General features: G+C 32.1%; 3 protein-coding genes across 7 annotated transcripts; all 3 read right to left on the reverse strand.

Annotated features, from left to right (window-relative positions):
- Nucleotides 1-12,184: 12,184 nt before the first annotated feature.
- On the reverse strand, nucleotides 12,185-110,566 carry LOC134707289 (zinc finger protein GLI4-like). 4 transcript variants are annotated; one of them, XM_063566933.1, is made up of 22 exons: nucleotides 110,419-110,566; nucleotides 93,305-93,360; nucleotides 86,108-86,151; nucleotides 75,022-75,133; nucleotides 45,427-45,699; nucleotides 44,434-44,554; nucleotides 43,031-43,206; nucleotides 42,463-42,498; nucleotides 41,864-41,899; nucleotides 41,000-41,134; nucleotides 39,901-40,104; nucleotides 26,602-26,855; nucleotides 25,831-25,942; nucleotides 24,935-25,077; nucleotides 24,197-24,346; nucleotides 23,204-23,368; nucleotides 22,624-22,785; nucleotides 22,170-22,259; nucleotides 21,721-21,903; nucleotides 20,868-20,991; nucleotides 19,976-20,053; nucleotides 12,185-18,753 (listed from the first exon to the last, which is right to left on the reverse strand). In XM_063566933.1, the coding sequence occupies exons 4-22, from the start codon at nucleotides 75,104-75,106 to the stop codon at nucleotides 16,199-16,201; spliced, it is 5,082 nt and encodes a 1,693-aa protein (XP_063423003.1). In that variant the 5' UTR covers nucleotides 75,107-75,133; nucleotides 86,108-86,151; nucleotides 93,305-93,360; nucleotides 110,419-110,566; the 3' UTR covers nucleotides 12,185-16,198. The 4 variants fall into 4 exon arrangements, with proteins under 4 accessions (XP_063423003.1, XP_063423004.1, XP_063423005.1 ...); XM_063566934.1 differs by lacking the exon at nucleotides 86,108-86,151; XM_063566935.1 differs by lacking the exons at nucleotides 86,108-86,151; nucleotides 93,305-93,360; nucleotides 110,419-110,566 and adding an exon at nucleotides 80,934-81,529.
- Nucleotides 110,567-128,771: 18,205 nt separating this feature from the next.
- LOC134705777 (oxidoreductase NAD-binding domain-containing protein 1-like) lies at nucleotides 128,772-131,767 on the reverse strand. The gene is made up of 3 exons (XM_063564495.1): nucleotides 131,519-131,767; nucleotides 130,811-130,898; nucleotides 128,772-128,797 (listed from the first exon to the last, which is right to left on the reverse strand). Exons 1-3 carry the CDS (start codon nucleotides 131,720-131,722, stop codon nucleotides 128,772-128,774), a joined length of 318 nt encoding a protein of 105 aa, XP_063420565.1. The 5' UTR covers nucleotides 131,723-131,767.
- An 8,073-nt stretch (nucleotides 131,768-139,840) lies between these two features.
- Nucleotides 139,841-142,241, reverse strand: LOC134707290 (uncharacterized). Of its 2 annotated transcripts, XM_063566937.1 has the most exons (4): nucleotides 142,097-142,241; nucleotides 141,534-141,950; nucleotides 140,995-141,173; nucleotides 139,841-140,500 (listed from the first exon to the last, which is right to left on the reverse strand). In XM_063566937.1, exons 2-4 carry the CDS (start codon nucleotides 141,736-141,738, stop codon nucleotides 140,003-140,005), a joined length of 882 nt encoding a protein of 293 aa, XP_063423007.1. In that variant the 5' UTR covers nucleotides 141,739-141,950; nucleotides 142,097-142,241; the 3' UTR covers nucleotides 139,841-140,002. The 2 variants fall into 2 exon arrangements, with proteins under 2 accessions (XP_063423007.1, XP_063423008.1); XM_063566938.1 differs by lacking the exon at nucleotides 142,097-142,241 and having other exon boundaries at nucleotides 140,995-141,311; nucleotides 141,534-141,804.
- Nucleotides 142,242-144,179: the final 1,938 nt, after the last annotated feature.

Consider the following 144,179-nt stretch of genomic DNA (forward strand, 5'->3'; position numbering starts at 1 on the left):
TTTCGCTATATATTTTGAATATCCAACTGGCACTTTGGGCGCTCCGTAAACATAGAAGACAGGAAGTGTACCCAAATTCCTTTTAGTCACGTGTGTATCTACCTATTGACTAAATGTCTGTCAAATATTAGAAAGATTGAGAGATCAGGGGGCTCTCACCATTACCCTGTGCCCTTTGTCCTAAAATTTTGACATTTTTCGACTGAAAAGTGACAATCTTAGCCCTCCGTAGATATGGAAGATGACGTTATTCTGATAAATCCATCTAATACAACCTTTATATATACAGAGTCAATGATTTGGTTAAATTTTATGGACATTGAAAGACCCGGGGGGTCTCAACCTCATTTAAGCGGTCTCGGGTAGGTTTTCGCTATATATTTTGAATATCCAACTGGCACTTTGGGCGCTCCGTAAACATAGAAGACAGGAAGTGTACCCAAATTCCTTTTAGTCACGTGTGTATCTACCTATTGACTAAATGTCTGTCAAATATTAGAAAGATTGAGAGATCAGGGGGCTCTCACCATTACCCTGTGCCCTTTGTCCTAAAATTTTGACATTTTTCGACTGAAAAGTGACAATCTTAGCCCTCCGTAGATATGGAAGATGACGTTATTCTGATAAATCCATCTAATACAACCTTTATATATACAGAGTCAATGATTTGGTTAAATTTTATGGACATTGAAAGACCCGGGGGGTCTCAACCTCATTTAAGCGGTCTCGGGTAGGTTTTCGCTATATATTTTGAATATCCAACTGGCACTTTGGGCGCTCCGTAAACATAGAAGACAGGAAGTGTACCCAAATTCCTTTTAGTCACGTGTGTATCTACCTATTGACTAAATGTCTGTCAAATATTAGAAAGATTGAGAGATCAGGGGGCTCTCACCATTACCCTGTGCCCTTTGTCCTAAAATTTTGACATTTTTCGACTGAAAAGTGACAATCTTAGCCCTCCGTAGATATGGAAGATGACGTTATTCTGATAAATCCATCTAATACAACCTTTATATATACAGAGTCAATGATTTGGTTAAATTTTATGGACATTGAAAGACCCGGGGGGTCTCAACCTCATTTAAGCGGTCTCGGGTAGGTTTTCGCTATATATTTTGAATATCCAACTGGCACTTTGGGCGCTCCGTAAACATAGAAGACAGGAAGTGTACCCAAATTCCTTTTAGTCACGTGTGTATCTACCTATTGACTAAATGTCTGTCAAATATTAGAAAGATTGAGAGATCAGGGGGCTCTCACCATTACCCTGTGCCCTTTGTCCTAAAATTTTGACATTTTTCGACTGAAAAGTGACAATCTTAGCCCTCCGTAGATATGGAAGATGACGTTATTCTGATAAATCCATCTAATACAACCTTTATATATACAGAGTCAATGATTTGGTTAAATTTTATGGACATTGAAAGACCCGGGGGGTCTCAACCTCATTTAAGCGGTCTCGGGTAGGTTTTCGCTATATATTTTGAATATCCAACTGGCACTTTGGGCGCTCCGTAAACATAGAAGACAGGAAGTGTACCCAAATTCCTTTTAGTCACGTGTGTATCTACCTATTGACTAAATGTCTGTCAAATATTAGAAAGATTGAGAGATCAGGGGGCTCTCACCATTACCCTGTGCCCTTTGTCCTAAAATTTTGACATTTTTCGACTGAAAAGTGACAATCTTAGCCCTCCGTAGATATGGAAGATGACGTTATTCTGATAAATCCATCTAATACAACCTTTATATATACAGAGTCAATGATTTGGTTAAATTTTATGGACATTGAAAGACCCGGGGGGTCTCAACCTCATTTAAGCGGTCTCGGGTAGGTTTTCGCTATATATTTTGAATATCCAACTGGCACTTTGGGCGCTCCGTAAACATAGAAGACAGGAAGTGTACCCAAATTCCTTTTAGTCACGTGTGTATCTACCTATTGACTAAATGTCTGTCAAATATTAGAAAGATTGAGAGATCAGGGGGCTCTCACCATTACCCTGTGCCCTTTGTCCTAAAATTTTGACATTTTTCGACTGAAAAGTGACAATCTTAGCCCTCCGTAGATATGGAAGATGACGTTATTCTGATAAATCCATCTAATACAACCTTTATATATACAGAGTCAATGATTTGGTTAAATTTTATGGACATTGAAAGACCCGGGGGGTCTCAACCTCATTTAAGCGGTCTCGGGTAGGTTTTCGCTATATATTTTGAATATCCAACTGGCACTTTGGGCGCTCCGTAAACATAGAAGACAGGAAGTGTACCCAAATTCCTTTTAGTCACGTGTGTATCTACCTATTGACTAAATGTCTGTCAAATATTAGAAAGATTGAGAGATCAGGGGGCTCTCACCATTACCCTGTGCCCTTTGTCCTAAAATTTTGACATTTTTCGACTGAAAAGTGACAATCTTAGCCCTCCGTAGATATGGAAGATGACGTTATTCTGATAAATCCATCTAATACAACCTTTATATATACAGAGTCAATGATTTGGTTAAATTTTATGGACATTGAAAGACCCGGGGGGTCTCAACCTCATTTAAGCGGTCTCGGGTAGGTTTTCGCTATATATTTTGAATATCCAACTGGCACTTTGGGCGCTCCGTAAACATAGAAGACAGGAAGTGTACCCAAATTCCTTTTAGTCACGTGTGTATCTACCTATTGACTAAATGTCTGTCAAATATTAGAAAGATTGAGAGATCAGGGGGCTCTCACCATTACCCTGTGCCCTTTGTCCTAAAATTTTGACATTTTTCGACTGAAAAGTGACAATCTTAGCCCTCCGTAGATATGGAAGATGACGTTATTCTGATAAATCCATCTAATACAACCTTTATATATACAGAGTCAATGATTTGGTTAAATTTTATGGACATTGAAAGACCCGGGGGGTCTCAACCTCATTTAAGCGGTCTCGGGTAGGTTTTCGCTATATATTTTGAATATCCAACTGGCACTTTGGGCGCTCCGTAAACATAGAAGACAGGAAGTGTACCCAAATTCCTTTTAGTCACGTGTGTATCTACCTATTGACTAAATGTCTGTCAAATATTAGAAAGATTGAGAGATCAGGGGGCTCTCACCATTACCCTGTGCCCTTTGTCCTAAAATTTTGACATTTTTCGACTGAAAAGTGACAATCTTAGCCCTCCGTAGATATGGAAGATGACGTTATTCTGATAAATCCATCTAATACAACCTTTATATATACAGAGTCAATGATTTGGTTAAATTTTATGGACATTGAAAGACCCGGGGGGTCTCAACCTCATTTAAGCGGTCTCGGGTAGGTTTTCGCTATATATTTTGAATATCCAACTGGCACTTTGGGCGCTCCGTAAACATAGAAGACAGGAAGTGTACCCAAATTCCTTTTAGTCACGTGTGTATCTACCTATTGACTAAATGTCTGTCAAATATTAGAAAGATTGAGAGATCAGGGGGCTCTCACCATTACCCTGTGCCCTTTGTCCTAAAATTTTGACATTTTTCGACTGAAAAGTGACAATCTTAGCCCTCCGTAGATATGGAAGATGACGTTATTCTGATAAATCCATCTAATACAACCTTTATATATACAGAGTCAATGATTTGGTTAAATTTTATGGACATTGAAAGACCCGGGGGGTCTCAACCTCATTTAAGCGGTCTCGGGTAGGTTTTCGCTATATATTTTGAATATCCAACTGGCACTTTGGGCGCTCCGTAAACATAGAAGACAGGAAGTGTACCCAAATTCCTTTTAGTCACGTGTGTATCTACCTATTGACTAAATGTCTGTCAAATATTAGAAAGATTGAGAGATCAGGGGGCTCTCACCATTACCCTGTGCCCTTTGTCCTAAAATTTTGACATTTTTCGACTGAAAAGTGACAATCTTAGCCCTCCGTAGATATGGAAGATGACGTTATTCTGATAAATCCATCTAATACAACCTTTATATATACAGAGTCAATGATTTGGTTAAATTTTATGGACATTGAAAGACCCGGGGGGTCTCAACCTCATTTAAGCGGTCTCGGGTAGGTTTTCGCTATATATTTTGAATATCCAACTGGCACTTTGGGCGCTCCGTAAACATAGAAGACAGGAAGTGTACCCAAATTCCTTTTAGTCACGTGTGTATCTACCTATTGACTAAATGTCTGTCAAATATTAGAAAGATTGAGAGATCAGGGGGCTCTCACCATTACCCTGTGCCCTTTGTCCTAAAATTTTGACATTTTTCGACTGAAAAGTGACAATCTTAGCCCTCCGTAGATATGGAAGATGACGTTATTCTGATAAATCCATCTAATACAACCTTTATATATACAGAGTCAATGATTTGGTTAAATTTTATGGACATTGAAAGACCCGGGGGGTCTCAACCTCATTTAAGCGGTCTCGGGTAGGTTTTCGCTATATATTTTGAATATCCAACTGGCACTTTGGGCGCTCCGTAAACATAGAAGACAGGAAGTGTACCCAAATTCCTTTTAGTCACGTGTGTATCTACCTATTGACTAAATGTCTGTCAAATATTAGAAAGATTGAGAGATCAGGGGGCTCTCACCATTACCCTGTGCCCTTTGTCCTAAAATTTTGACATTTTTCGACTGAAAAGTGACAATCTTAGCCCTCCGTAGATATGGAAGATGACGTTATTCTGATAAATCCATCTAATACAACCTTTATATATACAGAGTCAATGATTTGGTTAAATTTTATGGACATTGAAAGACCCGGGGGGTCTCAACCTCATTTAAGCGGTCTCGGGTAGGTTTTCGCTATATATTTTGAATATCCAACTGGCACTTTGGGCGCTCCGTAAACATAGAAGACAGGAAGTGTACCCAAATTCCTTTTAGTCACGTGTGTATCTACCTATTGACTAAATGTCTGTCAAATATTAGAAAGATTGAGAGATCAGGGGGCTCTCACCATTACCCTGTGCCCTTTGTCCTAAAATTTTGACATTTTTCGACTGAAAAGTGACAATCTTAGCCCTCCGTAGATATGGAAGATGACGTTATTCTGATAAATCCATCTAATACAACCTTTATATATACAGAGTCAATGATTTGGTTAAATTTTATGGACATTGAAAGACCCGGGGGGTCTCAACCTCATTTAAGCGGTCTCGGGTAGGTTTTCGCTATATATTTTGAATATCCAACTGGCACTTTGGGCGCTCCGTAAACATAGAAGACAGGAAGTGTACCCAAATTCCTTTTAGTCACGTGTGTATCTACCTATTGACTAAATGTCTGTCAAATATTAGAAAGATTGAGAGATCAGGGGGCTCTCACCATTACCCTGTGCCCTTTGTCCTAAAATTTTGACATTTTTCGACTGAAAAGTGACAATCTTAGCCCTCCGTAGATATGGAAGATGACGTTATTCTGATAAATCCATCTAATACAACCTTTATATATACAGAGTCAATGATTTGGTTAAATTTTATGGACATTGAAAGACCCGGGGGGTCTCAACCTCATTTAAGCGGTCTCGGGTAGGTTTTCGCTATATATTTTGAATATCCAACTGGCACTTTGGGCGCTCCGTAAACATAGAAGACAGGAAGTGTACCCAAATTCCTTTTAGTCACGTGTGTATCTACCTATTGACTAAATGTCTGTCAAATATTAGAAAGATTGAGAGATCAGGGGGCTCTCACCATTACCCTGTGCCCTTTGTCCTAAAATTTTGACATTTTTCGACTGAAAAGTGACAATCTTAGCCCTCCGTAGATATGGAAGATGACGTTATTCTGATAAATCCATCTAATACAACCTTTATATATACAGAGTCAATGATTTGGTTAAATTTTATGGACATTGAAAGACCCGGGGGGTCTCAACCTCATTTAAGCGGTCTCGGGTAGGTTTTCGCTATATATTTTGAATATCCAACTGGCACTTTGGGCGCTCCGTAAACATAGAAGACAGGAAGTGTACCCAAATTCCTTTTAGTCACGTGTGTATCTACCTATTGACTAAATGTCTGTCAAATATTAGAAAGATTGAGAGATCAGGGGGCTCTCACCATTACCCTGTGCCCTTTGTCCTAAAATTTTGACATTTTTCGACTGAAAAGTGACAATCTTAGCCCTCCGTAGATATGGAAGATGACGTTATTCTGATAAATCCATCTAATACAACCTTTATATATACAGAGTCAATGATTTGGTTAAATTTTATGGACATTGAAAGACCCGGGGGGTCTCAACCTCATTTAAGCGGTCTCGGGTAGGTTTTCGCTATATATTTTGAATATCCAACTGGCACTTTGGGCGCTCCGTAAACATAGAAGACAGGAAGTGTACCCAAATTCCTTTTAGTCACGTGTGTATCTACCTATTGACTAAATGTCTGTCAAATATTAGAAAGATTGAGAGATCAGGGGGCTCTCACCATTACCCTGTGCCCTTTGTCCTAAAATTTTGACATTTTTCGACTGAAAAGTGACAATCTTAGCCCTCCGTAGATATGGAAGATGACGTTATTCTGATAAATCCATCTAATACAACCTTTATATATACAGAGTCAATGATTTGGTTAAATTTTATGGACATTGAAAGACCCGGGGGGTCTCAACCTCATTTAAGCGGTCTCGGGTAGGTTTTCGCTATATATTTTGAATATCCAACTGGCACTTTGGGCGCTCCGTAAACATAGAAGACAGGAAGTGTACCCAAATTCCTTTTAGTCACGTGTGTATCTACCTATTGACTAAATGTCTGTCAAATATTAGAAAGATTGAGAGATCAGGGGGCTCTCACCATTACCCTGTGCCCTTTGTCCTAAAATTTTGACATTTTTCGACTGAAAAGTGACAATCTTAGCCCTCCGTAGATATGGAAGATGACGTTATTCTGATAAATCCATCTAATACAACCTTTATATATACAGAGTCAATGATTTGGTTAAATTTTATGGACATTGAAAGACCCGGGGGGTCTCAACCTCATTTAAGCGGTCTCGGGTAGGTTTTCGCTATATATTTTGAATATCCAACTGGCACTTTGGGCGCTCCGTAAACATAGAAGACAGGAAGTGTACCCAAATTCCTTTTAGTCACGTGTGTATCTACCTATTGACTAAATGTCTGTCAAATATTAGAAAGATTGAGAGATCAGGGGGCTCTCACCATTACCCTGTGCCCTTTGTCCTAAAATTTTGACATTTTTCGACTGAAAAGTGACAATCTTAGCCCTCCGTAGATATGGAAGATGACGTTATTCTGATAAATCCATCTAATACAACCTTTATATATACAGAGTCAATGATTTGGTTAAATTTTATGGACATTGAAAGACCCGGGGGGTCTCAACCTCATTTAAGCGGTCTCGGGTAGGTTTTCGCTATATATTTTGAATATCCAACTGGCACTTTGGGCGCTCCGTAAACATAGAAGACAGGAAGTGTACCCAAATTCCTTTTAGTCACGTGTGTATCTACCTATTGACTAAATGTCTGTCAAATATTAGAAAGATTGAGAGATCAGGGGGCTCTCACCATTACCCTGTGCCCTTTGTCCTAAAATTTTGACATTTTTCGACTGAAAAGTGACAATCTTAGCCCTCCGTAGATATGGAAGATGACGTTATTCTGATAAATCCATCTAATACAACCTTTATATATACAGAGTCAATGATTTGGTTAAATTTTATGGACATTGAAAGACCCGGGGGGTCTCAACCTCATTTAAGCGGTCTCGGGTAGGTTTTCGCTATATATTTTGAATATCCAACTGGCACTTTGGGCGCTCCGTAAACATAGAAGACAGGAAGTGTACCCAAATTCCTTTTAGTCACGTGTGTATCTACCTATTGACTAAATGTCTGTCAAATATTAGAAAGATTGAGAGATCAGGGGGCTCTCACCATTACCCTGTGCCCTTTGTCCTAAAATTTTGACATTTTTCGACTGAAAAGTGACAATCTTAGCCCTCCGTAGATATGGAAGATGACGTTATTCTGATAAATCCATCTAATACAACCTTTATATATACAGAGTCAATGATTTGGTTAAATTTTATGGACATTGAAAGACCCGGGGGGTCTCAACCTCATTTAAGCGGTCTCGGGTAGGTTTTCGCTATATATTTTGAATATCCAACTGGCACTTTGGGCGCTCCGTAAACATAGAAGACAGGAAGTGTACCCAAATTCCTTTTAGTCACGTGTGTATCTACCTATTGACTAAATGTCTGTCAAATATTAGAAAGATTGAGAGATCAGGGGGCTCTCACCATTACCCTGTGCCCTTTGTCCTAAAATTTTGACATTTTTCGACTGATTTGTTTTTGTTTTTTTGGCTTTCCATATATATTTCTATTTATAGTTATAAATATTTCTAGAGTTATGGGTTTTTCTTTTTGTCTTAAGAAATATTATACACAAAAGTACATCTTTGAAGTCGTTTTATTGACAAAACTCTATATTACATATAGACAAATATGTAACATGAAAAAGGGTTTATATTCGAGGACAACGAGAAATTACGACGAGAAATTACTACAGCTTGAAAAGGTCATTTAACGATTTCCTACGTATTTTATCAGTCTTTTTAAATATGAAAATCATGCTTTTTATGTTATCAAGTATTTAATTTTCTTATAATTTTTTTCACTAAATTTTGAATATCAAACCGGCTGCTAGCAGCCGATTGGATATTGAATATCGAATAACGAATAACGAACCGGCTGCTAACTTCACATACATAAGATCATATCATAGAGAAAATGCATACTAAGTTTCACGTTGATTATACTTCAACTTCATCAAAACTTACCTCGACCAAAAACTTTAACCTGAAGCGGGCGAATGAACGGATGAACGTACGCACAGACCAGAAAACATAATGCCCATAAACTGATAAATAGGACATAAAAAGAACTGTAAAATTCCTGACTTGGTCCAGCTATTTTACAACGAAAATCGAGGGCTTTTTAATAGCTAGTTGATAATCTCTCTGTGTGACAGTTGTTTATTGTTTGGTTAAATTGACAATAAGCAACCCATTCAACATAATAGATGTAACGTTTTATCAAACAATTTTAATAACAGACAACAAGGTGTGTGTATGTTATAGAGGCATAAAACTTAGTGATAAATACTCGTCATAAATATATTTCGGGTATATTGTAACAAGCATTCTGTGAGTATTGCATGGCAATGCATACTCCTCTACCGGTAACAAATTGAATGCAATGGAACAAAATTCTAACTTAATCCATAACTTATCATGATGTAAACTACATAAAAAAATATCAAGACAAAATCTTCAAGCATGACAAAAAAACTGTTGAAACTGAGTATTTAATGAATTTGCTATGTCCAAAAACCATAATCACCAGACCCGAACCAAATTCAAACTTGATTTGTAACTTGTCATGGCTATATACTAATTATCAAATCAACATCTTCGAGAATATCAAACCTACCGTCTACTAAATTCTTCAAACAATTTACAAAAGATAAGGAAAAAAATCCAAAATGTCAATTTGTCTTTTAATTAAATTTAAAAATGACTTAAGCATGAAGACAAAAAGTCTGGAAAACTGATTTGCCGGACTGACAGATGGACATAGTGCAAACCTAAGGGTCCTACTAAAATGCGCCCGGGAGCGCCAGGGTGAAGAAAAAGCGCCCGGGGAAAATAAAATGCGCCCGGAGAAGAAAATATAGAGCCCGGGGAACAGAAAAAGCGCCCGGGGAAAATATTTAGATATTTTATTGGCATGAGACAACTTTGTTAAGTTATGGACATTGATTTTTTTTTAAATTTTATTTAGACAAGTAATTTGCAAATTCAGATAATAGACATTTGTAATAAAGCACAAAAACAAGTATGAATATTTCAATTTTAACAATATTATATGAATACTATTTCGAAAGACTGATAATAATATTAATGGATCACAGTTTATGCGGCAGATTTATAACATGTAAGACATCAAAAGGAATGTTTCAACATGCAGTTTCGAAAATAATAGACCACAAGCACCGATTATTTTTAATAACCGGCAATAATGGTTCTTCTTTATACTCTTATTTATATTTATTTACTTACTTATATACAATTTTGAAATGTAAAATGTAAAAGTACAACAACACTTTAGATGTAGCATCGTACATATCCCCATTTTTATTACTTAGGTCAAAACAAGCAATGATTAGTTATTTTTTAAGGAAAAAAAATATTGTTATGAAATATTATTATTTTCTTATCCCGGGCGCTTTTTCTGTTCCCCGGGCGTTATATTTTCTTCTCCGGGCGCTTTTTCTTTTCCCCGGGTGCTTTTTCTTCACCCGGGCGCTCCCGGGCGCATTTTAGTAGGACCGAAACCTAAAGACTCCGACGACGTCGTAAAAGTTATAATAACAAAAACGGGTCAAATGACGAAATTACAGGTTATTAGATCACCTGGACAACTATAGAAAATTCAGAGGTAAGCACTTACATTCTTGGGTGATACGCAAAATCCGGGTCAGTTGACAGATGTTCGATACAGCAGCCAACAACGTTGTGGTGATATGACGAAAATACTACATGAAAGTTCATTCGGGTCCGTGCGCTCCGCAGAGTCGAAAAGTAACAAATAAAGCATTATCATAGCTCATCTCAGCAACATATATTATATATTAACGTTAAGGTCTATTCTGAAATTTTGAACGTCCCTATGACTGTATTGGTTACCTCTATTTCACACAAATAAAGGTAAAACTTTGTGTTTGAAAAGGACCTTCTCTTTAAACAAATTTATATTAGCGTCATTGTATGATTTATTTGTATAATTGGATTTTTGTCAGTTGTAATGCCATACTCGGTCTGTCTCAATCTGTGATGTATCTGTCATACAAGCAGGAGGTTAAGTTAGCTATAAAACAAGGTTTGCTGGAACTACCATTTTTTTCTTCGAAAAATCTCAAAACTTATAATGTGTGTGCAAGATGAATTACTTAAGGATACAATTGTAGTAAAGCATTTTGGTACTGTTTTTTTTTATCTTTGTGAGTCCACCCTAATTTAAATTTGGGGTTTCTTTTCTTTTCTTCTCTTACTATTCTGGTTAGTTGTTTCTATACAGTTTGGCTCGGACTCCCACAATACCTTGTGCTTGGCAATGAATAAGCAAACAATCATATTCTAATACATTTGGTTCTCCAAAGATCCAAATAACAGTAATGTATCCATATAGGACACAGTTGACCCACTCCCACTATCATTTTCTATGTCCAGTGGAGGTAACCGTGGTTAAAACTGTAATTTTGCATTAAAATAAGAAAGAGCATATTATAGGGAACATGTGTACTAAGTTTCAAGTTGATTAGACTTCAACTTCATCAACAACTACCTTGACAAAACACTTTATACTGAAGCAGGACAGATGAACAACGCATAGACAGCTAAACGAATCTGTGTTGCACAGGCCAAAACAAGAATGTGTCCAAAGTACACGAAAGCCCCACTCGCACTATAATTTTCCATGTTCAATGGACCATGAAATTGGATAAAAAATATAATTAGGCATTCAAATTAGAAAGATAATATCATAAGGAACATGAGTACTAAGTTTCAAGTTGATTGGACTTTAACTTCATCATAAACTACCTTGACCAAAAACTTTAACCTGAAACATGCACTTTCATTTTCTATGTTCAGTGGACCGTGAAATTGGGGTCAAAAGTTTAATTTGGTTTAAAAATTAGAAAGATCATATCATAAGGAACATGTGTACTAAGTTTCAAGTTGATTGGACTTCAACTTCATCAAAAACTACCTTGACCAAAAACTTGAACCTGAAACATGCACTTTCATTTTCTATGTTCAGTGGACCGTGAAATTGGGGTCAAAAGTTTAATTTGGGTTAAAAATTAGAAAGATCATATCATAAGGTACATGTGTACTAAGTTTCAAGTTGATTGGACTTCAACTTCATCAAAAACTACCTTGACCAAAAACTTTAACCTGAAGCGGGACAGACGGACGGACGGACGAACGGACGAACAGACAGACGGACGGACGAACGGACGCACAGACCAGAAAACATAATGCCCCTCTACTATCGTAGGTGGGGCATAAAAAATAGTGCCCCTATATGGGACGTAAAAACTTGTTATCTCCTGGCAAAAATACTACATAAAATCACTAAGGCAGAAAGAAACAAGATAAAACTTTATGTAATAATGATTTACTGTAACAACCATATTGTCTATAGCACAATCTTACTAATGCATGTTTGTTATTACATGAAAATGTGATATAAAAATGTTCAAATGACAGAGATCTTAAATGCTGCAAACTAAAATCAAAATTGCATAGCTCCTTTTAAATGAACAAAAACAATCTCCATTAAAATATATTTTTTTGTCAAAAAATATTAGAAAATATTCATGAACTGTTAACAAAGTGGATACACATAAAATTTGTAAACATTGATATGTATAACTTACAACCATACTGTACACATCCTTCGGATATTGTTTTCATTATATTTCTGAGGTCTACAGTTAAAAACACTAACATTTTCCATATATACAGGTCATATCAATAATATTTCTTCAAGAACTTCTTTCATTAAATGATGATTGCTGAGGTTTAACAGTTTGATGCAGGTGAATTACCTGCCAGTTCTCTTTATGAAATGCTTAAATCGACTATCAAGTTTTGTTTATTAGCTCTGGATAGAATGTAAAATTTAACAGTTTTCTGTTTAAAAAGAAGATAGGTGTTATCCTCTGCCAAATGGAACTTTTCTTTTCAGTTGATATACGTGAATATATAAGTTTCCTAGGGCAAAAAAAAAATGTAAGTTTCTTGTAGAGTGATTCCCATTACTTTAAGAGATTTACTTGATAATTCATCAGAATGAGGGGTAAAAAGAGACTGTTTTGTTCTTCCTCTTTTTAACACACTTCGTGGTCTGAAATTTATTGCTAAATTTTTACCCTTCTAAATGTACAAGTAAAATGTAATATGGCACAATAAAAAATGATTCAATTTGATTGAATGTTTAAAAAGAAAATTGAAATTAAGAATGAAATGGGCAGGATTATGCTTATTCATAGCTTACATACATAGTCTAAGGACAAATCCACTCTCGTTTTAAATCAATTCTGGGATATTTCCATAGGAAACACAAATGACATGAGTGAAGAACCATTCTAAACAAAAAGCAGTCTTATTGACATTTTTAGCAATTTACAAAAATCTGTATACATAATATTTTCTGCATTTCTCACTTGGTAACATAATCCAATATCAGAACAACAGTAAATATAAATTGTTAATTAACAATAAAGGTGTGGAACCTAAGTATAGTCATAGAACTACCTAAGAAGCTTGAATCTCATTGTCTATCAATATCTAAAGAGCTACATAGAATTATAATTGAGTTTTGAACTAAGTATGGCACTCTTTGAACACACCTTAAAAAATTAAACTGAGTATCTGTTTACAAAATACATGTATTGTATGCAAGATATAAAAATAAAAGAGTATTTTGTATTTAATATTTAGCCTAAAAAAATACAATAAAAACAATATGAGTATCCTTTTTAAGTATTGAGATTCTTGATACAACAAGTAACATTATGACTTTCTAAAAGATTGCATTAAAAAATTCATTTATAGTTAAAAAAAATAATTAAAAAAAATACGAAAAATAACATTTTTTTTCATAAACCTTATACTGTCTATAATTGATTCATCGCGTGATAACAATTTCTTGTTAAAGATTCTGCAATTTCAAAATTTCTACTCATTTGATGGGGAAAAAAAACAAGTTCAGAGGGTCTCATCAATCAAATCATTAAGCTAATTTTACAAAGTCAATGGTTCTGTATTAAAAAGCATATTTAAAAGTAGCAGTAATTCATGGTACGCAACAGATCAGACTTTGAGCAAACATACTGAATAAGGACAAACTTTTACAAGCAATCCTATAGAATTGCCAGAAAACAACAAGCTGAAATACTGCTTTAACATTTTTTAATGTGATATTTAACTTATACATAATGTAAATTCAGAAATTATTCAATTGTTATTGCTAGGTTTTTTTTTATGCAAATAAAGCAACTTGATGATTATTACAATAATAAGAACTCACATTCTTATTTCTGATGCAGATTTTCTTGAAATTATAATTTTAACTTCACATTGTTGTCCATTATTCAACAATAGCAAAAGGAAGCCACAATAATTTCTGAATCTTCAGTAGCTTAAACGACTGATTATGATCTCCAGCATCTAGCACAAAAATTGATGCTAGTTTTCCAAGGTAAAAATTACTATTCAACAGTCAATATCACTTGAGCTTTTGTTTTTTTCTCCCTTATACAAAAATAGACTGTCACATGACCACCATGTGATCTAAGGACATTTCATTCTAACAAGGCACATTTAAATCTTACACTTATCTGAAAGGATTATTTCTGTCAATTAATAAACTGTTGAAACAGAGATAAAAATTCTATAAAGAATTTAAAATAAATTGTGACTTGGATGAAGAGTTGTCTCATAATTCTCATTGCCACTCATATCACATCTTCTTATATCTATATAAGTCAAGGAACCATGACTTTAAGTGCATGGCTAAATAATTTCACTGGTAAAAAAAAGACAAATACAAATGAAAACCAAATATCATTGAGTTGTTATAGTGGTTCATCTTAAACTGAACTATTGGTAATCACAAACTTCAACGAGGAACTAAGGAAATGTTTCAAAGTCAATAGACCATGACTGAGGAAGCAGAGTTGTATAATCTCACTGTATGTGAGATGTGCTAATACTTATACAACTGCACACCAAATATCATATAACTCATGACAAAAGGACTCCTTTAAACTTGTAAACTATTGTAAAGTTCCAAAGTCAATTAACCATGGTTGAGGGGCCATATATTCTCCATTATAAGATAAAGATGAATTAATTGGATCAAATACAGTGGTCATGTGACATTCCAACAATTAAAATAAATGCTTGTGTTGAACAATATAACCTACAGTGATCATATATACACACAAAATATCTGTACAAATGAATATTATCTATAGATGTAAGTGATATGGTATTAATTATATAATGTATTATATATATTTTCAAATGTTTTAGCCTGTTACATCATTCAGAAAAATAAATCCAGAAAATCATGATAGATGTATTCTATAATGTTTTGAAGCAATGATACACTATTTTTTTTAGAAATTAAGATATGAAATATTTCATATTTTACCATGTTACAGGATAAAACATTTACAATTCAAGGATGAATAATTCAGTAAAATGTGCTATATTATCCCTAGAATTTATATTTCCATATGCATTTATGCCGAAAATAAATAAATTCAGTTCAAACAATGTCATTATTCTTTTCTTTTCATTACTTCTACATAAACTGGAAACCTATATGTTAGAATCACCACAGAAAACTTTGAGCCCCTAACAAAAATGTATCTGAACTTATTTTTCTGAATTGCCACAATATACATCTAAAAAAACACATGATAAAAATTCTGTATGTAAAAAGTTTCTAGTAAAAATCTATTTTAAAAATAATAGCACTTTTCTTATGTTATGTACAAAATATACGATAAAAGCTAATTCTCATTAAAATATATTCAAGGTGTCATAGTTGCATAGTTGTACAGCACCAGTTAACATGATAAAAAAAACGCACCAAAAACTCCATTATACATGCATGTAATTCATAACAATTAGAGAGCAAAATGTCAGCTCTTTTTCATTGGAAGCACTAACAGAACAAATACTTTCACTTATGTCTTAACAAAAACTAAGATGATTATTGTCCACTATATTTTATTAACATAACTAACCAATAACAAACTTTGAAATCCAAATCCTCATTCGAGTACCAACAATAAGGTTCTCTTGTTTACAAAAATATTATCTTCATTCAATCAGTATACCTCAAACTTGAAACTGACACAATATTCCATAAAATACATTTCAGTGTTGTTTTTCTCCTTGCTAGAACACAGTTGGACAGTTTCACGTTCTCCTATATATTTTATGTAAAAAACATCCTCTTTGATATAATAATCTTCCTTCTGAGCAAATGGCAATATATTCTTTGAACAATATAATGTGTTGTGTATTTTCTAACATAAACAATTAGTAACTTCACATATCATGCAAATGAATTCTGAATATAAAAAAACCACATAATCAATGTCTCATATTTAAATACTTATTTTCCTGAGCTAACTGAGTCAACACTGAGCTCATATCATTAACAACCATATTATTTGACATCATAGAGTATCGTGAAGATTGAGACTCGGAACGATTTCCTGAAGGAGGTATAAAGGTATTTGTACAAGTATGCTCTGACACTGAACTCATATTGTCTAACAAATTCTCGGATGATATAGAATTGATATTTTCCATAAAATCTTCGATGGGTTGAGCTGCAGCATCTTCAGGATCTGTCGAGCTGGTCACCTTGTTACATCCAGGTGACATTTCCATTGGATTACTGGAATACTGTTGGTTGTTACCCATTCGTTGATTCATATTTTGTTGGTTCCACATTGCCTGTTGATTAGGATCGTTTTGATTGTACATATTTGTTGGATAAATCATGTTACCATGGTTTCCACCTTGATTGACATTCGGGGTCATTTTTTGTTGGCTGAAATTTCCTTGCATTTGTTGATACATTTCTTGATTGTTATAAGTGTTTTGATTGGGTCGTATCATATTATTACAGTTCTTCTGATTGGGTAACATCTCGTTATGCTGTGGCATCATCATCTGATTACGATTCGCTGCTTTCCCCCTTGCAGGAATCTGTGATGTGCTAATATGAGGTACTTGTACTTGGGGGCTCTGTGATTCTCGTTTATTAACAGGGGGTTGAGGGGGTAACATTAAACCAGATTGCATCTGGTTCACAATAGGTTCATTATTCATATGACCTTGCATTTGCATATTATTCATGACTTGCCCTCCAGGCAATTGCATATTATTCATATTTACACCACCATTCATTTGCATATTATTCATATTTCCGCCTCCGTTCATTTGTGGATTCATATTTTGTCCTCCTTGCATTTGCATATTTGAATTTTGTCCTTGCATTTGCATATTTGCATTTTGTCCTTGCATTTGCATATTCATGTTATTCATATTCTGATAATTACCCATTTGATTTGGCATCATATTTTGATTACCAGCTGACATTGCCATGCGTCTCATGTTCATACGCTGTTGTGATTTAGGCATGCTAGGTGGCTGTGGGGATCTCTCCTGATTAAACTGAGAATTATTGCCACCTCCCTGCATCATCTGCCATTGATTTACTCCCATCTGCTGACCATTGCCAAAATTCCTGTTGCCATCTTGTGGCATTTGCATATTCCCTTGCATGTTCCCACCATTCGTTCTGTATTGCATATTTCCCATATTCATCATTTGCATATTATTCATTGGTCCATTTTGAATTGGTTTATTTGATGGTGGATGAGGAATCATATTTGATGATGGTGGTGGCATCATATTATTCGATGAGTTTTGTGGCACCATATTGATGGATGAGTTTGATGGAATAGAGCCAGGTGATTGAGGTGGCATTGAATTAGACATTGAATTTTGACCTTGAGACATATTTTGCATGTTGTAACCTTGACTTTGATCCCACATTGGATTCATTTGCATACTTCCATTTTGCACTGTATTGTTTTGCATCTGTCCTTGTGAATTATTCATATACATAGGATGATTATTCATATTTTGGTTTCCATAATAACCCGAAGGCATTTGCATATTACTTCCGTCTGCCATTGGCATTTGTTGATTTGAGCATTTCATAGAGTCCTGACCAGGCTCACAATGGATTTCATTTTCTTGCAATGCTTCCATTTCCTGAAAACTACTAGGTATACCGTGATTATAACACTCATTAAGAAATCGTTGCATGTCGTCAGGAATTATCATGTCTTCATTGTCTGCCATTAGTTGTTCTTCAAGTGCTGCCTCATGGTCTGCATCCGTTCGCCCAGGAGAGTCATACTCATCATTTTCATTGAGACTATAATCAGTAGCTATACTACTCCGTGAAGAATGAAAGGTGTTATTTGATCCTGTTTTATTCATCAAACTTTTCATTGACTGTGGTACAGGCAGAGGTTTCATCATGTTCAAACTATGAAATCTTTGTAATTTTTTCAAAGCACTAAAATTTGGATCCACTGTTCTAACAGGGTCACTAGCTCTCCTAATTTCACGGCCAGGTATCTCGTGAGGTAGCGGTGTTCGACAAGGTGTACTAGTTCTTGCTCCATCCATGTCATGTCTCGCAGACAAAAATCGTGCTACTCTTTCTTGAGCATACTTACTTGCAGGAGTTCTCATAGTCATTTGTTGAGACGTAACTACAAGATTAGGATGACTACCAAGCTGTGCTTTTGAAAGTTGAGCAGCGATATCACTCATGTTACTGGTTTCACTGGACCGTCTGCTGTTTATCTGAACAGCTGGTCCATGAATAGGAATATTTCCTGTAATGTCATACTCATAGGGAGAGTTTGTTATACTGAGACGGTTATTAGAAACCTGTGAGACATCACTAGATCGACGACTTGAATAATGACTGCTGAGAGGAAATGGACTAGCATCAGATCTCATGCTACTCAAATAAGAACTGATAGTACTTGTATTACTGTCCCGACGATTACCATTGACAGGTAGTAGTTTATTGATTGGTAATAACTCATTTCGATCTGAAAGTAAAATAGGAAAATAATATGATATATTTTTCTCACACACACAACAATTTAATTTCTTAGTTTGTTAAAAGGACATATCTTGCATTAAGCAATATATAATAACCTACAAGCTAGCTATTTATAATATTGTGTTCTAGTCGTCATTTGAATGCTTTTTTGTATATCTTTTTATTTGTCAATGGACATGTGGTAGATTTTGACTTTTAAACTTTCTGCTTTTTTAGATTTTCTCAATATATGTCCTTTTTTTATCCATGGTGGCCTTGTTGGTTGGCAGGCTAGATCATCAGATATTTTGTCAAACAAGCAATACAATGAAGTTTTATAATCTAAAGCAATCTATTAAATACTTTTTTCACCATTAATAACCCTTTTGAACTATCTATAGGCAATAAAGCTTTTAAGTTCCTGTGCATGGAGAAGTTGGATGTATTTTCTGTAAAATGATTGTGTAGTACTTTTATTCTAGCTTATTGTATTCTTAAAGATGGATCAGAAAGATATGTTTCTTTCCGAAACCTGTGTTTTCGTAATAAATAACAAGTATCACCTTTAAAATATAAAAATCTGAAAATATATGGATCATGCAAAATCTGGGTTAACATTTTCGTAATACATAAAAGTTTCAACCTTTTATTGTCAAATTCTTTCATCATATACATACATAAGATAATCAAGATAATCAAAATAACTTATTTATTTTCAAAGATTCAAAAACAACCTGTTTCAAACAAGTAATTTTTCCATTGTGTCTACTTTTTGTTTTAATACTTTATTTACAAACTTAACCCTAATTTAAAAAAAACTCTGAACCACCAAATAACAATACAATGTGGACATTTCTACTTAAGTTTTGATTATTACAGTTATTGTGTTTTATGGTACCCAAAAGTGTGTTCATTTGAGGTCTGAAGCTGGCATGTCAGTAACTGCGTAGTAGTCCTTTGTTAATTTATGTATCATTGTCATTTTTCTTGGTTTCTTTTGTTTCCTTTTTCAACATCAGTCTCAGACTTCTTTTGAACTGAGTTTTACTGTGTGTATTGCTGAGTGTTTGTTTTGTTTACAATGGTGAGAGATATAGGGGATGGGTTGAGATCTCACAAAACATGTTTAACCTCTGCTACAATTATGCCTGTCCCAATTCAGAAGCCTCTGGTCTATTAATATAGAAACAGTTGATATAACAAAGTAAACAAGTTGTATTTAAACTTACTTTTAAGATCCGTAATACTTTTATGCTGTGGTCTTTTCTGTAGGCTCTTCAGATCAGTCAGGTCAGTCATTTGATTAACTATTAAAAACAAATGACTGTTTAAGCACAAAACTATACATACAATATTATTATATAAACTTATATTGAGTTGAGAAAAAATTCATGCTGTAGAAAAAAACTTAACTAAAGGACAATCTTTTTCTATGTTCAGTGGACTGTGAAAATGGGGTAAAATCTCTTATTTGGCATTAAAATTAGAAAGATCATATCATAAAGAACTTGTGTAATAAGTTTCAAGTTCATCAAAAACTACCTTGACCAAAAACTTTAAACTGAAGCAGGACAGACGGACAAACAAATGGACGGATAAATGAAAGGGACAACAGATGAACAGATGGACGGACGAACGAACGAAGGCAATACCAGAAAAAATAATGCCCATAAATGGGGAATAATAAAAAGTCTTCTTTTATTCTCATGTTCTGATTCCATCTGGAATTAATTATTTCCAATGTCTATTTTTCACTTTTTAGTTGCTTCAAAAGTGTACTCTATCAAATTATCTTTTAATTAGCCTTTTTGTATGTATTACAAAAAAATCTTAAATGCGAACAAGAATGAAGATATTAATAATGGTTCTTTTCTGCTCTGATTCAAGTATACAATTTTTTCTAATTCTTCAAATTGCCTGTAGAAGGATTCAGTGGCCGGGTGGTCTAAGTTGTTACAACTGTAATCACTAGTCAGTCAATACTGAGGTTGTGACTTCAAACTCCACTCCTGTCCAACATTAAAGAAATTCAAATGTTGCAGATGAAAATGTTTATTTTTTTGTTTTGCTTAAGTTTGACTATTATTACATTTTTTTTCTGTGAATACAAAATTGGCTTACTGTTTTCCTGGCTTGTGATGGTAGGCAGTTGACTCTTGCCAGATAATCTGTTTTTAGTCTGCATGGTAAGTTGTGAATTTAGTCTATTAGTTCTGGTTATTAATGATGAACCACTGCCTGGAACCTAGAAAGAAAATTTATTCATTTAGTAATGTTAAACATACAAAATATAATTACACATCAAACATTTTTTTTGGAAGTGTTTTAAACCTGACATTTTTAAATCTTGCTTCAGCTTCTCTCTCTTTTTTTTAATTACAACTGGATTTAATGTGCCTGTTTCAAATCATTAGCCTTATAACTTAGTTGTTGTCCTGTGTTGCTGTTTATCATATTATTTTTGTAAATGTGCTTTTTACATAATTTAGGCCATTAGTTTTCTCTTGAATTGTTTAACATATCATTTCAGGTTTTATGGCTTGCTATGCTGTATAGGTTTTGCTCATTGTTACAGGATGTTTGTTGATCTATAGTTGATTACTTCTACACTATTTGGTCACTAGTGGAAGGTTAACTCATCCACAGTCATTCCACATTTTCTTATTTTCATTTCAATGAGATAATATCAATTTAAACCAAGAAGCTCACATCATCCATTACTTTATAATTGATCAGTAAAGAGGTTTAGCTAGCTTTAAAACAAAGTTTAATCCACCATTTTCTACATACAAAATGCCTGTTCCAAGTCATGAATATGACAGTTATCAATTTGTTTGATGTGTTTTTGATTTTGCCATTTGATAAGGGACTTTCCATTTTGAATTTTCCTTGGAGTTCAATATTTTTGTGATATTACTGTTTTCAGTAGGTATTAATTTTGCTGTTAGTAACACCTGTAGTCATGGTAACTTACTTCTGCTTCGTCTGGCTCTGGTATATCCACATCCTCTTCCTCTTCCATCCCATGGTCTGTTGTAATGCTCTGTGAGTTTATATGGTCCTCTATTAAGTCTGGCTGCATGTTACATGTGACATTGACCTCTGGACTACTCTGAGGTGAAGGCTGTTGATGGGATACAGCACTTCCAACATTGTCCTGTAAATATATAATAGTTTTTTTCAGTGCCTTTTATTTGCTTGATAAATAAAGGAAACATTATAAAAAGTATAACTATCAAAAATGTAAATACCATTCCCCACAACAATATTCCCTCTTCAGCAATGAAAAAGGCTTAAAGAAAGAATGCTTTGCATTCATTATAAATTTAAAGATTTTGCCATTTTTCTCCTTCCTAAGTACAAGTTAAAATATCATTTCGAAGCATTTGAATTAGTTTTAACTAATATTAAAGCAAGCCATACCTGTGATCTACGTCTCTCCCCAGCAGCTTGTAGTGGTGTGACAGTCAGACATTCTTCCATCTTATTGTTACCTTCTTCTTTTTCTTGGTCCTAGAAATAATCAATAACATTGTTGGTAATTGTTAAGTTGTGTAAAGCTTGATGTTTGGTGTGAGCCAAGGCTTTGTGTCGCAGGCTGTACTTTGATCTATAATAGTTTACTTTTAACATGTTCTGACTTTGATGGAGAGTTGTCACATTGACACTCATACCACATCGTCTTATTTCTTTTTAAATTCTCATTGCATTTATAAAGCCATAAAAAGTATATATCTTTAACAATTTCAATAATATTTACTCTACCACAAAATTGTTACTTTAGGTTTATAGTTAAATATCATATACAATTGCAATTTCAATAACATTTACAACACCGTCCATTCCAAGGTAATTATGGTCATTAAAGTGATCTTACCTGATCACCTTCTTCTTTCATTTCTTTCTTACAAGTCCCATCCCCTTTGTGTTTCTTGTTGGCATAGAAATCAGGTCCATGGACGGTTTTAACATGCTTCCTCAGAGAACTTGGGTCTGTGTAACGTTTTGTACAACCTATTGCTTTACAGACATATGGTTTCTGAAAAAAAAAAACCATTATCACATAACTTATCAAGGTTTCAAGGAAATATTTGTCAATGATTCACTCAAATCAAATCAATGTATTATCAAAAAGTCTTTGTAAAAGGTAATTTGTTTTAACACTTAAATAGGATTAAGTCACACCTTTGAAATATTATTAGAATCTCATACAGTCCTTAGTTCTGGAACATTTAAACTATAAATGTCAGTAAAATATCCTCTGTTTACCGTTGTTCACATATTTATAATAAAGATTGTCTTCATTGACACAATTCCGTCACCAGTTTTAACCAATTATAAGTTGATGTCTATGTGTTTAAGCAGTATATTCTATTCATTGACAAATAAAACAATATATATATTTTTTTTATGAGTAATGAGTGTCCATGAATGCTAAGTACACCTTTAATACATACAGCATTAGAATGAGTCCTGTTCTGATGTTTGGCTCTGTCTGATGCATTACTAAATGCCTTTGTACACCCAGGAAATTCACACATGTAAGGTTTTTCACCGGTATGGGACCGAAGATGGGTCTTCAGATTTTCTAGCCTTGAGTATGCTTTAGAACAGCCTTCAAACTACAAAACATAATACAAAAAATCAAATTCAACAACACTTTCAATGTCTAAAGGTAATAGTGCTACTACAGTAAACATTGATTCAAAATAGTATTTATATCTGGTTTGACTGTATGTCCAAAATTTTAACAAAATCTTTTACAGATGAACATGAATCTTGACTTTTCAGTCACTAAAGACAGAGAACTCTGTATCAACACAACAAACTACTTTACATTTCTTTATCCTCATAATTCTGCCCTTAGGATATACATATTGGTCAACATTCTGTATTAGATTAACTTCAAATTTTAAATCTTCATGATTTTATTGCCAAGATTTTTTTAAGCTGAACAAAACCATATCTCTAACTGTTGTATACATATCATATGCTAAAATCTTTGTTCCAATGTACTGTCCAAATATGATGACTTCTACATTTAATCAGAGGATTTTCCCGAACAGACACTTTTTTTATAGATGTCTTCTGATATTTAAAATCCTCCTAAGGAGGTATCAACATTTAAAATAATATGACAGTCTTTGAATACTCATGGTGATATTTTTTTCTTTCTTTTTGCAATTTTGAGAATCCTTATTGATACAACAACTGCTAATTATGTTTGATACCAAATATAGTAAAAGCTATGCCCAACTTCTCTGCCGTTCTTATTCAATGAATATTTAATCTTTCCTTTAGAGTTGTTTCCTCAGTATTAATTATTTTATATCCATTGCTTCTTCTTTATTACTCAAGGGGTTGTAGTTTGGGTATATAATAGAAAAGAGGCAGTCGTTTTTGCTGACATGTTTTCTGTCTGATGAAAACTTAAGATTGACAGTACTTACAGTACATTTGTGTGGTTTTTCTCCAGTATGTCTCCTCATATGAACAACTAACATATACTGAGCTTTAAATGGCTTCTCCTCACGGTTACACTCTTTCCATCGACAGACAAAGGATTTCTTGTTGGCTTGAATGTGGTCTATGTTGATATGCTACAAAAATATGGGCACAATAAAATACAATCCAATTAAGCATTTAGTTGTTAACAATTAAACATTTAATGTCAATTTTGATAGGATGGTTTTTTCTTCATCAAATAACATGATTAGTGTTAAGAGTGTTCAACAGGTGTTTTTCATCATTTCTAATAAAACAATTAGAATCTTGGTTCAATTTTTTTACATCAACTTTTGAATGACAATGACATTATTGTCTTTTTACATATTGATCTGTGGTGTGATGCCTGTAGTTGTGACCTTATTTCAAATCGATCTATTAAAGGACAGTGACCTTATTTCAAATCGATCTATTAAAGGACAAACAGTTTTTGTATACATGAATAAAATCTGCTGGTAGTAATACTGTTACAGTATTTTCTACCATAGACTTATCATTTTCAGCTTTTTAAACTACCCTGAAATTTATTTGTTATTCCATTCTTTCACAATGTTTCACACACACAACTTTTTAATTTTAGTTTGCAACTGGGACTAGGATATGTTTTTACCGGAAAATGTAGAGATATTGAGTACATGGTGCCTTTTATACATTAAAGTGCCAGTAAATATTTCATAATTTACCTTAACAAGTTCATCCTGACAATCAAACTCTGATGAACAATTTTCCCAATGACAATTTGTTTCTATAAAATCTGGTTCCCCTTCCTGAGGTATGTGATCTGGTTTCCTGTCCATTTTCTCATCTTCATCAAAATCATCAAGACCTATATGTACCATGATTAAAAATAATATAAAATGAATATGATTTTAAATTATACGGTGTTATATTTAACATTTCCATCATTATTATATAAAAAGTAGATCCTGCAATATTACTTTTTATCAGATTCTTGTGTTTTAGTTTATACTCATGGTAATTTTTACATTTTCCTGCAAATTAACATTTGTCTTAATCAGTTTAATAGACCACTTTCGAGTTCATCCGTCACCGGAAAAAACTCGTCAATTATACGCGCCTTAATCACCGTCATTTATGCGTTTAGGGGCGTCGTCACTTCCTTCCAATGTTGAGCGAATGGTTGGAAAACTATAATGCTATATTGTACGAATTATTCGGCAAATTGAATTCTCAAAACTTGACAATCAACACTGCTGTCATTAGGGAATTGTCAGTAAGTACCTACAGAGCAACCATTATTTCTAGTTTATCCTGCACAAAGACGATCACCAAGACGCTTGATGAACGTAAATAGGGCAGGGATACAGGCGAGCCCCTCTATCTGGTAAATGACGTCATAAAGGCGTGCATAATTGACGAGTTTTTGCCGGTGACGGATGAACTCGAAAGTGGTCTATTGGTCTGAAGCTTTATCGAGGAATACCATAAACATTTAAAAAATATTTATAACTCAGTGGCATTATGTTCGTTCGGAAACAAAAATAGAAACAGGTAATAACTTTAAGCTGTACATTCTTGTCAAAAAATAACTTCATTTGCAATATATATTAAAACTTACGAGAACACTCATTTTCTTTTTTAACCTTTGACCTTTTGATCTCTATTGTCTGGTCAACAGTACTACTAACTACACTACTTCCTGCATCTTTTGTTGTCGTGGAGATTTGTGGCTGCAAAGTGAAATTAAGAAAAAATAATCAATCAGAGTTATCTTTCTTAGTATAACAGAAATTGATTTTCACAATATTTGGAACTAACAAGAGAATAAGAACCCTAACAACAGCATTGCAGAAAAGTCACATGAATTTTTCAGTTCATCATGTTTGTAAAGTTTTCAAGACACTAAAGAGACCTTTAATTTCCTTTTACATTTGGACATGTTTAAGTCTAATGCATTTTTCTATCTTATTCTACCAATGGAATCTATAATACTTCTTGTTGGTGATATTAACACATACACTAGTTTGTTGAAGATTTGAATGTCTCTACATCCCCTAGCTGTATATCAGCGTGAAATGGCTCTAGCTGATCATTTAACCAAGTCTGTTACACACAAATGATGTCAAAATATTAGCACATAAAAATCATAATACTTCAACAGTCATCCATGAGCTATACAAATCAAGATTCAAGGTCTTATATGAACATTTCCTATTTAAAACCAAAATTGCATGTTTTTACCCAGTATGTGAGTCTTTGCCATGCTCCATTTAGTGTTCAATCTTATGAAAGCATGATGTACCAGCAGTAAAATCTGTGATAAATAATTGCATGTCATAAATCATCTCACAAACACTATATAGCTTTACAGACCAAAATAATTACTTACCGAAAGTTCTGGTTTTGATGGCATTTGATGCATCATAGGTTGTGAGGTAGGTGGCATCATTGGTGCTTGTGGCATTTTACTGTTGTGGCCCATCATGGGTGGATGCATCATGGGATACATGAATGGTGATCCTGGTATACTACCAGGTTGTCGTAGATACTGGTTATGTGGATTGTGTGGATTGTGTGGATTATGTGGATTATGGGGGTTATGTGGATGTTGCTGATGTGCTGGACTGGCAGTTCCAAGGGATGCTGCAAAAAAGTACAAATAATGGAGCTCTGAATATATTTTCTTCTTTTTTAAGTACATATAAAACAAAATAAATCAATGGATATTTAGTGTCAACCATTAGATTTATTCCTTCCAACAAAGGAATTAGCAATAAACCCATTCACAATTTCACACTAAATCAAGTTTCAAAGCAATATTCCGTTCACTAGACTGGATTCATGCAATGTAATTTCATGGTTACAGTAGTTCTGGATAATCAACTGGGTGAAAGTGCATAAGGTCTGCAGGCTTTTCATAGACAACATATGTGTATTCTATGTCAACATTCCCTATTTGTACTAACTTTTTACTTTTTTAATTGAAGAACTCAAATATTCCCTCTAAATCTGCCTTGGTGATTACCTAGATTTGACCCAGTCAATCTAATTTGTTCCTAGATTTGACCCATTTAATTTGTAACTACATGCTTTAGATCATATATATAAATGCAAAATGTAAACCAGATGCTCCGCAGGGCGTAGCTTTATACGACCGCAGAGGTTGAACCCTGAACGGTTGGGGCAAGTATGGACATAACATTCAAGCTGGATTCAGCTCTAAATTTGGATTTTGATTAAATAGTTGACACAGCATAGGTTTCTGACACAGAATGAATGTGTTCTAATGAAATTAAAATTTTTGTTTTCTCTTAGAGCAATTCACTATGCTGTTGAATATTATTCCTCTCAAAAAAATGTTTGAAGAAATTTTCTTTTTATTTATGAAATTTCAAATGAGAAAATTGAACCCATTTTTTTTAATCACATCCCCCTTTCCCTTATTCCAAAACTAATCTCAATTAAAATTTCTAATGGAGTTTGCAACAATTACTACTCATTTAAATACATCATAAAATATTAAGATGTAAAAAAACTGCTTGTTATCACTGAATGGTAAAGATTATTTTAATTTATCAGTTGGTAGTAAAAAGTGAATATACATTGTATATTGTATATATAACAAAGATTTAAGTTGATTCTGGACAAAGAAAGATAACTCCAAATAAAAAAAATTCTTACAATTAGATATTTCTTGCTTACTATTCTGGACAAAGAAAGATAACTCTAATTAAAAACAAAATTGCTATTTCACAATATTTTGTAATAAGATATTTCTTGCCTTTGCGCAATACTGTGCAATTGAAAAGACTTGCTATTGCACAAAACTTAATATAATAATTTTAGATCCTGATTTGGACCAACTTGAAAACTGGGCCCATAATCAAAAATCTAAGTACATGTTTGGATTCAGCATATCAAAGAACCCCAAGATTTCAATTTTTGTTAAAATCAAACTAAGTTTAATTTTGGACCCTTTGGACTTTAATGAAGACCAATTTGAAAACAAGACCAAAAATGAGGAATCTACATACACAGTTAGATTTGGCATATCAAAGAACCCAATTTATTCAATTTTTGATGAAATCAAACAAAGTTTAATTTTGGACCCCGATTTGGACCAACTTGAAAACTGGGCCGATAATCAAGAATCTAAGTACATTTTTAGATTCAGCATATCAAAGAACCCAACCGATTAATTTTTTGTCAAAATCAAACGAAGTTTAATTTTGGACCCTTTGGACCTTAATGTAGACCAATTTGAAAACGGGACCAAAAGTTAAAAATCTACATACACAGTTAGATTCGGCATATCAAAGAACCCCAATTATTCAATTTTGATGAAATCAAACAAAGTTTAATTTTGGACCTTTTGGGCCCCTTATTCCTAAACTGTTTGGACCAAAACTCCCAAAATCATTACCAACCTTCCTTTTATGGTCATAAACCTTGTGTTTAAATTTCATAGATTTCTATTTACTTATACTAAAGTTATGGTGCGAAAACCAACAAAATGTTTATTTGGGTCCCTTTTTGGCCCCTAATTCCTAAACTGTTGGGACCTAAACTACCAAAATCAATACCAACCTTCCTTTTGTGGTCATAAACATTGTGTTTAAATTTCATTATTTCCTATTTACTTAAACTAAAGTTATTGTGCGAAAACCAAGAATAATGCTTATTTGGGCCCTTTTTTGGCCCCTAATTCCTACACTGTTGAAACCAAAACTCCCAAAATCAATCCCAACCTTTCTTTTGTGGTCATAAACCTTGTGTCAAAATTTCATAGATTTCTATTAACTTAAACTAAAGTTATAGTGGGAAAACCAAGAAAATGCTTATTTGGGCCCTTTTTGGCCCCTAATTCCTAAAATGTTGGGACCAAAACTCCCAAAATCAATACCAACCTTCCTTTTGTGGTCATAAACCTTGTGATAAAATTTTATAGATTTATATTCACTTTTACTAAAGTTAGAGTGCGAAAACTAAAAGTATTCGGACGACGACGACGACGACAACGACAACGACAACGACGACGCCAACATGATAGCAATATACGACGAAATTTTTTTCAAAATTTGCGGTCGTATAAAAATATGTACAGTAGTATTCCATGAAAATGGTAAGTGATAAATTCATTTGTAACAATTAAAGATTAAACATCAACAGTCTGAACTCTGAAGTCACCTTAGCCAGAGGCAGCTGCAACTATGTTTTATTGAAAAGTTGAGCAATTCAAAAGCTGGCAGAGAATAATTAAACTAGAGGCTCTAAAGAGCCTGTGTCGCTCACCTTGGTCTATGTGAATATTAAACAATGGACATAGATAGATTCATGACAAAATTGTGTTTTGATGATGGTGATGTGTTTGTTTATCTTACTTTATTCTTGCTGCTAACAATTATTTCTAACTATAACAGTAGTTTCTGTGGAAAATATTAGTGAAAATCTACAAATTTTATGAAAATTGTTAAAAATTGACTATGAAGGGCAATAACTCCTTAGGGGGTCAATTGACCACGACTTATTTTTAGGTCTTACTTTGCTGTACATTATTGCTGTGTACAGTTTATCTCTATCTATAATAATATTCAAGATAATAACCAAAAACAGCAAAATTTCCTTACAATTACCAATTCAGGGGCAGCAACCTAACAACTGGTTATCCGATTCATCTGAAAATTCCAGGGCAGATAGATCTTGACCTGATCAACAATTTTACCTCCTGTAAGATTTGCACTTTATGCTTTGGTTTTTGAGTTATAAGCCAAAAACTGCATTTTACCCCTATGTTCTATTTTTAGTCGTGGCGGCCATCTTGGTTTGTTGGCCAAGTTACCGGACACATTTTTTGAACTAGATACCCTAATGATGATTATGGTCAAGTTTGGTTTAATTTGGCCCAGTAGTTTCAGAGGAGAAGATTTTTCTAAAAGATTACTAAGATTTACGAAAAATGGTTAAAAATTGACTATAAAGGGCAATAACTCCTAAAGGGGTCATCTGACCATTTTGGTCATGTTGACTTATTTGTAGATCTTACTTTGCTGAACTTTATTGATGCTTACAGTTTATCTCTATCTATAATAATATTCAAGATAATGACCAAAAACAGCAAAATTTCCTTAAAATTACCAATTCAGGTGCAGCAACCTAACAACGAAATGTCTGATTCATCTGATTATTTCAGGGCAGATAGATCTTGACCTGATAAACAATTAAACAATTGTACTCATGTCAGATTTGCTCTAAATGCTTTTGTTTTTGAGTTGTAAGCCAAAAACTGCATTTTACCCCTATGTTCTATTTTAAGCCGTGGCGGCCATCTTGGTTGGTTGGCCGGGTCACCGGACACATTTTTTTTAACTAGATACCCCAATCATGATTGTGACTAAGTTTGGTGAAATTTGGCCCAATAGTTTCAGAGGAGAAGATTTTTGTAAAAGTTAACGCAGGACAACGAAGGACGACGCCGGACGCCAAGTGATGGGAAAAGCTCACTTGGCCCTTCGGGCCAGGTGAGCTAAAAAGAACCTGATTTAATAAAATTTCAAATGCACTACATGCAGTTATTTAGAATAGCATGTTGAACAAGTTGAGTAAATATTCTCCAGTTATTTATATGCCCAACAGATGGAAAATGAAATGAAATGATTTTGTGGTCATGTTTTGGTTAATTTGAGGAGTTTTGTTTTTGTTTTTCTATAATGAAACATGATCTCCTTTCTTTATCTGTGAATAAGTTTGATTATATAAAAGTCAAGTTTCTTTACAAAGTAAACTCTGCACTAGAATTTGATGACTCATGAATTCTACCACTGAAGAACCAATGGTTTTACAATTCTATGTTTCTACATCTAAATCAAACAAAGAATGCTAAGAACTGTCAGAAAGATTTTGATAAATGATCAATTTACACTGGGAAATATGTAAATTACATAAACACCAATCTTTGTAAAAACTACCAGACAACTTCTGATGGAAAGCTGATACAAGCCAGCTGATAAGACTATCTGATATAGGTATATACCAAAATGTGGTGTGGTAGGAGCAACACGAAGTAAGTATATGGCACCTCATCTCTACATAACATAAGCTATCTTTGGAATACAATTTGTGTAGCCCTCTGTTAAATATAGATTTCACCAGATATAATAGAATATGCTGAGTTCAATGTTCCATATGGATTTGGTTTTTATCTATGCATGATTTATCAAAAATAACCAAACTTGTCAGAACTGGCCTAATGTATACAGAACTAGAGAAACACAGTGAAGGCCAAAAACAAATCATGTTCTTATTGTTCAAGAATTTCATCCACGTTTTTTCTTAAATGACAGGAATATTGGTAAATCAATTGACAAGGTTTTTTTTTATCCAAATTTTTGTTTCAAGTTCATTTACATGTATATATTTTCTGCCTTCCAAGGTAACAATTGACAATTTGAATTACCAAAATTTAGACCCAAAACCACATTTTACAATTTGCTCGAGAGAATGTTTTTTTTAATTGCCAGCTGATAATGCCATCATCTTGGGATGTAGCATTTTCTTGGCATCCAAATCATCAAAAAGCAATTAGATCTTTGAACTGAATGATAGCTTCTGTTATCTAACTCTTAACACAGCATGAAAATAGAATCACTAAAACAGGCTAATTGACTATGTGTGCAAGTCAAGTCAAGTTTCTGGATATTTTTTTAAAAAGAGTACAACACCAAAGGGGCAAAATGTTAATTACAAGTTCAATATAATTACATTGCTTAAAATTTAAGCAACAAATTTTCGCCTAAGCAACACCTTCATTTACATTAAGGAATCAAAAACATAAACAGATCTTTGAATCTGTACTGAATGATTAGGGTAATAATAAAATTAAAAGAAAAATGCAACAGGTTATCCTAATATGTTTAAAAGAGGCTAAACAACATTCTGCATTTTTTTTCCATTTTCCAACATATTGTCTGACATTCTGTTTTCAACTAGAAATAAATTTAGTAGTGAATCAAAATTTTATGCAAAATTTAAATCACATTTTAATCTAAAATGACAAAATTGCAATAAAAAACGCACACTATAATTTCTGATTTTACAGTATAAATGATTTACATATTATATTAATTCAAGACTGCATAACATTGTTGGTATGACTAATACAATAAATTTGGTACCAAATAGTGGACACTTTGTTTTAAGTGAGAAACCATTTTTTTTCCCAAGTACTATTAAACCTAACATTACAGAGATGATCTTGATTTGACCTTTACTAGGTGACTTTGACATGTAGGAATCTAAAACCCATCTTTCTATTTGAAGGTTTTGGTCTACAGAGATATTAAATGTGTGAGATCAAAAAGAACCATAGAAAAATACATAAGTAAAATCCAGTTGATTGACAGATCTAATTATAAACATTATCATAAATCATAATCCATGTCATAGAATATTAGAGACCATACTTATACCTATACTGGACAATTATGGGAGGTTTTTTACAGTCATGTATATAAACTCAAACATTCTTGTTTTATGTTCAAAGTTACAATTGTAACTAATTTAAACTATCCCATTTCAGTATTTCCTATTAAGGGGTTTTGGAAGTGTTGCTTTTAAGGAGCATATATATTGGATTGGTGTTTATTTTATCTGAAAATAGCCACACTTTCAATATTGAAATTCAACTGATTTCCACATAAATTTGCAATTTATAAAGACATTCATATCTTATGATTGTACACATAAATGATAATAATATTTTTTTAATCCTTTAAACGATTAATGCGACTAATAATGAAAGATTACTCTGCTTTAAGTCACACAGTGAAAGTAACAACACTTATTTTTTGCTTTTATTATATACTTAAAAAGTTATATTTCTAAAATATATGTCAGTTTCTTTTTACATATGAAAAATTCTTACAAATGATGAAAACTCTTATTTAAACAGATTTGAAAATAGTGTAGTCAAAATAAAATACAGAACTAAATGCGTATTATTAAATAAACAAATGATTACTAAGAAAATATTAGACTGGCACATTGAATTTACAAGTGTTATGATTTGAACAACACATTTATAATGTTGAAAGTCAGACAAAAAAATTATAAAAGTACTGTAAATTCAGAAATTATTGCAATGCTCTCATTATTGCAAAAATGATTATCATAGCAATAATTAAAACTCGCATTTTGAAATTTTTTATATGCATCGAACAAGATTTTTCTGAATATCCCAAAACATAAAATCACATTTTAGTCTAAAATGACAAAATTGCAAAAAAAATGCCCACAAAAATTTCCAAATTTACAGTAACTGAAACTTTGAGAATCAATTGCTCGTGAAAATAATGATACTTATCCAACTGACATGTAAACCTTCAAACCAGTACTGAGTTGAAATATCAAACTTCTCGCAAAACAGTAGTTAAATACCAAATCATGAAAAAAAATTACTCTTTGTATAAATTTTTTTTTTTATTAATAGTGATTTATAAAATAAACTGCTATTCTTATATCTTATTATAATTCATTTTTAAACACATTTCTGAAAAAATCATGTTTAACTTCAAAGAAAAGCTAAATGATCTATCCGCACTTAAAAAGTATGTAATGGCATTATTTAGCATGTGTGAAATAAATATTATAAAATTAAAGTTAGGCCAAGTAAAATAAATTTCCTGTTCTATCGACTTTTAATAAATTGATGAGGAAGGGAGGGAGGTTAATTAATTTTTGTTTGTATATCTATTAAAGCATCAACTGGTAATTTTTAACACCATAAACAACTGTTAATATAAAGCATCAACAAGTATTTTCAAAAACTACATATTCTTGAAGATACTTAAAAGAAGTAATCATACAAGAAAAATAAGGATATAAAACGTTAATTGGCCTGAAGAAAAAGATGAAAAGAATTAAGACCAAGAGTAGCACACATAACAATTAGCAAAGATTGTGCAACACATGCCTCATGTTGCATATGATCTGCCTCAGACAGATATTGACCTTATGCAAGTGCATGTTTACACGTACATATATAAGTCTTTGGTTAATTTTGGACCATTGATATACAAAATAGAAGATGAATTTTGCTGGGTAAATATATAGCATCTCAATTTTCAAACAGTTACATACTTTTATATAGATTTAATCAAGCCAAAATTGGTAAACAGATGTATTGTTAACTTTTAGCATAAGGTCAATTTCTTTCTGACACAGCTTAAATGTTTTGTGTTTTTTTTTATATAGCTAATGAATAACATAGTAAATATTCCATCAACCCTAGGAGTCATAGGTTGTTTTAACTTTCGTTTTGTCATTTATTGTAGAAACTTTTGTTTTCACCTAAGTATGTGGTTAATGATTTAAATAAATCAATACCCAGAACAAAATTTCTTATTTGAAATATACCAAAAAATTAAGTGTACATCTATTTATCATTTTAGGGCTTGGAATATCTTGTTATGATGCAAACTGGGCTTTTTGTAGAAATTAATTCACTTAATTAGGATGCATTATCCAAGTTCTCCAAAGTCCTCCAGAGTTATCATCCTTTGATCTGTTTACATGAGATAACCAGATGCTCCGCAGGGCGCAGCTTTATACGACCGCAGAGGTTGAACCCTGAACAGTTGGGGCAAGTATGGACACAACATTCAAGCTGGATTCAGCTCTAAATTTGGATTGTGATTAAATAGTTGACACAGCATAGGTTTCTGACACAGAATTAATGTGTTCTAATGAACTTAAATTTTTTGTTTTCTCTTAGAGCAATTCACTATGCTGTTGAATATTAATCCTCTCAAAAAAATGTTTGAAGAAATTTTCTTTTTATTTATGAAATTTCAAATGAGAAAAATTGAACCCAATTTTTTTAATCACATCCCCCTTTCCCTTATTCCAAAACTAATCTCAATTAAAATTTCTAATGGAGTTTGCAACAATAACTACTCATTTAAATACATCATAATATATTAAGATGTAAAAAAAACTGCTTGTTATCACTGAATGGTAAAGATTATTTAAATTTATCAGTTGGTAGTAAAAAGTGAATATACATTGTATATTGTATATAACAAAGATTTAAGTTGATTCTGGACAAAGAAAGATAACTCCAATTAAAAAATATTCTTGCTATTGCACAATATTGTGAAATTAGATATTTCTTGTTGATTCTGGACAAAGAAAGATAACTCCAATTAAAAAAAATTCTTGCTATTGCACAATATTGTGAAATTAGATATTTCTTGCTTACTATTCTGGACAAAGAAAGATAACTCTAATTAAAAAAAAATTTGCTATTTCACAATATTGTGAAATTAGATATTTCTTGCCATTGCGCAATACTGTGCAATTGAAAAGACTTGCTATTGCACAATACTTAATATAATAATTTTAGATCCTGATTTGGACCAACTTGAAAACTTGGCCCATAATCAAAAATCTAAGAACATGTTTGGATTCAGCATATCAAAGAACCCCAAGATTTCAATTTTGTTAAAATCAAACTAAGTTTAATTTTGGACCCTTTGGACTTTAATGTAGACCAATTTGAAAACAGGACAAACCAGATGCTCCGCAGGGCGTAGCTTTATACAACCGCAGAGGTTGAACCCTGAACGGTTGGGGCAAGTATGGACACAACATTCAAGCTGGATTCCACTCTAAATTTGGATTGTGATTAAATAGTTGACACAGCATAGGTTTCTGACACAGAATGAATGTATTCAAATGAACTTAAAATTTTTGTTTTCTCTTAGAGCAATTCACTATGCTGTTGAATATTAATCCTCTCAAAAAAATGTTTGAAGAAATTTTCTTTTTATTTATGAAATTTCAAATGAGAAAAATTGAACCCAATTTTTTATTCACATCCCCCTTTCCCTTATTCCAAAACTAATTTCAATTAAAATATTCTAATGGAGTTTGCAACAATTACTACTCATTTAAATACATCATAAAATATTAAGATGTAAAAAAACTGCTTATTATCACTGAATGGTAAAGATTATTTAAATTTACCAGTTGGTAGTAAAAAGTGAATATACATTGTATATTGTATATAACAAAGATTTAAGTTGATTCTGGACAAAGAAAGATAACTCCAATTAAAAAAAATTCTTGCAGATATTTCTTGCTTACTATACTGGACAAAGAAAGATAACTCTTAATTAAAAAAAAATTTGCTATTTCACAATATTGTGAAATTAGATATTTCTTGCCATTGCACAATACTGTGCAATTGAAAAGACTTGCTATTGCACAATACTTAATATAATAATTTTAGATCCTGATTTGGACCAACTTGAAAACTGGGCCCATAATCAAAAATCTAAGTACATGTTTAGATTCAGCATATCAAAGAGGCCCAAGAATTTATTTTTTGTTAAAATCAAACTTAGTTTAATTTTGGACCCTTTGCACTTTAATTTAGACCAATTTTAAAACTGGGCCAAAAATTAAGAATCTACATACACAGTTAGATTTGGCCTATCAAAGAACCCCAATTATTCAATTTTTGATGAAATCAAACAATGTTTAATTTTGGACCCCAATTTGGGCCAACTTGAAAACTGGGCCAATAATCAAAAATCTAAGTACATTTTTAGATTCAGCATATCAAAGAACCCCAAGGTTTCAATTTTTGTTAAAATCAAACTAAGTTTAATTTTGGACCCTTTGGACCTTAATGTAGACCAATTTGAAAACGGGACCAAAAATTAAGAATCTACATACACAGTTAGATTCGGCATATTAAAGAACCCCAAATATTCAATTTTGATGAAATCAAACAAAGTTTAATTTTGGACCCTTTGGGCCCCTTTTTCCTTAACTGTTGGGACCAAAACTCCCAAAATCAATACCAACCTTCCTTTTATAGTCATAAACCTTATGTTTAAATTTCATAGATTTCTATTTACTTATACTAACGCTATGGTGCGAAAACCAAGAAAAATGCTTATTTGGGTCCCTTTTTGGCCCCTAATTCCTAAACTGTTGGGACCGAAACTCCCAAAATCAATACCAACCTTCCTTTTGTGGTCATAAACATTGTGTTTAAATTTCATTGATTTCTATTCACTTTAACTAAAGTTATTGTGCGAAAACCAAGAATAATGCTTATTTGGGCCCTTTTTTGGCCCCTAATTCCTAAACTGTTGAAACCAAAACTCCCAAAATCAATCCCAACCTTTCTTTTGTGGTCATAAACCTTGTGTCAAAATTTCATAGATTTCTATTAACTTAAACTAAAGTTATAGTGCGAAAACCAAGAAAATGCTTATTTGGGCCCTTTTTGGCCCCTAATTCCTAAAATGTTGGGACCAAAACTCCCAAAATCAATACCAGCCTTCCTTTTATGGTCATAAACCTTGTGTTAAAATTTCATAGATTTCTATTCACTTTTACTAAAGTTAGAGTGCGAAAACTAAAAGTATTCGGACGACGACGACGACGACGACGACGACGACGCCAACGTGATAGCAATATACGACGAAAATTTTTTCAAAATTTGCGGTCGTATAAAAATGAAGAATCTACATACACAGATTTGGCATATCAAAGAACCCCATATATTCAATTTTTGATGAAATCAAACAAAGTTTAATTTTGGACCCCGATTTGGACCAACTTGAAAACGGGGCCAATAATCAAGAATCTAAGTACATTTTTAGATTCAGCATATCAAAGAACCCAACCGATTCATTTTTTGTCAAAATCAAACTAAGTTAAATTTTGGACCCTTTGGACCTAAATGTAAACCAATTTGAAAACGGGACCAAAAGTTAAGAATTTACATACACAGTTAGATTCAGCATATCAAAGAACCCCAATTATTCAATTTTGATAAAATCAAACAAAGTTTAATTTTGGACCCTTTGGGCCCCTTATTTCTAAACTGTTGGGACCAAATCTCCCAAAATCAATACCAACCTTCCTTTTATGGTCATAAACCTTGTGTTTAAATTTCATAGATTTCTATTTACTTATACTAACGTTATGGTGCAAAAACCAAGATAAATGCTAATTTGGGCCCTTTTTTGGCCCCTAATTCCTAAACTGTTGAAACCAAAACTCCCAAAATCAATACCAACCTTCCTTTTGTGGTCATAAACCTTGTGTTAAAATTTCATAGATTTCTATTCACTTTTACTAAAGTTAGAGTGCGAAAACTAAAAGTATTCGGACGACGACGACGACGCCAGTATGATAGCAATATACGACGAAAAATTTTTCAAATTTTGCGGTCGTATAAAAATCAAACCCATTTTTACACACTCTTTTTTCCATAAAATACAAGATTATTACCATGGTTTTTTTTTGTTAACATGACTTGAAAGGAGAACCAGAATAGTATATTTTCATGGTATTAAATATGTTTACATACAAAACAATATTTGCATAAAATACTTGCTGGATCCATAATGTATATGTAATGAACAAAGAAATAGTGCATACACCTAATAAAGGTTATCTAGAAAATACTATGTACCTAAAAAAGAAAACATCTTTTTAACCACGCGGGGTCAACTTCCAAATTGTTGGGTATACGGGGATGTGCCAAAAATATGGGTCATAATTTTGCGAGATTTTATATAAGAATGACCCTCCTTTTTAATGACATCCGATATCAAAATGCATTTATGTTTGATAACTGTATATTGATTTGGGGTATGATCTACATATCATATATAAATATGCTAAATTGAGAATCTTACATTATAAAATATATGTGCACCAAACGATGTCAATTCATATATAAAAACTTAAGGGTAGCTGGTATATTTCTGAATTATGAGTGATGATGAGTTAGTGCTTATATTTAAGCACGGCCGGCGCACGGCCGGGTCATATCTTAAATATTGTATATAAGTATAGGTCATTCTTTCTTAAATTTTTATATAACTATAGGTATTGAATTTCAGTGAATGTTATATTAAAATGGGTACGTTTTTTTAGGCAAAAATGGAACACCCCTACCAAAAAAATATCGAAGTTACCCCCCGTGTTTTTAACCCTATCAATCCAAAGATTTTTTTTTTTTTTTTTTCAGAATTTGCATTTTGTACAGACTAACATTCCTTGATATCAAAACTAAATGGGGAATGTGTCCATAGGACACAGATGATGCCCCCTTTCATATCATACCAAGTTAAAAAGGGACATAACTGAAAAAAAGGTTGACATGTCAGATACAGATTCATAAATAAACTGTTATCACAGAGATTTTTTGTAATTTTGATTATGCAAATGTTGAAATCAAAATAGCAATGCTTTAACATCTTACACAAGTAATGCAAATATTCAAAGTCAATGAATCATGACTGAGTTAAATGTAAAATAAGCAAAATTTTCAAAGTCAATAGACCATGACTGAGGGGGCAGGGCCAAATAATCTGCATGGTAATGAGATGTGCCAATGCTTATACAACTGCATACTAAATATGATTGACCTACTACTTGCGGTTCACCATGAACTAGACTTAATCACAAACTAATACATTGTTGAAGCCAGAAACAGCATACCTATGTCTTGCTTTTTTACTCTGTCAAGGCCAGACAAAAAATGGCACCACATGCATAATTTACTTCTCCAAGATACCTACCACCTATGTTTACAAAATTCATTGGGATATAGCATTTTTGGAATCAGCCCTAAATTTATAAAATCTGTAAAAGTAAAACTAACCTGCTGAAAGGTGGCCATAAGATCCACTAGCACTGGAGCTGCGTGAATTATTCTGGTGCATATAGGGTGTGAGATGTAGTGATCCTTCAGAGCTCCTGGTCAGGCTCTGGATGTCAAGGTAATCAGAGATAGGAGAATGAGAAAGAGCTCGTTTTCTACTACTTTTACCAATGATACTAGGCCTAGGACTTGTCAGTCGAGAACCTAAATAAAAAACAAATCTCACAACATTACAATAACTTTCTTGAACTTGTTTATTATTTTTTAAAGACTATAATAATGTGGCAGCTAATAAACTATCCAAAGATAAAAGGGAAGGACTGTAAATTGCTACAACATGAGGGCCCAGGACTTATCTATTACAGATTTAGACTGTCATATATCTTAGCAATACAGTTTAATAATCAAACTAACCTGGTTTTTATGTTTAAACCAATGCTGCATTAGTTCAACTGATGCAAATTTTGTGCTGTGATCTGGCCCAAATATTGTCAACCCTTGAGGGGGAAAATGGATGGCACCATAAAAGATGTTTAACCACGCCACATTCTGTATGTCCTTTGTTGCTGTGTACCATATTTGATTCCCTTTATTATTTTGTATTATATTCAACCTTTTAGGCCTTTCAAAGCTTACTAAGTTACTATGTGGTATTGGTTTTTCTAAATGATGAAGGCCATATTTAAATTTCTTTTCATAAAGACTTGGGTTTTCCCCTGTGGTATAGTTATACTATTTATAAGTTCAAGACTGGTTAGTGAGAGTAGTTTTATAATGAGTTCTTGTTTTGATTATAAATATAGATGGGTAAAATATGCACATAATATACTTTGGCGGTTCAAAAGGTGGGGTCCCGTTATATTATATAAAGAAAATTTGTGGGTGTCATTGTTTTACTTATTATACCAAGGATTTAGTAAAGAAATGTTTTAAATTCGGACAAGCATGGCGAGGGAGGATTAAAGTGATCTGATCTGTAGCTGTAAACTTTTATATCATTTGGACTCTGGTAGAGAGTTGTCTCATTGCCAATCTATACCACATCTAATTTCTACGATGTCTATATTATCATTACAATATTCACTTGAAAGGTACTAACTTTCAACGGAACCGGGTAAAGTAATGCTGCCACTTCCTGGAGTAGGAGGGATATCTCCAAATAAACTCCTCCCACTTTGTGATGCATGACTAGGTGGGTAATCTCCATATAATGAGCTGGGAACACTGGGATAGCCTGTAAACAGAAAGTATTAAGTCCGTATAAATCAATATAGTCAAAAGATTGATTTTGTCAGGTTGTATGAACAAATGTTTGGTTTTTTTTAATTTTGTTTATACTTTTTTTAACACAAAGTTAACTTCTTTATATTAGCTGATGACATTCAAGTGTATAATTTGGAATACAATAATCTTCAACTGTCATGTTACTCTGAACTGAAATTCTAATATAGCTATGAACTAGAAAAACTCTATGTTAGCAAAACATTTACAACAAGCATGACTTTAGATTTTAATCTCATGCATTCAACAATAATTTTCTTCATAATAGAGTACAAGCAAAGATAATTAATGAGAATTGTTTTTCTATAAACCAGATATCCCTGATTTGAAATCAGACCAAGATGTCAAATGTTGCAAACTAATACATTTAAAAATTAGGATTTTTTTTCTCATGAGGCAGCTATTGATATTAATGTTTTTGGAATATGTATAAAATAAATGGTTCATAGTAGTCAAATATAATATTTGTGTGTATAGCTAACCATATTGACTCAATTCAGATAAAATAGTGTTTTAAGATTTTCTGGTGACAGAGTTAAACAGTCATGCTTATGTTTACAACTTAAAAATATTAAAATGTTTGGTTTAATGAATTTATCTTAAAAGTTCTGTTTCTTTCTTTGCCTTTTATTGTTGTTTGTATAATTTTATAGTTCAAATAAGATCTATCTTGCATCCTCACCTTGATGTCCTATTGTTTGGGATAGTCTGCTGTATTCTAAGGAATAAAGAAAAATAAAATGTGTCAATTTCTTCAAGTTTTATCTTGTTATTAAATTTACTTTTTATTCAAATTGCTATCAGACATGTTAGAATTTCTACTACAGTAGGGGCATAAAAAGAGGAGAGATAAACAGACAAAAAGATCTACAGAGGAATAAACAATTAGACAAGGTATTGCAGTATACCATTCACTGTGAGTGTCAGTAAAATTAAAGTCAATACAGAAATTTGAATTATTTCCCCAATGGAAAGATAGATATTTCTTTCTTAAAGTACATGTAATACAACATATTACAATTTCAATAATATGGTCATGGTCAATAAACATGTATACCAATACCTACCAGGCTTTCAAGGCTTTAGATGCACTGTCTTTTATGTACAAAATATTACATAATATCAGTATGATAAATTACAAAACACATGCAAGGTGAGTACCGTGACATGTAGAAAGGTTTCTCTTCTTTGGTTGGAGTGTGGTGTTTGGTTGCTATCTCACTGACAATTACACCATATCTCATTTTACTTAAATTGAATATTTCAGCAGAAATAATATACCTTGATCTAATAATGCTTGTCTGTATCTGTTATAATCTGCAAGAACAAAGCATATTTTCATTACAATATAAGCAAATTCTTTTCTATCTTGAAATAAGTTACAGCTATTTGTTCGTATCAAAGTTCAGTAACCTATTAGAACTAATATTGGCCATGCAGAGCCTCTCAAGTCAAGTTGCAACTTTAATATTTGAAGTTTCATAGTGTAAGTTCCAACCTATTTTTATTGCCAAGCCTTGAAATAGGTTTGAGAAAGCCTGGACATAAGTCTTGTATTTTTTTTAATCTAAGTTCATTTATATGTTTTGGAGTTCAGTTTTACTTTCATTTTCACTGGATTAGTACAAATTTTTATTTAGGGCCTGCTGAGGCACACCTTGGGATCTTCTAGTTGCATTTGAAGACCTATTGGTGGCCTCGGCTGTTTTCTGCTCTTTGGTCAGGTTGTTATCTCTTTGAAGTATTCCCTATTTCCCATTTTATCTATAACTTCAATAAGTGAGAATAACAAACATTACATAATCCCTAATATATATGACTTCATTTTCATAATTCTACAAATCAGTACCTGGTAAACTAGCAGGACTATATCTTCTCTGACCCAAATGACCTGGCTGATAGTAACTACGCTGTAACTGTTCTAAATGGATTCGAGCTGCAAGGTTTGTCACAGGCTCTCCAGGGGATAGCTGACTTCTCATACTAAATAAGGACACATCAGAATGAGAGGGGCTGGTTGCTAGACTGAAATCAGAACATAACTTATATTGTACATATTTCAATGGAAATCAATTATTCTTAATGACCTGTTTACAATGCTTTAAATCTTTGAAATACTAATGATTTTCTACCCTAGGAATGGATAACTGTCTTTCCATTTTGAATCTTCCTCAGAGTTCAGTATTTTTGTGATTTTTTTTTTACTTTTCAGACATGACTTAGCAGCATTTGGCAAAACATTATGGAGTTTTGGGTCCTTTATTTGGTCTTGTTATCTTTTGATTCCAGCATCACTAGGGAGTCTTTTGTAAATGAAACAAAGTGTTTGGCATTCATATTTGTATTCCTAAGTATCTATGCTTAGTTGAGTTATAAGTTATATCAGACTTGTGTTGCTGCTGGGTTTTTTAGCTTCAAGTATTATTTATGTGTCTATTTATTGATTCAGCAATGAAAACAGGAATCTCAAATATACTTGTAAACAATATTTCTTAATTGTTTGTTTTCATGTGTTACTTTTCAGACACAGGAGTAGATGAAATCTTTATAGAATAAATTAAAACAACAAACAGTAATCAACTTGATATCTTTGTACATGTCATATCCATCAAGACACCAATTGTCTGTATGTGTCATCAGAGAATAATAACAGTAGGTATAAATCTAATGTAATCTTGTGTTTTACTTCTGGCTAAAACATATGCTGTGTGGTATTGTCTCAAACACCCATACTTCAATATCATTTACTATCTTAAAGTACATGCATCCATTAATTATGGTAAACAAAAGCTCAGAATATTAACAGATATCTATTAAAGTCTTTCTGTTTATTTCATTGAATAGTATTGTATTTAGTCTTGAATATTAAGAAAAGGTAGAAGACAGGAATCCCCACCTTAAGGAGAGTGTAATATGTAAACAATGAGGCTATATTTTCACTATATCTAATTGACTCTGTCTTTTTTTTTATGTTAGGCAGATACAAAAGGGGGCAGTATTCGTGGGTATCAATTTTCGTGAAAACTTGCATATTCATGGATATTTTATTTCGTGGTTTTGCAAATCTCTAAACATCGCTATTGAAAATATGATTTTCGTTGAATATTTGAATTCGTGGTTCACTTGTACCCACAAAACCAATGAAAATTGGTATCCAACAAATAATAATGAATCCACAGTACCCATGTATAGATATGGATGATAGTTATATAGGAGGCCAGTGGAAGAAATGCTAGGCTTTATGACACTTACCCATGTATGGGATGATGATATGGTGATGGTTGAGGCCAGTTGTACCGCCCTTCCAGAGTTCCAGAATTCAATGGTATAGGAGCATTGACAGGGTAAGGTAATTGGTATGGTAGGTTGAAACCTGTAATATTATATATAATTATTCATGAATGCATTTTCTAAATTCAAATAATGATTTGACCAAAATCAAGTAAATAATTTTACCCCAAAAAAGATCCAGTCTACATAGAATTATTGTCAGTGTTCAACTTCATAAATGAGTTCCCTAGGTTCAGGATTTCTGAGAGTTCTAGAAAAGTTGTATCATTGAATCATTTTAATTAGCAATCATATCACATATTTTATTGATTAGAGATTGCAAGGAAAAGTAATACTTGGCCAAGGAAGGTGAAGACCAGCTATCATTTATCCTTTGCTCTTAAATGACTGAATGTTACCCTTACAAATAAAGTAACATCTGAGAAACTCTACGTCAGTCATTGAAAACATTCTGGGAGTAAGTTGTTTTACATTCTTTCATTTCTGGTATTTTTATTACTGACTATTAAAGAATTGGTTTTGTTCATTGTGTATGCTGTACAGTGACCTACAGTTACTTTACTCAATGTACTACACTTCCTTATTTTATATTGAAACAAAAATGGTAATTGTTTAACAAAATGGAAATTAAAAAGACAATATTTATCTTTCTCACCAAACTGAATGTAACTTTTGGATAATTTTTCTTAAACAGTAATAATTAATTTAGCTTAAAATATACGACTTTTAGTTGTTTTTTTCCTTTTTCATGTACATATATAGAAGTTGGTGAAGTTCTGGTTTCTGTTTATGTTCCTTTTCTCTGGTGCTAAGCATGCTTAGCTATACTTGGATACTTGGAAATCTTTCTTACTACAACAAGGAGATTTAGCAGGCGCTTGAATACAACAAGGAAGCAGATGACTACTTGGTGAGTCTTATTTATAGCTAATATTGAATTTACAAGTTTATTACCTGAATAAGGGGATTCAAACAATCCATTTCTTGGATCAATAAGAGGAGGAAAGCCGAAATATGATGGAGGGAACCTAGGATCCCTTAGGTCTCGTGGATCACGTGTATCTACATTTGGCGGATGGGGTGTCGGTCCAACACCTCGATCAACTGTCTCGATCTCAGTTTCACGACTCTTTGTGGTTGTGGTAGGTTCTTCGTCAACCCTAGTCAGGTGACAGCTTGGCGGGCGGCTAGCCAACAATGTTCTCCTAGACTTCTGTAGTGTTTCTGCTGTAAAATAAAGAATCTATAAATATCTTTGTTGACATGAAGTTATTACAGTATGTCAATAATTTTCTCAAAATGTGCAACAATAGTGTTATAGCCATGCAGGAATTGAATTTTTTGGAAAATATATCCTGATGACATTTGTGTAGTACACATTCACTATGGTTTCAGAGGTTCTTTTTATTATGTTATGATGTTTTTTGTTACTGAATTATTAGGTGTTTATTCTCTTATACGAAAGCAGTTTGCAAAAAAATAAATTTCAACAATAATTTAAATCATTGTAAATTCAGAAACTATATATTGCTTCACTTATTACTACGATTGGATTTGGAAGAAATAGTTATGTCTTACTTTTTGACTCTGTCAGAGCAAGACAAAAACCTTGCACTAATTTCTGAATTTCCAGTATCTTTTTTCTAAATCAACCATAAATTCTAAATATTCATTGTAATGAATTTCCAGAAGATATTCTGCAGAATATGGGATTTGTACTGGTATTATGATATTATGAAAATGTACAGAAATATTCTCACAGGCTAAATTACTTGTCATTTTTTTTTTATATAAACATGGATGATAAATCACCAGAGTCTTAAGAGTGTAACCTTTTTCAACTCTAATATACAGCTCATCTCAAATACTGTAATGATGCAATGTTTTTTTTTTACTTCTGCTTAACAATATCTTTTTAGGAACGATGGGCATCCTCCCCTTCAAGGACATATAGTATATAGTAATTATGTATATGAACTGGCTGTGGCATCGATAGCGCAATAGGAAGTCCTGTAATTTACATTTTTGGGGTAAAAATATTCTTCAGATTTCATTTTTTTTTCAAAATTTCTATTTTTACAATGATTTATAGAAAGTATTTTGTAATGCGATTTTAGGAAAAGACTAACTATTTCGAAAATCTTCATACATTTTGTCATACAGTATAAGAGAATAAACACCTAATAATTCTGTGTGTGTATCAGATATCAGAATGAGAGTGTATAATTATTGCGATATTACCAAGTCCGTTGCATTATTTGCATTAATAAATACATTGCAATAATTTTTCATTTTACTATTCACAGGAAAGATTAAATTACTAAAGGCATCTATAATTAGAAACACTGATGAATAAATTTTAATTTACAATGAATTAAATAATGGTTGTCAATCACATTTCAAAATATTTTGAATTAGAATTCTAAAGGCTATCATTAAAAAATATTTTGACCCAGTAATTAAACTGTAAGTAAATATTTCATTTAAAATAAACCATTACAAATTATAGAAAAAACATGGTTGTCAATTTTTAAGGGTGATTTTTTAATTTTTTTAATATATGGTAGATCAACAACTTGTTTGACTAATGCAATCCTTATTTGTCCCAATACTCAGATGCTACTGGCCATTTCTATCTCTCAGTGTTAACCTTTGTTTTTAAAGGCTTTAATAAAAAATATGCAGTGTTTTAAATTGCATTATGTACCCAAAAAAAGTAAGATGATCCCAATGGGAGGACTTATAGCTTTTATTAAAGGCACTACCTTTTAGGTAGCTCTATACATCTCACACATACCTTTTCTATCTGATTTTTTTTTAAAGTTAAAAAGAAAATTCTTTCAGTGTAAAAAAACAGCCAGCCCTATTTAATCTTGTCGTTCAATCTAAATTAAACTTTTATTGCATGAATCATATTTAAATTTTTCGTCAATTCAAATTTTTCTAATTCAGATGTCATTTAAATTGTTTTTGTACCATGAACTTTATCAAGAACGGAATCTAAAATTAACATGAAAATATTAAAATTCTGAGCAAGACAAAATGTAATTAATCTTTGCACAGCAAAGATTATAGTGAATTTGTAATTGACAAAACTACTAAAACAGTCAAGGCCGACCAAGGTAAGATAAATAGGCGAGTTCAATGGCACTTTACCTTACCACATTGTGTTCATTTCTTTTGTGGGCTTAATGGTGAGGAAAGGGCAAAAGTAGGTAAACCAAACTATGATGACCAAAGGCTATTATATTTAACAGGCTATTATTTCAACTTTTTTAATTATGGAATTTGAATAATTTCTTGTGCTTGAAATTTTTAATAAACATAGAATTTATTAACAATTTCAAGCCCAAGAAAATTATGCAATTTCCGAAATTAAAAATTAATTAAAAATAATTCCAAGTTGAAATAAATTTGCCTGTTTATTTATGCATTATTCTGATATCTTCAATGCAGCATTGCATCAAGTCTTTAAAACAATTGTGATAATATATTTAAGCTTAACATATATATCAAATATCAAGTCTCCTCAACTGAAAAGTTGGTACCACAAAAACCATGAATACTTTAATATGCAACTTTACAAGGGGAAATAACTCAGAACAAAATATATGCTATAAAAAATCATTTATGACTGTACATTTAACATTTTTAAAACCAATGCTTTTAGAAAACATTTTCTTTAATTGTAAACTATTTATAAAAATATTGTTGTTGGTTTAAAAGATAAAGACCTGCATGGTTGGGATTTTACCCAACTTCAGTTCAATATACATTTATAGGGTGATTTCGATTTTATAACACCTCGATGAATTTGATGATTGAAAGAAATTTCGGACCTAAATAAACAAACACACAAACATTTGACTTAATATCAATACTGAAGATGTGCATGTTTTAAAGTTATTTATTGTAGTTTCTAAGAAAAAAGGATGGAAGTAAAATCCCGGGATAGATTATAAGATAAACAAACAGATAGATCTAACCACCAGTTTACCCTTTAGAATGGTATATATTACTGTAAATTTAGAAATTATTGCGTGCATTTATAATTGCGATTTTGTCATTTTGATTAAAATGAGATTTTATTTTTTGCGATATTCAGAAAAATCCTGTTTGATTCATATAATAAATTTCAAATTGTGAGTTTTAATTATTACGATTATCACCCTGTCACATTTTTCACAATTATAAAAACATATGGCAATAATTTCTGAAATTACAGTACTAAAAAACTCCTTTGAAAACATTGTACTAGTACAGCTCCCCATCAAGTAAAAGCCAGGTAAAAGTGGAGGTACAACCAGATGCCTAGATCTTGTTTCCCAATTAATTCAAAAATGCATCAAATGCAACAAACTGCACTTTCTACAGTGCAATAAAATGCAGAGATGCATATCAGACAGTAATAGCATGTAACATCAATTAATTTGACATAAAGTACACAGACTTGGATAACACATTTCTCCAGGGTTTGTTCTCTACACTAGAATAGATTTTATGAGTTACTTTTCAGTCTTGATTTTTATTACTCATACAATTGTGTTTGTGACAGATAATTGTTTTTCCGTAACAATTATTGTGTGATTTATCTATACCATTTAAAACATATAAACCAAATCTTACTTTTATACAAATTTCAGGAAAAAGTGCTAAATATTGAATTTCAATTATCTAGTAAAAAACATTGAAAAAAGAAAGATATTGGGTATAAAAGTGATGCAATAATATTTCAGCATACACCAGTACAGGGTCACAGAGAAAAAGTTTAACAGGACCTTTAATATAAGTTGCATGAGTTATCAAATCAGCCTATTTAGAAAACATTTAGATCACCAGGATTGAATGTATTGTCTGCTATTCTTAGATCATCATTTATGCTATCATGATGAAAACAGACAGACAGGTGGACGGAGTGCAAACCTAAAGTCCTTCAACTTTATTGGTCAGGGGACTAGAAAGATAGCCTGTAAGATCATACTGCTATTGTACAATATGATTGACTTTTTAATGCTTTATTTCCAGTGGTAAATATTTTATATATCAATGGCACATCAAGGACTTCCATCTTATTTATAGACATTTTTTTAAATGAAGAGGTCAATCAATCATGAATGGCCCATTAAACCAGTTACTAGTGATTGGTTTCTTAGATTGTACAATCTAAATATGATAACTGTGGTAATTTTGAACATGAGGACCGAATTCCTTTCACTGAGTTACAGCTATTCTGAAAACACTCCCTTATAAACACCTCTCCCCATCTCTAAAAAAAAGTTTTAATACAAACAAACCAGGTTCACCTCTTACTGAAACAGTCATTTCCTGTCTAAAGAAATGTAATAATCACTTTCTTTATGTTTTTGTAAAGAATTATTAAGATATTTCCCTCCCTTTTATTAAAATAACATATGTCTATTTTATGGCATTTTTATAGGCTTCATGTGTTTTTTATTATGTTCCACTAGGAAGTAAGGCTATTACACTAAATACCATAATTTCAACATGGAACTGTGTGAAAACAACATGTCATTCTAAAATTCTTTAGAGGATCAATGCAGCTGTGTTAAATTTTTGCTCTCAATGTGATTTTTTTTAAAGTAAAAATAACAAATCTTCAAAAAGTCCAGAAAAAAAAATATTTTATAGTGTGAGGAATAATAGTTGTGTTTAAAATTTTAGGGTATGAATTGAAACCTGTTGGAGTTTATTACACAAAAAATGTTCTCTATTTGAAATTTTACTAACATAAATTCAGTCTGTAAAAATGGAGAAAACTTTATAAAGATATTCCATAAAAGGTGTAGTCCAAGACTGCTTTGATATCTGACCATGTGTTAGTATTATTTCTCTGACATCGGACGGTCTATGGACATGTTTAAATGTCAGAAATAGTTTGAGATGACTTTGACACAGTGATGGCCTGTTTCAAGGAGTTGGGTCAGTGTTGTCTTGCTTTGGGCGACTTGTTGGTGCCACAGTGAGTGGCAGACTTGAAACAAGTGTTGATTGACTTTTAATTGTGTAGATATCTTGGACTTTTTAAGTGGTGTATGTTGTGTTGATGTCTTAGTGACATATACCTCACATATCCTATTAATTGATAACTTATTTTACAGTGTCATGTACATGGAAGTACTGTTACCAAACTCAGATCTGACAGTATGACAAGGTAACTGAACTATCTTGTTTAGGTCAGCTGGTCCATACTTCAACATATACATGATGCCCAACGGCAAGCTGTCTCCATACGTCACTGACAATATTCACAACAAGTTCTCTATTTTTCCTTGCAATGTATTATTTTTTCAAAGATTCAAAGCTTACAAACAGGACCATTGCAATCCATGTTAATGAACCGTTTTTATTAAGGATTTGTTTGAAGATATGACATATCTGTTCACTAGAAATAATACTTTTCTGAAATACAACATAATTTAATCATCTCTCATTCATTAATTCAATTTAGATTTCTTAATTCATCTAAAAAGTAATAGAAGAATGTATCTGAGGATACCAATGCCCCTACTCAAGTTTTAAAAAGTTTAAAAGGGGCATAACTCTACAACAATAAGTGACTTAAACTGCCCTCATTTGAACTGCGTCTGCTCAGGTTCTTAGGATTTAATTTATTTGTTTCATCAAATTTTTAAATTTCACATTATATTTATTTGGTAAAACTGATTCCTTTCCTTATTCTTTTACATCATCATTTAATGTGTGCAGGCTCAAGTTGGCAAGTATTTCATCTCATTCTAGCTCATATTGGAATAATATCATAATAAACTTTCTTAAAAGCATGTGTTGTTAATTCAACCTGCATATAAGATATTTTATATTCCCATTCATTTACATTGAAATTTACATAGGTTAACCTATATAATGTATTGATCCAAACAATCCAAAGCCTTGGTACACTGTTCACATCTATGCACACTCAAGTAAGGTTCCTAAATTCAACTGAGTAATATGAACTTATCATAGAAACCAATATTAAAATTTTGTAAGTCAATCACTTCACGCATGTTTCTGGATCTACAAAAGACTCACCAGTGACGTTCAAAACAAAGAGTTTTGAAAGGGCCAAATAAAGAATGAAGCTGATTGATTATAAGATTGCTATATTAGTATGGACCAGATCTATTAAATGTAAAACTTTATTTGAAGTATTCAGGGAGTTGAAACATATCACCAGCAGCTAGATAAAATAAAACAGCCTGCTGGGACAACATCTTGCTCTTTCAAAAAATAAATATAGAAAGAATTTAGTCAGAAGCAGGATAACAGTTGCAATATTGGATAAGTAAACATGAACTTATTTAGGACTATTAGTTGTATAATAGATGACATACTTATGTTTAATTCTCATATAAGATATACAACCTACTAAACTTTTGAATATGTTTTTATGTATATATGTGACATATTTGCTTATTCATATTGCTGACTTATTTAATTCTACTATAGTGAGAAGTACTAATTTTATGGCATGTAGACATCTTACAATCTGTCAACATGACATAGTACCTTTAACACCATGGTGGAATTTTATTATACATCACACTCAATAATCATAGTACAAGGCTACATTCATGTCTTATAAAGTCTTGTAATTCTTGTACTTTGACAGTCACAATACTGGAACATTTTGTGGATTTTTCTAAAAAAAAATCAATCTTAAATATCCTTTTCATGAGCGTTTATTTTCTACATGACCAAAAACGAGAAGAGTCATAGTTTTCTATGTATTTTTTCAATTAAATTTTGTCAAACACAAAGACTGAGTACTTTTATATCACAACTCAAAACATTGATAATTTGTTTTAAAATATTTAGTATTTACAAATTAGGTAAGACTTTTTAATTCATTGACTATTAATTAATTACCAGATTCTACTGAGAAAATGTTTTCAGATTCCCCCAGTTTCAATCCTAAATGTTCTTTTAGGCTTTAATCTATTCTTGACCAAAAGATCTTTAGCTGTTTAGATTAATTACATACGTTTGATGGTCCTTTAAATTCAATGAACCGTTTTGACTTTTCAACTCTCTACACAACACTATACCACAATCTTATCAAACAGGAGTAATCATATTCAACAAAATGGTTGCTTGAAAAATATGAATGATGAGGTGCTCTAAATTTCTCCATGACAAATTTTCTTTTCATTTTGGATATATATAAGTTCATGTTTTCCTCTCGAATGTTTATGTTGTCTTTCAATAAATCCATTGGATGTAAGCTATTAATATCTTTGACTAGGAAGCTTTGAACTATCTTTCAGCAACTCACTAACTGCCTACTCTTAGTAAATGTTGATACTTTGTGTCTGAATGTCTTTTTATTAGTTGTGTTTTCTTGTGGTTTGTGTTCATCTGAGCCTTTTTCAATACATTTTTAAAGTTTGTTATAATATTCTGCTTTTAGACCAATGTTCTAAGAATGTGGATGGTTGAGACCCAGCAATAATGTTTTACCTCAAACAATATCATTTGTGCCCGTCCCAATTCAGAAGCCTCTAATTCAGTGGTAATTGTTGGTTATCATATGTTTGTTGTATTTTTTTTAAATGAATCAGGTAATTAGTTGTGTCCAGCCAGATTTTTGTACTCAAACTCGAAAATCAACCAATCAAATTGCTGGATTTCATGTTTCGAGCATGATTTTTGTGCTCCGAGCACTGAGTAAAGTTTTATGCCTTCAAGACCTGGCCTTTAATAGATTGGTATGCAGTTTTGATTTTTCTCATTTGAATGTTTCCTTTTTTTAAATTTTCTTCTCCTTGATCATGATAATTTTACATCCCAATGCAAAATACATAGATAAATTATTTTTCTATTATTTAACCTTAAGTTTATTTTGAAATTGTAAAGAAGTAGTTCATCACAATATGTCATACTGACATTGTACCATTTACATGGTGGTGTAAAACATAACAACTTTCTCTTCACATCACTTATGTGACTTAACTTTATATATCCAAGCTGTATCGATATTCTTAGCTAAATTTGATTTTAACTTGCCAATTGAAAATTTAAATAATAAATAAAATGTATTTTTCAACTGCTAGTTATGATGTCTCTTTTTGGATTTATATTAGGAAGTATAAAAAAGAAGATATGGTATGATTGCCAATGAGACAACTATCCACAAAAGACCAAAATGACACAGACATTAACAACTATAGGTCACTGTATGGAGGCATTAATACTGAAATAACACAAGCATATCAATAAGCAAATGATTTTTTGTATTCACCGATTGTGAGATTTTTGTTTGCAGCTACAGTATCTGTATAAACAAAGATATCGGTTAGAAATAAAAAGATTCAGTACATTATCTCTCTATCTTCATAAGTTTTTGCCCAATGTGCCAAAAACACAAACAGGGGGGAATTTTTTTTCAAGAAACCAGGCAAAAACACCTATAAAATGTCTAATTTCAGAAAAAATTTGTAAGGGTTCCGGGGAACCCAGTGTCTCGCCTTCTTTTGCTGTAAATCGCAGGCTCAACAAAAAATGAGGAAAAAAATCAATAAAAAATTCCTCTTGATACTATCTTTTGATTGTAAGAAGCTTCTGTCCAAGTTTGGTAAAAATCTAGGATAGTTAATGAATCTAATTAATGTTTGAAAACTTAAACTGCAGACTGTATGTAATGTTAACTGGAAGAAAATCTAAGTCCATTTAAAAGTAAAATACAGAAAAAATGGAGTTATCTTTTTACAATATTTACTTCTGGATACTATCTTATGATCATAAACAAGCTTCTGTCAAAATTTGGTTCAGACCAAGGATAGTTTAAGAAAGTTATTTAAATTCTAAAAACTTTAACCACAGAGTGAATGTAATGTTTCCCCGCAGAAAAACTAAGTCCATTTAAAAGTTAAATAAGGAAAAAATGGATTTATTTTTTTACAAAATTTACTTCTGGATACTATCTTATGATCATAAACAAGCTTCTGTCAAAATTTGGTTCAGACCAAGGATAGTTTAAGAAAGTTATTAAAATTCTAAAAACTTTAACCACAGAGTGAATGTAATGTTTCCCCGCAGAAAAAACTAAGTCCATTTATAAGTAAAATACGGAAAAAATGGAATTTTATTTTTACAAAATTTACTTCTGGATACTATCTTATGATCATAAACAAGCTTCTGTCCAAGTTTGGTAGAAATCCAGTATAGTTTAAGAAAGTTATTAAAATTTCAAAAACTTTAACCACAAAGTGAATATTTGTGGACGCCGCCGACGACGACGCCAACGCCGACGGAAAGTAGGATCGCTTAGTCTCGCTTTTTCGACTAAAGTCGAAGGCTCGACAAAAATGACTTAATGGCAGATCTAATCTTACTAGTCCTACTATATATTTTTTTTTTGCTTTTTAAAAGTTTTTATAGTTCTTTTATAAGGCAAAAGCGCAAATAAATGGTTATTTTCAGCATTTCAAACTCAGTCTTCATGGTCTTACTGATAATTTTTACTATTCAAAGTATCTCTCTATCAAAATAAAGGACAAGTTAGCAAAAAAACATTTCCCCTGGTAGTTTACAGATATAACATTTTTATATGGGTCACTCAAAATTAATCCTATCATTAACGTTAGAATCAGTTCCTCAAAGTTTAACTTAATTTAAGAAGGAGTCCATTCAGGGGGTTAAACACTTTTTAAAAGTCCACAAATTCAATTTTTCCACCGAATTTCTTTCTTGTTAAAGTGCTGTGTGTGGTCTTTGGTCTTTTGTTAAAATAACTAGCAGTTAACGTACTGTGAATAGTATTATCATACATGCTGTGTTTACTACACAAATCACCAGTTTTGTGAGGGAATGGCTCAGTAGAGGACTATGAAAACCGATGATTATGGCAAGGAGAACTTATAATCAAATAAATTATAACCAGAAATTTTACAAATAAAAACATTTTTTTTATTGTATAATCAGCATTTCATTTCAATCTTTCAATGTTTAAACTACTTAAAATTTTCCTCTGTGTTAGACAATTCTGGTAGGTACCATTGATCCTGTTAAATTAGGGAGAATATCTGATGTTAAGTTGATAACTTTCATCTACTTTCAATGGATTGGTTGTGTCTTGCAGGTTAGAGAGTGAGCAAGGCATTTTCGAAAGTTAAAATCACCATCTGAAACATGTCCTTCTCCACTTCATTTATAAGAAGTAAAAAGTATAAAATTAAGAATGGAAAGAGTGATTGTGTCAAAGAGACAACCTGACCTGAAAGAGCAGAAAACTGAGGTTCCAGACTAGAGACACTGGTGCAAAAATGTGACAGGGTTAATTTTGTAAAAGTAAACTGTTATAGGTCAAAATAGTGTCTTCAATATGTTTCAGGGGCGGATGCAGGAATTTTAGAAAGGGGGGGTGCTAACCCAGGGCAAAGGGGGGTGCAAAACATATGTCCCGATACAAATGCATTGATCGGCAAAAATAAAGGGGGGGTGCGCACCCCCGGAACCCCCCCTCTGGGTCCGCCACTGTGTTTTGTGTCTTTTCATTCAAGCATTAAATCTGCAAGAAAATAAGGCAGTAGCTAGTTCTTCTTTAAACAACTCAGCTTACTTTTTATGATGTCAAAACATGTTTGTTTAAAACATAGTTTATTTTATCAGACCCTGACTATACCCTATGGTCTTTTAGGTTATACATGTAGTTGAAAACCTGAAGATTTTTCAACTTTTACCAAAATTATATCGATATTTTTGCCTCTCTGGGGTATCAACCCTTTTAAATGAAAGCTGCACAATTTTGTTTTATTTCATTTTTCTTGCATGTTTTAATGCATCAACATGAAGTACTTTTCAGTTTTAAATTATGGAGATATATTGGGGGGGGGGGGGGGGGGGGGGCAAAATAGAATTCTTACCCCACCTACATGGGCCCATATAAAACTTACAGCAGATCATTCAGAATTCTTCAAGTCAGTCCATTACTGGAACTTTACAGATTATTATGCCAGGTTTTTATAAATTCAAATAGTGCGACTGGGTGAGTATCGAAAAAATAACCAGAACTCACATGCTAATATCTGTATGGAGATTTCCCTAAAAACACAATAATTACTATTGCATTTTGGTCTGTTTTTAATTATTTTAGACTCTGATTCATAGTCGTGAATTTGTCATCAATTATTTACTCAAATGTGCACATTGGCTTTGAAGTTGAAACCATGTATATTTTTTTAGCAAAAAAAAAAAGTTTTGAAAATGATCCCCTATGACATGTATGAAACATACAATAACTGCAAATGACAATTTTGCATTGGGTTTAGAATAACCCTGAAAAATATATATTAATACCTCAATATAGTGTGATTTCATATAATTAAATTTAAAAAAGCCTTTTGTTTAAAACTTACATCAAGAAAAAGCAATAGCATTGAAGAAAAGTTATCTTTGCAATGATCTTTAAATACCCTGATTCTGTGTGTGTGTTCCCTAGATTTATGGGCCTCATCAAAGACAACGGACATCCGCTAATGACCTCCTAATAGGTTCATTTTACGCTAATTAGATTAAGAGATTATAGATTAGTGTTACTTGATAGGTAAACAATTTGTAAAATCAAAAAGATTTTATTGAATACCAATTGGAAAATGATTGGGTGTTGGTTAACTTCAAAAACCTGTTTCTTTAAGTTGTGTCTGGAAACCGAATGTTTATAAATAAGTTTGCTACATTTACAATTTATACCAATCTTTTAGAAACAGATAGTTGAACACTGAGTATCTAACTACTACAGAAAGATTTAACCTTAGTAAAACACATTTGGTCCCTAAAAAAATGACCTAAAACAAACACACGTTTTGGGTTGTTTTGTCGGACTTCGCTGCTTTATCTTTGTTAAGTTTCTGATGTAAATCTAACCTTTAACATTTTTCATTATATCCTCTTATAACAATAAACCTACCACTGAAAGAATTGTTTTTTGGAGCAGAATATAAAATCACAATAATACAGTTATTGATTAAATTTCAAAAAAATGTCTTGGAGACTTCTGTATATTTTTATGTCAAGCAACATTGGTAGATTTTGCATTTATTCCTGTTTCTTCACTCGTATATTTTTAATTAATCAAGCCTACATAGAAATTCTGATAAAACACAAAATTAAGAATGAATAAATATTAGGAATTTGGAAAAGCAAACAACAAATTTCAATTTTTGAAATCCTAGAATTTCTTTTCCTTTGAGAGGTCTTGCCCTAAGAAGTATATATACAAGCTATTATGAAAAACTTGTCTATCAATTTCAAAGATGTTAATGAATATTCGATAAAACAATATAAGTTTATTTTCTTTGGAAAAAAGATACTTATTGAAATAATAAAAGATAAATAAAATTTAAAAATAAACATTTGAATCGTCTTCTTTCCGCAATTTTGATTAAAAAAAATAAAAATTTTCAGAGATTTGATGTAGCAAAATTAATGCAAAAAGATAGGCAGGTATAATTTTAAGCATAATTTGAATATGTATGTTTTATCTGTGTGAGGTTTGATAATTTTAAACCTACCTGTGTATATCTGATCTACCTCAAATTTATTTTCATCGTTGGCGATATACATTTATCCCTCCATTACATTCATCACAAAACATAATATGAACTGAAATTCCAAATTTTATATAAATCCAAATTTTAAAACTTCTTGAATTAAATATTCCACATTTCTACGAATGTCTTAGGATTAATTTAATATTCCTTATTCCAATTCACTTTTTTTTTCAGTATCAAAAATTATTCCAACATAATTATCAGATGCATTAGAGATCTGCAAAAAATCCTGTTTTAATCCATTATTTTTAAAACCTCATGGTTTAAACATTCAATCGAAGCGAATTTAAAAGTATCCGAAAGCAACAAGTGATGAATTCCTTAAGTTTTCTTGAACTGTGTTGAAATTTTCCAAAAAACTAACAAATCCAGGTTATATAATTCAATGGATAAAATACAAATAAAACAACACAAATCACAGAATTTACCACTTTTTCACCATCTTTTAATTTTTAAGATGATCATCTCTTGACAGTTTCAACTTGGGAAAACTACTATGGTGGGATGGAAGGATTCAATGACTAAGGTGAGACAGGTCAAACTCAAGTAGACAATCTTTTCTATTCTTCCCCTCAAAATGAACAAAAATGCAATAAAGATGTTATAAACTTGATAATATACATTGTTTTCAAGAAAAAATATCAAATTAATAAAATAAACAAGATAACAATATCTAAATTATGACCTTTTTGCCCCATAATGTAAAATGGTATGATCTGATGACGTTCAACCAAACAGGCCTCACTTGATTTTTCCATAGCTCACAAAGACCACCCAAGTGTACAAGGTATTCATGTGTTTAATACATGTCAACAGTAAGAACATCTATAGTGTTACAAGGGGGTGATCCCTAACAAAATTAGATATATTTTTCTTAACATGACTCTATTGAAAATTACTCAACTTAATACTAAGGAACTAAACAATCTTGTCTTCATATCTTAAAACTGATTTGTGGGAATAAACTGAATGAATTCTGACAACCCTTCAGCTTTGTTTACAAATGACAGAAGACATATATTCCTCAAGAATAGCTTTTTTGGTCATCTGAGGTTCAAAGATTAGATAGAGGGTATTAATGGGAAGGTATATTTTGACAGGTATGTCAGGATTAGTCATTTAGCTAAAATAAAATACATTATAAGATAAAAATATTGATTAAGACAAAATTAATTTTTAAATAGTTGCAGGCACCTGAAATAGTGTTATATTCGACTGACTGTACCCAAAATAGTATAGTATCAGACTAACTGAAGGCACCCATAAGAGTTTATCTGACTAAACAGCACTTCAAAGAGCATTATATCAGGTTGACCGAAGAAGACCCAAACCAGTGTTTGTTCAGACCAACAGTAGGCACCCAAAAAGTGTTCCATGTGTTCTGACTGACTGAAGGCACCAAACTGTTCTATTATACTAACTAAAGGCACCCAAAGAGTGTATAAGCAGACTGACTGAAGGCACCAAACTGTTCTATTATACTAACTAAAGGCACCCAAAGAGTGTATAAGCAGACTGACTGAAGGCACCAAACTGTTCTATTATACTAACTAAAGGCACCCAAAGAGTGTATAAGCAGACTGACTGAAGGCACCAAACTGTTCTATTATACTAACTAAAGGCACCCAAAGAGTGTATAAGCAGACTGACTGAAGGCACCAAACTGTTCTATTATACTAACTAAAGGCACCCAAAGAGTGTATAAGCAGACTGACTGAAGGCACCAAACTGTTCTATTATACTAACTAAAGGCACCCAAAGAGTGTATAAACAGACTGACTGAAGGCACCAAACTGTTCTATTATACTAACTAAAGGCACCCAAAGAGTGTATAAGCAGACTGACTGAAGGCACCAAACTGTTCTATAATACTAACTAAAGGCACCCAAAGAGTGTATAAGCAGACTGACTGAAGGCACCAAACTGTTCTATTATACTAACTAAAGGCACCCAAAGAGTGTATAAGCAGACTGACTGAAGGCACCAAACTGTTCTATTATACTAACTAAAGGCACCCAAAGAGTGTATAAGCAGACTGACTGAACACAAACAAAATTAACTGACAGAAAAGGGTACAGAAAAAGAGTTCTATCAGACTGACTGAAGGCACCCGAAAGACCTCTATTAAACATGTACCAACTTAAGACCCCCTAAGAGTGTATTAGCAGACTAACAGAACACACCCAAAACAGAATTAACTGACAGAAAAGGGTACAGAAAAAGAGTTCTATCAGACTGACTGAAAGCACCTCAAAAAGTGTCTATCACACTAACTGAAGGCACAATAAAATAGTGTCTATCACACTAACTGAAGGCACAATAAAATAGTGTTATATCAAACTGATGGAAGCCAACAGTTCTATTGGACTGACTAAACCACATACAAATGTACTATTATCAGACTGACTGAAGAACACATCTCTATCAAACTGGCAATTACTACTATCAAACTAACTGAAGAACACAGTACTGTTAGACTGACTGAAGCATAGTATACACTTCTACCAGACTGACTGAAGGAGGCACTACAATCAGACTAAATAAAAAAGACACTACAATCAGACTAAATAAAGAAGACACTACAATCAGACTAAATAAAAAAGACACTACAATCAGGCTAAATAAAAAAGACACTACAATCAGACTAAATAAAGAATACACTACAATCAGACTAAATAAAAAAGACACTACAATCAGACTAAATAAAAAAGACACTACAATCAGACTAAATAAAAAAGACACTACAATCAGACTAAATAAAAAAGACACTACAATCAGACTAAATAAAAAAGACACTACAATCAGACTAAATAAAAAGGACACTACAATCAGACTAAATAAAGAATACACTACAATCAGACTAAATAAAGAAGACACTACAATCAGACTAAATAAAAAAGACACTACAATCAGACTAAATAAAAAAGACACTACAATCAAACTAGATAAAAAAGACACTACAATCAGACTAGATAAAAAAGACACTACAATCAGACTAAATAAAGAATACACTACAATCAGACTAAATAAAGAAGACACTACAATCAGACTAAATAAAAAAGACACTACAATCAGACTAAATAAAAAAGACACTACAATCAGACTAGATAAAAAAGACACTACAATCAGACTAAATAAAAAAGACACTACAATCAGACTAAATAAAAAAGACACTACAATCAGACTAAATAAAAAAGACACTACAATCAGACTAAATAAAAAAGACACTACAATCAGACTAAATAAAAAAGACACTACAATCAGACTAAATAAAAAAGACACTACAATCAGACTAGATAAAAAAGACACTTCAATCAGACTAAATAAAGAATACACTACAATCAGACTAAATAAAGAAGACACTACAATCAGACTAAATAAAAAAGACACTACAATCAGACTAAATAAAAAAGACACTACAATCAGACTAGATAAAAAAGACACTACAATCAGACTAAATAAAAAAGACACTACAATCAGACTTAATAAAAAAGACACTACAATCAGACTAAATAAAAAAGACACTACAATCAGACTAAATAAAAAAGACACTACAATCAGACTAAATAAAAAAGACACTACAATCAGACTAAATAAAGAAGACACTACTATCAGACTGAGTAAAGCACATACTGCTACCAGACTGTCAGACTGAAGTTCGAAGAAGATGTGGTATGAGTGCCAATGAGACAACTCTCCATCCAAATAACAATTTAAAAAAAGTGAACCATTATAGGTCAATGTACGGCCTTCAACAAGGAGCCTTGGCTAACACCAAACAACAAGCTATAAAGGGCCCCAAAATTACTAGTGTAAAACCATTCAAACAGGAAAACCAACGGTCTAAAGCACACATTATTATCAGACTGATGGAAGCAGACAGCACTATAACACTGACTGAGGCAGACAACTCTGTAAGACTGACTGAACCACACATCAGTGTAGAACTGACAGAAGCACAATCTACTATAGACTGACTGAAGCACAGTTATATCAGACTAACTGAACACATAGTAATATCAGACTGACTGAAGCATATAGTACTATCAGACTGACTGAAGCATATAGTATTATTAGACTTACTGAAGCATATAGTACTATTAGACTGACTGAAGCATATAGTACTATTAGACGGACTGAAGCATATAGTACTATCAGACTGACTGAAGCATATAGTACTATCAGACTGACTGAAGCATATAGTACTATTAGACTGACTGAAACACACCCTATTATCAGACTGGTGGAAGCAAACACCACTATCCCACTGAAGGAAGAACAAAACTGCATAGAACTGACTGAAGCATTATCTACTTTAGTCTGACTGAAGCACACAGTTATATCACACTGACTGAAGCACACTGTAATATCAGACTGACTGAAGCCCACAGTACTATAAGACTGACTGAAGCACATACTATTATCATGCTGACTGAAGCACACAACTCTATTAGACTGACTGAACAAAACAGCACTATAGAACTAACTGAAGAACAATCAACTGTAGGCTGACTGCAAGCACTATTATCAGGCTGATGGAAGCAGACAGCACTATCATACTGACTGAAGCTCACAGTTTTATCAGACTGACTGAAAAACAATCTACTATAGTCTGACTGAAGCACACTGTAATATCAGACTGACTGAAGCCCACAGTACTATAAGACTGACTGAAGCACATACTATTATCACGCTGACTGAAGCACACAACTCTATCAGACTGACTGAACAACACAGCACTATTGAACTAACTGAAGAACAATCAACTGTAGACTGACTGCAAGCACTATTATCAGACTGATGGAAGCAGACAGCACTATCATACTGACTGAAGCACACAGTTATATCAGACTGACTGAAAAACAATCTACTATAGTCTGACTGAAGCACACAGTTATATCAGACTGATTGAAGTACAATCTACTATAGACTGACTGAAGCACACAGTTATATCAGACTGACTGAAGCACACAGTTTTATCAGACTGACTGAAGAACAGTTGTATTAGACTGATTAAGGTACATTGTACTATCAGACTGACTAAAGCACACAGCACTGTCTGACTGACTGAGGCACACAGTTGTATTAGACTGACTGAAATACACTGTACTATCAGACTGACTGAAGCACATATCACTATCTGACTGACTGAAGCACACAACTCTATCAGACTGACTGAACAACACAGCACTTAAGAACTTACTGAAGAACAAGTAACTGTAGACTGACTACAAGCACTTTTATCATACTGGTGGAAGCAGACAGCACTATCATACTGACTGAAGCACAAAGTTATATCAGACTGACTGAAGAAAAATCTACTTTAGTCTGACTGAAGCACACAGTTATATCAGAATGACTGAAGAACAATCTACTATAGACTGACTGAAGCACACAGTTATATCAGACTGACTGAAGCACATAGTACTATCAGACTGACTGAAGAACAGTTGTATTTGACTGATTGAAGTACACTGTACTATCAGACTGACTAAAGCACACAGTTTTATCAGACTGACTGAAGCACACAGTTCTATCAGACTGACTGAAGCACACAGTTTTATCAGACTGACTGAAGAACAGTTGTATTAGACTGATTGAAGTAGACTGTACTATCAGACTGACTAAAGCACACAGCACTATCTGACTGACTGAGGCACACAGTTGTATAAGACTGACTGAAATACACAGTACTATCAGACTGACTGAAGCACATAGCACTATATGACTGATCGAAGCACACAACTCTATCAGACTAACTGAACAACACAGCACTATAGAACTTACTGAAGAACAATCAATTGTAGACTGACTGCAAGCACTATTATCAGACTGATGGAATCAGACATCACTTTCATACTGACTGGAGCACACAACTCTATCAGACTGACTGAACCACACAGCACTATTGAACTGAATGAAGAATAATCTACTATAGTCTGACTGAAGCACACAGTTATATCAGACTGACTGAAAAACAATCTACTATAGTCTGACTGAAGCACACAGTTATATCAGACTGACTGAAGAACAATCTACTATAGACTGACTGAATCACACAGTTATATCAGACTGACTGAAGCACATAGTACTATCAGACTGATGGAAGCAGACAGCACTATCAGACTGACTGAAGCACACAGTTTTATTAGACTGACAGAAGCACACAGTTTTATCAGACTGACTGAAGAACAGTTGTATTAGACTGATTGAAGTAGACTGTACTATCAGACTGACTAAAGCACACAGCACTATCTGACTGACTGAGGCACACAGTTGTATTAGACTGACTGAAATACACTGTACTATCAGACTGACTGAAGCACATAGCACTATCTGACTGACTGAAGCACACAACTCTATCAGACTGACTGAACACAGCACTATAGAACTTACTGAAGAACAATCAACTGTAGACTGACTGCAAGCACTATTATCAGACTGATGGAAGCAGACAGCACTATCATACTGAGGGAAGCACACAACTCTATTAGACTGACTGATTGATTGATTGTTGGTTGCTTAACGTCCAGTGGCTTAGACTGACAGAACCACAGTATATAGAACTGACTGAAGAACAATCAACTGTTGACTGCAAGCACTAATATCAGACTGATGGAAGCAGACAGCACTATCAGACTGACTGAACCACATAGCACTATAGAACTGAATGAAGAAAAATCTACTATAGACTGACTGAAGCATACAGTTATATCAGACTGACTGAAGATAAATCTACTATAAGTCTGACTGAAGCACACAGTTATATCAGACTGATGGAAGCAGACAGCACTATCAGACTGACTGAAGAACAGTTGTGTTAGATATAGGAAGATGTGGTGTATTAGACTGATTGAGGTACACTGTACTATCAGACTGACTAAAGCACACAGCACTATCTGACTGACTGAAGCACACAGTTGTATTAGACTGACTGAAATACATTGTACTATTAGACTGACTAAACCACACAGCACTATCTGACTGACTGAAGCACACAACCATAGGAACAGCATATAATGACCTTATTAAGTTTAATAACCCCTTTTTTATTATCATTTTATACCAGATCTCAGCTTAATTTATTCAAGTACTCTGTTTCCAACAATTCATTTCACTTAAATGGTCCTATATTTGGTCAGAAGTGATTCAAAACTCAAATGAATAATAAGCTGCACTTTTTTGCAAAATAAAGAAATTCCTGAATGTTACAAAACAAGTCAATAGGGTTACCCTTTGCTTAATGTTTTCATTTCAATTTTCAGACTAATTCAAACTTGTATTCATTTGTTCCTCTTTCAGGATTCTAGACACTTTAAATGGTGATTCATGCACCAGTATTATGTGTTAAGTAGACCAAGAACTCTTCTACCTATAGACCTACAACAATGGAATGCTCCAGGACACCTCTTCTCTATTACTTTAGCTGTATTCAACAAACCTCAGAGGAATTTCAGGGTTTTGTTGTCACCCAGCGTGACTCTTTGGACTAAGATCACAGCTAAATAAATTTTCGGTCCTGTCGTACTGTAATGGTTTTTAAACGCAAAAATAATGTATTTCAACATAATTATAGGCTTTCTCAATGCTTCTTTTAATTTGTGACCTTTAAAAAGTTTTATCATGATAATTTATTGACACAAGTACTATAAATGGGAAAATACAAAAAGCATATTTTGGAAACAATACCATGACTTGGACAAACCAACTAGGATAATTACATTATAATTAAGAATACCTGACCCTTGGAATCCTAAGAACTAACAGGTTAATTTTTGTCATTCATCATTTCAGTTGAGGTTCAATCGTCAGGTATAGACGCTCCTTATTTTTCTTTCAACCTTTAACCCATTTTTCAGGTGTCTGCGTCATTTAATAATATATTTACTGTAAGATGCCTTGTAATTTAGACTCATGTTAGCTAAAAGAAGTATTTTCATATGAAACCACACATTGAATTCGATCAGGAGGTTCTGCATACAAAATCTTTTGTAGTTCACAAAAGAATTGAATAAAAAGTTTTGATTCAAAGTAAAGAGGATTATTTAAATCACAGACAAAAATTATTAATTTAAACAGACAATTTTTCAAACAAGGGTTTTTTCTTTAAATTTTGATGACATAATTAGTCTATTAGTGTCAGAAATAATTAAACCGTTAGATTGGGAGAGAAATCGCTACCACATATGAAGAACTCTATACATGACATACAAAATCATTCTTTTTTTTACCCAAAAAGTTTGCTGTTGCAGAATTGGAAGCAATACTAATCATTCCATCATGTTCATATACATTTTACCATGTTTTAGATAATATGATTTTCAGTTAAATTTTCAAAGGTGTTTTAAAAATACATGAGCTGCATCAAATGATAATTGACGGTATGCAAATCAACATCAATGCATCTGTTAACCTATTTTGGTTTTGAAAAATGTCAATGGGAAGTCTTGAGACTGTTTGATAGTTGAATTTTTAATTGAAAGCTACAAAATGGACCAAACTTCATCTTTTGTTTCATTGTATTTCTAAATTCAACCAGAGTCTTACACGTGTTCAAATTTACGTAAACTGGTATAAGGTCAATTTCTTTTCAACACAGCTCATATCTTACAGAAAAACCAAGAGGATTCATAAAGGTCTTTAAATAAAAACTAGAGGCTCCAAAGAGCCTGTGTCGCTCACCTTGGTCTATGTGAATATTAAACAAAGGACGCATTTGAATTCATGACAAAATTGTGTTTTTGTGATGGTGATGTGTTTGTATATCTTACTTAACTGAACATTATTGCTGCTTACAATCATTTTATCTATATTGAACTTGGCCTAAGAGCTTCAGTGGAAAATGTTAGTTAAAATTTACAAATTTTATGAAAATTGTTTAAAATTGACTATAAAGGGCAATAACTCATTATGGGGTCAATTGACCATTTAGGTCATGTTGACTTATTTTTAGGTCTTACTTTGCTGTACATTGGTTCCCTTTACAATTTATCTCTATCTATAATAATATTCAAGATAATAACAAAAAACGGCAAAAATTCCTTAAAATGACTTATTCAGGGGCAGCAACCTAACAGCAGTTTGTCTAATCCATCTGAAAATTTCATGGCAAATAGATCTTGACCTGATTAACAATTTTACTCCCTGTTAGATTTGCTCTAAATGCTTTGGTTTTTGAGTTATAAGCAAAAAACTGCATTTTACCCCTATGTTCTATTTTTAGCCATGGCGGCCATCTTTGTTGGTTGTCCGGGTCACGCCACACAATTTTTAAACTAGATACCCCAATGATGATTGCGGCCAAGTTTGTTTAAATTTGGCCTGGTAGTTTCAGAGGAGAAGATTTTTGTAAAAGATTACCAAGATTTACGAAAAATGGTTAAAAATTGACTATAAAAGACAATAACTCCTAAAGTGGTCAACTGACCATTTTGGTTATGTTGACTTATTTGTAGATCTTACTTTGCTGAACATTATTGCTGTTTACAGTTTATCTCTATCTATAATAATATTCAAGATAATAACAAAAAACGGCAAAAATTCCTTAAAATGACTTATTCAGGGGCAGCAACCTAACAGCAGTTTGTCAAATCCATCTGAAAATTTCATGGCAAATAGATCTTGACCTGATTAACAATTTTACTCCCTGTTAGATTTGCTCTAAATGCTTTGGTTTTTGAGTTATAAGCAAAAAACTGCATTTTACCCCTATGTTCTATTTTTAGCCATGGCGGCCATCTTTGTTGGTTGTCCGGGTCACGCCACACAATTTTTAAACTAGATACCCCAATGATGATTGCGGCCAAGTTTGTTTAAATTTGGCCTGGTAGTTTCAGAGGAGAAGATTTTTGTAAAAGATTACCAAGATTTACGAAAAATGGTTAAAAATTGACTATAAAGGACAATAACTCCTAAAGTGGTCAACTGACCATTTTGGTTATGTTGACTTATTTGTAGATCTTACTTTGCTGAACATTATTGCTGTTTACAGTTTATCTCTATCTATAATAATATTCAAGATAATAACAAAAAACAGCAAAATTTCCCTAAAATTACCAATTCAGGGGCAGCAACCCAACAACAGGTTGTCCGATTCATCTGAAAATTTCAGGGCAGTTAGATCTTGACCTGATGAACATTTTTACCCCACGTCAGATTTGCTCTAAATGCTTAGGTTTTTGAGTTATAAGCCAAAAACTGCATTTTACCCCTATGTTCTATTTTAAGCCGTGGCGGCCATCTTGGTTGGTTGGCGGGGTCACGCCACACAATTTTTAAACTAGATACCCCAATGATGATTATGGCCAAGTTTGGATTAATTTGGCCCAGCAGTTTCAGAGGAGAAGATTTTTGTAAAAGTTAACGACGACGGACGCAGGACGCCGGACGACGCCGGACGCCGGACGCCGCCGGACGCCGGACGCCAAGTGATGAGAAAAGCTCACTTGGCCCTTCGGGCCAGGTGAGCTAAAAATAGAATAGAGTGCTGTCTTGGAATAAAGAAATTATAGAATCAGGATCAATATTTTAATCAGATTGTTGAGACCATTACATCTCATTGACTAATAAAGACAACATCAAATTTACTCAAATGCCACAAACAAAGATTAAACAAAGTTCTTATTAAAGAGCAAAAAAATGTACCACTGCAACAGTGAAAACACAATCGTTTCGGTCTTTGTGATTGTTTTTTTTTAAATATCACAAAATGCATACCTTTCTTAACAGTCACTTTATAATGCTTTGAAAGGATTTGTAGAATTTCTGCATGTGATTGGATGGCTTAATTAAAGGGCTAATTTGATCATTCAGTTCTCGATGTTTAAAAGGAACAAATGCTTGTTCTGACAGGAGTAGATGGTCTTATTACATCAGACATTTCAATGTTTAGCTTGCTCCACATTGTGACTGAGGATAAATTAATATATTGCATGTCAAACTTTAATCATTAAAACTATACATATCAATATCAGCACCTTAACAAACAAAAAATAACCTATCTGTCTTAAGGAATACCTTGTTGGTTATATAGAAATATAACAAGATGTGGTAAACTGATTGCCAGTAAGGCATATTAACAAAGAATCTCACTCTAAAAGGCCATTTTGGTTATAATCTTCATACATCATTAACTGTGTCCAATATGATGAATTTCTATATCAACATTTTTTGCTAGAAGCTATTTTCACGACCTGAGCTACGGTCTAACAAGGGCAAAATCATTTTAAAGTCATTTTTACGAGAGATTAAACAAATCCTTTATAAATTTTTCTAACAGAAAGATTATATTTAAAAAAACACATTAAATTCATACACCCAAATGTGACCTATCTGCTCATATTGGGATGTATTTGAATGATAAAACCCTGGCAAAAGTACAAATCATAAAAAGTGGCGCGTTTTGTACCGGCTGCTCTTTGATATATTATACGATGATGGGACCTTCGTATAAAGCTATTATCCCGCAGTGGGTGTAAAAATTCGCATGAATGAACTAAAATTTAATATTTTGTTTACATCTACAGTTGAGCGATAAGTTGTTGAACAAAGGTATCTCTGCAGAAACACCTGGAATTTTACCTGAGATTTTCGTGCTTTTCATCTTATTACATAATACATGTATAAATGCAAACACTAGAGAGAGTCTGTGTCACTTCTGTATAAAAGTAAAACAGCTGTTCTATGATAAGTCTGAAACATGACATAAGGCTATAATTGTTCTGCAAAGTACAAAAAAAATCTAAATTCTAGAACTTATATTAGACCATTTAAATCTGAAATTACTTCCAGAATAAATAAATCAATTCAGGCCCTTTCAGAGACCTCTTTTAAAAAAAGAATGACAGAAAAATTCTCTACACTTCATCATCAAAGAAATGTCAAAACAATGCAATGAAACAAGCTAGAAAACCTGTCAAAATGAAAATAAAATCTGTTATAAGTTTTTTAAGTTATTTCATGCTTAACTGAAATCTTTAAAATGTGACATTGTGTCAGAAGTAAAATTCATGGACAGTTACTCTTGTTTTCTGATGCTTTCTTTTATGTTTTGAGGCTCTGTATGAAATGCTTGATTACGTGATTATCAGACCTTTTAGAAGCTCCAATATGGCAATAACATCATTTTTCACCTAAATTTAATGATTCTGAAATGATAAATTCTTGTTTTCTCTTATAAAACATCTTATAATAATGTGTTTGGTTTGATAAAAATCTGAATTAATTAACATAAGTTTTCAGCAAAAATTACTTTTTTCTCATATCATTGAAATTCATGTGACCATACAATTTTATTGATGATTCCTTAAAATATCAATGTCTATCTCTTGTGGTTTTCAAAATTGGGGTTTTTCTTACATGTTTTCTTCCTTTATAAATATTCATGAGAGCTGTCAATGTTTATAGCAGAACTTGACAGGAATACACAAGACTACAGTGACTTATGCTTCACAGTTTATACTTGAAGGTCACATGTCTAAGGATCCAATTTCTAATTTGATTGACAAGAGAGTAGATTTTGGTGATATTAGATCAGGTGATTTAGGTTACCTCAATTATACAAGAATTGACACATGAAAAACAGCTTTCAGCTCCTGTTTATTTATATTCTGTGAATTTGAGTAAGTTATCTGATGAATGGCATTTTTAACATCAGGATAAAATATGTGTTAGGAACTTAAAATTCATTGTCTTGCCCTGCCTCCAAATTTAACTTTAACACGATATTCCTTTTTTCACCTTTTTCGCAAAAGATCCTAATGAGAAAATTTTGTACATCTTTCCCAGTTTAAATACTTAGTACTGTATGACAAGGCAGTACATTCTATTCTCCTTGTTAAATGGAATGAAAAGATTTTACCTAGGCTTACATGACTAGAAAAGATTTCACCTAAACTTACATGACTGTATAAGATTTCACCCCCTCAAACCACAAAAAGTGAGAAAGGTATAAAAACTTAAAGGTCAGCTCAGATTTCTTTGTATCAAATGAACTTTAATGATGAAAAGCAATTTAAGTATCTTATATCATATAGCTTTTATACTTTAGAAAGGCTCTTTGAGGGTAAACTTATTTAGTCATTTAAATTTGTCTTAATTTTGTGAGTTATTGCTTCATAATGACCAAGCCACGCAACAAGTATTCAGAAAACAATAAGTTGAATTGGATATGAATTTTCTTTTTGGTGTTTTAACGCCATTTTTAAGCACTGTATTTAGGCTATTTCCTGGCGGCCAGCTTTTATTGCTGGTGGAAGCTGGAGTGCCAGGAGAAAACCACTGACCTTCAATAGGAAAACTGACAATCCTAGTCAATTAACATTGGAGCTGAGTGCAAGCGAACGTGCGGAATTCAAAACTCACAACCTCAGTGTTGACTTGCTAGGGATTACAGTAGTAACTACTTAGACCACTCGTCCACCAGGCCCCAAAAGTTGAAAAGAAATGGATGTAAAATCCACACACAGAGTAGAGCATGCTTACATGGGTGCTAATACAAAATATCAGAGTGATCTGAATTATAGTTTCTTTGAAAACTTATGAAGAACAATTACATACACTGTTACTGGGTTTGATAGATTGGTGTTCAACACCACTTTCAGCATTATTGTACTATTTTGTGTTGGTAAGATTTTATTGGCAAAGGAAGGAGGGAACAAGACCTTCAATATGAAAACTTACAATCCAAGTCAGATAGAAGTCAAGTTACACATGAGGGATTTGAACTCACAACTTCAGTGCTGACAGGAAGTTAAAAAGGCACAAAGTAAAAAAAACAATCCCAAAGTAATAGGAATTGCCTGATAACAAATAATGGGATGGGATTGGAATATTGTGGAAAAGATATTTGTTATCCATCTGAACCCTACTAAAATTCCTTCCCTGTATAGGAACTTTATGACATCAGCATGATCAAAATCTGGTTTAGTTAGTCCAATTGATAGCAAAGATTTCCTTGTCTTCCTACTTTGTCACTTTAACAAAATATCGTGATCATAAACTATTGTTAACATCAATTTAGAAACGATTTAAGTGAGTGTATCCTAACTATGCAAAATATTCAAAGTGGAAAAGTGGAAATGAATGCATTTGAACGAATTCTAAGCTGACATCAAGCACAAGAGACGTAATTCCTTATTACACAATTACAGATTAAAAAGTAAAAGTGTTAGCTTTTAACAAAGAACAAACTTGTTTACTTTGATGAGTTTTTGCTGAGAATAACATTGATTGATGCCTTTAAAATGACACTGATTTATCAATGCAACTAAATGCTTAACAAGCAAAAATAGTGTACTCAAACAAAGTTAGATTTATTATGGTAAAATTGAAGAAATAATTGAAATGCATTTTTTTAAACCAGCATGGGTGATCTTGAATATATAACATGAAAGTTGAGCAAAAGGTGGATAAAGGGTAAAGTGACCGACACTTGAAAGGAAGTTTATATGTTACTCATAGTAACATCTGTTCAATAACTTAAAATCTGATAACTTAACAAGAATGAAGTCAATAATGTTAGAAATGCCAGCATGCAGATTGACCTATCTAAGATTAAGGTTGTTTTAATTCACTATGTGCTTAAAAATTTGTAGATATGCTACATATCTCTACCTTATTTTCTTTTTCAATTTCACCATTTTAACAATTTTTACTGCTAAAACTAATTAAGAGATTGCCATAATATATAATAACACCTGCAAATCATTCAAAGTAAATATACCTTGATCAAAGGAATGGGGCCCAAATAATCTCCATAGAAATGAAAATGTGCCAATCCAAAAACATCTGCATACCAAATTCTGTTGACCTACCATAGGGTATCACACATACAACAAATGGTTTCCCTCAGTATATTTTTCCCTGACTAAACCAGCTTTTTATGAGGGCTTATTATTTCATATTGTTTCATATTGTTTTGTCTGATTTGCAGTGCAATTATTAATTGTAAAGTATACACATTACATACAAACTCAAATTTCCAGGTATTCTGTGTTTTCAAACAAACAACAGCTATATTTTTGATACATGAAACACAAATTTTATTACTGATTTGATTTTTTGTTGTTGTTATAATGCCACTTTTAGGCTATTTCATGGCGGGCAGTTTGTATTGGTGGAGGAAGACGGAGTGCCCAGAGAAAAACACCAACCTAATTTTATTACTGAGTTTGCTTCAATAAATTTTGAAGAATTGTAATAGTACATGATAGTAAACTAATATAACTTTGAATCCTGTCAACTAAGAAATGAAATTTACATGATGTACATGTATGACATGCTTTTAAAATGAAATCTGTTAATTCTACCGTATGGGCATCATCACAGAAAAGAACATGCATGTCAGCATATTTTCATATTAAAACCAACTATTTTTTTAAAAAGACGTTTAATCATTCAATATGGGTCATATGACCTCGTTCTTTGTCACTTAGACTCTCTTTTATAAGTGTACTTTTGAAAAATTATACAACTGTGTGTCAATCAGCTGTGGGGTATACTTGGGTATCTGAGATTGAAATAATTTTTCATTAAATTTTTAATTAAAATAGGAATGATAAAAAGAGCCTCCCAACCAGATTTCTCCCAAACACATACAATATGATATATTTAATTTAAGATTATCCCTAAAGTGGATATAGTAGCTGACAACATTCCTACATTTCAACCCCTTTTCCACTTTAATAGAAGAGTAACTTCATTTGTAGACTAGAAGAGGAGTTGGTGCAATTTGGAAGTTCAGTATTTTTGTGATTTTACTTTTGGACTGCACTTTTGATTAGATAAAAACTAGTCACAGATTAGACTTTGTTTTTTCTAGCTTCACCTCTATGTTACTCAAAATGGAATTAATAATACAATATTTCAATATGATATATGGCAAAAATATGAAAAAATTCAATGCTTATAAAATATTCTAAAAAGATTGGTAATTGTTCTGCTATCCTTTGGTTACTTCTGCTTACTCTGCTGGCTATGGACAAATAGAAATTAAAAAGTCTGGTCTGTTTTGAATTTTAGTTAAAAATGTAATATCAATAACCGTTTTAGGGGGAAACAGTGAAATGTTTTAATCAAATTTGACCTCTTGGATCTCAGAAATAACAAATGCTATAAATCACATTATTAGCATTCCAATATCAAGATTATGAGACTATTTATAATACTGCAAATGATAAAGTCATAAAAAAAATGCAACATACATCATACATAAGAACTTGTAAAATGCATGTAATTGTGTGATTATAACAGTTACTGCAATGCATATGAGCGTGCATACATTCTGCAATTTCTTTGATGAATTTTGACGGCAGATTGTTACAGGGTATACACACAATAGACAACTTTATTCCAAACAACTAAGCACTCTCTTAAGTTATTATGCATTAAATCTTCTTATTCTTATATTTATGTTGAATCTGCAATTTTTTAGCAAACCAAATGTAATTTCTATGTTGATACTTCCATTTATTCTTTGCATACAAACAAATTTGTTACTTAAGTTTCTTTTGTTTCAGACTCAGACTCTTTCAAACTGAGTTGAACTGTGCATATTGCTGTGTGTTTCTTTATTCTACATTGGCTACAGGTATAGGGGGACGGTTGAGATCTCACAAAACATGTTTAACCATGCTGCATTTGTGTGCCTGTCCCAAGTCAGGATCCTCTGGTCTTTGTTAGTCTTGTATGTTTTTTAATTTCATTTCAGTTAATATGACGTCCATTTTTACTGAACTAGTACACATTTTTATTTAAGGACCAGCTGAGGCCCACCTCTGGGTGTGGGATTTTCTCACTGCGTTGAAGACCCATTGGTGGCCGTGGGTTGTTATCAGCTATTTGGTCAGGTCGTTGTCTCTTAGACTTATACCTGGTCCCCATTTCAATTCTTAATTTAAATCAAAGTCTTTTTGTATTAAAGTTATGTGTTGGACATACTACATTTAATATCAGTGTTACTTTGTACATTACATGTACTTACCATCTGGACTGGTCTGTGAACTGGTCGACTCTTTGGTTGGTGCCAAGTCGATGTCCGTAACGTTTGGACATTCTTCATCTGACATACTTATTTCTTCTCTTCTTCATTACTCCTGAAATGATACAATAATAATGCAATTACTTTTTACATTGGCTTGAGGTTTAAGGGAGGGTTGAGATCTCATAAACAGGTTTAACCCACCACAATTTTGCGCCTGTCCCAAGTCAGGAGCAGCTTTTGTTAGTCTTGTATGATTTTTAATTTTAAGTTTCTTGTGTATAATTCCGAGTTTAGTATGACGTCCATTATCACTGAACTAGTATACATAATTTTTAAGGGGCCAGCTGAAGGACGCCTCCGGATGCGGGAGTTTCTCGCAATATTGAAGACCAATTGGTAGCCTTCGGCTGTTGTCTGCTCTATGGTCGGGTTGTTGTTGCTTTGACACATTACCCATTTCCTTTCTCAATTTTATTAAAGGACTTATTTTGGATCTTTGGGAGCCATGAAATATCAAAATTTCTTTTTCCTCTCTAATTTACAGATTTTTTTCTGGCAGTTTAATTGAGTATCTTTCTATATTCCTTTCTAAGGGTAACTGAACTTTCAATTTCACTGTTTTTGTTCAGAAAACTTTCCTAGCTAATTTCTGGAGCATATTAACCCAAATAATTCAGTCCCTCCCTGAACTGAATCTCTCCTACTTTCTAGAAATGTAGTAATAGAAGAACAGCAGAATATAACAACTGAATTATTAGGGTTAAGTGCATGGCAATTGCAATATATCAATGATTAATAAAACAGAATAGTTAGCCTGCAGAGTTCTCAAAATCTTTCTTCACCTGGTGTGGTCCTTGAAGAAATCTACTGGTCCTCACAATTAGATCTTTTGCAAAATACCAAAATGTTATGGTCCTTTGGATATTTTGGCGGTCAAAACCTTCGGACCACAAGTTTTTGGAGAACTCTGAGTCTGTCATTGACACTGATTCCTGAGTGTTTGTTACGATTTTGAATATTTATGTTGGGTTATGAATATCAAAATTTTAACCAGACTTTTCCAGTTTGAATTGTTGTCTTCTATTACTTTTGACAATTCTAAGTACATAAGGTTTAGAGTTTGTTTATGACATTTTTGACACTGAATTTAATGAAAATTAAAAATAGTATGGTAACATTTAAGGTCACATTTCTTTTTAATCTGAAGAAAGGTTGATAAACAACTTGACTTCACATGACAATTTTAGATGAACCCTGTCAGACATATAGGTAAACCTTATCATCATTCCATTTACCAATTATAGTTGACCTATTTAATATTGAATCTGAGGAACTGACTGATTTATTTATTAGTTGTTACTGTCAGTACTATATGTAGAGTGCCTTGGGTCCTTTTACTTTTGTAAATCTGACGAGTAAATGGAAATAAGAAGAAGTGGTAGGAGTGCCAATGAGACAACTCTCCATTCACGTCAAAGCATTTTTTGTAACTGATTTTTATAGTATGCTGTTCCCCACTATCCCAGACTAGGTGGAGGTTCATATTAAACCCTGCTTCAAGATAGCCTAGAGCATTTAATTCAGAAGTTGTCATAACGAATGATGTTGGTCATGTTAGTTTTTCATTTACTGTTTCAGCAAAATTCAGGCCATATGTTCACATGTCTGAATTGTTTCGCATTTTGCAATTTTCAATCCTTTTATAGCTTACTAAAAAGTATTGGGTTTTGCCCATTGTTGAAGGCAGTACATGCAGTGACCTTTAGCTGGTTACATCCACATCATTTAAACTCTGGTTGTTAATTACCTTATTGGCAATCATACCACATCTTATTTTTATAATACTGATAATCACTCTAAATTGACCACTGAACCATTAAAATAAGGTCAAGATTAACCCATATATATTTTAAACATATTGTTTATACACTTAGTATCTGAGATTTAAACTAATATGGCATAACTTAATGCCAATGAACTTTGCAAATGAAGTCAAGGACAACAGACATATGCCAGATCCAAAATTTAGACATTAAGTAGCATCTTTTTCACAAGAGATGGAGAACCCATATCTTGTAGTCCTTCTGCAATATAAATCTTGATATAAATGTATGTACAAAATTGTTATGCCATTAAATCAGAATAAGCTTTACTTTTTTAGCACTCAGCATCAACTAACTGAACATGAGATGAGACTAAAGTTATGAGTGATGAAAAAGTCACAATAACTTTGAGAAGACATTATCAGTGTTTGAAACTCTGAAAGACTGTAGGCAGAATCTCCTATGAGTTTACTCATTCTCTATAGTATATAGGGGCTCAGTAGTGAACCATATAAACAATTTTCCTGCTGCCTTTTGTAGAAAAATAAAAGATGAAACACAACAACATCTGAGTATATGGCTTCACCATTAACAGTAGATGTATATTGATTTTACTAACCCTTATCTAAATTGTCAAAAACATTGCTGATATAAACCGATGATAACAAATTCATAAATTTCTTGCAAGAATTGAAATTACATGACTTATATGAGAGCCCTAAAAATGCAATTTTCTATATAATAAATATTATCAAGGGGCATAACTTTTTTTTTAAATAACAGATCACTACAAAGAGGGCTTATGAGGCAATTTAACATAGAATAGCCCAAAGGGCATAATTCTTCTGAATATATTTGATCAGCACAGGTTTTTTTTAAACTCGTCAAAGACATTTCTGTAATAAACCAATTATTACGGTTTTAATCAATTTTTGCTAGAATTAACACATGAGCATGATGAGAGGGCAATTTCAGGGCATTCAATGCAATTTTCAATTTAACTTATGTTTACAAGAGACATAACTCATTTATAAATAATTCATCCAGAATGATTTTCGAACTTGTCAAAGAATTGCTGACGTAAACTGTAATATAAGTTTCATAAAAATCTGGCAAGATTTGAACATGTTATGCACAAAGATGGAAGGACAGAGGGAGTAACAGACAGAGGCACAGTATTTCTATGTTCCCCACAATAAGTTGTGCAAGGAGACAATTAACATTTGCACTTAAATCAATATGCTTCTTTCCCTTCTGTATATCTTTCTGCAGCTTATGTGTCCCTTCCATTCAGGAAAACGTAATATTTCATTTTTATAGTAAAGCGATACTGAACTTTGACCTTACTGCATCATATTCAATCAACCTCTTTCCTTTTGTAAATTTTCCAATTATGTGTACAGTTTACTTTTGAATTGAGTATGGGAAACTCAAGATTTCATTCAAAAAGCATTTATTTCTGACCATCAACAGACAAAGATTGAGAGATAGACTGAAGGACTGACAGAGACAAATCAAGGACTACCTCTTAGCCAACTGATTCAGTTTTCAAAATTTTCTGTGTTTGAAGGCTCTGGGATAATAAATTTAGACATGATCACACAAAATAGGTCCCATCCATTGAGAGTTAAATAAAAATTGCCTAATTTCACCACCTTGAAAATAAGCAAAAATTATCTGAATGTGTGTACATTATCAGGTGCACATCTTGAAAGTACAAATGTGTATATATACAAAACATTCTTTAGAATCTGAAGACACTCAGTTAAAAAATATGTTAGAGAAATTACATAAAACAGATATCACGCACAGCCTCACAACATCCACTATACCTTATAAGCCAGATTTTCAATGTGTGCAGCCTGGTAAAAAAGAAATGCTGCTAAAATGGCATAGTAATCAAAACAAGTACAAATGACCTCCAAATAAAAATCTGAGAAAACATCAAATACCCAACTGACAGAGGGGAGCATTAAAGACCTTTAAAAAATACCTGAAACATTGTCCATTAAAATATTTGTGGACAAATGGCCATCAATTAGTGCCTATCCCTTTCTTTAGATCTTCCCCTTGAATCAGCCACATAATGACTCAACCAGAGAATCCTAAAAGGTTGTACTTGTATACAGTCGCCATGTGTATTTGTAGAGAGTTATTTATGGGGAAAAAGAACCTTAAATCATTTGGCTTTCAGTATATTAATATATTAAATTATATACTGGGTTAAAAAATAAATTGTATTTGTTAACTGGAAAATGTTCTGTCCTAAACCAGACTACTTAAAAGTGCTTGACAGGACAAAAACTTACTAACAAGACAACATAATTTATAGAGCAAATTCTTGTTTAGACTTATTTTTGTTTTGTATTCCATTTATTATTTTTCTTAAAAGCAAATTTATCTATTTTTGTTTTATCAAAGTTAAAAATTCTGTTTTCAAAAAGATGTATTTTTTGAGTAATGAAATTTTGTCATACAAATAGCTCATTTTTTCATTGATTTTTTAAACACTTTCTAGCAAAAATTGAACTACCAAAAAACTTGAAATAGAAATGTGAACTTCAAATCAGTTTTATTCAATTCATTATTTCCCTTTTCCTTACTTATTTCCATCTGAAAGACCTGTTTGACTCCTAAATTTATATAATCTTTTTAAGCACATCAAAGAATATTTCAATTAAAATCAACAATATCCTCCATATTTACAACCCTTTTGTAAAAATATATTAATTCTACAATAATACATGCAAATGCATAGACATTAAAGAATATGAGACAAACAGCAGATAATTCATAATAAAATAAACAGCACAAATGTACACACTATTTCATGAATTCCATGATAGTGAGTGTTTATTACTTGGAATTGGCAGGGACTTTCTGTTAGTATAGAAAGTCCCTAGAATTAGCAACTGAGTAAGTCTCTTCTAACTTGCATGGTCCATTTAAAGAATGGAAAATATAAAAAAAAGAAAAAGAAAGAAAAGTCTAGCAAGACTGTGCCTTTATGTGAATGAAATACACTGGCCAGGGCCACAGAAAAAGTGTCTTTTTTATAAAAAAAAATATTGACTATAATCTTTATAATTATATTTAATTGTCAACTTCATTACATTCAAGTTTGAATACCTGTCAATTTCAAATACTTTTCCAAGCACTTAACTGTTAACATTATACCCTCAATCCATTATAAAAGTACAGAAAATGTATGAAGAAAACTAGATAAAAAGGAACAATTGTAATGTTAATACAAAGGTAAACTATCATTTTTTTTTTTTTTAAACTTTTATAAAAATGGAAGTGCAAATTGAATGTCTGTCTACAAAAAAACTGCAGTAATGAAAATTAAGAAATAAATCTAACTAGAAAAATCTTTGTACCCAATTTCTTAATGCACATTTAAAAATAAATCAAATTTCCATATGAAATGATTGAATTATTACAAATAGTAGTCCATTGTTATAAGAGAGGGTATCATGTACACAGACTTTTATAGTTCTGGACCATTAACAATATACTGCAGAACATTTCTGGTGCATAATAATAAATTATTTTAGATATTATAACGTAAATCAAATTAAATATGATTGCATAATCATGATAATTAGATAAAATTACATTTGAAATAGAAATATTGCTTACAAACCTTTTTACAAATTGTGTGGTGAAATTCCAAATCAAAAGAAGAAACTTGGTATCACATAATCCAAGTCAATTTTTTTCAAATTAAAAAATATTTCCCATACAAGTTTTTAATTTATGGAGGGCAATTACGAATTTAAGGAATGTGTGTTTACAACTGCTGTGCTTAAAAATAACTTTTGTTGAGATAAATGTTTTAAATATTCATTAAGAAACAAACAAAAATAACTAACATATTATAGATTGAACTACCCTTCACACCTCAACTGGTCCGATTTCTACTAAATGCATTTGTTTACAATAAATTACTGTATATCTAATTATCTTATGTTTATCAAAATTTAATTACTTATGCTAATATTAAAATATAAGTATAAACGATTGTATAATATATGTATGATAAATTTAACTTGTAGATAACATGTGTGGTTTAAAATATATACCTACATTTAATATTTTGAAATTTAATCGACAAGGTGTTCTTCCATGCTCCAGGTAGATCGTATTTAAATCCATGTTTTCTTTTTTATGACAATTAAATCCAGTAGATAATATATTGGGTATAAAAATCACACTTCTGTAGAATATGAGGCCATAAGAATGATGTGTATTACTCCATTAAATCTACAAATAGCTCACAGCTACATACTAGCACATGGCTTTTCTTTATCCTAAATCATATATATATGTTACACACTAACAAGTTTTAGTCAATGGATGTCCGAAAAGAATGCACCCATTGTAATACTATTCCTTTAAAACTTTAAAAAAATGTTTATCCTATGGAAAAATTGACCAGTTAACTGTCTACTCCAAAGAGGAATTATACCTTCAGAGTATTCTACAATCAGATATCACCCCAAGGCACTGCAAATCGTACTAAAAATTTCTTCAGTATAAGAATCACTGGTGCATGGAATTCAACAATGACAGAAAATACGGACTTTAGAAAAAAGAGAATTGTACTATACACAGGAAATACCTTTAGCGTAATGGGCACTGGGTACTTATCATATCAATAGGCGAAGGGTCTTAGGTTACACTCAATGTAACGTTACACATCTAGTTTTTGTCATAAGAACTTTTTTGTATTGGTTCATTTGAAGTGAGGGTGTAAAGGAGATCTTATTTCTCAACGAAGACTTTCATTAAAAAAAAGTTCTTATCAGATAAAATTATTTTATCTGAATAAATTACCAAGAGAAATCAAGATATATTAGTTTTTCTAATTTTATCATTTTCAAGATGATAATTTACATTTTTTAGTTATATTTGTGAGAAGATATTAAAAAAGAATTATTCTGAAACAATTATATAAAAAAGATTTTGATTTTTAACAATACTTCTCCAATAACTAAAATGAAAAGTTATGAGAAAAGTTCAGAAAACTAGCATTAGAACTAGAAAATATCACTTATTCAATAATATTTGAAAATAGTTTTTTATGACTTTTAAATTTGAAAATTCTCACAACAAACGCATATTAAGAGAATTTTAACTTTTAGATTCTAAAATGATAATTAGATAGAATTTCAAAAATCTCAAGCTTTTCCCTCTGACATGGACAAAATGTGATTGAGCTATAACCTTTAAATGTACAATTACATAAGACGTTTCAAAGTACATGTACATGTACTAGTTCAATAAAGAGAAGGTTATTTTTCATTAATCAAGATATCTTATCATTTCAGTTTTTTTAGGGTTTTTTTTGTAGAAAATGTCTACCAACAAGTGTGATAAAACTCCAAACTATTGCATAAACCATTGTGAACTTGTTTCAAATTTCAACTTCAAAGCTATATTATTTCTAGATTTTACATAATTCTTGATATCTGAAAATTTGAAAAATGCAAAATTTACTCTTCTTCTATCATTTTATAAGTACATTGTACAAAGTATATTTTTTTAGGTTAAAATTATAAATTAAGTTTCATAAAAAAACATTTTTTTCTTCTTGATCAATGGTGGCATATATCACTAAGAGTTTGCTTTATACGTATATATATATTTTGATATATATTTTTATGTAACTTCTAACTTTTGACACATGATATCGTAGTATTTCAAGATTACTGTGGAAATATTTCGTTGATATATACATGTATAATTAAACATAAAATATTCTCCCTTTCTTTGTCTTATCTATTACTAATTAGACAATTTTTTTCAATTACAAAATCTTCAAGGTTACTTTTTTAACTGTTTAAAAAAGTTTTTTTCTTTCAAAAGCAAATAAAAGAGAAGTCTGACTTTATCATAATTTCATCTTCATAAATCTGGTTGGAAAAACAAATTAATGATAGTTCCAGATTTGTTTATTCCATAAAATTTCAGTCAAACAATTTTTTTATCAGATCAATATACATTAAATGTTCACTCCTATAAAAATTTAAATAATAAAATTCAAATGAAATGAAATGACATTTATGCCCCATCAGGACCCATAACTCATCAATCAAAAACATATGGAAAACTGTCATTCTACCAAAACCAGATTTGTATTCATAAACACTTAGATTTCCTGCAAGATAGTTGGCTCATACTGTTTAATGGGCTGAGGGATACCAAAGAAAATGAGAAAATTTAAATTCTTTGTTGTTAGAGAAGAAATTAGATGTTGCCGCATATGAGTTACTTCACTGAATTTTTTTCACTGCTTTAAAATGATAAATCAAAATTGTGTTGTAAAAATTTCTTCACATATCTAACGGGTGTATTTGACACACCTTTATTCTAATAAGTAGCTGATATATGTTATGGAAAATAGCTATGTATCCCTATAACATTAAGAAAATAGTTTTAAAAAGTAAATATTTAAGTTCATTTCTTCACATCATGACATGTTAAAATAAACAGCTACTCCAAGAGCATATGATGTGCCCTTTTTGGGCTAATTGAAATTGTTGCAGAAATAAAACTTAAAATTCAAAATCATAAACAAATAAACAAATATATAATGAATCTGTAGAAAAATATGTCTGAGGATACCTAATATGATTGTTGAAAATCATCATAACTCTGGAATAACAAACCAGAAATCAAAATCAAAAGCCAATCTACATTCATCCAATGGCATGTAAACACCAGTGTTAAGTTATAAAGCATACTAGGACTAGTGCAAAATATCTATAAAAGCCTAACAGTCAAAGTCCCATAACTCTTGAATGAGACAGTCAAAAAATTTGAAATCAAAAGGGTTAAACGTTTTTTTTTCAAAATTTATATAACAATTGTTATGAGCAAATATGAGTAATTGTAGAAATTACTCAGGACAAAAGCAAAGCACACACTTTAAATTTTCAATCTTTATAGGTGAAGTATAAATCTACATTTGTGTTTATGTCATTTGTTTCCGTCAAAAAATAATAACATCTATATGCTAATTAGGAACAATCATGTTTAACATTATTGAAAACAAACTGAACAAGTATTTAAAACCTCTAGAAAGTATAATACAAATTTTGACTTCTGTTTGATGTTGGGAAAACCCCTTTGTGAGGATCTCAGTGATGCACGACTGTCAACTATTCTCACTTAAGACTGTTCCTCTAGGTCTGGACCTATTTACACTTAAAAATTATTTATTATGCATAGTTCTCATCCATTACAAAATTATATATTCATTTTTACATGCAATGACTATTAATTACCAGTATTAAGATAAGTTCTGTTTGATTTACATTTTGACACATATACACAATACTATCCTAAATTTTAGTTACATTTCATTGATAAGTTCATTGAACATGAAATAATGACGGAAATCACACTATTTAAAATTAAAGCAATAAATATTTTTAAGGAGTTTTATGTTCAGAAATTACAAACAATCTTAATAAACTGATTTCCAAAATCAGCAATTTTTAGAATACATTTTTGTAGTACATTTTTTTTAATGCAATATTTGTATAGAATGGCAGATATCATTAAAATTACAAAAATCATGAAAACGATAAATTCTTGTTAAACGTCAAGTTTTACAATTTTCAAAATCCAAAACTGTAATCATACAAGCATATTAAATAGATTACACCAAAATGACCCGGAAAAAAATCACAGTAATTAAAAAATACATTTTTTTTCTTGTTATCTAGGTACATTTTTTACAATTTAGGTCAAATTTGAACAAGCCCATGTGTTCATTGTATAAAATGGTATGTCTGGCCTTAGGCAAATCAAAAAGAAACAAATACCTTTATTATCTGCTAAGAAATATGTATTAATCATTTCAATTATCTATCAAAATTTGTTTTTATCGTACACAATTATAACCCTCCTCACAAGTTAATTTAAAAAAATATCAAATTGCGAAAAATAAACTGTTCAAGGATTAATAATTTTGGATATTAATACTTTTTAAAGGACATAATTGTATTATTATATTGTTAACTAAATACTACTGGTAAAATGTTGTAATTTGAAAATTATCTCTGTTATAGACAACAACATACTTCTTGGGTCTAAATCTGAACTACAGCCAAATCTTATGGCTGCATCCATCTACCAGACCATAACAAATGTAGAAGCCTGCCAAATTTAAACAATGGATATTCCAGAACATGTATTTTGGTGCTAGAGAAAAGGAATATTTTTGTTCAAAGAATGTTGCTTTTATATATGAACACTTTTGCTTATGTAATATAGCTGTCTAATGTGTATGTTTTATATTTCCTATGTCTAGAGGGGGGAAGGAGGGGTCCTGATCCCAAAATCCTGGGCTTAAAATGACGAAATCCTGAGGTCCAGAAAAATAAATTTAAATCCTGACATCCCCAAATTCCTTTGCCTTGAAGGCATAAGAACAATTGGGTAACACTGACATTCAAGCAAAGGAGTAAGTTCGGTAAGGGCCATATTTGGCCCCAATTATAAAGTTCATAGTTACAAGACAATAACTGTTTTAAGTTGCCTTTAAGTTATGTTAGGAAGTTAAACTGAACTGTTTTTGTCAAAGTTTAATTCTAACACTTTGATTTTTACTTCCAAAAAAGGTCAAAACAAGGGATTTTGGTGAAATTTGACAAAATCAGCTAGATTTCAACCAAATGAAGGACCAGGAAACATAGAGCGCAGGCGTCGACAAGCTCAAGATTCAAATAAGACATGTTAAATGTCTTTACACACATTATTTTAAAAGATCTTTGTTGTCGACGTATGCGCTCTATGTTTCCTGTCCAATAATCTATAGAAATTTACCCATTTTCATTGATTTTTTCGTGAAAAATCAATATGAGTACAACTTGTGACGTCATAATGAAACGCAGAAACATAAAATTTTCAACAAAATGGTTTATATCCTAGCAAGTCAATGTATTTGCTGTAATTTATCGTGATATTGGTCGATAAATCTGAGTTTGAAATTTACGCTAAAAAAAGGGGGCCATTTAAGGACCATATCAGCATACTCCTTTTAAGCAAATATAAAAAAGAAGATGTGGTATGATTGCCAATGAGACAACTATCCACAAAAGACCAAAATGACACAAACAAAGTCATTAAGAAAATTTGCAGAGGCAACTCTAATAAACAAGTTATTCATTTTGGATATTTCTTTTTAAGTGATCATGTGCCATTATGCCACTTCAGGTATCAAGAATACCTCCTTATTCAATAGTTTATACCTGTTGTGCAAAATTCGTCTTATTTCTCTTTAATACTGAACATCCTGGAAAGAGAAAAATAAAAAAAATCCTTTTTTAAGTCATAACAAAGACCTTAAAAAAATCATATATAAATGTAAGTTCATTAACCGACTTTATGTTGCCTAGTGTGAAGGATTTTAAAGGGGCACTAGCTGTCAAATTCATTGTAACCGATTTGACTCAAATTCTCATATTTGGTTTATAACAATGTAAAACGTTTATCCAAACTATCAAAAGTCTAAAATAAACAGTTTACAGAGCATGGGGTAGATAATATATAGGTTCGTTTCGTGTGTATTTTAGTCCAGACGCCATCTAATTAACTATCGATTTGACCTCAGATGACCATATAAGCGATGTAAACAAAAATAAAGATACGAATAGATTAAAACAACACGTGCAATTGCATTTTTATAGGTCTGTTTGATTTTATTTTATAGATTAAAAATAGATGTTTCTAATTGTTTTTAACCATATAAGAATGATTTTATGTGCATCGAATTAGTAATCAAATGATTAACTGTAGTTTCACTTTCATTGTTGACATTCTTTTTATTTAAATAACCAGTACACGTACAATGCATGCGTTGTCAATCTCTAGCTAGGGGTTAACTTGAAGTTCACATGAATACAGGTTAGAATGATGATGACGTTTTCACTTGCAAGCGAATCAGTCAAAAATTATGTTTAATCGCTTAATTTCAACAAAATTAAAGGAAATTGATTGCTAAAAGCAAATTATTATTTCATTATTCCAATTTGATTACTGATTGATCTAAAAAAAATCATACTTTATTTTTTTATATATATCGTAGCTAGTGCCCCTTTAAGGCAGGTTCATTTCATTTGCTACAAATAAACAATATCAGAGTGGGATGACATATGGTTATATTTGTTGATTCATTTAAGTTTTTTTTTCATTTATTTATATGTCTTACCATATAAGATGACAATATTCAAAAGTAGTCTTTGGGGGGGGGGGATGCTTTTGAGTTGAATTTATTCCCAATTTCAGAGTTCCTGATATAAAATTTACAATATTTTCAGTTTTTAAACCTGGGTACAAAAAAAATGTAAAACTAATTTCTGCTGCTTTTCTGATAAATGAAAATTAAATAGACTATATTATACAAAGAAAGACCAAGTTTTGACTGCTTCTTTATAGAGAGCCCTTATTCCGTTGAAAGTGTATTTATTGCAAAGCAGTTTGGTTGTTTATACCTGCTAAATTCAAAAACATAAAGCTATGGTTACAATGTAACACTAATGGTTTTTATAAAACCTACTTCTTTTAATCAATCTTAAAATCTGCCATCTAAGTTTCCACATGAAATGACAACCATATATCAGAAGTCATTTAAACACCTTGGACAGGTGACCAAATCACTGAACTGAGGTGACAACCTTACTGTCCCATTAGAATATCATCATATTCTTCCATATATCATACACTGAATAAACTTATTGTTAGCTTTCATAAAAGGTTTAATATGTCTCCAGACACAAACTACAACCAGTGTCCATTCTGACCAACATTTAAACCCCCAAAGCATAAAATATAGGTGTGAATATGACCGATCCAAATTCCTGAAAAATTTTATTGGGTCTGAAAATATGTCTTGTTTGTATAGAATCTTATGAAGAAAAGCTTCATATATAAGTGATGTTTTTTCTATCATTGGAAAATATACTTTATTGAGAGACAAAATGACATTAGATTTTTTATTGCTATATATAGTTATTATCAAATACATAAATGGTTAAAAATATTAGAGTGAATATATATACTAGACTAAGCATGGAAAAATCTTATTCTTATGCAAATTATTTCAGGGTTTAAAGCAATTGAAATTTGCCTGCATATTTAGAACAATTTTTGCATGATGAAATTCAAGAACATATTCTTGTGTAATTTATAGTGTGCAAGATTACAATGCCTTTAAGGTAAGGAGGAAATTAGCCAGTCTTTGGATCTTCTTTTTCGAAAAATTTCCATTTTTGTGTTAAATGATGGTAAATTATTAAAAAGTGAATGACTTTTGTTCACATACTTTTTATTTTGACCAAATCTGGAAGTCCAACTATGAATTGCCTAAATTACATAAACTGTGACATACGGTAGGTGTATGTGTGACTGACCCAAATTCCTGTTAAAAGTTATTTCAAATTGCAAAACAAGCAAAATTTACAAAAATGAATGAAAAAACTATCCTCATATATGACTCAAATTCCACCTACAAAAAACTTTTGGATGACTTAACTAGAATTGCAATAAATGTCCCCAAGTTGTACAAGACATGTTTTATCTATAAATGTCCAAAATATACATCTAACTAGATATGATGTATACTATAATAAGTATATATTTATGATTTATTCTATAATCCAAACACTATATAACAGTTTATTTGCAATAGAAATGTATATGAATCAAAAGATATGTTAGTTATATATGTCAATAATATAACAACCCAATCAGACACAAAAAATTACTGAATAGACATTTATAGTTAAACATTCCTCACACATTATAAGACAGGCTTCAAAGGTCAGTCAAGGCTCGAGATGGCAGTACTAAGACCTATAATTGTTAACTTTTTATGCATTGTGACGTAGGTCTAGAGTTGTCTCATTGGCACTCATACCACATCTTATTCAAATTCAATGTTTACACCAGTTATAAAATGTTCAATATCTTTTTGCCAAGGCTGGTTGGATGTAAAACTTTTGATAATGTAAAAGGAAATGCTAATTTTTTTCTCAGTTATATTTTTTCAGTGTTGATTCATGAGACACAATGTTCATATTATCTTAATAGTGCATGCTGCTCAGCCCACTCCCATCAGTAAACAGGAAGTAGGTTTCTGACAGATCTTAAAAAACACTTAAACATACAAGTCATCACTGTCAATCATCAAATCAGTAGTAAGTAATTCTGTTTGGTAGTACTGGAGAAATGTGTGACAAAAAAAATATTATGTGCATATACAATTGGCAAAATTTTTAAATATTGGCAATTTACTAAAAGCGGTAGTTTGACAGGGCAGAAAAATGACCGAGTAAAATGAACATGAGTATAGCACAACATGACCATTGTAGAAAATTTACTCCAATGACAAAATACCCAGCTCAGTACATTGGTTCAGGTCAAACATGAACCTATGTTTTTACCTCAAGCATCTGTTGTCAACTATATAAACTATTGACACAGAGATAAGTCTTGCCTGTATGTAGTTTTGATAGCAAAATGCACATCTGGAAATTAAAATGGCAATATGTTCATATGTAAACCCAAAACATTCAATTTCAATGAATCATGACTAATGGTGCAAAGCCAGATGTATCTATTGATTGATTGAATGGTGTTTAGCCAGACTCATAGTACTATTGTACTATTTTCTGGAGGTCAGTTTTATTTGATGCCGGAAGACAGAGTGGCCTAAGAGAACCCCAACCTTCTTTAGGAAAACTGGCCATCCTAGTCAATTAAGATTTGGTTCAAGCCCACCTGCTACTTGCTGGATTCAATCAATTTTGACAGGATAGTGATACAGTAGTTCAACTACTTAGATATATTGGCCAAATGACCTAAATGAACATGTATACTATGCAAAAATTATATAAGCAACAAACTATGGCTGAAGGGACTGGGTAATTTTATCTCCGTAGAAATGAGATGGTTAATACTTATCATGCTAATACAACTGCATGCCAAATATCCTTGACTTCCCATAAGTTGTTTCCCTTTAACTGACCTAATTGAAAACTTGTTGCTTCTTATGCGATAGACAGACAGACACAGCACTCCTAAAATTACCCCACTACTATGTAGAGGTGACACAACTATTACAAAAACTTTTTAAATAAAGGGCTGCGCTTTAGCACAAGATACACCCGTTGCTCTTTTAACTTGTCTTTTATGCTTTAAATGAATTTATATGATCAACTAGAAATAGTGTGAGCCCTGTCAAATACCCCCCCCCCCCCCCCCCCCCACAAATAATAAATAAAAATGCACAAAAACATTGGCACTATTAAGGTCAATAGATATAAACAATTTATCAAAGTTGCATAAAATTTTGTGAAAGTGTTAGTTATTGTCCCAAAATTGGAAAATCCCCCCTTTTTTAAGCATAAAAATTCATAACACGGAAATGTAAAATCTGAAATTTATAAAAATTGAAAGGGAGCTTACATCAATAGATATAAACAATTCACCAAAGTTTCATGGACATTGGTGAAAGCCTTTTTGAGTTATTGTCTGAGGTGTTAAAAATCCCCCTTTTTTATGAATAAAGCCCCATAAATCCAAAACTTATAATCTGAAATTAAAAAAAAACGAAAGGGAGCTTAGGTCAATAGATATTAACAATTCACTTAAGTTTCATGGAAATTGGTGAAAGTGTTTTTGAGTTATTGTCCGAAGTGTGGACGACGGACGGACAGAGGTTTACCATAATACGTCCCCTCTAAAAGACAGGCGTATAAAAATTCAGGTTTAATATCTTATAAACAGGTAATGTCTTATGAAAAAACTTTTGACATTTATACCTCACAAGATACACAGTCATCTTAAATTTTGTTATTCTGCAAGCTTTCAGAGAAGCATTAGACACTTAATAAGTATTATACTAGAAGTAAGTGGGTGAAAACAAATTAATTCTCCAAGTCTACAAGTCTACAAGTCAAATGGACAAGATTAAAATGGAGTTAGTGTACAGAAGTACATAAACTTAACATAATAATACCTACTGGCCATAGAAGGGTTATCAATGTTATATTAGGATCACACTTTGATTGACATTAGGATATTTAGTAGCAAGCTTCAAATAAAATTATTTTGATTTGATGTACAACTTATTTCTTTTTATGTTAAAATTTTCCTTGTATATTACTAAATATTATTAAAAATGTACATAAGGAAACATTTTGATCTCATTGATAAAGGCATATTATAAAAAAATCCTATAAACCCCTTTCACCCATCTCCATCCACCCCCCCCCCCCCCCCCCCACCCCGTCCCCATCTTGATGAATATGATAGACATTAAGATACATTTTTCAGTACAAGATAATCTATATCAGGCTTTTATAAATGTGTAAGACATTGATGAACGGTTTGGGGCCAACAATTAAGTTTAACCCCATCACATTCTGTATGTTCCTGTCCCAAGTTAGGATCCTTTAATTTAGTGGTTGTAGTTTGTTGCTGTATTTCATATGAATTTTACAATGAAGATTTTTCAAGAACTGGTGAGAAGTTTTCTACAAGACCAGAGTTTTCCACCAGATTAAAACATGCATTCCTAGGTTATCAGTCAATTTTAAACTTCAAACATTCAAGTAAATGCAAAGAATCATGTGCAATCAGTACCAGATATTTTACTTGTATTTTCATATTTTACCAACCAACAATAAATGCATTGCCAAATGTCAAATTTAAACCACCTATATGAAATATGTACTCAAATTACAAATGCCTGTATGTTCAATTCTAAAAACCCTCTTTCAATGTTATAATTACAAGTCTTTGTATTGTACCATTTCAATAAAAGTAAATAAAGAGTTATTCAATGTTAAGCAAGACTTCCGACGGAGACCCGAAAAATCAAACAAAAAACTTATCCTCAAAACCTGATCAGTCTAATTCAATAATGAACGTCAATATTCCCATTAATAAAGTAAATAAACCGAGAGTTTTCCTGTCAATAGATTTGACGATTTCCTTTATAAAGCCAAGACAAGGATACTTTTAAACGATGTTAAACCGTGAATGAAGTTATACAATAACTCCACTGAAGAACAGGAAGTCATCCAAATCGAGTTTAAGATGGTTGATCATCAAGATATGGGAACTTAATTGTAAAGACTAACATTAAATATTTAAATGTTCTATCTGTAGTTTAAATTTGTTCAAGGACACATTTTCAATTTAAAATTAAGTTCGTTAAAGGTCCATTAAAATATCAAAATAAAGACGACTTTATGAAATAGTGGTCTTAATAGGGCTAATTTATATCTACTTTAATGTGGTTATATACCAATATAAAAGTATATGTGTCCAGTCAGTAACAATTCCTCACAAATACCTGGTACATATGAATCAATTAAAAATACCTCTGCATAATTGTTACTTTGTGAAATCTTTTATTTTCTTTCTATTAAACAATGTTTTTCTTTTTTTTTTATGATTCATTAGATTTTTCATTTAGGGTAACATAAGCATTTAACATTTTAAATAAATTGACTAACTAAAGGATTTTCTTTTTTTCTAATTTGTTAAATTGCTATCAGGAGAAAAGATCAGGTACAAGCATTAAATACACCTATGAGGGTATTAGCCTCAGGGGCAGATCTAACCGTTTATAAAAAATAAAAAAGAGGGTTTTCAACCCAGGATAAAGAGGGGTTCCAACAATATGTCCCCTTTCAAATGCATTGGTCATTGATCAAAATCCACAGAATCTGCCAATGAGACTGATTGCAGTAATTTAATTCAAACCAAGATAAAATGGTTAATACAAGATGATTGATTTCAATTAATCTGGGGGGGGGTCTTTCTATTGTATGGTAAGCATGGTAAATGGGAGATATCCATAATATTATCAATCCCCTGACCTATGGCTTTCTCAATTGTTACAATCCCCTCCTCATAATTTAGACAGTGACTACATTTAAGATTATATACTGACCTCACAAGTACAGATGTCTGTGTCTCACAGATCTACCTGAAGTGTCTAAGTCAATCTATAGTTCAAACATAATCATTAGAGTCAATATTGAGGTTTAAACTGCCACTGACTTAAAATATTGACAATTTTGATAAGCATGTATCATTTAATTTGTTGTTTTACAGAAATGGATTATTTAAAGTATAATTGACTTCACTGCTTTCCGACTTAATCCTGTAAGAAAATATCCTGCATCACAAGAAAAATAAACCTGTGTGTCCATGCAAAAGTTTTGAACAACAAGGCATTAAAAAGAGACCCAACATAAAGGATTTAAAGTTATATGATGTTGCTGTGACAAATATAGAAGTGATGGCAGCCATTTCTGATGTTGTATTTTCAGAGATCTGTTGATTTAAAACACTACTTTTAATCTGAACAATAAACATTATTTTTATTTATGTGAAGTCTGTAAAGTGAAAAAAATGGTTTGACAGTTAAATACCTTAAGTTTCTTCTTCTGTTCACATTAGCTTTCTTGGATTACATCATTCTACTAAACTGAAATTATATGATGTTTTGTTGTTACTTACTATTATTTTCACTTACACACAAGTATTTCCTGATATTTTTTTTCATGTTTTATAAACATCAAATTTTTCAAATATCAAAATGTGTTTCTTTACACAAGAATGCATTCTACCAGTATACTTGGTAGTTCACAGCAGTCATTAAATAAGTATAGATTCATTCTCACATATAGCATGTATAGCTGGTATTATATCTTTATATAGATATAGGAAGATGTGGTGTGAGTGCCAATGAGACAACTCTCCATCCAAATAACAATTTAAAAATTAAATTACATATATTAGGGCTTTTACCAGTCTGGTTTCTTGGACTATGTGTTGCATGTGGTAATTTGTCTGGGTGTTTGGCAGAGAAGTCAACTGTAGGTGGATGATGTGGTTGTTGTACTGTGCAGTATTACTTATTCATTTTAAAGTGACCCCAGAATCTGTATTGCTTGAACTATTGATGTCATACAACAGTCACCTTTCCAATGTGGCGTCAGATATTTTGTATTATGGATTTATGCGTCAAAATTTTACAGGAACCTATGTGATGTTAAGTAAAGGCGGACAAATAGCGATCAGGTGTATTGTAGCAACCATATATGTGCAAGTCCATTATGCTCATATATTTTGATCACATTTAATTGCATAAAGGTGTGTCAGATATCAGGTCAGATGAGAGTCTAACAAAAGTCTTAAAGAGTAGCTAACAAACCGTCTGACTATTAATATCTTGCTTCCTAATATATGTACATGTATAATGGCTAAAAGTTTGAATGCTCTCATAGCATATCTAAGATAATGAGTCCAGCAATTATTGTCAATATACAAAAGGATGACAGACATTGTTAAAACAAATAAACGAAGACAAACAACCATGAACAATGCATGGTCTAGATAGCCTATCTTGCTACAGTCACAATAAGTGAATTAGTTTAAACAAGTTTGATGTGCAAATATGATCATCCATTGAGTCTTCTTCAAACCAGTGGTAAATTGGAGCATCATTTGGCTGTGATAGATATATATAAATTTGCAGCCCTGTCCTGTCAGAATGGAAACACTACATGTAAATCCCATAACTAGTGTGGAGAGATTTCATTGCTCTCGGCATGTAAAGACTCAACTACAACTTTTTATAAATGGTTTGTAGTTGGTGTAATGCAAAGCGAAATTTCTGTCCCTTTCAAAAATACCTCATTTTCCTGTGGAATTCAATCTCTGTCAACTGACTTATAACTATGGTATGAAATAATCATTTAAGTAAAAAACAATCAATTATTTAAATGTATTTGTACATGTAATAAAATCAAAACAATGAATTTCCCTCCAACACATATTGTATAATTTCTAAAATACATAATGAAAACATGCAAGATCACTTCAGCATGAATAGCAACATCACAAATACTGTTGAACTACTTTGTACACAGTGAAAGTCTTTAAGAATGAAATGTCATGTGGCTCCTGTAGCATGAAACTGAGGCTACAGGTACAGGCAAATGTCATGTGGCTCCTGTAGCATGAAACTGAGGTTACAGGTAGAGGCAAATGTCATGTGGCTCCTGTAGCATGAAACTGAGGTTACAGGTAGAGGCAAATGTCATGTGGCTCCTGTAGCATGAAACTGAGGTTACAGGTAGAGGCAAATGTCATGTGGCTCCTGTAGCATGAAACTGGGGTTACAGGTAGAGGCAAATGTCATGTGGCTCCTGTAGCATGAAACTGAGGTTACAGGTAGAGGCAAATGTCATGTGGCTCCTGTAGCATGAAACTGAGGTTACAGGTAGAGGCAAATGTCATGTGGCTCCTGTAGCATGAAACTGAGGTTACAGGTAGAGGCAAATGTCATGTGGCTCCTGTAGCATGAAACTGAGGTTACAGGTAGAGGCAAATGTCATGTGGCTCCTGTAGCATGAAACTGAGGTTACAGGTAGAGGCAAATGTCATGAGGCTCCTGTAGCATGAAACTGAGGTTACAGGTAGAGGCAAATGTCATGTGGCTCCTGTAGCATGAAACTGAGGTTACAGGTACAGGCAAATAACATGAATGTATGCAGAAGGATATGCAACTTCATTTCTTTAAATCAACCAAAGTACTGTTCATACAATGATTGCCCTATGGTGTATAGCAGTAGGCAAGATATCTTGTCCTCAAACCATAACCTGTGTAACATTGAGGTCCACGCCATATGACATATATGTTAGATAGCCATATAGTCCTTGCAACCGGAAACAAGAATACTTAATCAATAAAGTAAAAATCAGATTTCGTTTCAACTCTGTTTTGCTTAGGTAATTAAAAGGAGAAAATCTGCAATATTTTCATATAAAACTTAGATGATGTGGTACGATTGCCAATGAAACAACTCTCCATTATAAAGAACAAATGTCACAGAAGTTAACAACTACAGGTCCATATACCACCTTCAATAATGAGCATAGTCAGCTATAAAAATCCTGGAAATGACATATGTAAAACAATTCAAATGAGGAATCTAACATAAAACTAACTAATGATTATTAAGTATGTCACAGTAATATATGGCCATATAAAATACAATTATTGTTATAAATATAACATGGTGGTCACATTTAATGTGCAATAAAGTTTAAAATAAATATACAAAATATTCTAATGATGTTGTTTTCTTCTAACAAAATATTCTTTTAAACCATGTTAGTATTACTAAACTAGCTATTTACATGGACTCCTACGGCAACATCTCTTCATTTAAAACACCATGAAGTCGGCATTTCATATGTTCCAAATCTCCATTGTTCATTGACAATGTCCAACTCTTTATTGGCCTTTCATTAAAATATTTCTTAATCCGAGTTAAACACCAAGCCAAAAATTTCTACACAAATTGCTATTGTGATGATTGTAAAAGTCATATGTGACAAACAATTATCACAAACGCCATGACAGGTATTTCTTTAAGATCACTGTTAGGGTGACATGAAGATAAAAACCTTTTACCATGGTAACAAGCAACTATTTCAATGAGTTTAATATGTTAAGACTGAAATAATGGAATGAATACTTGAAGCAGTCAAATTAATATGAAAACTGTATTTACTTTATAAGTGCAAATGTTTTAAAAGTGTACTTTCTGGAAATTAACAAGGATTTAATGTGATCATAATTTGTCAAAGTTTATGACCAACAAGTATTCTGAACACTTGCACCCTTAAAAAAATTGAGGACAAGATTTGGGAGAACAATTGTATTTTCCTAAATACAATTATACATGCATGTATTTAAGGATTAAATAGAAATTAGGAATGTCCCACTTCAGCATTAAAAAATAACGTCACCAATTTATTTTATTAAAGTGGACTCTGATATGATAACCAACAGGGCAGATAACACAAAATAAGGGAAAGGGGTCCTTAACCTCAGCATAATAGATTTAGGACATCATGATGAAACAATATGTACATTTTACTCTACCTGATTAAAAGTCTGATTTCAAGCTCTAGACTTTTGAATAATCAATCCAATTAAAAACTAGTAAGAAAGGATAATTCTAAAGCGAATGATTCAAAATTTAAATTCCCAAAACACCAATTAAAATAACTGGTAAATATCAATGAAGGTTACAAGTAATTTCTTTCTACTTCTACGGGGAAAATACTATAATAAAAATACCTTTTTCTTTGATCAATCGTAGTTTCAAAACGAAATATCCGTAATTAACCAAAAAATAATTTTCAATCAACAAAATAATTATATCTGGATAATATCTAAATTACAAGTTTAAACCATGTCAAAGTATAATAAAACAAATAGTTTTAGGATTATTATACATGTTAGGTTATTTTGTTCACAATCGTCTCTCTAATCTACAGGCACTGTCAATGGGGTAGTGATACTAGTTACTGATATACTTAAAGACAGGTAGGTTTAATATACAAAGCTACAAAACACAAAATATATCCCTGTTGTTCTCAAATATATGCCTTTGTTTAGAACTACATCAAAGGGTTAAGTGTAATCGTATACCTACATCAAACATAGAAGTTTTGTCAACTGTAAGGCCATTGTTGTATAAAGTGCATGTCTTTCTTAATTACCTCCCTGGTGTGGTTATTCAGAATGTGTATTGACTTTAAAGATTTAATTAAATTAATTTGATTATTGGTATACATTTAATATATGCCATAACTATCAAACTACTATCAAACTAAACATGTTCAATGACTTGATATACAACAAATTTGGATTCATGTATTTTAAAATGTAAACAGGACTATGATTAATTTGTGTCCAATTAATCAGAAAATAAGTTTACAAACAAAGCAATAGTTGTTCTTTAGACTACTGCCTGACGTTTGTACTATTGGCAGTCTCTAGAACTATTAACAGACTATTGAACTCATTTGTCTGTCCTTCAGACTATTGTCTATTGACAGACTTATGGACTATTGTCTGTCTTTCAGACTATTGTTGGTCTTTAGACTATTGCCTGACGTTTGTACTATTGGCAGTCTCTAGAACTATTAACAGACTATTGAACTCATTTGTCTGTCCTTCAGACTATTGTCTATTGATAGACTTTTGGACTATTGTCTGTCTTTCAGACTATTGTTGGTCTTTAGACTACTGCCTGACGTTTGTACTATTGGCAGTCTCTAGAACTATTAACAGACTATTGAACTCATTTGTCTGTCCTTCAGACTATTGTTGGTCTTTAGACTACTGCCTGACGTTTGTACTATTGGCAGTCTCTAGAACTATTACGAACTATTGAACTCATTTGTCTGTCCTTCAGACTATTGTCTATTGACAGACTTTTGGACTATTGTCTGTCTTTCAGACTATTGTTGGTCTTTAGACTATTGCCTGACGTTTGTACTATTGGCAGTCTCTAGAACTATTAACTGACTATTGAACTCATTTGTCTGTCCTTCAGACTATTGTCTATTGACAGACTTTTGGACTATTGTCTGTCTTTCAGACTATTGTTGGTCTTTAGACTACTGCCTGACGTTTGTACTATTGGCAGTCTCTAGAACTATTAACAGACTATTGAACTATTGTCTGTCCTTCGGACTATTGTTGGTCTTTAGACTACTGCCTGACGTTTGTACTATTGGCAGTCTCTAGAACTATTAACAGACTATTGAACTCATTTGTCTGTCCTTCAGACTATTGTCTATTGACAGACTTATGGACTATTGTCTGTCTTTCAGACTATTGTTGGTCTTTAGACTATTGCCTGACGTTTGTACTATTGGCAGTCTCTAGAACTATTAACAGACTATTGAACTCATTTGTCTGTCCTTCAGACTATTGTCTATTGACAGACTTTTGGACTATTGTCTGTCTTTCAGACTATTGTTGGTCTTTAGACTACTGCCTGACGTTTGAACTATTGGCAGTCTCTAGAACTATTAACAGACTATTGAACTCATTTGTCTGTCCTTCAGACTATTGTTGGTCTTTAGACTACTGCCTGACGTTTGTACTATTGGCAGTCTCTAGAACTATTAACAGACTATTGAACTCATTTGTCTGTCCTTCAGACTATTGTCTATTGACAGACTTTTGGACTATTGTCTGTCTTTCAGACTATTGTTGGTCTTTAGACTATTGCCTGACGTTTGTACTATTGGCAGTCTCTAGAACTATTAACGGACTATTGAACTCATTTGTCTGTCCTTCAGACTATTGTCTATTGACAGACTTTTGGACTATTGTCTGTCTTTCAGACTATTGTTGGTCTTTAGACTACTGCCTGACGTTTGTACTATTGGCAGTCTCTAGAACTATTAACAGACTATTGAACTCATTTGTCTGTCCTTCAGACTATTGTTGGTCTTTAGACTACTGCCTGACGTTTGTACTATTGGCAGTCTCTAGAACTATTAACAGACTATTGAACTCATTTGTCTGTCCTTCAGACTATTGTCTATTGACAGACTTTTGGACTATTGTCTGTCTTTCAGACTATTGTTGGTCTTTAGACTATTGCCTGACGTTTGTACTATTGGCAGTCTCTAGAACTATTAACTGACTATTGAACTCATTTGTCTGTCCTTCAGACTATTGTCTATTGACAGACTTTTGGACTATTGTCTGTCTTTCAGACTATTGTTGGTCTTTAGACTACTGCCTGACGTTTGTACTATTGGCAGTCTCTAGAACTATTAACAGACTATTGAACTATTGTCTGTCCTTCGGACTATTGTTGGTCTTTAGACTACTGCCTGACGTTTGTACTATTGGCAGTCTCTAGAACTATTAACAGACTATTGAACTCATTTGTCTGTCCTTCAGACTATTGTCTATTGACAGACTAATGGACTATTGTCTGTCTTTCAGACTATTGTTGGTCTTTAGACTATTGCCTGACGTTTGTACTATTGGCAGTCTCTAGAACTATTAACAGACTATTGAACTCATTTGTCTGTCCTTCAGACTATTGTCTATTGACAGACTTTTGGACTATTGTCTGTCTTTCAGACTATTGTTGGTCTTTAGACTACTGCCTGACGTTTGTACTATTGGCAGTCTCTAGAACTATTAACAGACTATTGAACTCATTTGTCTGTCCTTCAGACTATTGTTGGTCTTTAGACTACTGCCTGACGTTTGTACTATTGGCAGTCTCTAGAACTATTAACAGACTATTGAACTCATTTGTCTGTCCTTCAGACTATTGTCTATTGACAGACTTTTGGACTATTGTCTGTCTTTCAGACTATTGTTGGTCTTTAGACTATTGCCTGACGTTTGTACTATTGGCAGTCTCTAGAACTATTAACGGACTATTGAACTCATTTGTCTGTCCTTCAGACTATTGTCTATTGACAGACTTTTGGACTATTGTCTGTCTTTCAGACTATTGTTGGTCTTTAGACTACTGCCTGACGTTTGTACTATTGGCAGTCTCTAGAACTATTAACAGACTATTGAACTCATTTGTCTGTCCTTCAGACTATTGTTGGTCTTTAGACTACTGCCTGACGTTTGTACTATTGGCAGTCTCTAGAACTATTAACAGACTATTGAACTCATTTGTCTGTCCTTCAGACTATTGTCTATTGACAGACTTTTGGACTATTGTCTGTCTTTCAGACTATTGTTGGTCTTTAGACTATTGCCTGACGTTTGTACTATTGGCAGTCTCTAGAACTATTAACTGACTATTGAACTCATTTGTCTGTCCTTCAGACTATTGTCTATTGACAGACTTTTGGACTATTGTCTGTCTTTCAGACTATTGTTGGTCTTTAGACTACTGCCTGACGTTTGTACTATTGGCAGTCTCTAGAACTATTAACAGACTATTGAACTATTGTCTGTCCTTCGGACTATTGTCTTTTGACAGACTTTTGGACTATTGTTGGTCTTTTGACTATGTCATGTCTTTTGTACTATTGGTAGTCTTTTGACCTATTAACAGACTTTTGAACTATTATCTGTCTTTCAGACTACTGTCTATTGACAGACTTTTGGACTATTGACAGACTTTTGGACTATTGACAGACTTTTGGACTATTAAATAGCAGTCTTTCAGACAATTATTGCTGGTCTTATGACTTTTTCCTATCTGTTGAACTAACTTGCAAACTTTTAACTATTGTCTGTCTTTCAGACTATTGTCTATTGACACATTTTTAGACTATTGTCTATTGACACATTTTTAGACTATTGTCTATTGACACATTTTTAGACTATTGTCTATTGACACATTTGGTCTTTAGACTATTGCATGACTTTTGTTCTATTGGCAGACTTTTACTGAAAGACTTCTAAACAATTGTCAGTCATTCAGCAGACTATTGTCTGTTCTTTTCTACTATTGATAGACTTTTGGACTATTGTCTGTTTTTCATACCATTGTCTGTTCTTTTTGTATTATTGTTGATTTATTGGACTATTTAACTTTTTTCTTAAATAAGTCTACTTGACAGTCCTGATCAGTATTTTCTTATTATTTTCCTACAGAAATTTGGAATTGTAATATCAATTCTGGTTGATCAAATAAACTTTAAAAATTTTCTAAAAAAGGTTCACCCTTCCTTTATGAACTTTAAATTGACACACAGCTCAAGTCAATCATTTCACTTGACATTGGTTTTTTAACCTCACATTTTAACAACCTTGAGGGACTTCTTCCCTATTTCTTATAACCAACATATTTTTAATTCAAAAAATTTAAAATCGCAACAAACATATACGAAAATGTAAGTTTGTTCAAGATAAAAAACTTCAGTAACAATTTAAATATTTTAAGAGTGAAAGAGAAAATAATCATTACATGCCAACTGATTGTACAATGGTTATTTATCAAGTTACTGGCAACCTTTTTTTTAAACTAATGACATAGGTTTGCTTTTTTTAAGTACCTGATCTTTTTTATGGCTTTCACATCTGCAACTGATTATCAAGAAATATCTCAAGGAGGGGATCATGAGGGGTAACTTAAACGTAACTTTAGTGCAAAATATTGAAAGGGGATGTTATGAAAATCCATTAATTTCTTCCAGGATGCCAATGTTGATATATCATAGACAAATATTTGTCATGCATTCCTATAATATGTACATATTCACTTCCCTACATGTTTGAACTATTTATTAAAATTGTTTTTGTGAAGTTATTTCCGAACCATTCAAATGGTGTGAAATTGCCAACTGCAAAAGTAGAACAGCAATAAAACTTGATATTCATAATAACAATAAGTAAATTTCCCAATATTTTGTTTTCATTTTCAAAACAACTGTTTTGGTGGCCACTTTATGAAGAAGAACAGCAAATCACTGCCATATACAATCTCTAATTGAACCCAAAAACTTGGGTTTTTTTTTGGACAAGGCAATCAGTATAAAAGAACAATGTACCAAATACTGTTTTAATTTCCAAATATAATCACACACACTTCTTTCTTTTCTGCTGACATTTTAATTTGATTAATTAAATGCCAAAAAATAATTAGACATTAGTAGTCTGCTTAAACATTTTTTTCTTATTTTCCTCACTATTTTAGGCAGCAACCATTTGATTTTCTGGGGGGGGGCTATGGGTTTTTTTTCTGTGCAAACTTTTTTTTTCGCCTTCGGCGAAGAACAATCTATTTTTTTACCGACAAACCGAAAACAATTTTTTCTTTCAATTTTAGCATTACATATAGTGGCAGCTGAGGGTGAAACAAACAAATTTTTTTTCTCATGGTCCAAAACAATTTTTTTTTCTCACCAAAACCTGGAAACAAACTTTTTTTTCCAAAAAAAAACATAGCCCCCCCCCCCCCCCCCAGAAAATCAAATGGTTTCTGCCTTAGTGAAATCTTTACGCTTATTTCTTTTGAGTACTTTGGTTGGTTGTTCTTACTAATTTATTACTTTATAATATTACCATTAATCAGTCTAAATGCTAGTTGTAAATGCATGAGATTGTGTTAAATACCTCTATAAGAGACTATAGTTTTTTTCAACTACAGTATAAACCAAACTACCTTAAAAAAAATGCTTCGAGTTTAAAAACAAAATTATCTGCTGTTTCTTATTTATATCCTTCATAAAATTACCCATAGACTATTTTGTAGAATAATATAAAATACATAGACACATTCATTTATATTTTTATCAAACATATTTACAAAATAAAAGTTTGGCCAACTAATGTCCTGTCAGAAAAAGATTAATCTATTTACTACAAACATTTACAAAAAAGTTTTCTCTTTAAAACATTATAATGTATTTGGTGTACCATGGAGAGCATGAGCATTTCAATTAACCCTCTCCTTTGAAGAGGTAATTTTCTTGGTAATTTATCATACTGCCTGCCTTACCTTCATATCTAGGTAACATCTGGTAATTTAAATTTCCGCCAAAAAACTTGTTACTCAAGTTACATGACAGAAATGTTATACATTTATTTCACATCTAAAGGGATGTAACTCTAATATTTTCAAAATACATTTGAGACATGTATTGTCGAAATGCGCATCTGGTGCAAGAAAAATGGTACCGTTAATTTTATTACTACCACTGGGTCGATGCCTCTGCTGGTGGACTATTAGTCCCAGAGGGTATCACCAGCCCAGTAGACTTCGGTACTGGCATGAAAATACGGATTTTTAGTGTTATTAAAATTTGCTGTTAAATATTAGAAATTATTATAAATTAAGGAATGTATCTTCCTCATGCAAAGCTCTGATTCCTTTCATGGATTTGGCTATACTTTTTGGACCTTTTGGATTATAGCTCTTCATCTTTTATATAAGCTTTGGATTTCAAATATTTTGGCCACAAGAATCACTGAAGAGACATGTATTGTCGAAATGCGCATCTGATGCAAGAAAATTGGTACTGTTAATTTTATTCATGTTCATTTACTTTGAGATTTAAACTAACATGTGCATGAAGCACACAAATTAATTGAGTAACTTTTTTAGAAAGTCAGAATTTCTATGCAGTGAGACCTGAAACTGTTTACAAAATCTTGTGGAATGTACGTATGAAATAATTTTTCCTTAAAACGCATGCATATAAAAATCCATCCAAAAACAAAATATTCCTTCAAGACAGGGTTATAAATAAATGTTTATAGCTGAATAATGTTTGTTTTAATTTAACTGACTTCAGTCATCTTTTGCCATCTCAGAATAGAAATCAACCTTTATTTCAAAAACAAATTATTAACTTAAAAAGAGATAAAAATCTGGGTGCTTTATTCATGCAACTTTGTTAGATGTAAAAATTAATTGACTAATACAAAAATATTTGTGGAACGATTAGCCAATAACATTACATGAGATAACTTATTTAGGTTCAGTTAATGGAGTTTCCTATCTGGTATCTTTGTACAAATTAAATAAGACTGGGTGATTAGGATGCACTTATTGCCTTTTATCAGAAACAGATATCTGCACCAGGGTAATAGCATTTTTAACATTGTGGTTGGTGCACATGGTGTTAGCACTAATCAGTTTCTTTTAAAAGTAAGGATTTAGCTTGTGTGAAATATAATTAAAGGTTAACTTTTTCCTAAACTATTTTGTGGCTTGCAAGTTGCAATCAAAGAAAGTGAATTCTATAAAAAAAAAAAATCAAAAAGGAACAAATTCTGTTCAAAGATTGGTTGATCTGCCTTACGTGTGTCAATGTGTGAATCACAGTTATTACTAGTTTTAAGGAGTCCCTCCTCGAGGACATTGGATGAGTTATTATTTCAAACAAATTTAATTGACTTAACTCAACATTTGTTCTGTTTTAAACTAAAGAGAACTAAATAATAATGATGTAAAAGAACAAATCTATTAAACATTTGCAATTAACTGAATTTCTAACTTACACCCTTATAAAATTACAAAAGAACCCTCATTTCTTGTAATGACCTTTCTAGTGTTACAACCAAAAATAACAAATTAAATCAATCCTTAAGCCTGTCATTTTTCTATGCTTTCACAGAGAGTATATGAAGTCACAGATTTTGCATTTTATATAGAAATAAAATATAACTTTTGGAATGCCAAGAAGTGGCAAATCAAAATTACAGAATCTTCTCTTTAATATAACTATTAGGATATGCAAATATGCTGCTCTTTTATGTCCAGTAATTAATCAGTAATTTATTAAGAAACAAAAAATTACACATTTCAAAAAATATGTATGGATTATTTTGTACTTAAATACCAGTATATTGCAAATCTTACTCTTTTTTTTATATATACAAGAAAGCTAAAAAAAAAAAATCTTTTTAAATATACATTTTTCAATTGTACTTTATATTTCCCAGCTATCACATTTTCAATAAACTCTAAACATCTTTAAAGATCTTTGTAAATATCAGATACCAAAACAACATCAATGATAGCCTTTGGTCATCAATGAAACATTCCAGATCAACAATTTCCTGCTTCAAGTTTCAGATTACTTTAGAAGTGACTAATGATGTTATCATTGTACATTTGAATATAAAAACTGTAGACATCAATGATAAACAAATCATCTATTTCACATGTTAATTTCTGCTATTTTTGATTTCTTTGTATATTTTCTTGACATGTACATCTAAAGAAGATTGATGGGTATATAGAACTTATTATAAATGTTTATCAAAATTTAGTAAGACTGATGAATCAAAATCCTGGCTATTGGTTAAGGGGAAATAACTCCAATCCTTCAATGCTTTCAAAAAGTAATTTTGAAAAAAAAATAAAAAAAAATGATTATTCATGTTTATTGATTAGTGCAAAAAGAAAAATGTTTAAAGTTTAATTCATACAAAGTATCCATAATCTTTCTATATAATTCTAAGTTATAGTAGCAGCCATGTATGAAGGATGTTGAGGGGATATAAAACCTTGCATTTTTCTACAAATTAGAAACCTAAATCCTTAGACATCTGAGAACTGAGTCAGTGTAAAACAGTTATTCTAAAAGTTTTTTTTTATTTGACCAGGCCAGCCATTAAAGGTCCCTTGACACCATTTGTGAGTTATATGGTCTTGAGGAAACGATGATAGTCGTCGGAAGGGGATGATTAATGGCTTAACTGCTGACCCAAGTTAAGAGAGAGCCATATCTCTTCTTGTAATCCACCCTTTTTATACGACCGCAAATTTTGAAAAAATTTTCGTCGTATATTGCTATCACGTTGGCGTCGTCGTCTGCGTCGTCGTCGTCGTCCGAATACTTTTAGTTTTCGCACTCTAACTTTAGTAAAAGTGAATAGAAATCTATGAAATTTTAACACAAGGGTTATGACCATAAAAGGAAGGTTGGTATTGATTTTGGGAGTTTTGGTCCCAACATTTTAGGAATTAGGGGCCAAAAAGGGCCCAAATAAGCATTTTCTTGGTTTTCGCACTATAACTTTAGTTTAAGTTAATAGAAATCTATGAAATTTTGACACAAGGTTGATGACCACAAAAGAAAGGTTGGGATTGATTTTGGGAGTTTTGGTTTTAACAGTTTAGGAATTAGGGGCCAAAAAAGGGCCCAAATAAGCATTATTCTGGGTTTTCGCACAATAACTTTAGTTTAAGTAAATAGAAATCAATGAAACTTAAACATAATGTTTATGACCACAAAAGAAAGATTGGTATTGATTTTGGGAGTTTAGGTCCCAACAGTTTAGGAATTAGGGGCCAAAAAGGGACCCAAATAAGCATTTTTCTTGGTTTTCGCACCATAACGTTAGTATAAGTAAATAGAAATCTATGAAATTTAAACACAAGGTTAATGACCATAAAAGGAAAGTTGGTATTGATTTTGGGAGTTTTGGTCCCAACAGTTTAGGAAAAAGGGGCCCAAAGGGTCCAAAATTAAACTTTGTTTGATTTCTTCAAAATTGAATAATTGGGGTTCTTTGATATGCTGAATCTAACTGTGTATGTAGATTCTTAACTTTTGGTCCCGTTTTCAAATTGGTCTACATTAAGGTCCAAAGGGTCCAAAATTAAACTTAGTTTGATTTTAACAAAAATTGAATCCTTGGGGTTCTTTGATATTCTGAATCTAAAAATGAACTTAGATTTTTTATTATTGGCCCAGTTTTCAAGTTGGCCCAAATCGGGGTCCAAAATTAAACTTTTTTGATTTCATCAAAAATTGAATAAATGGGGTTCTTTGATATGCCAAATCTAACTGTGTATGTAGATTCTTCATTTTTGGTCCAGTTTTCAAATTGGCCTACATTAAGGTCCAAAGAGTCCAAAATTAAACTAAGTTTGATTTTAACAAAAATTAAATTCTTGGGCCTCTTTGATATGCTAAATCTAAACATGTACTTAGATTTTTGATTATGGGCCCAGTTTTCAAGTTGGTCCAAATCAGGATCTAAAATTATTATATTAAGTATTGTGGAATAGCAAGTCTTTTCAATTGCACAGTATTGTGCAATGGCAAGAAATATCTAATTTCACAATATTGTGAAATACCAAATTTTTTTTTAAGTAGAGTTATCTTTCTTTGTCCAAAATAGTAAGCAAGAAATATGGCAGATTTTACAATAAGAAGGAATTATTGTTTTTTTGTATCCATCAAAAAAGCAATTGCTGAAACTGTGAAACAGACTGTGTAATGGAGTAATGCATTATGTTATTGAATAAAATGTGTCTTTCTGAGTAAATAAAAATAAAAATTACTCTGTGCTTGTGTTTTTTGTTAGAATTAGAGGGTTTTCAATTTCAAAATATTGGACATGGAATAGACATCATGACCTACTTTACTGACATCCAGCTTATTTGGAGTGGAATTTTGAAGTATTATTTATAAGTTGAGCCTTATCACATGGACTTATATTTTAATAAAAAGTCTTCTTTTGTGTTTTAATCATAACTTTAAGGCAGATTTTTATTGGTAAAGGCTAAAAAAGGTAATTTAATAATATTGTTGCTAACGTCACGTCTTTTCCGTCCATTGTGGTATGTCACGATCGCAATTTTCTTGTTGGTTCTCAGACAGGCAATTGTAGTTATTTTTATCCCGGGTTTTATAAATAATTGAAAATAGCAATCATATTAAATTTGGATGACGTAAGGGGGTCAAAGGACTTGAGGAATCAATATCATTGGCTGTTTTATTTTTTGCGAACGTTACTACTTGAGGTTTCCGTCCAAATCAGTGTCACGTGAGCAACATATATTTAGATCTGTAACTCTCCTGTATAGGAGTTACGATATCGCCCTTTGCAGGATTAGATTCGGAGTCAGTTCCTTCACATGATGGGGTAGCAAAGAAGGTTAGTTGTATGTAATATCGTTACAAGAGGACCTTAAATGTATTCCGTCCATCAAAAAGACGTTCGCAACAAAACGTAATGTCATGATAGTAGATGTTGCTAATGTTACTATTACGAATTGGTTTCATGTGTATTCATTTGATATAAAGTACACCTGCAAATGACATTCTGTATATTTAGAAATTCTAAACCAGACTGTACAATTTTATTACTCCAGGCATATATTAAACATCACTGTGTGCATACATTTGAACTTTTAAAGATGTTGTTGCTCATGTTACATGTCCAAATGTCGCTAACGTTACTTATTTTTGTCTCCGTCACGTTAGCAACATGAAAGTAGGAGACAGAACACAATACTGTAAAATCTGCCATATCTTATTGCAAGAATTTTTTTTAATTGGAGTTATCTTCCTTTGTCCAGAATCAACTTAAATCTTTGTTATATACAATATACAATGTATATTCACTTTTTACTACCAACTGATAAATTTAAATAATCTTTACCATTCAGTGATAACAAGCAGTTTTTTTACATTTTATTTACAGTTTATTTTATGATGTATTTAAATGAGTAGTTATTGTTGCAAACTCCATTAGAATATTTTAATTGAGATTAGTTTTGAAATAAGGGAAAGGGGGGTGTGATTAAAAAATTGGGTTCAATTTTTCTCATTTGAAATTTCATAAATAAAAAGAAAATTTCTTCAAACATTATTTTGAGAGGATTAATATTGAACAGCATAGTGAATTGCTCTAAGAGAAAACAAAAATTTTAAGTTCATTAGAACACATTCATTCTGTGTCAGAAACCTATGCTGTGTCAACTATTTAATCACAATCCAACTTTAGAGCTGAATCCAGCTTGAATGTTGTGTCCATACTTGCCCCAACCGTTCAGGGTTCAACCTCTGCGGTCGTATAAAGCTACGCCCTGCGAAGCATCTGGTTTTATCTTTTATAAATTCATCTTAGAGAAATGAGGGCTTGAGAGTAACAACAATTTGATTTCAAATATAAGTAATATTTTAAAAAGTATAACTCTTTTAAAAATACTTGATCAGCATTGATGGCTTCCATAAACCTTTTGATATAAATTTAATAATAATCTGGCAAAAATAGTGCAAAGGAAAGTGTGAACACTAATATTATTTTCCATATAATTAATATTGTTAGCACTCTGAGCATTACATGATTGATCGACACTGCTTTTATAACTTGTCCTAGACATTACTAATATATACCTATGATATAAGTTTCATAAAAATATGGCAAGTTTTGTACACAGAAGAGTGCTTACGAAATAAAATTTTCTATGGATATTTAACTAATATTTCAAAGGGGCATAACTCTTTTAAAAATAGATCACTGGCACTGATTTTCAAACTAGTTTGAGACACCTACACCTGATATAGTCCTACAATTGGAGTTTCATAAAAATCTGGCAAGAGTTGTTAAGGTTAGACCACCAGCCATGTCAGCCATGTTGGTGACAGGCAGGGTTTTAGGACCATTTGAAAACTAGATACCCTAATGATTTGTGAACAAGTTTGGTAAAATTTATCTCAGAGGAGAAGACTTTTGTAAAAGTTAATAACAGACATTTATGTACGACAGACACCAAAAAAAAAATGAATGACCATATATATTCATGTATATGTAGATAATATTTTTCAAAGTTAGGATAAAGCATAATAAAAATTGGTCTGTTATCACATTATGAGAAAAGCTTGTGATCAATATAAAACTTATGCCTCTGGCATTCCATTGTCATCAAGTTTTTTAAAGTTGTCTTTGATAAGAATCTTTTTTAATCAACATGAAACATTTGATATGCGCATGCTGTTTTCATCATCTGATAATATTTCAAAAATCAAAACATGTGTATATAGAAAATTTATATAACATGACTGACACAATTTATTCGTTAATTTTTCTAATTGAAAAAAAACTTATCGTGAATTAAAATGTAGGGTTCTTCATACTTTTTCTCGTACAAATAAACTGTACAGAAGATAATGTATAATCTTAAGGCCAAAATCACAACATATAAATACTAACAATAATATTTACATGTTTACACTACAGTTACTGGACCTTTGCAACAAGTGTCAGGTTTTCTTTTTTTATCATTTAAAACAATTTGAGTATAGCCAAATGCAGCAGTCAGTGAACTTAAAGATTTCAATAACATTTAATTACATGTAAGTAATTAAACATGATACATTTCAATTTATTGCACTCGAACTGTTAAATGACCTAATCATTTGCATTGCCCTCAAGAACCACTTAGCTACATTGTTTCTGAAAACAATATTTATAAATGAAAATATAACTTACTTTAGATCTGTTTATCTACACATCCAATACATAAAACACATGGGTGAATACACATTTTAGTGAATAACTTTAACCTCTCTCAAGTTACAGTAACAGACCAGCTGATCCAATCTAGGCCAAGAAAATCTATTATCATTGGTTCATATGCCATACAACACTCAGTAAATCTGTAAAAGAAGATAATCAACGTTAACCATCTTTTTCCTGAAAGTGTTACTTTAATTCAGTATTCAAAGAAATGATGTTTGAAAGCATATTTTGATATTGATAACACATAAATTACCAATAAACCTAAATCAAGAATATGAATGTGCCTGTACCTATTTTAGAAAAAAGAAAACAAACAAATTTACTTATTTGCAGAACACATATTTTCTTTTTCAAATTATTATAGCCATGCAAATAATATTGGCCAATCAAGATGGAGTAACATTCAGTTATAAATTGGCTCAAATTTTGATAAACCATTCTCAGTACAGGGTTTTTTAATTTTTAATTCATAACTGTCTTCTTCTGATAATTCAGTCTCGATAAAATCTTGTTCTGGGATTATTTTCAAAACTTAACTACTAGTGGAAAATATCAAAGAATTTAAAATGTGTTGTAATCAAACTTAAATCTGTTAAAAAATTGCACATTTACAATTAATAGTAGTTTAGAGTAATAAAATTTTCAAATGTTTATAGCCAAAGTGTTGAGAAAATTGGTCAGGGATGTAAGAAATTATTTTACCTGAAACTTGCACATCTCATATTATTTTTGATTTTCAAAGATCTTTGATATGAATTTTTCAATCTTTGACAAGAAAAAGCAACAAAATTTATAAAACTTAATTACATGAATATTAACACCTACCTATAGTTTGGTTTTTTAGTTAAATTTATTGAGATTGGTTCACTTCATCTCTATTAAAAGTATGAAAAAAAGTTAAATTGTGAAACTATGTACAAACTGATGGAAAATGTGCAAATCATCAGAATCAAGTACTTTCAAATGGCTTTAGCAAAACAGAAGTGCACCTTATTTCGTTGTGAACTGTTTTCCATGAACATATTTCTTAATCTAGTTAGGTCTTTCCCTGAGGATGCTTCTGCCAACAAATGTTAAGGGGTTTGGGATTTTTTTTTAAATATTTTTCTTGAAAAGTATTGGGTATAACCATTAATTGCTGCATATCTAAGCAGGTTTGTGTGTTATTCATATGAATCAAATAAAACACTTTAATTATAACATTATCCAAACAATGCTGATCATTAACAGAAAAAGAAACACGAAAACAATATTTTCAAACAATACCAAAAATATATTTCATACTTTTATTAAAGATAAATAAAAATCAAGAATTGCCTTATACATTTAAAAAGACTTCCATAGAAAAGGAGCTTCATATCATGATTTTGTTTAAATTAATTATGAATAATTATTATATTTTTGGCCAATGAATTATTTTAGTATTAAGATAAATAAATATAGTGTTATCGATTTAAAAATAAACCAAGGTAGTAATAAGCTAGAATACTTATAGGGGGTGTTTATACTCATGAGTTACCTTTTTAATATTTTATCTCTTTAAAGAAACCATCTTCAACCAGTTTTGTAACGACATTAAGATTTTTTTCATTTTTTTTATTTTTGATTTGTATTTGGAACACTTATTTTTTTACCATCATCGCTCTGGTAAAAGCTGCGAAACTTGCATATTGATAATGCAAAATATATAATTTTTAAAAAAATGACACTTTAAAAGTTTGATCATTTCAAAAGTGAGGCATTTGCCTCATTTGCCTCCATTACGCTACGGCCCTGAAAATAAATTATAGTTATAAATATATACATAAGAATAAGAGTTAACTAACTAAGAGGTGTGTAAAGGGAGAGTATCTGCATTCACGATTTCAAGAAACACAGTGAATAACAAACCATTTTCACAGCTGCACATGAAATAAATGGCAAAACATGTTGCACTAAAATAACACTTTACCACCTTAAAACTAAGGGCTAACATTAATGGGAAGGTCTATTAACAGGACAGATAAAACCAGGACAGTTATTTTCGATACGATTTTATCTGTAACTTTTGTTTTACTCAACATATTGTTGAAATTTTAATTGTATAATAAAGAACAGGGTATTTACTTACATTATTTGTCAAAAATATAAAAATAAATAATAAGTAAGTTAAAAAAAATCTGCCAGGACAGTTTAATTTTATGAAAAAAATGGCTGAAATTGCAGAGAAAAGTTTACTTATAATTGAAATATTTTCTACAAAACAACTGTCTTGCAGAATATTTTTGTATGATTATAAAGTTTATGTAATATTCATTCTTAAAATCTATAATTTAGTATTTTTTTCATCTTTTAAAGGTAAAAAAATCTGCCAGGACAGTAGCCTTTCACGTTGGAAATTTTGTTGAAATTATTTCAAAATCCAAATACAAGGCTTAAATTAAAATATTGTTTGTTTGCAGTTTACCGACCGACCCTTGAAAATCCTCCCGACTGTGAAAATTTTATTGCTTTAAATTTGAAGAAATTTTTTTTAATACCTCTATTGACGCGATCCGGAACTTTGGGTCCTTTCCGGAAATGATTTAAAGTCTGGGTCAATTACGCATTTCAAGTTCGGTTATTCTTAGGTTCCCGTCAAGCGTTCATGTGACCATCTAATGATAAAGCACATGGAAATTGTTTACAGGTATCCATGAAGTCACGGAGGAGTACTTTATGCTGTCGTCTCGTGTCAATTTTAAGACAAATAACAAACAAAAAGTTTATTAGTAAACTGTTTATACAGATTCAGGCATATGTAATGATGTGTGATGATATCATTGACGATGATGCAGCAGATATTCATAACTGACACAAATAATCATTCTGTCTCAAACAAATGCTCAGAATCTGTGGAGCCTGACTTTATGGAACCAATTTCAGTGGTTTAATAATTCGACAGCAGCTTGAAGTATGGCATATTTTCTACAAATCGTTGTGAAGACGACAAAGATGAAACCACTCCTCCGTGACTTAAATTTTCATGGATATCTGTAAACACGCCTGTACAGAGGAAGCGCTCATTTGAAATGTTAATGGATATAGATCATGCCAAATCAATTAGAAGCAACCCTAACTACACAAAGATGTAGAGAAAATGAATGGTTAGCTTGAAAAATAAATATACTCTCTCTAAATTAAATCTATCTTCGATTGCAATGAGTATGCTCCTTTAGGATAAGGGGGGCTGCCCCACTCATTGCAATTATTCTCTTTCTTACAATATTTAATATACCCAAACTGTTTGGCCTGTGTGAATTCAATTAAAACATGTCCTTAGGAGCTATGCTGCCAATTTTTTTTATGCATTAAAACATTTCAGTACAGACCATTTACTTTTAATGGGGTGCTATGGATTTCACCCCAAACTTTAGATTTCTTTGGTTTTCATTAAATCCTAGCAAAAATATAACCTTATCATATATAATTAAATATTGTTAGAAATATGAAAACAGTCGGATGTCTTAATACTTTTTTTTTTCATGTTGCCTTTTTTTCAATTGAGGAAGGTTATTTTTTTTATTAAAAATACACTCTTTAATAATTGTCTTATAAATCTATAATATATACATTTTTCTGATGAAAATACTCTATTCATGAAAACATTCTAGTCAAGAAGCATACATGTCTGAATATATTTCTTTAAAACAGTTCTAGTCATAATGACATTCCTTGTTTAAAAGTGTTCCAGTATTTAATAATTATACCATATTTTATGTCATAAATTGGATAATGACACTATCTTAAAGTTTCAGTCTTGGTTAAAAAGTTTTTTATCTGAAAATGCCTGTTCATTTGATGTTGGTTTTCAGCATGTCCAGTGTTTGTTGTTTTAAAATGTTTTTTTTTCTTCACCAGAAACTTGGTTTAGTGTAACAGCTTTAAACTGTATTTTCAAATTGGCTGATAAAATAAAATATTTTTCCTACCTACCGACCCTTCAGTCTGAAGGTACAGTCGGAAAACTGCAAACAAACATATTTTTAAGGTTGGCCCAAAGTTAAATATCTTCTTCAAAATAAATGTCTGGCAAATAAATGTTAGTTCATTGGAAAGTTTTGAATATAAGCTTTATGAAAATATTAAATTATATGAACTTTTATGTCATAAATTCCAAAAAAATCTGCCAGGACAGTAGCCTACTCCGTTAAATTTTAAGAAAAAATGGCTGAAATTGTTGAGAAAAGTTTACATATAATTGTTATATTTTCTTCAGAACAATTGTCTGGCATAATATTTTTGTACGATTATTAAGATTATGGAATAATCTTCCTGAAAACCTATGACATGTATGATTTGATATTTTCTTCATCTTTTAAAGCTAAAAAATCTGCCAGGCCAGTAGCCTTTAACGTTAGAAATTTAGTTGAAATTAGTTCAAATTCAAAGTATTAAGTCCAATAACTTCTTCAAAATAAATGTCTGGTAGACAAATTTTAGTTCATTGAAAAGTTTAAAACATAAGCTTTAAGAAAATATAAAATTATATGACATTTATTTCATCAACGACAAAAATATTTGCCAGGACAGTAGCCTACTCCGTTTGAATTAGGGCGGACAGATATAATGGCAACCAGTGCTAAGCAAAACCTGAATACCCTTTCTCTATTTGTCTGCCATAACTAGACATCACAAAAGTTCACGTAAAATCTTAACAACACAATAGAAAATAAGTCAAGCCACAATGGAAAAGTGATTGTTGTACGACATCTCCGACTAGTCAAACGGTGCAGTTTATCTGCTTTTGCCTTTGGTGAAATGGCACAGATTTCAATAAATCTAAAAGGTCTATATGTGTATTGGACCCAGATTCATTCTGCACAAATTCAGATGGGAGGAATGTTGAACAAAACCAAAAATTCCTGTACCATAATTTTCAGTGAATAAACATTGTTCAGGACAATTTTCCACAGGGGCTTGTTACAATTGCCGGGTTTATTATCCATACGAACCCCTAAAAAAACAGGGTTCGTATGGATGGTAAACCCGGCAATTGTAACAAGCCCCTGTGATTTTCCACATAAAACACAAATAGAGTGCTCCTTAACGACAGGAGGAAATTACCTGGAACTATAGGGATCAAAATCTACACAAATACTTAACCTACTGAATATAATCAACTAAAGTAAGTTTGGACCTTCAGTCCAAGATTCATACCCCGCCAGATTTCAAGGGACTTAATGCATGTTTGCCAAGAGAGACCCTAGCCTTAGGTGAGATGATGAGATATGCGTAGTTGGACCAGGATCCAGGCTAAACAGAAACTAATTTGAAATCTGAACGAAAGAAGAATGAGTTATGTTCCGGAGCCGAAGCACTCTTATTTTAAAGTGTTCTTTTACTGACAAAACCTATATATCTTATAGATATGTTCCTGACTAAACGAATTCTTCTTAAACTTACTCAGTTAAGTAAGTAATGAAAAAGTAAATAATTATGTAACAAATATTTAATAATGACTGAATCTTATTTCACTTGAAATTTAACATAATTCATTGTCTGAGAAATAAAATATCAAGTATGCTTCAATAAGTACGAAAATCGGTGCTTTGTCAAAATAAACGAATCAAATTATTAATATTCATACAGTTAAATAAGGTAACCTACTGTTAAGGGCATACGATACAGTTTGATCCTGTATTTACAAGTTCATGAAAATTTGCATATAGGCTAGTTTTTACCTGATCAAATCAAATATGTAATAAAAAATATACCTTCATGTGCTACTTTTGTGAGGTCGAAATTTTGTATATTTGCTCAAAATTCAGATTTGTGGCCGTAATTTCTTTTTCGAAAGAAAGACATAACTTTTTTGTTATAAAAGATAAACACAAATTGTTTTTTGTTAAATAATCGGTAATTTCTGTATTTTATAAATATCCTTAAAAAATATGCAATTTTTTAGGTAGAAATAAGTCATATTTATCAAATGTTCATGAATTGAGGAAAAAACGTCATTTTTTACTGCATGTTTATCAAAATTAAAAAAAATTCCTCTATTTACAGTTTTATAAAATTTGGATCATATAATCTCCCTGAAATATGAAACAAAATGCCGTTTTGAAAAATAGGGGTCCATGAACTCGTTTTCAAATTAAATCAGTTTAAATGATAAAAATCAGTCGAAAAATGCATCTTTTCCCGATATGTCACAGTTTGACGTCGCGAAAATAACAAATTACGTTAGCAACGTCATTACCTTCCCTGTAACTGTATCGTATGCCCTTAAAGTACTTCAAAAATGTAAAATTGGTACATCGGGCGTCCTGTAGGCTAAACAAAGTTTTAGATTCTGATAATTTGACTTCATATCATGAAATTCGCTAAGGGTGTTTTCTAAAGAATGTCAGAGGCGGATTTAGGGGGGCAGGGGGCCCGCCCCCTCCCCCCGGCCTTTTTGGGAAAAAATTTGGTTGCTTATATAGGGAATCACTGAAGCGTGACTGAAATTCTTGGATCCGCCACTAAATATCAGGAAAATCCAATCACATATCTTGCTCTTGTTCACAGATTGACAATACATCTTATTGATATGCAAGAAAAGACAAATCCCTCTATTGTTTATGCGCATATACAAGCGCAACAGTACTATGCCGTCAGCGTTTTATGACGTCGTATTTTCCGCGAACTCAAAATGTTAATGAGAGTTATTTCTCTTTGAGCCGATGGAGAGAGTGACAAACGTTCGTGTTGATAAGTAGATTTTCCGAGAAGGAAATGAAAATTGTTTTATATAATAGACATGTTCCAGAATTGGAGATAAAAATTAATTATGTGAATTAAGTGTATCTGAAACATTTAACCAATAAAACAGCAAATGATAAAATATATGAATAAAAAGAGAGTCAACTAAACAGCAAACTAACAACTGTCAAGAAAAAAAACCAAAATCTGAATACTCGACAACAAGATGGAGGGAGATAGATAGGACTTTTATCGGGACTCCAGGATCGGGTGTTTTTAAGCTCGGGATTTCGGGATCCGAGAATCTTTTTTAACTTTACTTTTTTTAAATTTGGGACCTCCGGGATTTCGAAATGGGTCAATCATATGACAATATAAAACTAAAATCCATAATTTGCTTCGTGTATGGACTTATCTGTTCTATAGAGACAATCTCTTTGGTAGCCTAGGTTGTAAATTGTATTCATATTTCCACAAATCATAAAGAAAGTACGAAAATCATCAATCATGTCATCAAAATTCAATGTATCTATAGAATTAGAACCTTACGTACCTACAGTGGCGCCGGGATCCAGAAATTTTCATAAGTGGGGCCCACTGACTGACCTAAGAGGGGGCCCGCTCCAGTCACGCATCAGTCATTATACAAAATTACTGCTCCTTAATGATACGTTCGTCCAGTTTCGTCCGTTCGTTAGATGTTGAGAAACCTCTAATATTAAGCGAATACGGAATGAATAAGAACGGTATCAGTCGCGCATTGAAACGGATAAGGAGCTTGTGAATAAGTTGTTGTCGTTAAAGTGTTACATATTTGTTTTTTATTTATTTATTTTTTGTTCATAAATTAAGCCGTTATCTTCTCGTTTGAATTGTTTTTCATTTGTCATTTCTGGACCTTTTATAGCTTTATATGCATTATGAGATTTGCTCTTTGTTGAAGGCCGTACGATGACCTATTATAAATAGTTCCTGTGTCAATTGGTCTCTTGTGGAAATATGTATTATTTGCTATCATAAATTTATCTTTCAGAAAAATGATGCAAATAAACGTCGTATACATTTTTTTTTATCTTCATGTTCTGTCAAATCATTTGAGTATACGGATGAAACTCTGAAATCAGTTACTTATAAGAATACATTAAACTGACCATGCGCAGATTTATTTTCATATCTACATACTAGTAAAACATTTTGAATTGTAGATCGATTTATCTAAGCGTTTAAACTTAAACAAAGATCAGGGTTGCGTTCAATATCGTAGTGGCTACATAGGGCTTCGTAGATTTATGACTATTGAACATGTAGCTAGCCTAGTTACTCGTTCATAAGATCAAAATCTATGTAGCATTAAGTAACCCGGTTCATAAAACTACATTTGGAAGTGGTATTTTTAAGTCCGATCTTTCTCATATTTGCAATATCGGCTCGTCGATCTTTATTGTTATGAGTCTATTGATTTTAAGTTATTATCATCAAAATAAAAAGGAACACCATTCTTAACCGTGAAATTAGAATTCATGATATTGAAAGCAAAGGTCTGTCTTGTCTTTCAGATATACTTTGACTGAACTATGAAATGATATAACAAATGTATTCACTATTCTAAGAAGAATTTCTGTTCAACACATAAGCACTATAAATAACCTGAATAGAAATGTTGTTCATAGAAGCATAATCAATTCGCGTGTACATTTGTTCAACGCATTGTTTTCCAACCACCCACCACATTTATATTACGTGTAGACCTGTGAAACTGACTGAAAACTAAGTACGTCTATCACGTGTAAATTAATATGCATTAATAGTAGTTGAAAACAAACAAACAGCATAACAGCAAATAACGAGAACTGTGTTGTCCGTAATTGGTATAGGAAAAGTATAACGCCCAAAACTGGCGGAACGGCTTTCAACGTTATTTAAGAATTGGCGCAATGTATTCCCGCCATTTCAAATTGTTAACCCTTTTGTAGAAATATCTCTTTTTCCATGCCGGTGACCCCATCTTTTTATTTCAAGATTTTATCTAGAAATAAACAACGCATATTCTGTTGAATACTCATCGAGAAATTATTGGTCAATTTTTTTTAAACATCATTCTTTCATAGTTATTTCACAATAAATAAAGGCGGGAAAATTATTATAGCAACTTATCGCTATTATTTTGCCCTCAGAAATTGGTAATATTATTAAAATAGTTTGTATTAACAACTTGGTTAACAGAACAAACAAGTTTTATGGGAAACCAACTTAAAAAAAAATATTACACTGCTATTGACTAGAGGTCCCGATTTCCAAATTCCATGAAAAAGACGTCGTTCTAAATCGAAAACGAGGTCGGTGACCCCATTATTTTATTTGCTTATTTTGAAGCTTTTACCTAACCTAAAGTAAATATAAAATATAAAGAAGATATTATTGGTAGATCTGAATAGAAGGATTCGTCTTTAAAGGAAACGGTCGTATCTTAAAAATTAATTGATAAAGATTTTCATTATGGAATTTTTTTTTACGTTGTTATAAATATAATATGAAAATTTGAGTCAAATCGGTGAATATGAATTTGGCTGCTAGTGCCCCTTTAATGGGATTAATGGAATAAATGATTAATTTTTCGGAATTTGGCATGAAATGCTTTAATTTTCAATACTTCAGTATTCAAATTTAAAAAAAAAAATCCGGATATTCAGGATTAACACCCCTCCTATCCCTCCCCTCTTTCACTCTCTTCAGCAGGTAATGTCGAGGGTAGAAAGGAAATCAATGACATTGTAATAGTTTTAGTACGCAGTTACATCAACTTCAAAAGGTAATGTACTTTATTGTGGAAACTGCGGATTACCGGGTCAAAATAAAATAGATTTCGACAAATTGCTTTGTAACCACTGCCAAGATGTTGGGTGTAAACCATATCATCCTAATGTCATGCAATTTATTGATTATATGATATACTTTGATATTTAAGTTACAATATGCTGTGTGTTTGAATAACCATACTTGTCAAGAGAATATTTTATTAATTAAAAATAAATTGGTAAAAGACCACACTTTTTGTTGACAATTTTAATCAAAACAAGAGGTTCGTAAAGCATCAGTGTTGCTCATCTAGATCTATTCATCTATGTACCTCTTCAACAGTGGAAATTTTTTCGAAATTGTAGACTATACTTGAAATCATGAAACTCTTTTTGTTGATCTTGTATTGCTGATGTTCACATTTTGTCTAAATATTCTTCAGTTTTTGTCCACAACATAGTTTGACTTAATAGAAGATCTTGTTTCACTGAATAATTTTGCGTTTAAAGGTGCCACTCAATCTATTATAGTTTTAAAGATAATAGACAAATTAAGGCAGTAGTAGTATACTGATGTTCGAAAGTCGTAAATCGATTGAGAAAAAACAAATCCGGGTTACAAACTAAAACTAAGGTCAACACATCAACTATAATAGGAAAGTAAACAACGAAACAACAGAAACACTGAAGTGCAGCAAAAAAAACAAAATGACAATGCAACACACTCAGAAACGAACTATAAGATAACAACTGCCATTTTCCTGACTTAGTACAGAACCTGTTTTTTGCGGCTAGCCAAACCTCGCGCTTTTATGGCAATGTTAAATATAACACTAAAATGTCAACATGATATGACATGACTACAGTACAAATAAATGCAAGAACATTCAGGACATAGAAATTTATAAATAAACATTACAATAGGACATTTCGGCATGGTAATACTTATCAAAGGTAGCATGCTTATAATTTAATGCACCATACGTGCGTTTCGTCTACATAAGACTCACCAGTGACGCTCAGATCAAACTAGTAAAGAAAGCCAAACAAGTACAAAGTTGAAGAGCATTGATGATAAAAAAAAAATTTAAAAGATGTGCCAAATACGGTTAAGGTTATCTATGCCTAAGTTAAGAAAATCCTTTAAACAATTCTAACTTTTGCAAACAGTAAGTTGATAAAAATGACCAAATACTTGATGTTCATGTTAACACCGAAACGTGCATAAAATTAGTGGTATTTGTCAGTAAATACAAATTTCTAAAAGGAGTCAGACTATTTTGGATAAATATATGCAGGTTTTTTTCTTAATGATAATCGTCTTTTGTAGAGGAAACGCGCGTCTGGTGTAAATACAAAATTTAATTCTTAGCATGGTATCTATGATAAGTTTATTTTTATTTACACCACTGGGTCGATGCCACTGACTGCTGGTGGACGTTTCGTCCCCCAGGGTATCACCAGCCCAGTAGTCAACACGGTGTTGACATGAATATCAATAATGTGGTAATTTTTCATAAATTTCCTGTTTACAAAACTTTGATTTTTTCGAGAAAAAATAAGGATTTCCTTATCACAGGCATAGATTACCTTAGCTGTATTTGGCACAACTTTTTTGGAATTTCGGATCCTCAATGTCCTCAATGCTCTTCAACTTTGGACTTGTTTTGCCTTTTAAATATTTTGATATGAGCGTCACTGGTGAACCTTATGTAGACGAAACGCGCGTCTGGCGTACTAAGTTATAATCCTTGTACCTTTGATAACTATTATTTTGACATTTTAATGAATCTTTCTACCTTGCATGTACATGTTTATAGTTTTCAAGTAAAAAAAATTAGCAAAAATTGTTAAAATGTCATTCAAGAGCAGTAACTCCGATGAGGAGTAAACTGACAATTTCGGCCATGTTGACCTATTTATAGATTTGTTTCCTCCTATCATTTTTGCTATTTAAAGTGTATCTATTATGATTTTAAGACATTAGGCAAAACACAATCAAAGTACTGAAGTACTGAACATCGGATGACCGCAGGTTCTTGTGGATGGTCAAAAGCGCATGTCACAGAAACAGATCACATCTCTATACCTGAAACTTCGGTTAATTTACAGAGATATTTTTTTCGGATAGAAGTTCATGCTTGGATGATGAATAAATGACAGGAAATTCAACCTCACCGTAATAACTATTATATTGTAGTGCAAGAAATCAGTATACCTTGGACTATTATACTTATATAATAATAGTCGTAGAGAATACACTGGTTTGTTGTTATATATATTATTAATATTACGATTGCATGTATATATAATTTTCATCTATTTGTATATGATAATTCTATTCTACTATTATTATAGTGCAGTGCAAGTGCATGGTGGACACTCTTCTGTAAAAAAATCAAAGCCTTAAAGGCTGTAAAAGCAATTGCTGCCATGTTAATGTTTTGGGGACTTTTTTTTTCATCTACATGTATAAGAATTAAACCTGACAGGACATGGTTGTCTAGTGAAAAGCAAGAAGGTTTTGACTTTATATCAATAAAAGACTTAAGCAGGAAATCATTTTTAATATGTTTTATATTTCACAAGGAGACAACAAGTTTACCAGGCTAAAGTTGGGGGTAATTATGGATTATCCCCTGGTAGTGTTTGTAACTGGGCAATAATTACTTTTATTTATTTAATTTTAACAATTTTCATAATTAATTTAAATTAACCATTCAGTTAAAACATTTCACCTTTCGAGACGCTAATGTTGAAAAATGGGACAGAAATAAAATAACTTACAAGACATAAACATGTAAAAAATAAATATATATTTCAGCTTACTAAAAATATTTTCATAGTGTTACTTTGACATCATTTCTTAAAACTAAGTCCCACACATAATTGTTCATTTGATATGTGTGATCCTCATGCGATACGAGAAGTTTTCATGTCGCTAAATAGTCTTCTTGTCGCTTAATTTATTCTTCTTGTCCGTTCTTGACGCTTCTTGTCGCTAAAATTCTTCTTGTCGTTATTAGTGAGACCGCTATTTTTAGATTACAGGTGGTCATTTACACTACACGTATAACCTGTGTAGTGATTTTTATTTTACGATAAATTTATGAATGAACGATAATTGTACGAATGAACAAGAGCACCTGACCTCTTTCTGAAACACCAGTTAAACATGTAAAATCGTATTTATTAATATATAATTCAGTCAAATTTTCACCACTAAATCAGAGACATATAATACAAGAGTCTCTTGTATTATATATGTCTCTGACTAAATCAACAACTGAAATGATTCCATATTTTGTTGAAACATCGTACAACCGGAGAACAGAAATCGCAGGTATGAAAATGCACTTTTTTCACTGGTGTTGAAAACCCAAAACTAATTTGACTATAATTTATGAATGACGGAAATTTAAGCGATAACAATACATCGGAGTGACCTCAAGGTCATCCTGGAGCTAGCGTATGATAGTAACTGCTAGACTTATATGGTATCAGGTCTGTTCGCGCCCAATATACTTTCGCACCCTTCACGTTCGCACCTCGCACGTTCGCACCCAAGGTCCTTTCGCATTCTACACGTTCGCGCCCAATTTTAATTCAAATTCCAGTTGAATAATTGGAAAATCATGATTGTTGTTATGTATTGCTTTCGTGTAAATACTGAATGTATTTATAGCTTGGTATGAGTAAAATATTGAAGATTTTAAATGAAAAACACAAAAGATAATTGTTTTAACAGCTTGGTCCCTTTGATCTGAAACAATGAAACTGAGACTACTAAGTAGTAGTCTCAGAATGAAACAATAAACTATAGCAATACACTATTATAACCAAAACATGATCAATCATGATAAAATGTATTCAACACACACACAAAAAATCAGAATCTCACTCCATTATGAAACAAGTCAATGAAACAATGTTATAGCAATAAACTAACCAAAACACAATTATGAGTTACTCAACACAAAATAAAACATTGACAGAATCCCACTTTATATTTAGAAAGGCATATTATTTTTTAAACAATACACTGTCCAAAACAAAATTAAGATTTATTCATTACAATAAAAAATGCTGTCTCACTTTATTTTGAGACAACGAAAACAATTTTACTAATAAATAAGAATACTACTTGCCAAAATTTGATTACAAAGTTATTAAACCCAAAACCAATTAAATTGGGCGCGAACATGTAGGGTGCTAACGGACTTTGGGTGCGAACATGTAGGATGCGAAAGTGAAAGGGGGCGAACAAGAGTGGGTGCGAACATGAATGGGCGCGAACGGACCCGGATTCGACTTATCCTTTGTTATTTTATTATCATTGTCATATTGATTAGTTTCTTTTGTTTCCTATTCTGACATAGGACTTGTATTTCCTATTGAAGTGCGTTTTACTGTTCGTATTTCTGTGTGTTTTTCATTCTTTATTCGCTAGATGTATAGGGGAGGGTTGTGATCTCACGAAACATGTTAAACCCCGCCGCATTTCTGCGCCTGTCCCAATCCAGGAGCCTCTGTCCTTCTAAGTCTTGTATGATTTTGATTTTAGTTCATTGTTATATTTCGGAGTTTAGTATTACGTCTATAATCACTGAACCAGTACATTTTTTTGACTAGGGGCCAGCTGAAACACGCCTAGCACAACTTGCATTGCGACGCTATATATTAAGTATTCCATCCGTATCATTTCTTGGAACTGAAATAAATCATAAAAGGCAATATATTATCATCATGCAATCGATTAACAAGAAAGGAAAACGTTTTAAAGTGTGTGCGACCGAAGAGCTTTTTCTGGGTCTACCTTCATCAGTAACGTCAAAAGGAGAAAAATACTATATGGTTTACTGCGAGTTGGTCATTTTTCACTGATAATTCTAAATGTTGGACACTGGGAACACACAATAGCTTTGAATTATTTATCTCAAACTCTAACCTTATATAAGCGATTTAAATCAACGTAGTTGATTCCGGTTTAAATAGGTTTAATTATTATTTTTTTTGATAGATGCACAACTTTAAAATTTCAGGATACTGTTATCCCATGTGATGTCTAATATGTTTCATAAAAAAAAACGACTTCTTCTTTTCATTATTTATTTTGTTATTAAGAATGATTTGATATATTTCATGCTATTTATTTATAACTAAGAATAGTTCTTATCAGAGCCGTGTTTACATCAGTGTTTACTGGTACCCCTCTTGTCGCCCCTTTATATTTTTGATATTTTAAGCAAACATTTAAAAAACTAAACTTTCAAAAAGTGAAATAATCAAAATTGCACGTTAGGTTTAGTATTTTAAAAGTTTGATCAAGTTTCTAAACAATCAAATTCATAAACGATATTTAGAATTTTGATATTTTAATAATTTGGTTAAAATTTCAAAATTTCAAAACTTTAACACAATTTGAAATTTTGATATTTTAAAACTTTGATAAAAATTCCAAAAATCTAAAATTTCAAAACTTTTTAAAACTTTGAATTGATAAGTGTTACACGGACCGCAATCACACCACATCTTTCTATTTATGATTGTGGCCAAGTTTGGTTAAATTTGGTCCAGTATTTTTGTAAAAGTTAACGACGACGGACGACGAAGGACGCCAAGTGTTGAGAAAAGCTCACTTTGCCCGGGCCAGGTGAGGTAAAAAGTCATAAAATTCACAATGAACGGACAATAGTCTAGAGTTTTCATGCAAATGAACAATTTAGTAATAGATGCATGATTTTTTAGTATATTTTGGTGTAAGCTTTAAACCAGGTGCTCCGCAGGGTGCAGCTTTATACGACCGCGGAGGTCGAACCCTGAACAGTTGGGGCAAGTATGGACAAACCATTCAATAGATATAGGAAGATGTGGTGTGAGTGCCAATGAGACAACTCTCCATCCAAATAACAATTTAAAAATTAAACCATTATAGGTTAAAGTACGGCCTACAACACGGAGCCTTGGCTCACACCGAACAACAAGCTATAAGCTTGATACAGCTCTGAATTTGGATTATGGTCATTTTTTATGCCCCACCTACGATAGTAGAGGGGCATTATGTTTTCTGGTCTGTGCGTCTGTTCGTCCGTTCGTCCTTCCATTCGTCCGTCTGTCCTGCCTCAGGTTAAAGTTTTTGGTCAAGGTAGTTTTTGATGAAGTTGAAGTCCAATCGACTTCAAACTTAGTACACATGTTGCCTATGATATGATCTTTCTAATTGTAATGCCAAATTAGAGATTTTACCCCAATTTCACGGTCCACTGAACATAGAAATTCAAAATGATAATGCGAGTGGGGCATTCGTGTACTGAGGACACATTCTTGTTTTATATAGATATAGGAAGATGTGGTGTAAGTGCCAATGAGACAACTCTCCATCCAAGTAACAATTTAAAAAGTAAACCATTATAGGTTAAAGTACGGCATTCAACACGGAGCCTTGGCTCACACCGAACAACAAGCTATAAAGGGACCCAAAATTACTAGTGTAAAATTCAAACGGGAAAACCAACGGTTTATATATATAATACGAGTTTCTGACACAAAACAAATGGCAAGATCTTACAAATCTATTGCGCAATATTGTGCAATTAAAGATTTCTTCTTCAAACTTTTAAAATTGAGAAATTTGGGGGAAAAAATTGAAACCTGCTACCCCCCTTTTTTTATTGCATTTAGTCTAAAACCTGAGGTTTCTTTATACATAATTTACAAGAAGTGTAATGGAAGTCAATCAGAACATACACAACATTGTGTGTTAAACTTTTTGGAATTACCTCCCTTACACTGCTTTAAAATTGTCTTATAAATTGTCCATTGATCAGAAAAACCTAGTTTTCCCCTTTTTGCCTCTAACTGTAAATAAACCAGATGCTCCGCAGGGCGTAGCTTTATACGACCGCAGAGGTTGAACCCTGAACGGTTGGGGCAAGTATGAACACAACATTCAAGCTGGATTCAGCTCTAAATTTGGATTGTGATTAAATAGTTGACACAGCATAGGTTTCTGACACAGAATGAATGTATTCAAATGAACTTAAAATTTTTGTTTTCTCTTAGAGCAATTCACTATGCTGTTGAATATTAATCCTCTCAAAAAAATGTTTGAAGAAATTTTCTTTTTATTTATGAAATTTCAAATGAGAAAAATTTAACCCAATTTTTTATTCACATCCCCCTTTCCCTTATTCCAAAACTAATTTCAATTAAAATATTCTAATGGAGTTTGCAACAATTACTACTCATTTAAATACATGATGTAAAAAAACTGCTTGTTATCACTGAATGGTAAAGATTATTTAAATTTATCAGTTGGTAGTAAAAAGTGAATATACATTGTATATTGTATATAACAAAGATTTAAGTTGATTCTGGACAAAGAAAGATAACTCCATTTAAAAAAAATTCTTGCAGATATTTCTTGCTCACTATACTGGACAAAGAAAGATAACTCTTAATAAAAAAAAAATTTGCTATTTCACAATATTGTGAAATTAGATATTTCTTGCCATTGCACAATACTGTGCAATTGAAAAGACTTGCTATTGCACAATACTTAATATAATAATTTTAGATCCTGATTTGGACCAACTTGAAAACTGGGCCCATAATCAAAAATCTAAGTACATGTTTAGATTCAGCATATCAAAGAGGCCCAAGAATTTAATTTTTGTTAAAATCAAACTTAGTTTAATTTTGGACCCTTTGCACTTTAATTTAGACCAATTTTAAAACTGGACCAAAAATTAAGAATCTACATACACAGTTAGATTTGGCATATCAAAGAACCCCAATTATACAATTTTGATGAAATCAAACAATGTTTAATTTTGGACCCCGATTTGGGCCAACTTGAAAACTGGGCCAATAATCAAAAATCTAAGTACATTTTTAGATTCAGCATATCAAAGAACCCCAAGGTTTCAATTTTTGTTAAAATCAAACTAAGTTTAATTTTGGACCCTTTGGACCTTAATGTAGACCAATTTGAAAACGGGACCAAAAATTAAGAATCTACATACACAGTTAGATTCGGCATATTAAAGAACCCCAATTATTCAATTTTGATGAAATCAAACAAAGTTTAATTTTGGACCCTTTGGGCCCCTTTTTCCTTAACTGTTGGGACCAAAACTTCCAAAATCAATACCAACCTTCCTTTTATAGTCATAAACCTTGTGTTTAAATTTCATAGATTTCTATTTACTTATACTAACGCTATGGTGCGAAAACCAAGAAAAATGCTTATTTGGGTCCCTTTTTGGCCCCTAATTCCTAAACTGTTGGGACGGAAACTCCCAAAATCAATACCAACCTTCCTTTTGTGGTCATAAACATTGTGTTTAAATTTCATTGATTTCTATTTACTTTAACTAAAGTTATTGTGCGAAAACCAAGAATAATGCTTATTTGGGCCCTTTTTTGGCCCCTAATTCCTAAACTGTTGAAAATAAAACTCCCAAAATCAATCCCAACCTTTATTTTGTGGTTATAAACCTTGTGTCAAAATTTCATAGATTTCTATTGACTTAAACTAAAGTTATAGTGCGAAAACCAAGAAAATGCTTATTTGGGCCCTTTTTGGCCCCTAATTCCTAAAATGTTGGGACCAAAACTCCCAAAATCAATACCAGCCTTCCTTTTATGGTCATAAACCTTGTGTTAAAATTTCATAGATTTCTATTCACTTTTACTAAAGTTAGAGTGCGAAAACTAAAAGTATTCGGACGACGACGACGACGACGACGACGACGCCAACGTGATAGCAATATACGACGAAAATTTTTTCAAAATTTGCGGTCGTATAAAAATGTTGAGCAATCACCCCCAGTCAGTACTAAACATTCCTTCAAGACATAGAAACATGTGTTATAATTTCATAGAGATTCAAACACTTAAACACAATTGTTTGTAAACTACAACCAGATGCTCCGCAGGGTGCAGCTTTATACGACCGCAGAGGTTGAACCCTGAACGGTTGGGGCAAGTATGGACACAACATTCAAGCTGGATTCAGCTCTAAATTTGGATTGTGATTAAATAGTTGACACAGCATAGTTTTCTGACACAGAATGAATGTGGTCTAATGAACTTTTTTGAAAAAAAATTTGCCTTTGAACAATTCACTATGCTTTTGAATAATAATCCTCTCAAAAAAATGTTTGAGGAAATTTTCTTTTTATTTATGAAATCTGAAATGAAAAAAATTGACCCCCCCCCCCCCAATTTTTTTTTCACATCCCCCTTTCCCTTATTTCAAAACTGATCTCAATTCAAATATCTAATGAAGTTTGCAACAATAACTACTCATTTAAATACATCATAAAATATTAAAATGTAAAAAAAGTGCTTGTTATCACTGACAATGACTGAATGGTAAAGATTGTTTTAATCTATCAGTTGGTAGTAAAAGTGAATATACATTGTATATTGTATAAAACAATGATTTAAGTTGATTCAACTACTATTCTGGACAAAGAAAGATAACTCCAATTGAAATCCAATTGGAATTTCTTGCTATTGCACAATATTATGCAATTAGATATTTCTTGCTATTATGCAATACTGTGTAATTGAAAATATTTGATTTCTTGCTATTGCACAATACTGTTACTGTGCAATTGAAGATTTCTTGCTATTGCTGAATTTATAACTGTGCAATTGAAAATTTCTTGCTATTGCACAATACTTCATATAATAATTTTGGATCCTAATTTGGACCAACTTGAAAACTGGGCCCATAATCAAAAATCTAAGTACATTTTTAGATTCAGCATATCAAACAACCCCAAGGATTCAATTTTTGTTAAAATCAAACTAAGTTTAATTTTGGACCCTTTTGACCTTAATGTAGACCAATTTGAAAACGGGACCAAAAATTAAGAATCTACATACACAGTTAGATTCGGTATATCAAAGAACCCCAATTATTCAATTTTTGATGAAATCAAACAAAGTTTAATTTTGGACCCTTTGGGCCCGTTATTCCTAAACTGTTGGGACCAAAACTCCCAAAATCAATACCAACCTTCCTTTTATGGTCATAAACCTTATGTTTAAATTTCATAGATTTCTATTTATAAATACTAAAGTAATGGTGCGAAAACCAAGAAAAATGCTTATTTGGGTCCCTTTTTGGCCCCTAATTCCTAAACTGTTGGGACCTTAACTTCCAAAATCAATACCCACCTTCCTTTTGTGGTCATAAACATTGTGTTTAAATTTCATTGATTTCTATTTACTTAAACTAAAGTTATTGTGCGAAAACCAAGAAAAATGCTTATTTGGGCCCTTTTTTGGCCCCTAATTCCTAAACTGTTGGAACCAAAACTCCCAAAATCAATCCCGACCTTTCTTTTGTGGTCATAAACCTTGTGTCAACATTTCATAGATTTCTATTCACTTAAACTAAAGTTATAGTGCGAAAACCAAGAAAATGCTTATTTGGGCCCTTTTTGGCCCCCAATTCCTAAAATGTTGGGACCAAAACTCCCAAAATCAATCCCAACCTTCCTTTTGTGGTCATAAACCTTGTGTTAAAATTTCATAGATTTCTATTCACTTTTACTAAAGTTAGAGTACGAAAACTAAAAGTATTCGGACGACGACGACGACGCCAACGTGATAGCAATATACGACGAAAAAATTTTCAAATTTTGCGGTCATATAAAAATAATTGAACTACTGGTTGAATTTGTAAATATGTTTTGAGTAAAATAACGTACATGTATTGCCTGACTTTTATAATAGTGAAGTAAAATAACTGACATCAAGTTTACTGAACTAAATAGTAAAGGATAAACCGTCCATATACTTTGATTTATAAAAAACCAGCTCATAAGTCTGCCAGTAAAACTTACCCTTTAAACCATTACTAGGTTCTGCCTGAGTTACAAACAATTTACATTTGACCTTATTGTTTACAGATACTATCTTTTCTATCTCATTCTACAATAAATAGGAAAAGAAAAATTTTCAAATGTTCTAAAAATAAAACAGTTTAAATCAAAATTTGACCCCCAAAAAATACTGTGCAATTACATTATATAGTTAAATGTAAGTAAAATATAGTTTTTGTAATTTTCACTACAGTTGGCAAATTTGTGTTCTTCCCTCGCTGGGATTCAAACTCATGCTATTTGGATATCGAGACTGCTTGCAGATATGCAAAATATTAATCGTAAAGGATCGTATAATACAGTCACAGAAAAATATATATTTAATTCTTAGTCTATATTTACTTTCCTAGACCAGTTACTTAATTTTTGATCATCAAGGTTTGATTTGATTGTCCTCTGAGTTCTTCAATGGTCAAAAATGTCCTTGCCTTCCTGTGACCTAACAAAAAAAGTGCTCATGTCTGATAACACCTCACAAAAAGAGTACATTTTCTAAAAGGTTTTTTAAAGTTTGAATACAAATCTTGTAAATCCTAATAGAAATAGGCTGGGCCAAAGCATCTTCTGCAATGCAATATATTTCTATACTACTGGTATAAACAATTAAATTTTGTATATTGTAATGAAAGGTGAATTAATCAACAAAATTTAATTATTTGCGTACAATACCTTACAAATAAGTTCCTCTTGTTTAGCAGCACTGTACAACAATAATACTTTCTGTGGTATTAATGTGTCGCCTTCAAGGTTTCCTTTTTCCTTTAAGGATATTAAATCTCTGACATGGTACAATATACTTAAAAGGGGGTTGATACCAATGCCACCAGCTATCAGCAAGAGATCATGGGGTGACTCTTGACACACTAGGGTCATAATAAATATCCCCACCAACTCTTAAATATACTTTGGTACCTTCATAACACTGAAATAAATACAAAGTAGAATATAAAACTAATGCACAAAAAGTGATTTGCCTGTCACAATCTATCATTGTAAAATAATGGCTAGTTCTTCAAGAAAAAATCATATTTATACAAAGGAAAGTCCAATGCTACTTAAGAAATAATTGATGCAAGCTATACTTTATTGTATCAGACCACAGATGAATTATCACTTTGTGATTGATTAAACGCCGTCACATGGTGACCCCCTATGAGACCGTATGGGGTTAGTAAGTTTCATATGGGGTTCATGACGCGTTAATGGCGACATCATCTATTAATGTTGTTGTGTTTCATTGTTTATTTTTCAACAAAACGCCACAGAAAAAGTCTAGCGTCCGATAAATTTGTTATACAGTTAACTACTGACCCCCTATGGATCCATAGAGGGTGAATAAAATTCATAGGGAACTCAGCCTCCAGTCTCACCACCTATGGATTTTACTAACCCTCTATGGATCCGTAGGGGGTCAGTAGCGAACCATATAACTTATAGTAGTTCTAACATGGGTAGGCATTATATTCGTGATTATTTTTGCCCAGGTGATAGTGAGGGCTAAAAAAACATGAGTATAATGCCTACCCATGTTAAAACTACAATAAAGTATAGCCTGCATCAATTATCCGATTCTAATTTGGACAATTAATGTAATTTCTATGTCCGATGTGTATGAGGGTAAAGCGATTGTGTAGGCTCTTCCATGAACCTCCCTCATAGTTTGTAAAGAAGCAAACAGCTGGCACTGTGATTTTTCAGAGGGAGGAGTTTTTGAACAGCCAGCATGAAGGGTCAAATATGTCAATTTCAGAATGCAACACATTACAGTCATAATTAATGAATTAGTAACAACATGTGCATCATTTAAGAGTTTGAAAGTGTTTTAAGTTAATAAAATATATCAAATGCATGCCAATTTGATGAAATTCTGCAGTAGTCAATAGACACATGTGCAAAAACAAATTATTGGATTTAGAGCATGGGTTAACGGTTTATTCATAAAGCGAAAGAAGCACGTCATATTAGAATACATAATAACTGAATACTAGTATGTTAAAATACTTGACTTTGTTTAGTAAGGCCAGGGTTTTTTTAATTTGTTGGTTTACAGATTTTCCCCATGAAAAAGTCGGGTTGGTCAGTCAGAAAAAAAAAGAAAAAAATATCTTTCAAGACAGAAAAATATGCAAAATAAATATATATTTCACCTTTCTAACAATATGTTTGTTATGCTATTTTGTCATCTTTTTTATATTTAAAGTTCGATGAAATTCTATTGCTTAGCTGTCATAAACATCGTATGACATTCTTATAATTACCTGTAAAAAAAGGGGGGTGCACGGACAAAGAAAAATTAAATCGTCATTTCACAAACAAGAAAAACAGATTTGCGTACCTCTTACCCATTGACCAACTTCTGAGGCCTGCTACTAATGATCCAGACAACAATGATAGTTGTGTCATATACCATTGTGTAGATAAATCAATTTAGATTTACGGCACATTAAGTTTAAGTAGGTTTGACAACCGAGACATAAAAAAAATAACGGAAATTTGGGACTGGGTGTCATTTTTCAACCAGATGCTCCGCAGGGCGTAGCTTTATACGACCGCAGAGGTTGAACCCTGAACGGTTGGGGCAAGTATGGACACAACATTCAAGCTGGATTCCGCTCTAAATTTGGATTGTGATTAAATAGTTGACACAGCATAGGTTTCTGACACAATGAATATATTCAAATGAACTTAAAATTTTTGTTTTCTCTTAGAGCAATTCACTATGCTGTTGAATATTAATCCTCTCAAAAAAATGTTTGAAGAAATTTTCTTTTTATTTATGAAATTTCAAATGAGAAAAATTGAACCCAATTTTTTAATCACATCCCCCTTTCCCTTATTCCAAAACTAATTTCAATTAAAATATTCTAATGGAGTTTGCAACAATTACTACTCATTTAAATACATCATAAAATATTAAGATGTAAAAAAAACTGCTTGTAATCACTGAATGGTAAAGATTATTTAAATTCAGCAGTTGGTAGTAAAAAGTGAATATACATTGTATATTGTATATAACAAAGATTTAAGTTGATTCTGGACAAAGAAAGATAACTCCAATTAAAAAAAAATTTTGCAGATATTTCTTGCTGACTATACTGGACAAAGAAAGATAACTCTTAATTAAAAAAAAATTTGCTATTTCACAATATTGTGTAATTAAGATATTTCTTGCCATTGCACAATACTGTGCAATTGAAAAGACTTGCTATTGCACAATACTTAATATAATAATTTTAGATCCTGATTTGGACCAACTTGAAAACTGGGCCCATAATCAACCAGATGCTCCGCAGGGCGTAGCTTTATACGACCGCAGAGGTTGAACCCTGAACGGTTGGGGCAAGTATGGACACAACATTCAAGCTGAATTCCGCTCTAAATTTGGATTGTGATTAAATAGTTGACACAGCATAGGTTTCTGACACAGAATGAATGTATAAAATTTTTGTTTTCTTTTAGAGCAATTCACTATGCTGTTGAATATTAATCCTCTCAAAAAAATGTTTGAAGAAATTTTCTTTTTATTTATGAAATTTCAAATGAGAAAAATTTTACCCAATTTTTTAATCACATCCCCCTTTCCCTTATTCCAAAACTAATTTCAGTTTAAATATTCTAATGGAGTTTGCAACAATTACTACTCATTTAAATACATCATAAAATATTAAGATGTAAAAAAACTGCTTGTTATCACTGAATGGTAAAGATTATTTAAATTTATCAGTTGGTAGTAAAAAGTGAATATACATTGTATATTGTATATAACAAAGATTTAAGTTGATTCTGGACAAAGAAAGATAACTCCAATCAAAAAAAATTCTGGCAGACATTTCTTGCTTACTATACTGGACAAAGAAAGATAACTCTTAATTAAAAAAAAAATTGCTATTTCACAATATTGTGAAATTAGATATTTCTTGCCATTGCACAATACTGTGCAATTGAAAAGACTTGCTATTGCACAATACTTAATATAATAATTTTAGATCCTGATTTGGACCAACTTGAAAACTGGGCGCATAATCAAAAATCTAAGTACATGTTTAGATTCAGCATATCAAAGAGGCCCAAGAATTTAATTTTTGTTAAAATCAAACTTAGTTTAATTTTGGACCCTTTGCTCTTTAATTTAGACCAATTTTAAAACTGGACCAAAAATTAAGAATCTACATACACAGTTAGATTTGGCATATCAAAGAACCCCAATTATTCAATTTTTGATGAAATCAAACAATGTTTAATTTTGGACCTCGATTTGGGCCAACTTGAAAACTGGGCCAATAATAAAAAATCTAAGTACATTTTTAGATTCGGCATATCAAAGAACCCCAAGGTTTCAATTTTTGTTAAAATCAAACTAAATTTAATTTTGGACCCTTTGGACCTTAATGTAGACCAATTTGAAAACGGGACCAACAATTAAGAATCTACATACACAGTTAGATTCGGCATATTAAAGAACCCGAATTATTCAATTTTGATGAAATCAAACAAAGTTTAATTTTGGACCCTTTGGGCCCCTTTTTCCTTAACTGTTGGGACCAAAACTCCCAAAATCAATACCAACCTTCCTTTTATTGTCATAAACATTGTGTTTAAATTTCATAGATTTCTATTTACTTATACTAACGCTATGGTGGGAAAACCAAGAAAAATGCTTATTTGGGTCCCTTTTTGGCCCCTAATTCCTAAACTGTTGGGACCGAAACTCCCAAAATCAATACCAACCTTCCTTTTGTGGTCATAAACATTGTGTTTAAATTTCATTGATTTCTATTCACTTTAACTAAAGTTATTGTGCGAAAACCAAGAATAACGCTTATTTGGGCCCTTTTTTGGCCCCTAATTCCTAAACTGTTGAAACCAAAACTCCCAAAATCGATCCCAACCTTTCTTTTGTGGTCATAAACCTTGTGTCAAAATTTCATAGATTTCTATTAACTTAAACTAAAGTTATAGTGCGAAAACCAAGAAAATGCTTATTTGGGCCCTTTTTGGCCCCTAATTCCTAAAATGTTGGGACCAAAACTCCCAAAATCAATACCAGCCTTCCTTTTATGGTCATAAACCTTGTGTTAAAATTTCTTAGATTTCTATTCACTTTTACTAAAGTTAGAGTGCGAAAACTAAAAGTATTCGGACGACGACGACGACGACGACGACGACGACGACGACGCCAACGTGATAGCAATATACGACGAAAATTTTTTCAAAATTTGCGGTCGTATAAAAATCTAAGTACATGTTTATATTCAGCATATCAAAGAGGCCCAAGAATTTAATTTTTGTTAAATTAAAACTTAGTTTAATTTTGGACCCTTTGCACTTTAATTTAGACCAATTTTAAAACTGGACCAAAAATTAAGAATCTACATACACAGTTAGATTTGGCATATCAAACAACACTAATTATTCAATTTTTGATGAAATCAAACAATGTTTAATTTTGGACCTCGATTTGGGCCAACTTGAAAACTGGGCCAATAATCAAAAATCTAAATACATTTTTAGATTCAGCATTTCAAAGAACCCCAAGGTTTCAATTTTTGTTAAAATCAAACTAAGTTTAATTTTGGACCCTTTGGACCTTAATGTAGACCAATTTGAAAACGGGACCAAAAATTAAGAATCTACATACACAGTTAGATTCGGCATATTAAAGAACCCCAATTATTCAATTTTGATGAAATCAAACAAAGTTTAATTTTGGACCCTTTGGGCCCCTTTTTCCTTAACTGTTGGGACCAAAACTCCCAAAATCAATACCAACCTTCCTTTTATAGTCATAAACCTTGTGTTTAAATTTCATAGATTTCTATTTACTTATACTAACGGTATGGTGCGAAAACCAAGAAAAATGCTTATTTGGGTCCCTTTTTGGCCCCTAATTCCTAAACTGTTGGGACCGAAACTCCCAAAATCAATACCAACCTTCCTTTTGTGGTCATAAACATTGTGTTTAAATTTCATTGATTTCTATTTACTTTAACTAAAGTTATTGTGCGAAAACCAAGAATAATTCTTATTTGGGCCCTTTTTTGGCCCCTAATTCCTAAACTGTTGAAACCAAAACTCCCAAAATCAATCCCAACCTTTCTTTTGTGGTCATAAACCTTGTGTCAAAATTTCATAGATTTCTATTAACTTAAACTAAAGTTATAGTGCGAAAACAAAGAAAATGCTTATTTGGGACCTTTTTGGCCCCCAATTCCTAAAATGTTGGGACCAAAACTACCAAAATCAATACCAGCCTTCCTTTTATGGTCATAAACCTTGTGTTAAAATTTCATAGATTTCTATTCACTTTTACTAAAGTTAGAGTGCGAAAACTAAAAGTATTCGGACGACGACGACGACGACGACGACGACGCCAACGTGATAGCAATATACGACGAAATTTTTTCAAAATTTGCGGTCGTATAAAAAAATGTTTATTTTGGGCCCCCTTTTTTTTGCCCCCAATCCTAAACTAAACAAAATCAAGCCCAACTTTCCTGTAGTGATATTGAACCTTCTGTTAAAAAAATTATAGAGATTCATTCACTAAAACAAAAGTAATTGTCCAGAAACAAAATGAGTCTTGGGACGATGACACAGACGACATGATACCATTATAGGACGCAAAATTTATTTTTGCGGTCGTATAAAGAGCTGTCAATAACTGAGAGTACTCTCTGATCTGTATTTAGTGTTTATGTTGTTGTTCAGGTGTTCAAGTGTCTAGATACATCCACTCGTTGTTTGTTCGATATATTTCTATATTGTTTCCATGTGATGAGTTATGCATCTTTCAACTGATTTTGAAGTTTGTTCTCATGTTGTACTGTTACACCACTGTCCCAGGTTAGGGGGAGTGTAACATGTTGAACCCCTCCACATTCTAAATGTGTTTGTCGCAAGTTAGGAATCTGTGATTCAGTGGTTGTTTTTTTGTTTCTGTATATCATATTGGAAATGTGTATATTGTTTAGTATAATTTGTTCTTGTGTTGTGCTGCTTCACCAATGTTTAAGGTTAGAGCACGTCCATCAAACATATTTTACCCCACCACATATTATATGTGCCCTTCCAAAGTCAGAAGCCTGTAATTCAGTGGTTGTCGTTTGTTTATTTGTTCATAAATTAGGTTGTTTGTTTTCTTTCAGAGCCTTTTTAAGCTCACTAGGCAGTATTAGCTTTGATTATTATTAAAGACCTTACAGTAGCTGTAGTCATTAATTTCTGTGTGGTTTGGTCTTTTGTTGGGAGTAGACTCATTGGCAATCACACCACATCTTTCTATTTATATGATAGAAATTATATCATAAAAATAAACATTCTGTCAGATTTTCTCTGCAGTTACCAATAGACTAAACTTGTAATTTTCTCTCAATATTCATTAGGGATGTCTGTCATATTTGTTGGCATTCAGAGTCATCATACTCATAATGACATTACAACTGTATACCTAATGTTGAATGTGACCAAGTATGGTTAAATTTAGCCCTGACTGTAACTTCAGACTCCAGTGGAAAAGATATTTGTCAAAAAAGAATGGACATTAAAGTGTCGAAAAAAAGCTCAGAACTTGGCCTGTTGAATCAGTAATGACCTAAAGATGCAAAAACTTTTTATCTAAGTTTTTTATGTTGTATTTAGACAGTTTTTACCTTGTAAGGATGGACTGCAACAAGTCATTTATGTTTGTATTTCTTCCTTATCGCAGTCTACATACCGGTACTCATTTTGTCAGAATAAAAACTAACTATATATTCTAACATTTTAACATTTTTATTCAGTTTTCAATGATAAATAAATCTTAAAAATGAACCTGCCATTACATTGTAACAAGATAAAATCTATTACCAATATAGGTAAATAATAAATAATGAAGTGTACCATATGTAATATGATCACGGTCACCAATACATTTTATTTGTACTATTAGAGTCATCTCCCATTGACCATGTCACCATACATTATTCCTGAGTGCCATAGTTACAATGTATATATTTACAGGTATGAAAAGTCCAGTGAAAGCAAATATTTATTATTATTTCAAGAAGTAAATTTTCTTTAATCAAATGGCCAAAACTTAATGTGTGATGTCTTAAAGATTTTCACTCAATCTAAATTCATTTGTAAAAAAAATCATTAATAATTAAGTAGGCTTTGTGTTTCTTTAAAGTCAATTTGAACAAATAGTTTCTTCAAAGTTGTTTCCAAGTGATTGAACAACCTATAAACAAAGTGTCTTATAAAATAAAGTTAAAAATATTCCCCAATGTGACCTTATTAAATTTTGAAACCTAAAATAAACTTGCAAAATATATGGCAACAAAAACTTAACAAAATGATAATATAAACTACTCTAACAACACAGGATTTAGGCATTTTTAACATATGTCTGCCATTGCAATCCTTTCTTTATAAATCAAATGACAACACAAAATTCTATATCATGATGATGCAAAAAATATTCTCTACATACATGTACAGAGTGTTTCTCTAAAATGATGTTGACAAAAATAATATATATATTCACTTTTTATTTGATTTTTTTTTCATATTCTGAAATTTATTTCATACAAATATGTACTGTACAATGAATTATAGAGAATCAATAATGCGTTTAAACATGATGACCTTCTGATGCATGAGGTCAAATTGTGATTGTTTCTCAACACATAAATCTTTTTTTTATATATTAGTATAAAATCTTTTTTAGTGTATGATAATTGTCTTCTTTAATTTTTTTTTTTACATATAGATCTACCTTCAATATAGGTAAGTTATCAAACAAGCAATACCTACAAAATAGGTAATTATATCAAACAAACAAACAACCTCCTATAATACATACAAGTTATTAAAACTCTGATGATTACTTAACAATTTTTTCTTACGTTTTCAACTTTTATACATACAAGTTAAACAATGATGATAACTTGACAATTTATTCTTATGTTTTCAATCTTAATACATACAAGTTAAACTCTGATGATTATTTCACAATTTTTTCTTACATTTTCAACCTTTTTAATTACTACACAATCTTATATGATTTCATGACTATTTCACAATGAAACAAAACATGTTAAACCACAACAAGCAGTTCTCAAGATACAAAAGTACCATAACTCATTCAGATCTCACAATAAAGTTAACTTTTCCTTACTTTGCTGCTAACTTTTGTACAAGCAAAGTTTTCATTTCTTTAGCCAATATTTCCATTTCTGCAATTCTTTCTCTCAATTCTGCATTTTTAATAACCAAACAATTTGCTTCATCTTCCATATTAACAAATTTCATCTTTCTGGTTTCTCTTGATCGTCTGGAAGCAACATTATTCTTGTTTCTTCTCTCACGGTACTTTTTATCTGGAGTGACTTTCGTAGTGATGATCTTTGATGTAGAAGTGGATGCAATTATAGCATTTTCTATCTCAGTATCAAGTGAAGGAGAGAGGCATGGTTTCTTGGTGACATAGTCATGATCACTGTATTGATGCCAGTCTATGTCATCAATGTCACGCTTCACTGACACTGGAGATACCACTTCTTCACAGATGACTGAATCCTCTGGTACTGGTTCAACCATGAAAGGAGTATTGGATAAGGGTTCTATTTGTATAACATTCTGTACCTCCTCCGTTTCCTCTAATGGTTGTTCCTGAAAACAGATCAACACATTAATTTTTTTATAGCTAAAATAAAGCTAGATTTATAAAATTTCTTGATCATACATTTATGGTTGTTTTTTTACACTTGTACTTTTAAACAGTCAGATGATTCATTGTTTGTCATCCAATACATGTATGACCTTTGGTTTTCCAGTTTGAATGGTTTTACACTAGTCATTTTGGGGGTTCTTTACAGCTTGCTGTTTGATGTGAGCCAAGGCTATGTGCTGAAGACTGTTCTTAAACCTATAATGGTTTACTTTTATAAATTGTGACTTGGATGAGATGGAACTCATACCACATCTTCTTATATCTAATTATTATAATATGGATTCACATTTTGTCTGAGTTTATAATTTGTGAGTGTGCATTTGTTATTGTAAATTGAATATTCATGTTCAAAAGCTTGATTTATAGACACTTTAATTTACAGAAAACATAAAGATCTAAGTAATAATGTTGAGAACAATAAAACATTACTTACTGGTAACAGGAATTCAGACAGATCCATGAAGCTATCAAGGAAATCATCCTCAGACATGGTATGGGCATCGACTGGCATGTCAATACCCAAAGGGAAGTCCATATCCATATCTTCTAAGGAAAGGCCTTCTTTTTTTATTTCTTTTAAATCGGTCATGTCCATGGTCATGTCATTCCACTCTGAAAATATGAAATTAACATTACATGATCTGCCCCTGCAAAACTTCCTTCTGTTCCATTTCATCTGTCAAACTCTCAACCTCTTTTTGTCATCTTCAAAAACTACTTTTTCTTAGTGTACAAGTAAAGGATACAGACCTAGGCAATTCAAAAACAAATTTAATTACAAAATGCATTTTTAATTTTTTTTTTAAATCTAGTATGTTTTTTTTGGCTATTTTTAAATGAATCAAGTAGTGTTCTAATAGAGTCTAGTCCTAATAAAAAATTTTTTTTACATCATTTTAATTTTTTTAACAAATGCATATTGTACATTGGATATGTTAATTCTTATTAATGATTTATAGTAGTAAAATATACCTTTGTCAAATGGGCCACTTGATTTTTGATCCAAACGTAGTGAAGTCATGGAAGTGTTGGGCGTCGTGTGTAGCATCTGTATCAAGTCCCAATCCAAAGACTGTTCCTTCTCCTCCAGAATATCTGATGTCCAACAAGTCCACGAGTTCGTCCAGGTCTCTTGGGGCTCTGCCCCTATAGCCTGTGACTGTGGCACTGAAGCCATTTTGCTGAGTTTTACTGTCGTCCGGTCCGTACATGGTTTAGAAGAGTCCTGTGTTAAAACGGGGGTCTTCTGGTGTCGAATCTTGGCAGTTAAACGCCTAACTATTCGGCAGAAATCTGCTCTTTTCCTCGGGTCTAAAAGATCCCTTCGTCTTGACTCAAGTCGCTGAGGACTTTGGCTTCGTGTTTGGCTTTTGCCGGACCTGGCCGGGACTGAAAGAAAATAGAGAAAGAAATAAAACCTGACCAATCGATTCGATATCTTTGACTTTGAGTCATATCGCGAAAATATTGTTTTTACTGTTCTTTGATCAATTCGTTTTCGTATAGAAGTGTCCCCCATTACTATAAAATGTTACCTTTAGTTGGGTACTGTGTTTCTTGTTCTTACATTCGTCTTAATGCCGGCTATTGCGCGAACATAAGCTCTTATGGTGCAATACTTTCTAAATTAAGATATGATGAAAAGTATAAAAATACTACCCAATCAGATTGCTCTATCTCTATCATAATTTCTATTTTTGTATCAAAAGAAACCTCGGAACTTGGCCTTTATCATTCATTGGTACGAATACACCCGAGAAATATCCGCGAAACGTCATGTGAAAATTTTCTCCCATGTGACAAAAACGGAACACAATTACGGCCAATCCAACAATCCTACAAACCGCAACTTGTAATCACATTTATGATAATTTTACTTGAAAGTTCTCGTTTTTACTTTGACGATTATTGTTCAAAATTAAACGTTTCCCCCGATTTTTAGTCAATGATGTTCTTTAAAGGATAAAAATTTCAAATTTTCATAAAATGAACAAATAAAGTTTACGACTGTAGGTGAAATAACGGAACAGCCAACCTTTGATCCCCTAGCAGCCAATGATTTGTTTGTAAACAAAATAGGTATTTGCCTATGCTATTTCAATTGCTGACTTAGCGTAAGCAAAGACTTTGTATAGTATTTTAAACTTTGGCGTAAGATTCCAAAATAATATGAAATGCAAATAAATGTTTAATACTTACAAAAATATTTGCTGAGTGAAATACTGTTGATATGTATGATGTATTCATTCGGATGGGTTATATATTAATGTTATACTTCGTCCTACTACGGGGAAAATATTATGATTATTTTTTACCGATATAGTTCTTATATACTGCTGGGTTTTCTACACGTCATTATTTTTATGTCACTCTAGAATATTCGTTTGCTGGAAGTTTCTCTACCGATCATATAGTACTGTAATACATTTTAGTATGCTTACTTTGCAGCATTACCAGTTACCAGTCACGGTTCGATCCATTGGAATATTATTTTTTACACTTTGGCACGAAGCAATTAATTAACCAATTAATGTTTAGAATAAGAAATATGGTACTTTATATTTGTTTCTAAAATAATTACTAGTGTGGACATTTTGAACACGCATAAATGAAGGTAGAATAAATGAACGATACAAATTATGTCGGACCGGATAATATCTTTTTGTCCCAAAAATCTACTCATTTGCGCCAAAACTTATTCGTACCAATGCTACTAATGCGCCACTTCATTAAATTTTTTTTAAAGGTATCATTGCGCCAATTGAAAAATCATCTTATTGCGCCAATTTTATATAAAAAAAATGTACGCAAAACGAAGATTTCATCTTCATTTGTGACAACCGACCAATACTATCATCAAGAATACGATGAAATTGGCTTGATTCTGCAAGGATATTTAAATAAAAATTAAAAGAAATAGAAAATGGTGATCCATTTTCGCAAACGATTGTGTTCTGATTCACACATATTTACTAACTTTATTTTTTGACCTCGAGTGTTCACTGAGACTAAAAATGTCTAATGTTTTTTTTTTATCTAAACAAATTCATCAATGGCCTTAATACTGCTAGGCCGCACATCAGTGTGTATATGATACCCTACGCAGGGGAGAATGCAGCCTTTTAAAAAAGGGGGGTGCCCCAACCCTGGACGGATTTAGGGGGGGGGGGGTCCTACCATTTATCCCCATTCAAATGCATTGCCATTTGTCCCCATTCAAATGCATTGCCATTTGTCCCCATTCAAATACATTGCCATTTGTCCCCATTCAAATGCATTGATCGTCAAAAAAGGGGGTTCCAACCCCCGGACCCCACCCTGGACCCGCCACTTCTACGGAAACAATCAGTATTCCAAAACATTTTTTATATTTCGAGTTTATTTTGATTTTTCAGTATGGACATATCAATGTTTAATATAAGTTGTTCGGAGACTATATCTGGCACACATCCAGCTGAAATAAATATTGCTCTACTTCTTAAGTAGGTCAAGGTAAATCAAACATTGATGATGAAATACACAGCAATATAATATATTTAAATCGATACAATTATCTTATCCATTACAACAAAAGTAAATAAATCAACGACGTAGCTCATTAAATATAAACATGCATGT

Source organism: Mytilus trossulus, chromosome 2, assembly GCF_036588685.1.
Source record: "Mytilus trossulus isolate FHL-02 chromosome 2, PNRI_Mtr1.1.1.hap1, whole genome shotgun sequence".
NCBI classification, from domain to species: Eukaryota; Metazoa; Mollusca; class Bivalvia; order Mytilida; family Mytilidae; genus Mytilus; species Mytilus trossulus.

Coding starts and splice junctions, on each gene's coding strand:
- LOC134707289 (XM_063566934.1), bottom strand. CDS start 75,106: ATGTCAGATGAAGAATGTCCAAACGTTACGGACATCGACTTGGCACCA. Junction 41,135..41,863: donor CCAAACAATAGGACATCAAG/GTGAGGATGCAA, acceptor TTCTGTTTACAG/GCTATCCCAGTGTTCCCAGC. Junction 20,992..21,720: donor CAGAGCCAGACGAAGCAGAA/GTAAGTTACCAT, acceptor TTTTCTTTCTAG/GTTCCAGGCAGTGGTTCATC.
- LOC134705777 (XM_063564495.1), bottom strand. CDS start 131,722: ATGACCCTAGTGTGTCAAGAGTCACCCCATGATCTCTTGCTGATAGCT. Junction 130,899..131,518: donor AAGAGGAACTTATTTGTAAG/GTATTGTACGCA, acceptor TATTTATTGTAG/AATGAGATAGAAAAGATAGT. Junction 128,798..130,810: donor ACCTAGTAATGGTTTAAAGG/GTAAGTTTTACT, acceptor TATGTCTTGAAG/GAATGTTTAGTACTGACTGG.
- LOC134707290 (XM_063566937.1), bottom strand. CDS start 141,738: ATGGCTTCAGTGCCACAGTCACAGGCTATAGGGGCAGAGCCCCAAGAG. Junction 141,174..141,533: donor AAGTGGCCCATTTGACAAAG/GTATATTTTACT, acceptor TCATATTTTCAG/AGTGGAATGACATGACCATG. Junction 140,501..140,994: donor TGTCTGAATTCCTGTTACCA/GTAAGTAATGTT, acceptor ATCTGTTTTCAG/GAACAACCATTAGAGGAAAC.